The sequence below is a fragment of the Gymnogyps californianus genome, chromosome 1, assembly GCF_018139145.2.
Source record: "Gymnogyps californianus isolate 813 chromosome 1, ASM1813914v2, whole genome shotgun sequence".
NCBI lineage: Eukaryota > Metazoa > Chordata > Aves > Accipitriformes > Cathartidae > Gymnogyps > Gymnogyps californianus.
Window position 1 is genome coordinate 120,622,762 of NC_059471.1, and position 119,813 is coordinate 120,742,574.

Consider the following 119,813-nt stretch of genomic DNA (forward strand, 5'->3'; position numbering starts at 1 on the left):
TCCTCATAGCCCATCACCCCTCTGCAAGCAGCATTTCTGGACATGCGCATAGGACTGAAACCAGTTATTTAACTGTTCGCCAGAGCTCAAAGTGATTATGTGCCTGTGTTCTTGCTTAAGCATGGTTTTTTGCTCCCTCCATTTTTGTAATAAAACAATTTGGAAGAAAATGTTGAATAGTTTTCCTGATTTTAAATCTTCTTTTGTATATGATCGCTGGCTACAGCCCTGGCTTTACAGCGTAGTGCCTTTGCGATTCCCACCTGCAGTTTCGGTGCCGGGGGCAGTCCCATGGGTGAATGGTTGCATGCAGCAGTGGAGAGACACACTGCTAGCATGGTGCAGGCAGCACTCTACAGGTACTGCTGCAGTGACAGGCAGCTGAATTTGCCCAAAATTTGTATTGGCTGCTGTGGCTACACAGATGACTGCCTGCCACGGGATTTTAAAGGGCTGGTTGTACACTCCACAAGCTGAATTACCAGAACTATCTTTTCTCTTCCTTTTTAACAGTGTCTCAGTTGCCTCAGTCATTAAAGTATTACCCACACTCCTCCTATTAAAATTAACATCAAGCATTCACACAAAATATCTAACTTGATGAAATAATGTGTTTTCACACTGCTCTGTCCGTAATGGATGAGGTCATAATTAATTCACTTGGTTATTTTCTTTTACACGATCAATTTCCTCAAAGATATAAAACCAGAAACCACTTTGTCATTTTTTGACATTTCCTTCAATGAGAGTTCAAAGCTTGACTGGAGGTAGACTGTAAAGTCGGACATTTTCTGTTGAATATCACAACGTCTTGCTACAACTCCACCTCCTCCTTTCCTGTGAATTGCTAGAGTAAAGGTACTGGGGCAGAGGAGGATGGCTGGAAAAAAGTTAATGCTTGGCTCCTTTTTTCTGTCGACTCTTAATGCACATTGGGGTGTCACCATAAAGAAGCATAATCATTCTATTATTTTTCAGTTCTTAGAAACAGAATCAAGATAAAGAAGTGTTCAAGGGCAGGTTCAGTCATCTTAGTAAGAGCAATAAGATCAAGCAGCATCTCAAAGGAAAATTATTTCTTTGCTGCTAGTATTTTCACAGCCTGCTGCTTTTGGGACAAACCATACAAACTATGAATTTTACCCCTCCCCCATGTAAGAATCAGAGGGAATATCTCTTCTAGTTGTATGCTGCATAGAATATTGCATCAAGAGAAATTATGGTTCTTACAGCCAATGCTACATCTTACAAATCAAGATGCGGCCAGAATTAGCCACAAATATGAGAGCCACGTGAACTACTAATGTGGTCCAGGCTGTTTCCCAAGCTCAGTTAAAACTCAAGCAACAACAAATATGGGTTTGAGTGTATGGCTGTGTCAGACAGACACTTCATACAGCTCTCAGCATTTAGAATTCCAATGGTTATTTTCCAACTCAATCAGCTGAAAGGCCGGAGCTGCTGAAGAATGAAAACAATCACTTTAAGAGTAAAAATAAATAATTTAATGCACAGTAAAATTGTCAGATTACTCCTTAAATAAACTAGTAATAGTAGAAAAAGAGAAACACAATTTCCCACAAGATATTTCTCACAATACAAAAGGTTTCTTAAAACAAATTTGTCTATCCAACAGTACTAACATTTATAGTGGCTATAAACAAATGACAAGAAGCTATACTTCACTAACACGGTAGTGAACCCATTCCATTCTGCATAAAGTTAATGCTTAATTTTTAATTTTCATGTTATAGCCAGTTACTGGCTATAACTCTCATGCCACGCTAGCCTACATGGTCTGCTTCAGCACCTTCCTCTGGGCTTTGGTCCATCTCATCTGATCTCTTGTCAACAAGAACAACTATTTGCTGCCTTATTAAGGCAAATATCTTGCATCTGTTCATTTTTATCCCCACTGCTGGGACAGGGACTGTAATTAAGGGTATAGACTAGTTTCTCCCTGAATTTACAAATGCAGGTCAAATAGCTGTCTATTCACTAGTACCAGTAGCTAATTTTTAAAGCACACAGCTGATTTGACCCTTGAAAGATTCCTGTGGCATTCAGATGCATTAGCAAACAAGACATGTTTCTTCCTGATGTTTCTTCCTTCATTTCTATTTCACATTACAGAAGAAAAAAATAGAGCAGATGCCACCTTATCCAGGAAGACTGTAGGATGAACAAGGGAATGATGAGAGTTGAAGCTCACTTAAGAAGTTAGTGCAAAGGTCTTGCATGTAATTAAAGAAAATAGAGAGGATATTTAAGTTTTCAGGCTGTTTTATGACAAAAGAAAAACGGGGAAACATGGCATATGAAGTTAGCAGGGAAAAAAGTAACAGACATGAGCATGGGTGGAAGTAACCATTAAGGATGAAGCTGTGCAGATAATTTTGGATAAGCCAAGAAAAGAAGAAAGGAGCCATGTGCAAGACTGCTTTTAAAGCTTGTGCAGGGAATCCAGATTTAGTCGTAAGACAAGACAAAGCAGAGGTTTGAAAGTCAACAGAGCATGCGTCAGACAAGATACATGATTTTCACAAGAGTGAAATGGGTTATTGAGATATCAGGACAACAATAAAGAAGGAGGTAGTGGTGTTATAGGAGTACAACACTGTTATAAATATACCACATATTCCATTTACAATATTGCAACACAGACAGTATTTACAGGACAACAACTTCAGAAGTGTTTCTACCTAATGAATAGCTCCCTACCCGGGGATTACTAATAGATAGGAGAAGCCCATCTCTTCTAGGTGGTAAGGAAGATGAGGAGTCTTTCCATCATTTCTCTGAAAGTTAAAACAGTACATTATTAACATTAAAATGAAACTTTAGTTAGATATTTCAGCATATTCTTTCCTGTCCCTTTTACACTGCATTTTCTATGAATCCTGTCAATATATAAGGAACAAAATGATACTGAGAATTGGAACTCATGACTTGTTGCTCTCTTGTCCCTTGATAAGGGTACCAAGAAAAATCAATATGAGTTAATTGCAAATCTTACTTATGTACACTGTATGGTGATGTGTTAGCCTAGAATTATTCTGAAAGCACGCAGGTGTGGCTCAGTAAGTTGGGGGGGGAGCAGCTCCATGTGCTGTTTTCAGTAAAACTGCAAAGCTCATAGGCCTTTTATACTGACATTTCAGTCAAGACAAATCTAAATGCATTGGAATCACTGCCTAGTCACTGGTAGTCATTAGAATCACTACCTAGAAAACCTGGAAGAATGAACATTTGGTTCCTTTAAAAGGTATCTCTGTGCATAATAAATTTTCCCAAAAAACTCTGAAAAGACAAAAATCAGGAGGCTTTTTCGTCCTTGACTGTGAAAAAATCGGAAGTTCACTCCCAAATTACTTACCCTGTTTTACTTTGATTAAAATTTGTTTTATAAGCATTCAAATATGAATACACAAGGAGGAGAAACATTTTTAATTATTCGGCTCCCTGTTATGGTACATACACATATGAGGAGATTTTCTTTGTATGCATAAAATGCAAGAGGAAGTCTGAAACGTTTGGAGTCTGCAGCTAAGCACTCATCACTAGTCCCTTTCTCATCAGAGGATCAAACAGTGAATTCTAGGTTATAAGCTAAGCATAGCAAGACTTTCTTGAAAACTGAATATTTTACAATTTTCTTAATACTGTTGTGCAAAATATATTTACTAACAAATGTCAACATCTTTCCAGAGAGATTTCCCTCCTTTCAAGTAAATACTTCTGTTCTTTGTAAAGAAACAGTCTCTCTAATGTACAGCACTTACACGTTAATGTGAGAGAAGTCGGGTCAAGCTTTAATCTGTTACATTCAGATGTCCCAGGATTAAAAGTATCATCTTCATCATAAATATTTTGACGTAAAACATTCCTTATAAAATCTGGGTTCATTGTGTTTTCCATAAACCCCTCTGCTGCTGGTGGTACAGAAAACTCTAGCTGATAAAATACAGTGGAGCTTTCATTACTGAAAAACAAACAGTCAATTATGAATGCCTTCGAGTCCCCACTGGATCTTTTCTTTTTGGAGAATACTGACTTTTCATATCAATGTTGGCATGGATTTGTTTTAAACCTGTTCTAAAGAAAAGCATTATAAAAGAAAACTGCCATCAAAGATTCCAGTTTCCTCCTCCCCCTCCCTTCTCAGAACAGCTCTTGGCATTAACAGAAACTGGGCACATACCTGAAGCCAACCTGAGACATGTTTTCAAATGCACAAAGGGCAATTGGACATGTGTCCTAATGGGGTGAGGTTTTCAGTACTTGTACTTCACAAGTACGTAACAATAAGAGGTGCTGCGATCTCTCATGCATAGGTTAGCTGAGAACCTGCAGAAAGATTTGCTCTCCTGCTGGCAGTACCTGGGGCCACCCAGCTGTGCTCCTAACTCAGCTCTGGAGTGGATTACGCAAACCACCACACTGGAGTCCATCTCTGGTGTCCATCTCTGGTGATTTCATTGTGGTCTACCAAATCCACTGACTACAATTCGACAGGTACATTTTGTACTCGCAGAATTTAAAACATCAAAAAACTAGTTGGATGGGGGGAAAGAAAAGGAGATGCAGAGAGAGAGACAAGGGCAGGGGGGAGAGAGAGCAAGAGGGAGGGAAGGAGGGAGATCAGCTAGACAATACGTATGCAGAACTACAGCTTTGTACTTTGGTCTAAATCGTAATTTTTACCCGTAAGGCTAAGGAGCTACAGCTCACTCATTGAACGGAGCCAGCATGCCCAAGGCTGGCAGTGCAGGGGAGCACATTCCCCAAAGTGCCCTCAGGACTGCCCCTTGCCGCAGCTCAAGGGGGCTCTTCCTCTGTCCTTGCTCCCTCAAGGGCCTTGGGACTTTACAAATCTACTTCCCCTGATTTTCTTCTGTCCTTCTAATCCCTTTTGTAACAGTGCTTTTTCAGAAGTCCTTAGGGAAGCTCTCTGACCACCTTCCTTTGCCTCTCTGCTCTCTCTCCATGGCAGGACCATGCTGCAGCTGATCTTTCCAGCCACTTTTCCCTCTGCTGCTCAGCCTCCCTCCTGTTGTAAATCTGTGGTATCTCCATAGATTCAAACTTTACAGTCTCAAACACAGTAAGCTCCTTAGCCTTCCTCCAGTGACAGTTTCTGCCAAGAGTAAGATCCTCCCTCTGTTCCAGCTTGAAGCTTTCTGTTGCCTCTGCAAGGCAGGCCTGGATGCTTTTCCCTTTCTTCCCACCACTGCTACTCCTTTGGCTCCACCAGGCTTCGGTGGCTGAGCTTCCCATTCACGTGTAAGCGTCTCCCACCCAGGCTAGCCTAGCCTCCACTCTGCCACCTGCTCTGCCTCTCACTCCTGTTCCACCAGTCTCTCCAACATGCTGCTGCCTTGAGATTTGCTCCTGTTGTCCAAAATAGAGTGAGGGGTGGGAAAAGGCCCAAACAAACCAGCAATACAATATTGCTGTTTTGGCTGTCACGACTTGTATGTCCCTGTTGCCTTTAGTTCTTTTGGGAACAAAAGAGTTCTCCCCTCCCCATGAACCCTGTTTTATTTATTTAAGGCTATTTAAGCCATGTCAATCTCAAGTGGCTCCAGCAGCTCCTTTTCCTTTTAATAAATATCCTTGAATACATTTATTAAGGGCTGCACTTGGAACCAAGGACAAGAGAGATGACACTTAACAACAAAATGTTACTGTCATTATATATTATTAGGAGCACTTGCCATTTACACCAGAGGATCCTTTGACTGGTTTTCACTACCTATATATGTAACTTCCCCCCCAAATAACCTATTTTTCACAGATTTAAATGTTGTGCATATTTACATAGGCACATGTATGTCTCATCAGAAGCCTGGAATTTTCAGAAAATTTTGGTGACAGAAATTGCTTACCTGAAATAAACCACCTCAGCTGACCTAAAGTAGCGTCCTAGAGATGGAGATGAACTGTAGACATCTGTTAACTTGGAGAGGAAAAAAGAAAAGAAAAAAAGAAATTTCTTCCATTCACTCTCTCTTTTCCCCATAAAAGAAAGTACAGTGAATCATTCTCACAAGGTGTTTTAAGGGGCAGAAACACAGGTGCTGAAGGTCAAATATCAGCAAGTATCTGCCTTGGAAAAGGTACACAATCCCTTTAAGCTTGACAGACAAGTTATTTATGTGTTTGAGTGACTGCTATATTACCTTACACAATGGAGGCATTCAGGGTGAATTAAAATTATGTGCTCATGTTGCCATGTGCAATTTATGTTGTTTGGCTTGGGTTTTTAGTAGTACCAAAAAGCCCTTCTACTCTTACTTGGTAGAGGGAGACTCACTTTCCACAATAAGTCTAAAATCAGCACTGCCATGCCTGCTGAGCTTATTTCAGCTGTAACTCAGAGCTGTGATGGCTCAACAGAAATGGCAGCTATAAACCCAGGCTGTCATCGTGTACTTACAGGAGAATGCAACACACAGCATTTTTAGCTAGCATTGGGTTTAGAGGACCTTCACAGGCCCCTCCTAACCTAAATTATTCAATGATTTTATGAAAAAGGTGAAGACTATGTCCCAACTACTACTCAAATGGGGGGAGGAGGGGGGAAGGAATCAGGCTTTTTTTTTTTTTTTTTTTTTTTAATCAATGTAAACTGCTTGTGTGCTTAAAAGCAGACAATTCTTTTTTCTAGATCAGGACTTAAAATTACACTAGAAAAAGTACAACTCAGATTTTTTTGTGGACTTGCAAACAACTGAGTTGGTACACAGAGAAACAGAAACTTCTTAAAAGGGAAAACACTGAATCTATGTTACAAGCAGAATCAGCTTTGCCAAGAACCACGTCAACACATACCCTCTTAGTAATGTCTTCAGAGAAAAGGTGTGGGAGACCACACATTAACTCCAATGTTCCCGAAAAATTGCAACAATTTCCGCTATTCAGTAATGCATCAGGATCCCAATAGTCATCCTCATCTGTGTAAACATCTAATATTCAAAAGGAGACAGAAAGGGGAGGAAAAAGTTCCAGTTAGCAGAAGTATTGAAAAAAAACCTCTTGGCTTTCTCCAGGGTGGTTTCCTCACAAATTTCCTAGGTAATGACTGACTGGGAGTGACAGAAAGAAAGTGCAAGTCACCTGAAGAAAAGTGACAGCACATGGACATCAACCACCTGCCCCCATTAGTGAAAGTCAGCTGCTTTGGGAGCCTGACAGGCACTGACACCACACAAGGGGACGTAAGCGATCCATTGCACTTGTTGCAATGTTACAAGCATAATTTCTATCCTCATCCCTGACTCTGTTCTCTGAACATTTTCTCACTTAGCTACAAACTGGAATTGCCATCTGATCAGGATACAAGTTGCTTGCTGCCTGCTAAAATAGAAGCATTCACATCCACTACTCAACACACCACCCTCTGCAGTCAGCATCCCAGTCCCTTCAGCAGTTTACAGGAGGAGTTTAAAGGATGCTACTGCTCAATTTGTATTATATTAGATTGTACATACTGTACATTTGTGTTAGAGGACGAACCAAGAGTGAGATACTTACTAGAATAAAGAATTAGGCTGATGAGAATGACCAGGAAGAATACTAGAAAAATTGTAGCTATAACCATCCATAGTTTACACTTCCAGAAAACTACATTCCTGCATGACTTCCAGTGATTTCTCTCCTAGTTATAAAAGTAAAGGGTATATTGATTAATGAAATAAGGTGGGGAAAAAAATATTGAAGCATGTCTTCACTGTCACATTTAGAAACAAAACCCACCACATAGATGGGAGAGTCTCATTGGTAAGCAATGTTCTACACCAGGGGTTCCCACCCTTAACTACTGCTGCAGGTGGGAACATAGACCTGCAGAAGGCAAAGGACATTCACAGGCAGGCTATTACTTGAGAGAGACACGTATTATTCCCCATTCATGCAGGATTTCCAACTCCTGAATTGCCCATAAAGCTAAGTTGCAACAAAGGTGCTTTCATGGTTTCCAAATTTTTTTTTTTAACTACATCAATTTGATTTGCATGTTCCACAAGCTGTTCTTTTAATGTTTGCCATCTCTCCCAACCAAAAAGGTGTCTGTGGAGGAATTTCCAGAATCATTCACCTCTGCAACATTGGTGATATCAATCTGCATAGCTCCTGGGTGCCAGCACCCAAAGCAAGTGGTCTGCTATTCATTAGATACTATTGCATTAAAAAACACAGTAAAATAATTGAGACTTTTACAGCTGACTCTCTTTTTCTTCAGAAGATTGTGAACTTGAAGGCTATTGAGTACATTTAATAGAAAGTTTATTACAAATCTCGCCTGTTCTAGGAGATCACAAGGAAACTCTCTTCAAAGTAATTGTGCATACATGTACATTCATATAGGAGAGAAAGGACAATACTTGCCTTTCATTTAATTTTTAATAAGATTTAAGACCATGGCAGAAATTAGTCTTTTAATTAGTTACCCCAGCAGTACTAATATTTAAAAAAAAAAAAAAAGCTTAGGTGACGTAGCCAAACAAAAAACTCCAACTGTTTTGTTCCACAGCCAGAAGACTGAAGGAAGGGCATGAATTCATAAGTAGACCATGCTGCCTTTTTAATTCCTCCTCCTCCTCTCCAACCACCATAAACCCAGTGGTAAACTCCATGTCCTTTTTGACATCAGAACCAGGCAAGGAAGAGCACATGCTGTAGGTTGTCTGGTCCACACGTGCAGGTTGGCAGGAACTAGCTGCTAGCTGGAGGCACTAACCCAGATTAGCTTCCTTTACTTTTTGAACTTTCTGAGAACCCGGCATAATAGAAAGCCTTTCACTGAATTTAACTGACATCCACCAGCTGGCTTAAAGCTTCTTTGGGAGTGGCAGATGAACAGGGAGAGAAAACAGACACCCACAGAAAGATCTTACAAGAGTCATTTCTCCAGGAGCAGGGGCAGAGAAAAGGAAAGTGCTCTCTGCAGACACCTCTGCACGCAGAACTTTGCTTTGGTGGAGAATGAAGGGCAAAGGCTGAGTATGGTTTAGCTTACAGCATGCTTTCAGGTGTGATCATGTTTACATTTATATTTTTAATTTGATTTTTAAAATGTATTAGAAGAATGAAGCTTCAATTTAATACTTGAAGCTAGCATACCGTTTTGTATCTGAAAAAGAAGAAAAGCCAGTAACTACTGCCTAGAGTACAACTATGAAGACAGCCATAGTAGTATCAGTTGAGACAGACAGCTATCAAGCCCAAGTTTCGATTGAGCCACACATTTAGACCGTCACAGAAGTCTAATTCTTAATCATGCATAGCAAACTAGCTTGATCAGCTCCCCGACTACCCCAACACCCTCTGAACATTGCCTATATACATCGCAAGACTGCCGGGAAGGAGCAGCAGCAGAGAAAAAAAATCTCTCCCCGGTGGGCAGGGCAGTCCTTCCGATTAACCTGCCACCTGAGCAGGAAGCAGAGCATGGTAATTTTCCAACAGCCCCTATAGGATAGGAAGCCAATTGCCAGAATCAGCAGAAACAGAGCCCAAATGAAAACTCAATTCTGGGAAGGGGAAGGCTAAACAGAAACTTCGGGGTAAAGTTTCTCAAGATAGCCGAGCGGATCTAGCTCACCCCTGCCTCTCCTCCACCCTCTCCTGTTCCTCTTTGCACCACCCTAGAATTTGTCTGACCCTGCAGCAAGCTGATTCAGCTTACCAGACCAGAGGAGAAGTAACTGGCCCCTGATATAGTAGAGTAAATGGGGGTTTTGCCTAGCTGGTGGAATGAATCAGCCTCCAGAGACGATCAGCAGGGCTCACACAAGGAAGCAATCGCCGTTGCTGCTGCGCCAGGAGCAGGAAGGGAGGGGTGGCGTGACTAATACAGACAGAGCTCTCAGGAGGGCTCAGCCATCCCCACAGAAAAGTGGGAAACTTCCTAGCTCTGCCATAGATGTTCCCTCTGCTCTGGCGTAAGTAATGCAAATCCTTGTACAACAGTCACTTGTGAGTAGATATTAATCCTCTGCCAGCATTAGTCTGTTCCATAGCTTTAAGCGAAACGCTGGGAGCTACCTCCCTCAGGACTCGCATGCTGGTCTTAACTGAGGCTTTGACATACTCTATTCATACAAATTCATAATTGTTAGCAACTGCAAATTACTCAAAGATAAAAAGAGAGAGAATCCAGCATGGTCTGTTGCAGGACATCCTATTCTTGTTTTGGCAGCACTGTTTTCTGACTAATTTGTTCTGAAAGAAAGCCTGTTTTTAATATGGGTTTCAACTTTCCTCCTTTCTGGTTTTGAGCCCAATCCCACTGACAGCACATGAAAAGAGAAAGCAAAACTCAGAGTACCAATTACAACTCCATTTCCTACGTTAAAGTTCACAAACAGCCAAGCACAAAAAATAAAAAAGCTTAAAATCCCACTCCGATATTAGAATACTTCATTGAGAAGAAGAAAAGAAATATGTTTAACAGGTTTTCAGCCTTTACTTTGAAGTGAATAACTTCCCCTCTCCCTCAAACAACAAATTAAACCACCCCTACAAGATGTTCCTGCAAAGTGTCATTTCTCTTGCTGTGTGGTATTTTCCCCAACAGCAAGCATCAAATGAGCAAGTGAAATTCCTACCTTTCTTGTTCGAGCATTTAGAGGCTTGTCATGATCAGCCTCACTTTCCTCCACATTACCTTCTTGTAATTCAATAATCTCATGCTCCTGACCAGAGCTTTGCCTTTTCATAGCTTCTGTCTCTGCGCGAGGACCTCTGTCTCTGAAGCAACCACGGAGGCAACTCATTTCCTTCTGGTTTCAGCTGCAGTTATGGTCAGTAACAGTTCTGGTATAAGGCTGGAGATAGTAACAGGGAGAGTTGGGATAGCTTTCACAGGAGTGATCTCAAAACACTGATAAATAAGGGGAATTCCTTGGAAGGACAAATAACGTCATCTGCACTGGCTGTAGAGAAATGGGAGGCGGAGGAAGTATCAATTTGCCTTCGTCAGAACTACAGCTCTCAGCTGTGCAATACTAGGTTTTCCAGTTTGTCTACCTTGCTGTACCAGCCTTTGACAAGCAGGTGACTAAACCTTCAGCAACGTTGTCATTTGCTGAGGCACTTTTGAAAGGAACTGGGTTGCTTTCCCTGCTGCGGTCGGCCAAAACAGTAAAATACTATTGCTGTTATCTGCGCAGCTAAACAAACAGATGTGGTTCTGAACAGCACAAACTGACTAAAGGATCACATAGCTTGTGGTTCGGTTAGGCTGTGAAGGGAACTTATAACATCCATTAACGCTTCTAATTTTAATCTCCGTGTATAGTCAATAAAGAAATGAACACTACTGACCTCTGTGCTGTGAATTGTCCTCTCTAGCTGTTACGCAGCCTAAAATCACATCTAGCGTTAAAGAACCATTTATGTCTATTCACATACTGTCCAACCTAAACCTGAGAAGCTGCTTCCATGTAAAAAAACAAAAGGACAGATCTGAAGAGAAGAGGAAGATGGCCTTGAATTTCAGCCTGTGCTCTACAGGGCATGCTTTTATGAAGCAAATAATGGTGTGAGCTGAGATCTGGTCTGCCCTAGCTTCCCACACGAACTCTCCCCTGCTACTTAGAATCACTCATAACAACTTACTGCAGCCGGGGGCTGATTCCTCCCCCCACCTCCTCCTTCATCCTACCTCCTCTCATTTCTCTTGTTCTGACTCCATCCTCATGTTTCTCCTTCCTCCCCACAGAGCACTTCTCTCCCCTCTGGATCAAAAGGGTTGGGCAGGCAGACGGTAACTGCATTCTCGCTCACTCTCTTGTCCCAGCACAGAGAGGGTCATGCACTAAGAGGGGAACAAAGTCTCTCTCTCCAACTTCCTCTCCTGCTGGCTGAGTATCCACTCACAGCACTGCTCCTTCTTTTTTCTGCCAAATGCTGAGGATGCTTCCCCCCAGCCACATTTTCTCTTTGTGCAACTCATCTGGCTACTGATGCCTGGAGCATTCCTGGGGGTTCAGATTCCTGATGTCATGTCCTGATGCCATCCTGCAAAGGCACTCCATGAAGCTGAGCACACGGCCTGGTTTCATTCAGCAAATAAAAAGAAATACAAATTGCATACCCCACCTTTTGGTTCTGGAGAATCCTTAAAACTCCGGAGGACTGAGGATGAAGCTGAGCAGTCATCAAGATCAAAACGTGTGTCTGGATCCACAAGATTTTACCTGGGACCTCTTCACTACAAAAGCCTTTACCTGCTGGTTCTCAGTACTCCTGCTGGAGTACACTTATTTCATTTCCACTCACAGTAAAAGACCTTACCTTCCTACTGAATTGTCTGAAACCAAAACAGTTTTTCTAAGTCAAATGAGTTAATGATTATGGATCTCACCCTGCAAAAGCCAAAGTCCTTTTATTTACATCTATGAAGGAGCTGCTTACAAAGTCTTGAGTTTCTTTCGTCTGGGTGATCTAACTTCCACACCTGGTGCCTTTCTTGCATGTGAAGTAACTGACCCTTCTGACACATGGAGCTGAGGACCTCTTAAAGAAAATGGGAAGTTGAGAACTGATCTGAACTTTCTGGCCTAGGCTTTTATCTAAAACAGAACAGCAGGAAAACTGTTTTCTTCTGTAGTGAAGACTTCTCTGGTTTCAATATAAGGAAAAGAAACTTGTGCCCTTAAACATGTGCTTTAGTAAAATGGGCAAATTAGGCTCAGCTCTACAAAAAGAGGAAACTCCAAGGTACAAATGTAGTTCTGGTTGCACCTGGGGATCAGAGTTTGAGAGGCACAGTCAAATGAATAAAGCATAGCCACTTGCATTTTTAGCATGTGTTTATTAAAAAGGAAGATATGAATGACTGACTAGCCATTAAAGATACTAAACCCACTAAAATATAGGCTTTGAGTATAGTTTATGTAGTAAGTTTGACACAAGCATCGTGGGGGGGGAAATGCCCAACACTAGTGCAAGAAAGGAAGGAAAAGCAGTATCAGTGTTAGACACAGGAATCTCACTGCATGCAGGTTACAGTGCTGGCTCATTCCAGTGTTTTCCCCACATGCTGCCAAGGTGGGTCTAAAACTAAACAAGGATCACATGTTTATGTAGTGTAGAATAAAAGTGTGCTGTGTGGACAGCAAATGACTGGTATTCAAATTGCCAGCTTTTTTTTTTTTTTAGTACATTAAAGGTGAAAGCTAAACACTTCCAAATACTGAGCACAATTTTAAGACCATCTAGATGATCTTAAGACCATCTAGACAGATCTTTTATTAAACTGAATACCAGCATTCTGAAGTCCCATAAACAGCTTTGGAAACCTTAAATCAGCTGGGCTGATCGGCTCATTAGGAGGTTATAATTATTTAAGCTAGATTTACTGCTAGGGTTAAAGGAATGTGGCTGTCATTTCCTCTTCTACTTTCTTTGAGTCCAAGGATGCATCCACCCACATAAATCCTTTTATGTCCCTTTCAATGTATTGTAGCCATTGGGCACAGCCCAGGAAGAGATACAAAACAAAAATCCTGACCCTGAAACTCTGCTTGCTGCAGACCAAGGACATCAGGAAAAGCAGTGCAAACCCACTAGGAGTATGCTAAAAATTCACAAAGCATGCCAGAGCCAGAGCTGGGGAAATACATTTGTAACATATTGCAAACTTTAGACCCTACACCTATGTTCAAATTGTAAAGAGAATGTAAGAAAGCACTACAGTTTCCTTTTGTTTAATTAATTAAAACTGAGGGGTTTTTTTCCCTCTTATTTAAACATCATCCCAAAGAACCTAAATGATGCTCTTCCAGTTATTCAATGAAAATTTCTTGCATCCTAACATTTGTGAGCTATATATCTGATGTTTTCAGGAAAACACAGGAGACAGTCCAAAAGTTACAGCCCAGAAAGGAACAGTCATGCAGTGGCAGCATAACTAGAGAATGAATTCATCTCAGCTTTGTACACTATACTGATTATAGTATTTATATTTTCAGGAAACATGAAATAATTATTTATGTTTAGAATCCTGTGACATCACTAAGGTAAATATATATGAGTCGAGTATATATGGAATGTGGCCATGAATATCCAGATATGTGTATGTGGAAACATATATAGATAGCAAGGGAGATGGAAGGAGGGGAGAAGATTTGCAAAAGAGAGATTTGGCTGGATTTTTGTTACAGGTTCTAATCCATTTTATTTTGTTTTTAAGGCAGTGCTGTTTCTGCTGCTGGGGATAAGGAAGATGAGTCCATAAGGAATCTGAAGTTGCTCTGAATCTGAACAGTTACTGCTAGGTGAACAACAAATGATAGTTTCTTCATTAAGAAAGTGCATTCTTTCACAAAGAAACAGTCAATGGCATTTTCATATTATATCATCAGAGATAGACAGGATACACTACTGTAGGAAGCAGCTTTCATAAGGGAGAAGATCTGCATTTTCTCCTTGGCACATCAGTTTGTATTCTGACGAATCCAGTCATAAAGTGCTGTCACCTTAGTGTATACACCAGGACGATTGCGCCGGGCACATCCTTCACCCCAGCTCACAATGCCAGCAAGGTACCATCTATTTCCTTTTCCTGTGCAGGCCAAGGGACCTCCAGAATCTCCCTAAAATGAAGGGAGTTCAGCCATTAGTTAGTGCACACGCATGCGCACACACACACACAGAGAACACTGTAACAAAAGTTAGGTTATTTAAGGACAGTAAGTACCTGCCCCCCTCTTTCTCAAATTACAATTTAATATTAGAATCTTACTTCTGGATAGACTGTACCCAGCTAGATGTCAAATTTATTCAATTTATTTTGACTTGTGGAAGTAGCACACTAATCAATATAAAACAATGGCAAGAAGTAGTTTAAAAAAATTACTCATTGCTAATGTCCCATTACAGGATTCATAAAGCAACTGATCACAGGCTGAATGGGGAAAGGAGAAGACAGGGATGGAAAGTGGGACTTCTGCTACCATTTGACCATAAATTGTTCACAGGTTGAAGGCAGAACTTTTATACTGTGTATTAAATAGGAACAGAAAGGTACCACACACTCCCAACCAAAAAAAAAAAAACCAAACCCCAAACCAAAAAACAAACGAGGCACAATTAAGTACTATCAGCAGTTTCATAATCAAGACTGTGTCTACATTCATAGAGGGAGAGGAAGGAACAAAGGCTAAGGAATGTGCAAATAAGAATTGGCTTCTCAAAGGGAACATGCAGCTCTATACAGCAGTGTAGAAAAGTAAAAATTCCTATTTAGTTCAGTTCAGAGGATCAAAATGCATTGGGGCTCACAAATGCTTTGTGCCCTTCATTGTTTTAACCTTGCATGCCTTCTGTGAACAGACCAGTTCACTGAACTCCGAGCAGTTATGAATGCAGCTCATCTCTGCAGCTGTTCCTTATGCATACAAGGCAGTCAGCAGCCTCCAAGTTGACCCTGGGGTTTGTTTGCTGCCCCCAGTACGATCTAAAACATGGCAGAGGTCAGAAGAAAGCCATGTACCGAGAAAAGAGTAACAGTAGAAAGCCTTCATCACCCAACCAAACAAAATTATCTCGAGATAAGAAAAGAAGCCAGAACAGTTCTTCCTCTCTCTCAGGCTGCTGTCATACTGGCAATTTTGATAATCCAAGAGGCTGATCTCAAAGTGACTTGAGAAAGAAGGCTATATAGTCCGGCCAATTACACAGCCAGTTCTGAAAGACCGAAGGGGCTGTATGCCAGTGGAGAGAGGAAGGATCCTAAAAAGAGGAACTAAGATCAAAGAACATCTTAGAGTGATAAGAAAAGAGAGTCTGAAAGAGTAAATGTTTTATTTCTCACTGTATCACATCCTCTAAAGATGAAAGATGTTTGGAAGCCTCACATAACCTGTGCAGTACGTGCACAGCTTACAAGTCCATGAAGAAATGAAACAAATCAGGATGCCCACAAGTCTGGAACTGTAGCCAAAGGGTTTCAGGGTGCTGTGGGGATTTCCTGAACTGCCATCATTCCTCTCTAGCACTGCACAGGAAATATACTAGTAGTGACAGAAAAGAAAGGAATAGCAAAGATGCTAACCAGACTAAGAACTTAAAGGCCCAGAGGGCCAGCATGCTAGGACTCAAACACAGCATATTATGTTGGAAACTGGATTGACCAGTATGGTGTATAGCCAAATTGGTTAAAATGTCCATCTAAAAATTCAAGGGCATTTCTTAAGCCACAAATTTTTTGGAGTAACATCAAGCCTCTAAACCAACCTGTTTTAGCAAAACAATTCCAAGATCTAAGGTTATAGACAAACTGCACATAAAGTTAACAAAAATAATTCATTCAATTAGAACTTAGAGACTGCAGGAAGATCCTGCAAATAGTCTATTGTGTATAAAGAAGTTTGACCCATTATGAGCTATGATCTTGCAAAAATTATCCTATTACATTAAAATAGTAATAGTATTCTATCAAATTACCACAGTCTAAAATCAGTAACATATTTCTCTCCCTTTACACAGTAACTGGTATAATAACCACATTTGTAATTTTGAAAGTGGGTATTCATCATAATAAGTTTAAATACTAATAAAGTACACAACTAGTCTAATAACTGAGAAGGAGAAAGAAGGCAGAATGAAGACAGCTGAAGTATGTCCAAAGAGCAGTTTCTGACTGTGTGTGCAAATAAACTAGGTCATATAACTTATGATGCCATAATGTAATCAAAACTTGTAATTATACACATGAATGAACATTTGAAAATAAAAGGCAGCATTGCAACTGCATTTACCAAACCTAGCTTACCTTTGCCTTTTGTATTTCTTTTTAACTGTAACAGTACATTACTCATCATACTGTTACAGTATTTTATTAATCCCACACCCAGACATCAAAAAAGGAAAAAAATCAATATGAATAGCAACAATCGCAGATGGCCCTAACTTTATTCCCTTTATCCTTACATCTCTGTTCTTTTATAGGAAATGTAACTGTTGAAGAGGAAAAAGAATTTTTGACACATTTTACCCCTTGTCTTTTGCAAAGCAACATTTCTCAAGAGATTCAGAGATTATCTATGCCAAATTTCCTTCCTTATTTTGGAGAGCCTTTAATTGCCATGTTAAATTACCCATACACTCAAGACATCTCACTCTATTACTAAGAAAAAAGAAAAACCACACAAACAACCCACAACTCTGAACAGTTTTCCAATGAAAGCAAATATTCCTTCATAGTTCTTCTAAAAGTTCCGGATTACCTGGCATGCATCAACGCCACCATTAAGATTCCCAGCACACAGCATACGTGATGTGATAAGATCATCATACAGCTTGTTGCAAACACTTTGGTTAATTATTCTCACTCGAGCTTCCTGCAGTATTTTGGCAAGATGACCTAGAAAAAATACAAATGGTATTGCAGAGGTTATGGTGGTACAGATTTCTAACAGAGATATCACTTGTCAAAACAAAAGAGAATTGCTCCAAGCTCAAAATCTACCCAGCTGATGACAGGAGAGTAATTTCCCTCCCTTCAGTTGCTGCCTGCCCTCAGCTTTTGAAAGTTGTTGTCTACACTACCCTCTAGACACAGAGGTCCCTATGCACCACCTTTCCATTTCCTTAGTCTTTATCCTTATGCGCTTGTTCTGCCAGAAAGTAGTAAAAAAAGCCATGCAAATTATGAGTGTAATACAAGATTCCACACAGTGTGACTAATTTTGAATGCCATTTCAAATTATGCCCAAAGGTTTTTGTTGTTATTAACACTATGGTTGTGCTCCAAACATAGTCCAAGTCCTACTAAATGAAATTTCTACATTCTTTTCCATCCTCTCATTTCTAGGGAAGGAGCTGAGGAATGAAGCTGAGAGGGGGAAAATAAAAAATTAAAAAAAAAAAAAGATCAAGCCTGTAAGTCACAAGCGATGCTAAGAGCTTGCTAAAAGCTTAAGTCTGTACTGTAGTATTGGCATAAGGTATCATTGTGAACTAAATATCCTCAGTCATGTTTTGGCCCAACAGTGAACATAACCTTTTCAATACCTGGATGATCAGAGGAAGTACTGGGTTTTGGTTTATTTGCTCATTTGGCTCTGAGGATGGGTTGCGAATGAAACAGGTAAGATAGAAGAATATATTTTTTTCACATGTCATTATATTGACTTTTAAATATTACCTACATCATTTGTTAAAAAGCAAGACATTGTAAGAAGGCATCAATTGTAAAGCATTTGCACTTCATTAGGCTATTATGTTATTATCTAGATTTAAATATTTTTTTAAAAAGACACATTGAGAAAGCCAGAATTACCATAGCATATGGCTTCCAGTCAAACATGAGGAACTAGGTCTCAGTGCAATTGAGGGGACCACTGCAATGCTGAGGAGCTGTCTAAGCCCAGGTTTCAAAGCTGGCTCCTGTTTAATGCTAAGACAGGGCCAAGATCCTGTGGGCTCCCCCACCGCCCCTCTCCAACTCTGCTTTTTTCCTGCCTCCCCACTGCAGCATGCTACTCCAAGCTGCACAGAGGCAGAACTCTTCATGGGGCACACATTAAATTGCTTTTGGTTAAGACAGACAAAACAAAAAAACCTCCACAATATTTTTGCAATTATTGCTGTTCATGGCCCCATATTGTCAAATACAGTCTTAGAGACAAATTCTTTCTCTGCAATAGTTGCAGGTCGCTGTTTTCTTTACCTGTAAGATTGTTTATGACCTATTCACCAGATAAAATTGAGCCACGAGCATGAAAATGGGCACATTTTTGTAAATCTATGGTCATTTGCTTTTCAATGGTCTATGACACCTGAGTACACATATTGTCACTTATCACCTGCCACCCAAGCAAATATTCAGAATTCACAGGTTGTAGCTAAGGAGACATTTTCTAGCTTTTTATAGACCTACTAAGTAAACCATGGGTATTTTTTTTATGACTATAAATATTTCATTGTTAGAGTTTAAAACTAAGCCAAACTTGCAAGAAGTATATCCAGGAAATGAACATACTATTTTCCTTTATGGCTCCCCAGCCAGTTACATAGCAGACAGTTCCATAAACAAATACTCTAGAGGTGCTGGGTAAACAAATGGGCTGTACCAGCTCACTGAAGAATATAGGCATCTCCATTTCCAACAGGGCAATGTCATAGTCTGAGATAGATTGATCATACTGTGGGTGGACAATAATCCTTTTGATTGATCTCATAGCTACATGATTGCTCTTTTCATTAATAGTATGTAAGCCCATATATGCTCTCCATCCTGAAGGAACAGAGTATCTGTAAAGAGAATGTTTTTAGAACGTCCCATTGGAAAGTCATGCAGTGTCAGTTCACTCCATTTTATCTACTTTTCAGTATTTGATGAGATTCATCAAAACCAAAGTGAATGGAGTAGAATACCACTTAGGAAGATAGATCCACTATAGTCTCTGTCTCCTAAAACATTAAGTAATGTTTGTACTTACTATTTTGAAAATAATAATTTCCTGGAGCTACAAGACCAATTCCTTGCAATGCACCATGCTTTGGAAGTCAGAAAAGCATATTACTAAACTCTGTTTCCTCCCTGCCACATGTAGGAGGTATGTCTTTTCAATTTACACTACCTAAACTGAACACTGGTGAGTTTTACGCTCCACTTATCAATAAATAGTCCTTTACTTGGGAGAAAAGGCCATAGCTTCTACTCAGAAAATCCCTGCCTTCTAAAAAAATGGTGTTTACCCTAAATGTAACAAACCAGGGTGTTTTATCATGCAGGATTCACTGGCAATGGAGGCAAAATAATTACTTCAGATACTTAGGACTTTTGAAGCCAGCAGAATACAATATCGAGGGTTCATGTAGTGATATCATGTCACAGAGTTATACCCTGAGTCAACTTATCTAGATAAGGAATAGCTACTGCAGACTTTTCAAAACAACACTGTAAGGTTATTAAACTGCAAATACTCTATGACAGTATGACCTCTTCATACCTCACAGAATCAGAATCCAGGAAGCAATGGGCAGCAGATATGAGCCACCTATTGGAAATAACAGATGCACCACATACATGGCCATGTGCTCCCATCCGTAAACTTGCTTGCCAAGGCCACTTTCCAGATCTTGCATCTTCACCTCCAACAATTCTGTTTTTATTAAGCTGGTGTCTTCCACAAGCTAATAGAAATAATTGAATAAAATAGTAACAAAAACCACAAGGTCATTTCACTTTGCTATGCTTAATACATAAACTTTTATCCATAGACCTCAAAGCTGTTGGAAAAAAAGTATTTTCTTATTGTGCAATTGGTAAAAAGGTAAGGGCACTTGCCCATTTTCACTCAATGGGCAGGTCAGGAATAAACCAATCATTGCCTATCCTCCCTTACAGCTTTCTAAAGAGGTTAGCAACTCAAAAAGACATTTAAGCACAGTTCTAAGCTGGGTTGTTTCCAAAAGTTCTCTTGAATAAAATCTCATATCTTTTCCCCTCCTTACGTACATAGCTCCTTGACTGCATTTCATTCAGCTCAAACAAGCACTAAGACCTACGAGCTTATCCTGGAAGTGTGCATTGCTTGAAATAAGTCATCATAGACAGAATGGATCAGTGGATTTGAAATGAAATAGTGCAAAATTCAAGACAGACATTTTCATACAAATGTTACCAGGAGATTCATTTTTTTAAATTCACATCTGATTTAATCAATTCTTAATCCAATAATGCTTGAGCATAGCACAAATTCCTGACTCAGTTTCCCAAGTCATTAACTAATTTTTAAATAAATGTTACCACACCACAGTTCATTTCATCAGATCCATCTGCACAGTCTCTTTTTCCATCACACTCAGCATTTGGTTTCAGCAAGCATTTTCCATTGAGGCATTTGTATGCATAAGGGGAGCAACTTTTGTAGGCTGAAATAAGAGAGATAGTGTTACATATTTGGAGCCATGGTTTCAAATTAATAAAAAACCTTGCATGTTGAACCTACTCGGTGAAAGCCGCAAACTGGTCCCTCTATGGAGAGGAGAGAGGGAGAATTTTCCACTCTGATTAATGATCACACTAATTTCAGTCTCCACTGTTCTTGAGGAAAAAGACAGAAGACTTTCCAACTGTCCTCACTCCCATTTTACTTAACTCTAAACTGAACAAGCTAGGCTTCTTAGATCTGTTGTTTTACCTTCACCAGCACTATTGGCATTACAAATTATAAATCTTCACAACAGATATCATCTGGCAGTCAACCTTTTTGTTTTTAAGGGAAAGTTGAGAAAATTGTGGAAGAGCTTTATACCTCTCTCCAGTAAATTTCTGGCTAAGGACTATCACAGTTTACTGTGTGGGAATCCTGACAGATCTCAGCAATAGGCTTCCATTACTATCATTCTTTGACCTCTAAACTGGGAGGGATTTTTTTTTTTTTTTTCAAACAAACAAGGACATACTCCTGGCTCCTTCAAGGACCTAAGATTCAAAGCAAGGCAAAAATTATCAAGGCAAAATGCAGCAAGTCACTAGGGAGACATCAGTAGTACCAGCAATGTCCGTAACCACGGTGGATCTACAGTAAAGAGACCATGCATGTGGCAAAGGGCAAAAGTCCCAAAGCTATTATGTCTCTCTCCCTTATGTTATTTGGTACTGATCTGGCAGCAGTTGGGGAAAAAGTGCTCTTCTAACAGGTTCACCAGCAAGCTGTGGTTAGGTCATCTAACTAAAATCACTGTTATTTTGGATTTTGCTTCATTAATTTCTTGTCTAGACTCTCCCAAGAGCTAGTTATACTCTGCATGTTTTGTTTTCACTGTTATGAAACTTGTACTTTGTGCTATGAAAAGATATATAGAAATACTACATTTATCCATTAAAATAAGCATATTCCTGCTTCTGCCTTCCACCATCTTTTGGAAAACAACTAAAAATATATACTTACAGCAGTTGTTTTCATCACTGTCCTCCCCACAGCTGTCATCATCTTTACAAGTCTTATACTGATGCTTACACTTCCTATCACCACAGTTCAACTGTTCTGGATTACAACCTGAAGAAGAAAGGTCTGTAAATGCTTTATAATTCAAATAGCTGGTTAGCAGCCATGTGCTACACTCCCTACCAGAGGTCAGTTTGATGTTACTGTATCATCTCTGCCAGATATTAGTCTACCTCGGTTTTGATAGCCTCCAGTGACATAGAGGTTGCATCACCTAACTTGTGCTGCGCTGTCTGACCTTGGATTACCTTCTGGTCACTCTTTCTGGCATCTCTTGATTGTTCCCCATCTTCTTTGATGTGCAGTGCCCAGTTTGGATACAGTACTCTAGCTGAAGCCTTCCCACTGGTGACTGGGAAGATCTTTTCAAACTCCTGTCTTACATCTTAGCATGACACTTTAAAAAAAAACAAACAACAGAACACCAAACAAAGACAAAACACACACAGAAAATTGTATGACGTTGTGACTCTCAAGTCAGCTTATGAGCCGCTATCACTCCCCAGCCATTTTTCAGCAGAAAAGCAACTTAGGCAATCCACATGTGTATTTGATTACCTAAATTCAGATCTTGTCTTTATTGAACGGAATATCATTTTCTCCATATACATTCTCCAGCTTGTCAGGATCGTTTATAAATACAGCCTTCTTTCTATTGTGTGGCACTTTTCCTATTTCATAAGCATCTTCTCTAATCCATCATTTAGATCACTGACAAAGATTATGAGATGTCCCATAACAGATACTGGCAGAATGACAATAAAATATCCTTCCATTTTGGTAATGAGTCATTGGCAATCATTCTCTGGAAACAGTTTTCTATATTTTTTTCTCACCATGTTTGCTTTACTTACTGATAAGTTTGTCACACAAGACAGTGTCAAAGTATGTCTCTTGTATTTATCCTCTCGCAGCAGAGAGCTAAAACAAAATAAAAACCTCCATGCTGTTTTTTAATACCTTTTTAACCATTTACAAATAGTTTACTTTGACTACTTGTTGCTTAATTTTTTTTTTTGAAGCTTAACTTGTAAAGATCGGTGTAAAATTCCCTTCTCATTTTTTCTGTTCTCCCACTCTTTAAAGAGATGCATTACACAGCCTCTTCTCCAGACTTTTAGATTTTCACCCACATCCTTCATGTGATCTTAAAGATAGCCACCAATATTTTAGAGATAATTTCAGCCAGTCTCTAAACTTGCTGGAATAAACTGTTTACAGGAGAACACAAACAAGAAATAATTCCCCTACCACAATCTAATTCATCACTACCATCTGAGCAGCCTTTCCAGCTTTCAGACTGATTGCTTGAAGGAATGCATGTTCTAGCTGCACATCTAAGGACAAGCTAGAAAAATAAGAAATTAATGGCACTACAAATGCTGTTACAGTCTAAATGCATTAACGCAGGACTGTACCATGAAGAAATATTAAAATGGCTATTAAAAACCAAAGCTAGTGTCATTTATAAACTAAATTGAATGTTAAAAAGGGAAATGTTATCTTACTTAGCATAATCTGCCAAATATTTTTATCAAGCAGTCTGAATTAAATGAATCAGTATTCACCTAGACGGACTTAGAAAATTAAATTCATATTCACTGCCTCACTCTAAGGGTTGAAAGTGATTCAGCACAGATACATATTTACTACCGATAGCAAACACCTCTTCAATTTGTTAAGGTAATGTATTTTACACAGGAGCATCTAAGGGGGGAGGGGGGGGGGAAGGAGTCGTCAAAACTAGGCATCCTCCTTAATACTGGAAATACAAATTTCCTGACATTAAAATGTTGTAGAAATTAATCTCTGTGCTACTACACTCCAACTTCATGTCTGATGTGAATAAGTGCTTTACCAAATACCTTTCAAATCTAGCAATTTCATTATGAAACAGCCTTTCACCAAGCATTTCTTTCACTTTCACTTAAACGAATAACTAGTATCGATGCTAAGGTGTTTCTCTGCAATATATCAAAAATGTTTGTTCTATTCCACTTTTTCAGATGTGGCAGGGGAGAAGGAAAAAAAAAAAAAATCCGTGGAAGAATAAGTAGCCAAAAAACTCCTCTTTCTGCCCAGGTCAAGTCAACTTAAACTTTTCCCCTTTAGCACCACAGCTAAATCAGATTGAAGGACCAAACACATTTGTCCTACATTTATTTAACCAGTTCCAATCTGGAGTCACTTAGTCCTCTTCACTGCCTTGTATGTGACGCTGGTGGGAGGAAAGCACACACTACACAGCCAGCACTAGCTCAAAGCAGTAGTCTCTCTGCATTCTCTTCACCATTCCCTGAAGTTATTCAGCTGATGGCTGGCATTTGCTTTCCAGGTCAACTTGGAGCAGTGCCTGTGATTTTTAATAACCGTGCTTTGGTAGGCTCCCAACAAGGGAAGAAGCTAATCTGAGGTGAGTGACTGCAGGTACAAAAGATGTGGGAGAAAATTATTTCCACCCCCCCGCCCCCTTACTATTGCTACAGGCAAGGCTGTCATGGAAGACCAGTGCTCTTGATGCATTCTGCTCTCTCAGGTAGCCCTCTACAAACGCCTTTACTTTGTCAACTTGATACTGACACATCACAGCTAATCCACGCCTCCTGGTGAGTCTTAATACAGATCCTTAAGATTGTGACTAAGGATTGATTACACGACTTTGAGCCATCTGCTTGCTGGCTTAGTGCTAGAAACAGAGCAGAACACACAGAAAGTAAAGACTTGTGCACGCAATAAAGACTGGGGTTTTTCGCTGTTAAAAAGGTATTCTTAGGCTTTGACTTGTCTCTGAACTGTATTTGAGGCAGTAACCAGAGTAAGCATAGGACACAGTACAGTTTGTAACTTTTTCCAGTAGAAAGAGACACACATTGGTGGAAAAAGAAATCCCTGAAAATACCTGCGTCCTATAGAATGACTGACCAGAAAATCTGCCACTTATTACTTCTAATGAAAGGCATGAAGCAAGAATCTATACCAGAGATCTTAATACATGAATACTTCTAAGTCAGCAACAAACAGAACTACAGTCAGTCAAGCAAGCTGAGGATCTGAAGAGGTTTCACAGACTGAACCAATCTCTTGAAATCACAGAGAACTTTAGCTACCTAGACATTAACTGGGTAAAGGAAAGAGAAGGCATTTACAAAGAACATATTGCAGATGTATCTTTTCTAAGAAATATCACAAGTAAATATGTGTATCTTCTGAAAATCCCTGTTCCACCCTCTGGAAGCCCCCCAAATCTAACACTGATCCAGAAGTGCATAGACTAGGGAGTCAGGAAAGGGCTATGAGAAACCCAGTTATATTTCTGCAACACCTGCTAGCAAGGGGTCGTCACTGACTCTCAGTGAAAACTTAAATAGTTTGTCTAAACCTGGAAGCTGATCCAGAGCATGTTGAGTTGTGATTTTAAAAGACAACTAACTACTCATGGTTAAGTCCTGTTGACAGAAGAGTTATGCTTAGAGGCTCTCTGCCATACTATTTTCCTATTGCAGCTTAGCTATTTTAAGATGTTAGCAAAATGCCAAATAATTAGATCTACAGAAACTGGAAAATTTTACTTTTACTTCCCATTTTACAGAAGTGTTGTTAAAAGTTAGAAAATAAGTACTAGCTTCTAAAAGCATCTTTCATCTAATTTTGTACATCTGTTTGTTCAATTAAATACATAATAACATTTTAAACATTCATCTCTTGCAATTAGGTTAAGAAAAAAAAGCAGGTTGATTTGTACGTGATTGGTCTGTCAAGCATGGTTTCTCAAAAGTTTCTCCTTAAAAATTAAAGTACATGCTTATTCACTTACGGTCTGTGTGACTGAAGGCTTTGTATTCAATATAAAACCCTCTGTGGGTGACCAGTTCGTCGGAATGGAAGTTGATTTGACAGAATAGCCATATTCTCTGTTTCTGTTGTTTTCTGAAAGAGCTTTACAGTATCTAGCAAGCCAAAAGTGAGAATAATTAATTTCTAACCAAACTGACCATTACCATCCATCTACCTCTCCTTTTACTGAAAGGTACCAATGCCAAAAACCTTTAAAACAATACAATAAAGATCAGCTATGTTTTAGTGTTAAAAGAGCCCAATAGAAGTATTAGAAAGCCTATTTACAAATGCCTTCCACTCCACAACTTTTCTGGGACTAGCAGACTTTGAAACAAAATACAGCAAGATGATCGATGTCACAATCTACCTTATAAATACAAACGGCTTCTAAGCATGCTTGATTTCAGAATTCCCATTTAAGTTTGCAAACCCAAAGGCTACAAATCCAGTAATGGAATCATACAGCCAAATCCAACAGCTGTTGCTGGTTTCAATACGCTCCTTCCAAGAGAGAAATTGCTCAGAACACTGTTTTTTTGGAGGTTTTGGTTTTGATTGGTGGTTTTTTGGGGTGGGTTTTTTGGGTTTTTTTGGGGGGGGCGGGGTAGGGAGGAAGTGCTGGTGGTGTTTGTTTGTTTTAAGCACACACACATTGTAGTTTGTCTTATTTACAGAAAACTATTACAATCACTGGAGAGTAAGTGGTATAGAAAATGAAACTTCAGCTGACGCAAGCTCTTCACCCATGTCAAGACCATTGCCAGGAATTTACAGGAATCCTGCAGTTTTCTATGTCATTGCTCTTAAGGAGAAAAACAAGTAAGTAAATGCCTAACACCATAGAAAAAGCAGGATGCTTAAATTAACATAATGACAAATGATCAGTACTAGGGCAGGATTAAGAACATTATTGGGCTGAAATTCAGTGGAAACATGCCAATTTTTGTTGAAATGTATCTTTCTGCACTGAAAGTGCAGAGATGTTTTTTCTTAAGTACAGTATGTTGCGCAGAACATCGAAGTGCAAATTAATGTCAGAAAACAGTGTATTTACTCACCTAACGCCATCAATTTCTAACCAGTCTTTATCACATTTACTGGACCCTGGAGACTTCTCTTGAATTTGTATTATGAGGATTTTTAATGAGAGCTTGTAGCCAGGCAATGGTGCCTAAAAAATCAACGGATAAATAACCTGACACACACATGCGTAAAATGAAAAGGCTTCTGCTTCCAAAATGGTAAAACTTGTTTTACTTATTATCAGATTGAAAATACTGCATTTTTTATTATGCAAATCAGCACCTTTGAAGACCCAGAACACTTTGCTATTTTAAACATATATAGACATCTTTTTAGACCTAACTTTGGCCAGACTGTGCCAGATAAAGGAGTGTAAGCCTTCCTGCAGCCAGCACAAAGCACTATATCTGAGGTTCATGCTATGTTTGTACTGCCACATGTTCCAATAGATAAATAAGAGATTTAAGATGTCTATAACAGCTGGTCACTCAACTGCATTAGCTATGACCTCTCTGTTTTAGAAAGCCTTTTTCTTCCCTTTCCTGCATATAGATGAGAGGTTTGTGCTACGAGCTGCTAATAATTTTCACTGAGCAGGTGAAAGGTAGGGACTGTTAACAACTGATAGATATGAAGAGCATCCTTTTCCAGGGAAAGTCAAAAAAGTAGTAAAATGCTTAATGGAGCAACAGATAAACACACCAGGAAGTTGGTGGAAATCATGAGCAGATTCTAAGTTCTGCCAAAGGCCTTGCTGGAAATCCAGAGCTGAATTTCTGAGCCAGAGAAGGTCCTGTTTCTGCAGAGTTCAGGGAAATACAGTGTGGTATCCATCACATGAGGCGTGATTTACATGACCGTTTTTTCTTTCTGACATAGAAGCAAAGCCCTGACTATTAATGATTTTCTCTGGCTGCTAGGAGTTGTCATCTTACCCATCACTTTGTTTCTGCCACGAATAATACTCAAACTTCTGGAAGCTGGTAATGTTTCCCTCCCATAGCTGGCACTTGTACAAAGGACAGGAAAGAAATGGGTGCCTGAGAAGAAGTCAGGTGCAGTGGTCTTGGTATGTTTTCCCTCCATTTCACCCACATCAAAAGCCATTTCTCCCAATTTTATGTCTATATCACATAAAGCAAAGTCATCACTACTCAGTAGAGTTCCCAGCACTTACTCTGATGATCCAGCTGCAGTCAATGTTTGGTGGGTAGTAACTTGGGTAATAAGGGGAACTCAGTGTCCCGTTCCAGGAAATATAATGACCACCACACACTGGGAGAGAAATATATCAGCAAGGAACACAGTTATCTCAGCTGGGCTAAAGTGCAGAGCCTACTTTACTTGCTAGGACCCTGCTCTGTGTACAGAGTTAGAAGAATGGGTTGTGACAGTATTAAACTCAGGTTTTGCCTGTATTAACAGAAAATCACGTAACTTTCACTTCCCCATTACGCTGAATTTCTCTTATTTTTGGATCAAATTACAATTAAGGATAAGTACAAAACACCTCTGACTGAAGTTTTTTTTAAAAAACATTCTTTTGTGATAAGTGGAAGAAGCAATTAAATATGGACACAACAGACCTCCCCCTTCCAATTTACTTCTGACCTTTCTGTAGACATTTTGAAAAATTAAAAAGCAAATCAGCCCAATGAAGTGAAACCTCTCGTTAATTTCATGTAAACCAGGAACTTTGTGTGTCAGTTCTCAGTCTGAAAATTCATGCCACATTTGAACAATATCTTTGAGGTTTAATTTTCTACCAAGAACTCTCCTAGATATCCAGTCCTTAGTGCTTTTTGTTCCCTTTAGGTAACATAGTAAATGCAAACATGAATATAACAGAAATTAAGACAATTTTGAAAATAGCAAAATTTTGTGGCAAAACCTGGGCTATACTCATTTGGAGTGCCCGTCTTCAGAACAATGAAGCAATTCTAATTTGTAATGTGCATGGGATGAGTATTTGCCTAAGCAGCATCCACAGAGACATAAGCCAAATGTATAAGCTTTGGAGAATTTATCTGCTATGACTTGTTCCACAAGTTAAAAAATAGTCACTTGCTTAATTGTCAAAATTCTTTCACTTAGACCTTACCAAATAACTGTGGCTAAACTTTCACTTGTGAAGCCCCTGTATCTCCTGTAAAATACTACTGTTTATCGTTACTCAAAATACTTCACTAATCAACCAGAACTCCTGCAAATTCATAGTACTCCACCAGTTTGGAACATACTTCTTGGGTCTTGAATACACTTTTTTTTATACAGTTAACTACTGAACAGTGCTTTCAGAAAAGGATCAAAGACATATTAGAAGTGTTTGCTCTTGTTTTCAGTTTTCATTAAACACACATTCCCCAAGCTGGGGATAGATGGCCAAAACTGATAAAAGTGCTGCTCTGTCACTGACGCTATCTAGCTTTGCCTAGACATAGAGTGCCTGTAGTGCTATCTGGCTGGCTGCTCTGCTACCATTGCTCAGTGTTATCTGTGTAGTAAGAGTAATGTCTGGGAAGTATGGCTTGGGTAGTAATCAGGAAGACAAAAAATCTCCCAGATCAAAGCATATTCTCTATTCTTTGTTCAGCTTCCAGATTTTTTTTTTTTTTTTTTTAAGTGGATCAGAATGACAATTCCCTGACTTATATGCCAACATTCCCTCCCCCCAGATACGTTCAGGCAATATCAGCTTTTTTAGAGGCAACAGGAATAAGTGTGCTTACATCAGATGCTTGTTTCTATTAATTACTTACTGGTTTTAGGAACAGCTTGAAAGTGAGCTTTTAATATGTTGCTTTCTTCTCTTCGGTCCAGTGAGAAGGTAAGCAACATCACATTACTTGACGAAGTTAAACGTACAACAGGAGTAGTCCAGGCCCCAGGTCCACACCATCTGAAATATTACAAAAATTGCATAAAAAAAACCCCAAAACATTTCCCACGTTCCAGTCATCTTTGCTGAGAAACTGGGCAGAAGTAACACTGATCGGGTCATCTGTGTTTCAGAAGCATTCCCCTGGCTACCACTTCCTTTTTATTCTTCCAGCCAATTGATACTAGACAAGACGCTAGAGTTTCTCAGCATTGAGGCTTAGTCACTCAGGGTGAACATCACAGATGCTCTTGCCTAACAGGTGCCCTGGAGCTTTCAGACCTGTAGAAGCATCAGAAAGGCAGTGCCAGATTATGTTACTTCAGCAGCGATAGTGGCACTGAGAAGCAGTGGGTAGCACTGAAAAGGCCACAAGTGCCAGGGCAGCCGTGTCGAGCAGCACCTATGCAACAGATAACAAGCCCAAAGCATTTCCAATCTATTACCATTCAGCTTGGTTTCATGTCACAAAAGCTGTCACACAAGATGCAAAGCCCCGTGCATGGCAACTATTTCTTCTTATTGTTTCTTTGTTGTTTAAATAATGATGAGTTAATTTATATCCTGGATGAGTTAATTTATATCCTGAAGCTTGCAAACTTACTATCACTTGTAATTTGAGATGCTATTTCTTTCATCTGTAAATTCACTCTTATATTTACTCCATTTTGAAATCCACAGCATATTTTGGATTTCTTTTCATTAATTTACAAATCTGTGTGTGCAGAATTTCTAACAGTTTTCTCTTTTTCTGTGCACAGCAAATGAAAGCAATTAAGATTAGACCTCACAGTAACAGAGTATTTCCATCACAGCCCTGCATCAAGTTCTTTGACATCACTGAGATCCAGAGTGACAGCAATAAAATCAAATTTTTGAACCTCAAACTGAAAGTAGTCGTCTTCTGCTTTAGCAGGCTATTCCCGGCTCCCATTTCATGTGAGACATTAGACAATGGATCTGTGATTTGCTTCTCTTTTGCAGACATTATTAAATCCTTTTTATCATAATACCTGTCAAATCCTTTATAAAAAGTGAACAATTTGAGTCCCCTCTGCACTGTGGAAATCTGTCAGCATCTTGATCTTCTACCCAGTTGACAGCCTGGCTTATGTTCTAGCTGCACCTTTTGTCACAGTATCATCAGAATAGCTAGGCAAGCACATGTGAGAAGAGTTGTCCACATGAGACACCTACTTTTACAGTACATCTCACAATCTCAGCTCACTCACTCTTTAGTATTTGTCACGGAACAGCTGTATTACTGCAGTTTACAGTAACTGGTGGGAATCATTTTAGTCACCATGTGTGATCCTAGACCTGAACATCAGGGAATAACAGCTATAATACAGTAATTCCTGGCTGTCATGGATATTGGAGATATTATTATTAGTTCCACTGCATCTGTCCTAAGTATGTCACTAGCTGCTTTTAGCTTAAGTAGAAAACGAATAGGCATATGGAAAACACACATATTTGCTAGGGTGGCAATAAAAGTAACCAAAAAAAAAGTCACCTTTTTTGGAGGGACCATCAGGCTTTTAACACAATTTCAGTCACCAAATTCTGTTCCAGTTCTTTGACAGACAGACGTCAATGCACATTCTTGAGTTTTCTGTCTTAGAGCTTACTGCGTCTATGTTCTGTGAACATCTTACATCATACGCCTGTGTTGGTTTTGCTAGGTTCTTTCTTGCATGTGGCCGACTACATTTTTGGTTCCTTAAAAGCCGAGCCATTGCTAATAATGTGCAATGGTGTAACAGTCCCAGCAATAACCCATAATCGGCAGCAGAGCAGATGCAGCCCAGCATCAGGAACAGGATTCTCCATGCTATGCTACAATCTGAGACTACCTCCTTACAAAAACCCTGTGTTCACTCCATGTCTGTACTTCTGACAGTCTGTCAACAATGGCAAGCTCTTGTGTCTTGTTGCATAAGGAGAGAAATAAGTCTGTGAATAGAGCTGAGGAGGACCACCTACTCAAGTAAGCGAAAGCACTACTAAATAAGTACATTTCAGACACTGCTGACTGAATCTGCATGCTCAGCTAGCCTCTTCCTGAAAGTTCTTTAAAAAAATAAAATAAAAAAAATTCCCCCCTTGAAACCATCCATCCTCAGATTCTAAAACTTGTTTATTTATTTTGCTAATGAAGACAAGTTCATGGTGGATAACATGGCCATACATGAAATTTGACTCTGGAAAGTAGGAGCAGTGTGGCCACTGAAGGTTAAATATCATCTGATCTCACTTATGCAAATGGACTACACAGTGACTCTGAAGATGGAGCCTTCCATAGACACAACACCCCTGTTTTGAACAGGGATTTGCCTGTGACTGGACTGCTATAAAACGTGTGTTTTCTAAAAGTAATAGAATACAATACTCTAAAAAAATTAAAGTCTGTATCTTTTTGAGTTGTGACAGTAATTGTATGAAATCAAAACCATTAAAAATTAGTCATAAAGCAGAATAAAACCCACAGGAATTTATAACAGGTTCCCCAGGGAAGTGGTCATGGCACCAAGCCTGTCAGAGTTCAAGGAACATCTGGACAATGCTCTTAGTCATATGGTTTAGTTTTAGGTAGTGCTGCGAGGAGCACAGAGTTGGACTTGATGATCCTTATGGGTCCCTTCCAACTCAAGATATTCTATGATTCCAGTTCTTTGAGGGTGAGATAATATGTAAGACCTTTTTATTGCCTTATACAAGATTTTTAATTAAGTTGTGTTTGGAGTCTTACATTTTGGAAGCCTGTTTAATATCAATTTGATATCGCTACAGTTTCACAGAGAGTTTCTGTACAGCTCAATAAAACATCTTTGCTCTGTACTATCATACCTTGTAATGATCTTGTTCTGCAGAGGAAGAAGGAAATCATATGCTGATAAGTGGTGTGATGCACAGCTCTCTGGAGTGACACCATGCAAAGTGATAACTACCAGTCTTACCACATAGTTAGAAGGAACTCGCAGCCTCCATTGATAAAAAGACTTTTTGGGATTCATCAGAGTTAGAGTCCTGTTGTTACCTGGCTTGGCATACAGGTCAAAGGATACTGCTATACAAAAGAAGCTAGATCAGTGGCTGAAAAACTGAGTTGAAACATAAATTAAGTCATTGGGTAAAATTTCAGAAGAGGTGGCAACAATCGCCTACCTGCACTTCTTGACTACTCTGATCTCTTTTTTCCCTTACCTTTACAACTCTATCCCCTTTTCCCTACCAGGCTGCATTATCTTCTCCTGCTCTGGCCAAGTACATGCAACGCCTCACCACCACCAGTTCATCGCACACTCAGCAAGCAGGAGGGTACTTGGCTGCGACTGCTACCATCTCTGCTTGAAACCTACTGCTTCCTTTGCCATTTTCTCTTCACCCCTCTCCATGCAATGAGAACACCAAGTATACGAAGTCAATTTCGAGGTGTGCTTGATATGGAGAAACCAGGCAAAGCGAATTAAAGCTCTACAGTATTTGACTGATCACTAACTAGGAATAACCAAAATTATCTAGTCACAAGGCAAATTAATTATGTATAATTTTGTATAGTAGCTTTTTAAAAGATGCCAAGAAAAAGAGCCACAGCTCATTGCAATTCAGTGGGAACTATTAAAATTCAAGCATTCTACTCAGAACATCAGAATAAAAGCTGTAAGGTATTTTCATCCCAGCCTTTATTTGGAACACAGGCCAGGGAGATCCCTAGTCTAGTTTGGTTCGTAGGCCCTACAGATATAAGAATAACTACAAAACTGCCATTTTTCTGTTACAGGATTTTTTTCCTTAAAGTGGTATCAGTTGGGATTGGAGCATAATTACCTGATTTTAGCATCATATCATATTCTGTGGAATCTGAAACTGAAATTTGATAACTGTCAGCCACACAAACCAAAGTCACAAACTGGAGAAAGAAAAATAGACAGAATAGGTATTAAATGACAGGTACATTGTTACCAAAAAGCTCCATTGTAACAAGATCAAAATCTTCCACTCCAGAAGAACTGAATATGTGAGCTGCTTGTTTACTACTGATTTCTTTTTGTTCCACTGGGGTTAATTTTTTAAGAGAAGCAATCATATTTTGTGGTGCCCAGAATGTATTCCAGTAGTAAGCTCGAAGTCCAGACTCTCCTTCACTGTGGAGGGAAAAAAAACTGTCATAAATACACTCTAATTAGTATTTTGGACATGCTTTCCACTGGTCTGCATTTTTGACTTGCACAGTTTCACAGCCAGCTGAACTGCTGTACAAAGAGTTGAAGCGGAACATGGTGGCAAAAAGCTCTCTTGTTTAACAATTGTTTTTTCTATACAGTAGAATCACTTTGAAAATATGCTGCTTAAACAATTACACACTGAGACTGAAAACTACATGTCACAGAAACTCCTTGCATAACTTTTATGGAATTGGATGCTTCCATCCCTGCTGTATAATTATACACTTTTAAGATCATATTACAGCTCCACGCACATTTTCCTTAATATTTTTTAACTGAGGCTAGCACCATATGACAATTTAATTTTATGCCCATACTACGATACATTTCACACAATTCTTGTTGAAATAAACAGTCTGTATGTGTACATATGTAAAGTATTACTTAAGTGATTCGAAGAGATAGTCTGTCATTCCTCCTTTCAAAATGGCCTATGGACTGACCTTTCAGAAGTTTTCAAAGCCTATCAGGATAGTAGTAGCCATCTGCTCAGTGTATTTACATTTCTCACCAGGAGCTTAAGTAGAGTGCCCTGCCCAAAATTATACCTTTAATTTTTGTTTTGAGAGGTTAAAAAGGAACTTCATTCAAACAGACAAAACCAAAATAAGATTCTGCAAGTGGTAGAGGAAAAACCTGCTGAACTGTGATTTCAAAAATCAAAAATAGATGAATAGATTACAAAGCAATCCATAAACCAAGGAACAATTAATCAGACTTCATTTCTCTCACCTATTCTACAGGGCAAGACAGAAGTTACACTGTTAGGTTAGCTCTTAGCTCACATACTTAAGTGCATTTCTGCATTTTTCATTCTCTGTTATAGAGATCTGCATGTTCTTCCAGATAACTAATTTAAAATGCACAAAAAAAAAGATATGACAAACTCAATGGAATATCTCAAATGTATACCATTTGCTGGAACAGTACCTACCTGAAAGCAGCCACTACAGATTTCGAGTAGTACTTTCCCAAGGAGGAAGACCCATATGTTTCTGCGAACTGACAGTTAAATAATGGTAAAAGAAAATGTAAAGCTTTACATTTTAGTGTCAATATCATCTCTTATGCTATAAAGTATTTGTCTTTTTCTTCCTTTCCTCTTCCTCACCCTCCTCATATTACAAGTACTATCCATCATTTTCACGAAATATATCAAATAAGGATCATAAATGTGCATTCATTTCCAGTTTAAAAAAAAAAAAAAACAAAAACAAAACCAACTTTTAAGTCACATCACGTTTCGAGACCATTGAGATAGCTCCTGATAATTAGCCATGAAAAAGAAGCCTTTATGAATACCTTTATATTTTTGTTTCAGTCTTTAAATTTCTGGCATATAATCTGGACATGAGCAACTTGTATTGGCTGTGCACAAAGCAGCTTTGAGACACTAGATTAGCTCTTTTGGGAAATACAGGCTAACAGAGAACTGCTTTGTGTTTAAGACTGCTGTTCGCATGTACCCAGGAAACAGAATTGGTCTCACAAATAGGAACTCACATAAGAAGTGCAAGAAAGCAAGCATTGTTGTGGGGGATAAGGGAAAACAAAACAAAACAAAAAGTTAAGCATTGAATTGGAGCTATAATTTAAAAAAAAAAATCAAAGAGAAAAATGTAGCGAGGAAGAGTGTTTGAGTAAAGTAAAACAAAACAAAAAACCACACTCCTAATTCCTTTAAGAAGAATAATTTGTCCATAACCTTGAAACCCCCAGGTTTTATTACCTAGAAAGTGTTGGCCTTACTGTGAGACACACAGCCCCAGCTGTCTAGCTACATTCCTAAAGCTGTACACCTCCGAGGCACTTGCTAGCTTTAAACTTACTATTTTGAAGGAAAAAAAATTGTGACTAACTAGAGTCTTCTCCTCATTCCCAGTCTGATTCTGTAATAAATATTTTTAAATTATTGCTATACTTATGTGGGAACTTACGTAATTTTGGATTGCTTCTGCTTGCAGGAGGAATTTCTGTGACTTTGGATTATTGAGGTCATTTGTATAAGTCAAATTAGGAATTTCTACACTTCCACCAATATAAATAAAAGAGAAAGCTGGAGCTGAGAAAAAAAGGATCAAAAAATTAGCACACCTAATAACATTATGGAAAAGCTTCCGGAACAAGAGGCTTGCAGAAACATGTATTTGTCCTTGGCATCTGTAGGTATTAGTTCTTAAGAGAAACATGCAGTAATAGCCAGAGTGCTGAGTCAGTCCCATTGACAGAATAATGCCCAAAAGAAAAGGAGAGGAATGAGGTACCGGTTCAGATAGGCATTTCTACTAGGAAGCTTTAATTGTTAAACTTCCATTTTTTGCAGTGCTATCCTCCTGAAGAGATACGGTTTTAATGGCTGTGTATTGAAATCTGGGAAGGAGCATACATAAGTCAGGTACCCACTCTGTTTTGAAAAAGTGAATAGAAGATAGATAGTTCATTCCTATAGGTTCTTGGGAAAGATGACAGTTATAATAATGATGGTATTCACAAGCAGAGTCAAAAAATTCAGAGATAAAATACATACCTTCATTATTCTTGTGCAACTACCAACTGCTAATCATTGTGCATTTTACTGCTTTAGCAAAGACATTAAGGAGAAGGGAAAGTCAGTAGTTTATACACGCATTACATGCTTAGCTGCTTAGTGCAGAGCTTTTTGTACTAATCATTCACACAATGCAAAATACCCATCCCATCCAGACCATGCTGGGGAGTAACACTTACAGAATGAATAGTGCAGGACTAGCACAATTACTGTAACTATTAATGAAACTATAGGTAATATTCCCAGAAGCCATCTTCTCCAGAAACACAACCTCATCCATTTGAAGAAACAGTACTTCTGACACAAGCCTTCTCGGTAGGATGGGCAGTAGCGAATATGTGGACTTTCCTAGAGAAAGACGTGGGAAGGCATCAATTAGTAAGACAACAAAAGAGCTATTGTACCATCTTTTAGTATATTTACCCTTTTAGTTTTTAAAGGGGTTTAAATTGAGATAATATCTTTCATGTTATCAGCTATGTCACACGTGAAACCCACATATTTCTCAGCTGCTCGTTTGCGGCATGCATTTCAAGCTATGTAAGTGGGGGGGAAAATTGTTATCACTTTGGTTAGGAGCAATTTGCATATGAAGAACAGAGGTCAATACACACCAGAGTGGGCACAGAGATCATCTACCGTGTTCCTACCGTAAAGCTTAGCTGGTATCTCTTACCTGCCCTGCAGTCTGCTCAGAGTCGTATGGAGCTGGTATGCTGTACACAGAAACCCGGCTGGAGGGGAAAGCCCGTATCATGATGCCTTGACAAATGCCTTTTGACAAACCTAATAACAAAATCCTGAGTGAACCTCTTTTCTTAAACATAACCCAGAACAGCATGCTGCTGTCCCTGCCATGCACACCAGGCTTCTCTCATTTCACCTTTGCCATACTGCTTGAAGCTGGAGCCAGCTGATCTGCAATCAGAGAAGGTGGGGAGGAAAAGTTACCATCACTGTAACTCTTTGTTTTCCTAACTGGCTAACTAGGATATGGATCCCATCATTTGAAAACAGATCAGTTACTTCTTTCAGAAATACAAGAGCAGGAAATAATTTATGACACAATGCAAAGGACATGCAAGCAATTTACAGATAAAAAGTCACAGAGCAAGGTAAATAAGGCAACTTCTAATGAACACCTGGTGGAATCCACAGAAATATTTATGAGAGAGAAGAAATGTGCAATTCCACAGACCACCTGAATTTTCCAGCCTCAGGCCGGTACCACAGAATAAACATAATTGCAAAGCAAATCATGTTCACATATCCTTTTTGAAATTAAAACCAGTTTTAAGTCAGCAAACCAACAAATTCTGCATGTAAAATAAGAAAATCAAGGATGTGCGTGGGGAAATAACATATTTTATACATGTCGAGAAAGAGAGAGCGCTCACAAAGAACAAAACCTAGAAAAACAAAACATGCCCAAGAAACCTCAGCCCCAGAAAACAAAAAGGGAACAAACCAACCCCAACACAGATCACACAGAGACTACAAAAGGGATTAATTGGAAGGCAATCCTCACAGCTCAGGAATGCAAACTACAACAGTAGACAGACTGCTTTGTTCAAGTCGTCTTTTTCAACAGCCTATCTATCTCGGCTACGCACACAACCTGCTGACTGATACTTTGCCCCTTCCTTCATAGATAAGAAACCCACAGAAAAAGCCTAGAGGAAACAAAATCTCTTTTGCATGATTTCTAAAAATCGTATCAGGACTTTTTAAAAATTATATACATTCAGAGAACCCAATTCCATAACAGTACCTCTCAGAGGGTAGAAGCATCAGTTTTATTTGGGCAAGGACAAGATCATTGCAATAACACACATCACCATGTTTACTCATCTTGTTAAGGTTGCCTGAAGATAAAGAATTCAAATTCTCAGGTGAATGAACTTGAATATGAGGAAATTAAGGCAGGAAATAAAAGAGCTAGTAGCTCCAAATCAAGTAGTTAATTAAAATGAAAGCTGGAGAAGGAATAAGACTAATGCTTTGTTCCATGCTTAACTGCAGAACTTATCTCCAAAAATGAGGGCCCTTCGGATTTGAGAGAATTGAGTTAACTTTCTGCAATCCCTTCTTTCCCTCTCTCTGTCAGCTGTTCTTGGTGGAGGAGGTAGGGAAAGTAGTATTTGCAAGAGTACTAACGGTTGATGGCTACTTCACAGTTGCTACTGTATGGGGCCATACACATCTCAGAGAAAATGACTGAGTAAGACTTAAGCTCTGTCTCTAGATGGTCAAATGTATCTTCAGCTTCTTGATAGATGATTGCACATGCACTTAGTTGGTGACTGGAAAACGAACACAAAGTGCCAGAAGTTTATTATTGCACCTCCTCCTGTGTCTCCGGACATCTGCATAGAACAACCACCACAAGGAACAGTCTCTTCCTCTTTCACCAAGGTTTGAACAAAGGGTGTTTGTTACTTCCATATGTGTACTCCAGAATCAGCAGGGAGACATGCAAAGAAATTCCACCACCGAACAGTTTTACCAAATATGATTTTTAAGGAAGATATCCAGGACATGTTTTATGCCAGGAAAACAGTTTTCAAGTTACAAGACTGAAGGCACGTATTTGTGAATCCATGGTGCAAAATTTGACACTCTTGTGTAGACACCTGGGAAATTCGGTCTTCCACATCCATAACCCCAGCTAACAATGCCAGTCAAAAACCATTTTCCATCTCCATTGCTTTGACATGACAATGGTCCACCAGAATCACCCTAAAAAGAAAATATTGAGTTGCATGTGTTTACAATACAGATTATTAAAACTGGGACAAAATTCCACAGGAGGTATTTTGCCTGAGTAATTCCAACAGTGATTATATTTTTCCATTCACATAGTTCAAACCATCAGGTAGTCAACAGGTGGTTTTTTTCATGCAGCAGATGGGATTGCGCAGTTGTACCAAAGTTGGTCTTTCACAGGAGAGAGGGCTAGCTCTCGCTCTTTAAAAGACACTAATAAAGATACTATTCACAGACTAGATTTGAAATTCACATTTTGTTTCCTAGCCTCAAACTTACAGCTAAACCCAAAATCTGCTGCTTATGTAAGTTCATTTATAGATTACACACCTAATGACTCCAAAAAATAGTAAGCTTTTAAAAAAAATTAAAATAACCATAGTAAATAAAACAAAATACAATATTTAATAATGATATAACTTCTTTCAAATTAAAGGTAAATGGAAATATATTGACTCTCTCAATTGATTTTTTTTTTGAAGAAGGAAAAAAAAAAACCCTAAGTGTTGTCCTCTAGTAGATACAAGCCAACACATAATGTTTAGGGGCACATAATGTCTTTGTAATTAGAGCAGTTAAAATGAAGTCTGTTATAGACTTCAAAGTTTTATACAGAATGGCATAATTCCATAATACAGGACAAAACAAATAGTACTCTTCCTTTATAGGGTATTCTTATAGCAATATATTGGCAGAGGTTCAGACAAAAATAGACCGCCACCATTTGGAGAAAATTTCTTGGACCAAGCTTATACTTTCCTGTAAGACTCTGCTGTGCACACAACATCTCTGAAAAAGACAGCTAGTAGCAAATTAAACTTCACCAAAACATTGGAGGCAATGAAGGACTTCCAAAAGCAAAAGGTTAGCTGGTAAAATTTAAATGTTTTGCAAGAGAAGTGCCTTCCTTCTAGACATATATTTTGTTAGAGCTAGCAAACTATTTTGCTTTAACTTTATAGGATCTTAGGATATGCAAGTTGGAAGGGACATCAGGAGATGATCTAGTAAAGCCACCTGCTGCTCAAAGTAGGATTATCTTGAATTGCCTCACAAAATTGTTAAAGATTTAACTCAGAAGATAATTTTTTCCTTCCTTGACAATTAAGATTTTGCATTTAGAGAGTCAAATTTTCAAGTTTTTTCTTTAATTCCTGGGACAAAAGAAAAGCAGAACACCAACATTTTTCACAAAACAGAAATCTCACATTTCAATCAGCTCTAACAACTGCCAGGCACAGTCACAAATCATTTGCCCTTACAGAAATGCAGTCAAAAGACCTGTAAATTATGCCTTTTCTTGGCTATATCTTGAGTGGTCATACAGAGAACTGCAGAAACAAATTCTCCAGTTAATGAAAATAATGCTTAATGTTAATGGTCTTGCTCATCTCTAAAAAGCAGCTAGTGCATTATACTCCCTCAGACATTCCTTGCCCTGAGAGCCATTGTGGTCTCTCTCACTTTCATGTAGACCAGTGAAAGCTAGAACACCTTGAAGATTCCAGATATCCATCATAAAAAAAATAGTAGTTTTACTATTATTTTAGCAGTAAATTTACTACTATTTTAGTAGTAAGTATTTACAGTTTATATAAGTTCTATATAATATAGTATATATTATATAACATATATAATATCAAATATGGTATATTATATAAATATATATAGCATGTGTATATATATAGTTTTACTACTATTCACTAGAAGTAAATTCAGAACTTCACGTTTATTATCTTTCAGTATTTCCAGATCAGAAATATTATACATTTGAAAATTTATGGCTAGTTGTCTGCATCTCATCAGATAGCCCTGTAGTTCCAAGTTGGGAAAGAGGGATCCTGAAAAGAGACAAGCTAGTTTTTCAGTTTTTTCTTCAACTGAGACTCTTGTGCCAAAAATTGCCTAACTTCCACTTGTTATTGGGACTTGCAAATTGACCGGCCCTTGGCCTGCAACTGAAACTTAGTGATGTTACTCATGCACATAAAGCAGCAAAACTCTGAAAACACCCAGATGACGGATTTGCTGATAGAGACTCTTGCACTGCTGTTTTTCAGAACTGAAATGTACGGACCACAAAGTGGTCTGCCAGTCAATTCTTATACCTCATCATGCAACAATGAAAGACAAGATAAACTCTATGCAAAGTGTGCTAAGATACATACTTTGCACCCATCTCTTTTCCCAGACATTAGTCCAGCACAAAACATCCTAGCTGTGATAATCCCATATGTGGAATGACATAATGTTTGGTCAATAATTTCTACCTCTGCTTTCTGAAGAATTGCTGAACCTTCATCACCTAGAAAACAAATTGAAAGAAGGATGATTCAACAGAGCTTAGCATTTTACTCATCTACTGAAATACAAAACAAGAAGTCTTCAGAAAATATCCACAGATACTTTTGACCTCCAGGTTATTCCAGATTCCAAACAAATAACTGCAATAGCACAGAAAGCCTCTTCTAAGTATCAGGCATTTGTGTAATGTGGTCTTGGTCCTTTGGCTGCACAAAATACAATGGCATAATCACTAGGGTTGGCCAAAAAGCTTTTTCTAATGCCTTTTGCAAAATATCTCAGGACTTCTTAATTTGTTCTTTTTTTATTTCAAAAGGAAACAGGATTTTACAAAGGTATTTGGCTCATCACAAGACAGATTTGCAATTAGAGCAGTATCTCTGAAGGTGCAGGATCCAAAATTAAGATTATGAGTCAGAGTTACAGAATGCAAATTGCTCTTTTGGCAGCATAAAGAACTTGGACATGTCTCAAAATTTGGTCCTCTCTGTCTGCAAGTTCTGGTAAAACACCTCTTTTCTACAAGACACATACTTCCAGAAAAACAGAATTGAACTGAATTGTCCCCTCCTTTCAATACAACAGCTCTAATAATATCACCAGGTGATCCTCTCAAAATCTGGATATAGCCAAAGAAACCCCACCAACATATTCAAGTTGTGGTTGCAAGTGCTGGTTTACATCATGAAACTTTGTTTCAGGATTTGATAAAGCTGGTGTGTAGTAAAGCATACTTAAAAAACACTTAAAAGACTGATTGGGCAATCAAATTGTATAAACTGATGAAGGGAAAAGAGGGAAAAGAAAACCCTTTTTTTCTTTTTGAGGCATCACATTTATCTTTCAAATAATCAGCTTTTAAATTTCACAGATGACTAGCCAGTAGGCCAAAGAGAGACACCACACCACATGTCCGTACCGTCGTCCTTTCCTGGTAAGGCAGTTGCACTTGGTTCACAACCATATATTCTCTCACAGCTATTTATAGAGAGGCTGAATGTAATTTAGCAGGGGGTAATTCTGGCTGTGAACATCAAGTCAAAACACTGGAGGTTAACTACCTGCTGCTGCCTCGCACCACGCATTTGCCTCTCCTACAATCTGCCAAGAGCGGCGGGGCAGCTGGGCCAGCACAGTGCCGGCAGCCCTCAGAAGGCAGGCAAGGCTGGGCCAGGGCAGCCCTGCAGGTGCAGGCAAACCACCTGGGCCAGGCCCTTGCTGGCAGACCCAGGGCTTGGTGTGGTGGCGGTTACGTGATTTACGCCAAGGGAAGCCATCACACCTACAGTTACAGTGGAAGGGCTTTAAGGAAGTGGCCACAAGAGGGGCAGAAGGTACCAGCATTCACACAAGGGATGTGCTCAGGACAAGCTGGTGGGAGGGCCAGGCCTACCCCTGCCATGGGGCAGCCCACCATTACAGGTGTAGCCATTTTGTCAATGGGGTGGCCATTTTGTCAAGCCACACTCTGAGAACAGAGCTGGCACCTGGCAGCTGGGGTCAGCGCTACAGGGCTGTTCAGCCTGCAGAGGCTGAAGGTGGGAGGAGGGAGACTTAGCAGTTTCATCTCCCTGAGGCAAGCAGCAAAGGGTCCTTTTAGGCATGCTAAGAGTAACAAAGGGGAAAACTAATACCATGTTATTTCGGAGTAAGTGTAGCTCCCTGCAAGTCTTAGCTGACAACACAAGCACACAGGACTTCCAGATCCACAGGACCAGCAGCCAATTTTCCTGAGCATATGAAGGTATGTGCACGCAGGAACCTACTTCCTTAGGACAGTAAATTCAAAACATTATGATTTTCTGCACATCTCAGCCATGCAACAAAAGCAGGTGTCCTGCACACACACCCACAGCTGCAAAGGCTGCTGTTCACCTGGGAACAAAATTAGCTCAACTGAAGCTATAGAACTCACCTGCTTCCTGCTTTTGGCCCCAGCCCGTTATCCAGCACTTGTCACCACTGCGGGCTTTGTGTGAAAAGGGAGGCACGCAGATCGGCTGGATGACATGGCTCATTGTGACCGGCCACGGCTTGCTCAGCTGCAGCAGCGCAATGTCGTAGTCATAGTTCCTGCTGCTGTAGTATTCGTGGACTATGATCCGTCTCACTGCAGATACAAACTTTGCACGGCCTTGCGTTTGCATCCCCAGATGAGCGCGCCACGCTCTGGGGTCAGCCAGCCTGGTTGGGAGCAAACAAACAAGCCATCTCTTAAAAAAGTACCTCAACACACCTGCCGACAGTGGGGTAGGCAAAAGAGGAGGGCACATCCCACCTCAGTACAGTTCAAACTCTGGAAGCTAAAGGCGTTTGGGGACGCTGGCGATATTTGGGACAGAGTTAGGGGGAAGACTGCTTACTTGCTCCCTTGAAAGCAGTGAGCTGCAGACACAAGCCATTCTTTTGATATCACTGATGCCCCGCAGTAAGCAGCTCCCACAAAATGGAGGCTGACCTGCCAGGGCCATTCACCTTCCTCAGCGTTTGTACCGCCTACAATCCGAGAGATGGGATTACTGCTCTTGCTGCTGCCACAACCTGCAAGGGATATTTCAGGTTATAATCCCCATCCCCAGGGTTTTCCTTTAATGAGAGTGCTTCCCATGTAGGGCATGAAAGAATCTTGCACTTTCAAATGTTTTGAAATCTATTTCCTTGCCCTGCTCTAATCAGAAAATTTCTCTATTTGGCTACTCTATTCCTGAAACAAGAGGTGACTCCATAAAAAAAGGCACTGGCCTGGGAAATTTAGTAAGTTTCTTTTCTAGCCCTGCTGCAGAAATTGGCCTCTAAATATTTTTGTGTCAGAAATGTCAAAGGATTCATTGATTTAATAAGCATTGTGTTGGGTTTGTGTAGCAGGGGAGGGGCTACCACGGTGGCTCCTGTGAGAAGCTGCTAGAAGCTTCCCCGCTCCAACTTGGACCTGCCTCTGGTCAAGGCCGAGCCCATCAGCGACAGTGGTAGCGCCTCTGGGACAGCATATTGAAGAAGGGGAAAAGACTGCTGAGGTTTTAAAAGGGTGGAGGAAGAAGATGATGGAGGAGGAGGAAGAAGAAGAGGAGCTACAGCAGAGAGAGGAGTGGGATGTGAGAGAAACAGCCATGCAGACACCAAGGCCAGTGAAGGAGAGGGAGGAGGTGCACTGGAGCAGAGATTCCCCTGCAGCCCGTGGTGAGACGGCAGGCTGTCCCCCAGCAGCCCATGGAGGTTAACGGTGGAGCAGAGATTCCCCTGCAGCCCATGGAGGACCCCACGCCGGAGCAGGTGGCTGGGCCTGAAGGCGGCCATGACTCCGTGGGAAAGCCCACGCTGGAGCAGTCCGTGGAGGGCTGCAGCCCATGGAAAGGACATTGGAGAAGCTCGTGGAGGGCTGACCACAACCCCCATTCCCCATCCTGCTGTACTGCTGGGCGGGGGGGGAGGAGGTAGAGGAATCAGGAATAAAGCTGAGCCTGGGAAGAAGGGAGGGGTGGGGGGAAGGTGTGTTTTTAAGGTACGGTTCTATTTCTCATCATCCTACTCTGATTTGATTGGTAGCAAATTAAATGGATTTATTTTTCCCCAAGTTGAGTCTGGTGTTTGCCTGTAGCCATAATTGGTGAGTGATCCTTCCCTGTCCTGGTCTCGAGCCACGAGCTTGTCGTTGTATTTTCTCCTCCCCATCCCGCTGGGGTGGGGGGAGCGAGCAAGTGGCTGCATGGTGCTTTGTTGCCAGCTGGGCCTAAACCACGACAGCATCAAAGTGAATATATAAAAATAGACAACCCCTCATCTCTTTTTATTACTGTCAGCCCTGAACTGAAAGGAGTCCATCAGGAAGGAAGGAAGTTCAGCATCATCAGGACACTTATTTCTTCCCAAAACAGTGGGAACTATACAAGAAAAATATTTGTAGTAGCAGCCGCATATGTGGAGTTTGGTCATTTATTATTTCAGAAACGAGGTGGTCCAATCATTAATTTGCATGGAAACAACTGAAAGTCTAAAAATGTTGTATATTACTAACTCACAGGTGAAGAATTCATGTCTCAGCACAAACAGCTGCACACTAATTTGAAGACCAAGGAAGAAAGACCCCTCTGTAGGGCCCGGTGCCCATCCCTAGCGCACATACATAAAGCCTCTGCTAGGGAGTTTTAGTCCCACACACAGGTGTTAATGCTTCTGGGCACTTTCCAGCCCTCAGCCAGAGAGTCAAAAGCAGCATTAATGTTTCCAAACGCAAGTAGGCATATAGCTAGTCTTTTAAGATGTCCTACTGGATCCAAGGCAGGTGCTGACAGATTTGATATACAGGTAGCATGCCAGAAACAGCTGAGGGCCAGACAAAATAGCTAAGAATATTCAGTTTAAGCAACTAATCCTAACCCCACTTTTATTGCTACTGCAGTAACAGTCACCTGTTCACTTTACAGCAAAACAAACTGAAAAGCTTGTACAGAGGTTACTTTAGGAAGATTTGAGTCTAGAACCTAGCTTGGTACTATGAAATATTGGGGTCTTCACCATCCAGAAGAGACACAGAAGTAAAAAGTTTGTGGTTTTTATCTCATTGCAGCTGTGTCATTCCTGAAATCCAAATGCAGTCTGACTCCAACAGAAGTACCTGACACTGCTGCAGGCAACAAAAACGCTGCCTTACCAGCCAGCCAAGTTCACTCTGCAATTAACTCTGCTTCCCTGCTCCTTAACATAGCTACAATAAGCATTACAGCTGACTAAGACTCCCCATAACCATAAGCTCACCCTCCCACAAGAACTTAGGAAATTCTGCAACCAGACCTGAAGTAAAATGATAGCTGATCATTACCCCACTATCACTGAGAGTATGCAATAAAAACTCAATACCTGCTGCATGGGTTGTACCCACTCCAAAACAGGAAGAAATAAAGGGCTCTATTGTGTAAAAAGTTCAAAGTTCAAAAAGATGAACATTTGAGAGACTTACTGCAGCTGCTTTCATCACTTCCATCAATACAGTCCACAGTCCCATCACACTTTGCATTTTGTTTCCTAATGCAAATGTTATTCCCACACTTAAATGTGTGGTTGGTACAAGGAATACCTGAAATAGTTGTGGGGGGAAAAAAAGAAAAAAAAAAAGACTATAGGCTCAGCTTAACATGTGAAGACATGTCTGCACAGATAAAAGTTTCATACATGTATATTAACAGATAGGAGGGACATAGCAAAAGAGCACTTTGGCTGGGATGGCTTAAACCAATCTCTAAGTAGAATAAACTATTCAAGTAGAACTGCATCTATACTAAGGCTTGCATCAAGCTGGCTGAGTCTGAACAAAGATTTGCTCCCATCCTTTCCCATAGCACTAACGAACATGGATATAGTAGCAAAAACTTAGCTGTAGAGTAAGTGTTAGGCTAGAAAGAGAAAACATCCAGTACTCTGGAAAGAAGCCCTCCTTTATATTTCAGTATTAAATGTGAAATGAAAGATCGTAGTGAAAGCAGTCTTACTAATTGTATTCAGTTAAACTGCAACCCCCAACCTTGGCATTTTCCTGTTTCCCTGTGGCTCACAAAAAATGAGCCCACTCAAACCCAATCTATTTCTTGTCAACACACAGAAGTGTCCTGTAACCATTTACACAGACTGTCTAGTCAAGCAGGTCAAAAAACGTTGCTTTTCTTTAAAAAAGTTACTTGCAGCACTTCCCAGTTGTGCTCCCTTTCATATGTCATGGCGTCCATTTATTCTAAAAAGTTAAAGAAATGGCTGACTCAAAACTTTCATGTGCCTAATGCTAAATTTATAGCTTCCATAGCATTTTAAACACATTAACCTTATAACCCTGAAAACTGCTCCAGAGAAACTATCATTTTTATAGTTATTTTACAGACAGTAAAACAGATCCAGGAAATAATTTGCACAGATTATGCTTTAAAGAGATAAAATCTGGGATTCAAGATTTAAATCCCTAGATCCCCATCCTGCACCCAGAGTACTTAATTCTTCTGCCAGTATTTTGCTGAAACAGATGTTCATGAGCTCATTAAAAAGAAACCACTTAAAATCAATAATGGCTTGTTTATAAGCATATCAGAAAACTGAACAGAATTATATAGCCTGAGTTAGATTTGATAGTGCCTCTTAACTCTTTGAATACAGCATCCAGTATTCAAGTCAGGATTGGATAGATGATAGAAGAGAGAAAAAAATTAATCAAGAGAGTAGCCTTACTGTGGGTGCAGTTCTGCTCATCTTTTCCATTCTCACAATCACTTACTCCATTGCAGGCAAGCAGGTTATCCTGCATTGCGAAGCTGGAGTTACAGTTCCACTCAGGGACAACTTTAAAAACATAAGGCAAATCAGCTACAGAAGCGTGCTTGTAATGCTGACACTACCCTTCTGACTATGCCCAGGTACCACTTTCATACCTTCACTGCATGGTACAAGGATGAATATGAGTGCCACATTATGCATGGAGAAAATAAAGCACAAAGGAGTTCAGTGACCTATCCCAGTTCACCTATTGCCCCAAGTGGAGTGGCCCAAGTTCTAACCCTCTTTCACCATGGAAATTTATTATCACTCTCATCTACTCTATTCACCCCAATTTGTCATTCCCCCATGAAAATAAAATAACTCACCTCAAAACAGAACAGAACTTTGTAATTACCAGCATTTATCACATGAAGAAAAACTAAAATATAGCCCATTATGGCTATTTTTGCACGTCTAACTTTCTTCCTCATGCTTTCCAGTGCCATACCTTCTTCATTCTTAGTTTTGCCCCTTGCTAATTAACTATGAACTAAGCACGCAAGAGACTGACTAATAGTCTGTACCTGGACATACAAAGGAAGCTGGAAACATTTTTTTTTTTCCCCCTAAAAAAATTTCACCTTGTTTCAGCTGCCTTCTAAGACTAGAGAATACATTAATCGGGTTTTCCAGTCAAGACCTCTAGTAAGTGAATACAAACCACAAAAGAGTTCATCGCTTTCATCAAAGCAGTTGTTTATCCCATCACAGCGCTGCATCTGCTGGATGCATAAGCCAGTAGAACACTTGAAATGTCCAGGTGGACATGCTGGAGGTAAAAACAAACAAAAAAAACACAACCCAACTTAAAAGTTTCCTTTTCCCAAATATTGCCAGCTCATTTCAATTTACAGTCAGTAAGCTGCTCCAAGCAATGATAAAGTTGATCTAAATGTAATAGTCTGTATGCATTGCCAGCACTTAAATTGAGTTCAGATGTTGAAAAGCGAGATTTAAAGAAGAAGAAAAAACGTCTCTAAAGTTCCAATTCGGCTGTTACTGCAATATGTACTGCAGGCTCTACACTAGGACTGGACCAAATCAGCCAGTGTTCTATGGTGCAACACAAGACAGCTTAGAATGCCATCTTCTTTTAAAGGACCGTCTCACTTTGAATAACGAAAACTTGCAAAACTTTGCAACATTGGTTAGTAACCTGTATTGAGGTGACTTATGAATTACATAAATGTTTGCCTTTTAAAATAAAATCATGAAGTTATCATCTTTTTATATACTCCACATATATGCAATGCATAAAATTCCTTTAATGTGACAAGTAACTATAACTAGAAACAATTGCTTCTCTACTACTTTAACAACATGAATATATAAGATTAGCACAGGGGAAAAGGTATCAGTAAACAGTTGTCTGTTTCAGGACTTGAAAAAACTCACAGTCAGTAGGCTGTTTTATCAACTTTTTGAGATGTTTTTCAGCTCAGATTTCTGCTTGCACACAAAGTATTTAAATTGATGGAAACTCTGGAATAAGCAGTTGGTTATTTGGTACTCTCTGTTCATTACCTGGAAGTCTTTGTAGTCAGAAACATTGCAAACAAAACCTTGGGGATGAAAACAAACAGGAACAGCAGACTTCAATTGACTGCACCGTGGCCATAGCCACGCAGCAAGCTTTAAGGACTGTGCAGACTGTGTGTGTACAGGAAACCAGAGCGTGCTGCACATGCCCACCAGCCTTAGCTCCATAGCCTCGATGAGCTAGAAAAGGCTCTTTGTTTGCTAGTCACCTGACTTAGTAAGATTAGAAAAGAAAATAAACAAAAACCCAACAGAGAATTTCCTGTGTAAACCTAATTAAGTCCTACTGGACCTGAAAAATGCTGCTTCACAGGTCTGAAATGCAAAGATGGGTTGAAAAAGATAAAATCCGTCTTACGCTGGCTGATGTTATAGCTGCCATACTCCACCAGAAGTGGCTTCTCTGAGACCTTCGAACTGCACTGAAGCTCGATGTTGACAGCAGAACTTGCAATGTGGAAGACTGTCTGGTGATCAACATAGTAACCGCAGTACCTAAAAGTGTTCAATGGAGTTCTAGAGCAGCCTTCACATCAAAATTGCCCTACATACAATTTAAATGTCAACATCACTGAAATTCAGCAATACAGTCAGCTGCCATACTTTAAGAACCAAAATCTGAAACAGTACCCAAATTCCCCAAAAAGTGGGTCATAATCCTTCATGACCACACACATGCAAGCAGAATGTTTTGCCACAAAGTCTAGAGGAACGGAGATGTAATGAAGACATTTATCGAGACAAACATGGGTACTTCTGTCACCACTTCTGATATCTGTTTTCAAAAGATTTGGATTTTTGGGAAGACTTAACCAAGTTTGGTGGGAGGGGAAATGTCAGCACATTTCCATAAATTTAGCTGCTCTGATTTTGAGGATTGCCCCTAAAGAGTGCACAAAGGCATTAGGCTAAAATTGTTCCAACTACTTTGGAGGCAGAAAGGAATAGACTTAGGGAAACTGAAATTATTTCTGAGTAGTCACCCAGTCTTCATCCACCATGAGCATTCTGGAGTTTTACCTTTGAAAGTCATGTCTTCAAATAACTAGTCTAGGTGAAAAACAACAAAAAAAAATCCTTGGGTGCACATCTACTTTAAGCTGCCATTTTGGCAAAGAGCTTCCTTGGACTTCTGCCTAGGTGCCACTTAACTCAGAGAAATCTAAATGCTCCCTGATGCCAGCAAACATTTAATCCATCCATTGTTAATGCATTTCTATTGCCCCTTTCATCAAAGATGCCAAAGATGTTGCAAGTGGCATTTAGATGCTACTCTAGCTGGAAAGAAAAAAACCAACCCCAAAAAAACCTCTTTAACAGGGAAAGGTTGCTGGATCATGCTTTAAAAATTGGACACAGTTTTAAATGTAGTAAACCAGTGAACATTGACAGTGCAGGTTGTTCTAGAAGTAGAAATAAGGACCCTCTCCTCTGTTCCACTAAAAAGCCCCAAAAATTCAGCACTTATGAGAAAAACATCTGGCTTTATGACTCCTGTCAAGAAAAGTACTTATCAGTCTAAACAGATTTAAGAGCAGAAGCAGCTGTACTGATTCTTAGCACACTTGGCACACGTACTTGCTTGACAGCAGTGTAAGGTCAGACGCTGCAGTTAGAATGAACTCAAAGAAAATGAAAATGGATTATTGTATTGTTAAATGGACTAACGGACTATTATCCAGAGGTAAATATTTCCCTTGTTTATTTTGGCAACACCAGGCATTGCACCAGGACTAGTCTTCATGTCAATGAATGCAGTGAAATTGGGCAGTGATTTCCATGTGGTTAGATGTTGCCTGGTGTCCTGTGCACCACACTGAAGTGTGCCATAGGGAATGGCCATGCTCATTCATATGTTTCCATATGTGCTTTGTTTCACCCTATGAAAATGAAACGTCCTTTTAATAGAACTAGGAGATTCTGTTCGGGCAATGTGAAAAATAAACGAAGAAAACAAGTAAAAAAATAGACTCCTTTTATACATCCTGAAAACAGATGCAAAAAAAGAGTTAATTTTACAGCTTTCTACTATAGCAAAGTTAACTGTCAAAAAAAAAAAAAAAAAAATCTATCAGGGCTAAGAGCGAAGACTTCCTGCTGCAGGAAGTGATCTTCTCACTCATTTTAGTGTCTCTGTCATCAATGTTCCCAACCTAAAACAGGCTGCCAAATTGCATAGCAAAATGCCACCTAACCATCAGATTACCCTCAATTAGCCCACAGACATTTTCTACATTTCTCCTTCTGTCAATGACTTAGACAACTTCCCTCCAACAAACCTTAGCACCATTTTAAAAAAATTGCAGGCTGCATTGACCACTTCTCAGCCACATAAAACAACCTCATCTCATCAGAAGTAGAGGAAACCCCTGCCCATCTGTGGAAGAGCCGAGACAGCTACACCAAGGAAGCTATCTCCTCTACACAGTGAGAAATGCCATATGCTTGTGGGACTTGTAAGACAGAGCTACAGATCCTTGGGAGCCTTCTACTGGTGTTTTGCTAGCTATTTCTCCAGGTCCAGGGCAAATGGAGGTTGCAAGGCACCATCTGTAACTCTGTGCCATTGCTACAGAGAGAAACTAATTAAGGGGATCCTGTCCCATATATTGAAGCAGGGAGCGGGATACCTTTTCCAGGGATGAGTAGATACGTGCATGCTGTAGCAGAGACAATGGGATGTTGCACCAATGGCTTTAACAAAAATAAAACACTGGCAACCTCTTTGTTCACATAAACCTCTAATGGTCTGCTTACAGAGACTAGTCGATATTTCTGCCTATGAGAATTTCAGCAAAAGCAGTTCATCAGCTGTAACTCCTCTAACTAGGCAGAGGAACATTTGCATGTCCCCTGGAAGAAAGGTGAGGAAGAACTGCATGGTTGCGTTCAGTGTCTCTGGTTAGATAAAGTTGTCCCTAGAGGTTTGAAGGAACCTTATCTGCACCATCTTCGTGGTAGCAGTCTTTATTTACCAAGATCAGTCTCCTGAAGCTTCTTAACCCTTTTTACCTAAGATAGCAGAATATGCATGCTATAAGCTGCAATTGCAGGAAGCTGAAAAGGTGGGGTTCCCCTCCCCCCATTTCATTAACCATTAAAATTTGGGGAAAAAAATAATCATATATCAAGATGTTTCATCCTTTAAATCATTTTTTTTCCATGGAAAGTAGACATAGAACAGAAAATCATAGAGGTTCAAAAGCCTTATTTTCAGTGAAAAAGACACTTTCAAATGAAAACTTGTCTTGGTCTACTTATATTATCAGCAACTTGCAACAGAAATCAGGAGCATGTGTTCTTGTGCAGTACTTCAAAAGTAACCCCAAGTGCATTTCTAGGGGTCATACTCTGACATTTGATTCTGTGGAACGTGTAATTGGTAGGCTTATTTAAAAGCTGCTCTTTCATATAGAGAATCCTTACAATATGAACCCATAATAATTTTTTCTCCAGATTTTACCTTTATTTGATTCATATCTCAGCCATCTCTAATATCTCAAATCTTTCCAATTGTGCCGTAAAAAGAACAAAAAACCCCACAAACACACCAAATGTTGTCTGTTTTGGCTGGTGTTTTTATGTGCCCATCTAGTCCAGCAACCAATTCCCATCAAGGCACAACTTGAGGAACTGTAGACAAACCGAATTTTCTCTGTGTAAGTACAACATAGTATCAAAGAATAGAGAAAGTTTTTTCTCCTCTAATTCTTTCAGTTACACTCTTAAAGGCCTGACTGACTTAGCTTAGTTTCAGTAGTGAGTTCAGAAGTCTAGTTTCAAGTCTGATCTTACTGAGGTTTCCATTTGAACAAAAAGTTTAAAAAATAAAAAAATAAAAAAACCCCTCCATCATTCTAAATCTAACCTTGCCTCATCATCCAGTGACTGAAAGATGACTTAAAAAATTGAGGAAAAAATGAGTGGACAATGTGCATGGGAAAGCAGCAGTATTTTAATAAAAAAAATAGCAGCAATATTTTAATAAAAAACACTTAAGAAATACAGTGGTACCTTGGCAGCCAATCTGTGCAGTTTCTCTTTCAAGAGCCAGTGACCGGAATGCGGAAGCAGCTACTCTTCCATTCCCAATAATCTCATTGTAATAGCTTTCACTGAGAAGTTAATTAGGTTCGGTGTCCCCGTGAGCAATCATAGAATTAAGTTACACTTAAAAGGGTTTTAACAGACCTTGTTCAATGATCCCAGAAAACCCAGAAGTATTTTAGGGTTCACAGGACATCCACCTTGACCCAAGTCTTCCCATTTCTTTCTCACCAGAGAGTACCAAAGGCTCTTGTTTTCATCTTTCTCGTACTTTTCAATAGAAAAATTTTTTTATATGTATATATATTTTACAAAGAGCCAAAGTGAAAGAATGGTAAGAGACACCAGTGAAGTATCTCTGTCTTTGTGGAAACTCTCCGAGTGAGCTGCCGTAGTGATGGGAAGGCTTATTTTGGTAATGTTAGTTTAATAACCCATGCAGAAGTACTTACATGTGTTCATTAATTTTCCACCACCCTCGTTCACAGCCTTTAATATTCTTCTCACTGATGGTATAGTTATGAAACTTCAGAGCTATACCAAGGCTCTTCTGTGGAGTCTGTTGTGAGCAAGAAAGACAGTGCAAGCAGTCTTCTTTTTCCTTTTGTGGACACAGTACATGAAAGTCTTTAGACTTATCTCAGCAATTACGGTGCTTGGCAATGCCATGCTCTGGGAGCTGTGCTGACTTTGCCAGCTCAACAGCCAGCATTTGAGACACCTGCCAGCTATTCAGTCTTGAGTAAAAGCAAGCAAAGGTTGGCAAAGCCCCACCACAGCTGCAGGCTTTCTCCCCCTCTAGCCAACAGTCCTTTCATCTTCAAAAAGCCACTGGCCATAGAAAGCAGCTTTTGTATCAAGTTCAAAGCACTCAAACACATCCAAATCTACTTGTGTAGGGACACACAGCCCCAGCGGATTGTTAGCTAAGGTACCTTACTGAATACCTGTGTCACCTTGGTAATGCTAAGAGTTATTTCTACCACAATATTGTAGTCTTCTGCTGGCACCTGCTCAGCCAAGCATTCTTTACCATTTGACAAAAGATTTTTAAGCCCAGCAGTATCATGCGGGTTCATAATTAATTAGAATTTCTTCTATTAAAAGGAACAGAACCTTTTTGCAAGACAAGGCAATGTTCCTTTAAAAACAAGGCTGGTTCAGGACAAGAATTCAGACATGGAAATTTTTCTCCTTCTCTCTTACAGAAAACATGATTTGGGAAATGAGGGAAGTTTCAGCACTGAACTACTGGGAAATTAAACTGTTTTGAGAGATAAGTCTTGGGGGTTGCCCATGTTAAGCATCCAGAAACTTTTCCCTCAGAAGTCCAAGGTGAATTGAAGACCTGAAGTTTAGCAAAAAAGTAATTGCCTTAGCTTTTCTAGAAGAGGAAGAGGCTGTAAGTCATGACTAGCTGGACTCCATTTGGATTGGTGTGATTCAAGACAGGCAACCACTAGCTTAACCGGACATGAGTAGCATAAGCAGAAAGATGAGTAAACAGCGGACTGCATCGTATCCATTGCCATATTCTTTAGAGAGGAAGACACTGAAGGGCAAACCATAAGTCAAAGATCATATTTTAGCAGCATCAATAGGGAAACACTAACGTCAGACAAGGCATGACAAAACTATCTTAAACCGATGTAAACTTTTGGTCATTTGCTTTCAGGAAAGTACCTGAAAAGACACAGAAAAAGGATACCAAGAAAAAACAGTCTGTGGGATTGTGCTGATAGAACAGACCATCTTAGAAGACAAAAATTAAATTTATTAAGCATAACAAAACAGACTGAAAAGAGATATCAGAGAAACAGCAGTAACAACTAGGTTAGAGGAGTCTTTTGTACATAATTTTTTTCCAAATTTTTGGGGGTGGGAAGTGGGGAATTAAAAACAGTAAAGTCCTACATTCTCTGCCGCGAAGTAATTCTGCAGGCGAAACATCAAAACTTATCTCAGCTGTTCACCTTTATAATAGGACAGCTTAGGAACTATGTTCTCTTCGTTAAGAATAAGTGCACAGAAAAAAAAAGAAAAAACCTAATACAAAACACCTGAGCACAGCTAGCTTTTCAGCTATGTCATTTCTATAAACTGCCACATCTGTAAGGATGCAGGTTATTCCCTACACAATTGTTTCTGCTATACTTACAGGTTCTGTGTGCCCAGAACATACAACAGTGCCTAAGAGAAAGAGATCCACATTACCTGGAAGTTCCATGCACAAAGACATTTTGGAGGATAATAGCTCGGGTAATAGGGACTTGTGATTCTCCCTTCATAGCCAATTTTCTCTTTTGTCACTATTGCTTTTCCACACCCTAGGGGAAAAAAAGGAGGCAAAAGTTGGTAAACCTTAATATACTTCCAGCAAAGGTATTCAGTGGGCTAAGCATCCAAATTTATCAGAAGTCTTCCACTGCAAAACAGGGCAGCTTAGGAATTACATTTATCTGGGTTCAAGTTGTAAAAAGGCACCCTTCCCAATGATGCACACAGACAGACAAGGGATGTAAAAGTCTAGGAACGCTTGCTGGGCTCTGCAGGACCAGGAGAAAATATTGTGAAGTTTTATATCGGTTGTTTCACATCAATACATCCACACTACAGTAGTACATGAGGATCTCTAGTCTTGAAACGCAGCCAGTTAGAAGAGAAATGGACAGCGAGCTAATCTAATCAGCCTCCTGGAAGCCAAAACTTTCTTTTATGACTGCTCAATGGATTTAGAGAATTCATTAAAAACAAAACACACACAAAAAAAACAACAAAGAAAACCCAGCCCTGAATTTAAATCAACGAACCAAACAAAAATAACAGCCCTGAATTTAAAGTTACTTATGATGGAGAATTCATCACATGCTTTTATGATAGTATTTTAATGTTTAATTACTCTCAACATGGAAAGTATGCAGCATCTTTGAGCAGATTGAATTTCCTCGCATTGGACTGTGTTAGATTTTTTTCTCCTTGTGCTACTAGCGTGATGTTCCTTGTACTATTTGTGATTATCATCTAACAACTTCTTAAAGCAATAAAAAGGAGATGACGGTCTTGCCGCACAAACATAACTGACTCCTTTGTGTTAATGAGGAGGCAGGGACTGATAGAAAATGCAGACAAAGTTACTGAAGTTTTATTTTCTGAAAGTAGTTTTTAGTGCTGAACTCCTTCCACCTTTAACATCACCACTGAGTCTCCAACCAGGAGAGAGGCCAGAGCGGTGCTACACCTGGAATAACAACTCCATCTACTGGCACACTGCAGTCCCGACCAACTGAATTCAGTCAGTGCTGGTTTCAGCCTTCTACCTTCGTATTTCACTTAAGAACAGCTAAACTGCACAGATTAAATTACTCAAGAGGAAGGCAGACATCAGTAATGCAGAAGAGATGAAGGAGAGAGACAGGCATGTAGAAAAAAAGAAACTGAGATACAGGAGTCATTTATGCATAGTCAGGAACATGACAGCTGCTTTGGGATCTTAGACAGAAACAGTACAATAAACACATTTCCAAACAGAGAACAAACCTACTTTCTTGTGTAATGACCTCAAAATAGCCATGGAATTCCTTCTGTTCCTTTATTTGTGCTGCCTTAAACATTACCATCATGAGATTATTTGTGGACACAAATGACACCGATGAATCAACTGGTTCACAAGCTCTGAGGGGAAAGAAAGAAGAGTACATACCGAAGCAACCGGTAAAAACCAAACAAACAAAAACCCAACACGTTGCTCTCATTCTCTGCATAAATGTTCCACTGGTGCAGAGCTTACCTATTTCAAAGCCTAGTAAAAACTCCATGCTCTTAAACACAAGAGTACCTGTTACACAAGGCCAGTTAGAAACTTAGTATTGGAAAGTCACTTCTTACAAAAAAGAAAGAAATTGCAAACAGGAAAAGGAAGATGGAATGATTAGCTCTAGGAGACAATACTAACTTTCAGCCTTCACTCCAAGCAAAAATGAATGAAGCCAATAGTAACGAAAAGCTTGTAGAAAGAGAAAAATTATTTTATTAGACCAACAGTTTTAGCTTGGGATTGGGGAGTGGGAAAGACAAGCAAGTTATTCTTCAAGTCAGAAATGAAGAACCTGAGCCAATCAACTAGTCTCATTAAAAAAAAAAAGTTACTTTCCATATGCATTACCTAGCAGATATCCTCAGGCCTCTACAGATACTGGCAAGTAAGTGAACACCATCTGCTGTTTCATAGACAAGTCAGTGAGTGATTCAGATTACTAGAGGACAGCTCTCCAAGAGGACTGAAAAGCCAATGCTCTTTTTTGAGGCTTACACACACACTGACAGGCCAGAGAAAAGGATTTCAGGGGTCAAAACACTGAGCTCTTTGTCTACTTGATGGAGGTGCTGACTTCAACTTTTGGTATGACATAGCCCTAATGGAACTAGCTACCAGGAATTTCAAACAAAAAATCCCCAAACAAGCCTACTGGATCATTAGAGAAAAAAAATAGAAAAATAATTAAAAAAAAAAATAGTAGTCCACATCCCTCAACCCATCAGAGCTTCAACTCTAGATTTTAATAACCCTCTAAACTACTCAAATAGAGCAGCTAAAAAAAGCACTGAACTGGTGAGTGGCGGTAAGTATCCAAAGAGTCATGAGACTTAGTTTTAGAACTTCAGTCTTCATATGAAGAGCACTAATCTTCATATGGAAGAAGAGTTTGCTTAGGGGAGGAAATGTTGATGTTTTCTTTTAGTTAGCATCTGTTTCCCAATAAGAAACAGAAAATTCCGCTCAGTAATGTGTGAACTTCTCATAGTTCTGCAGCTAGGTGAAGATGCACTCTAGTTGAAGAATAAAGAAGAATTTAAAGAATATTTAACTGTTTCTTTTATTAGCAAGATAAACTTTTCCACTTTTGTAAAAAAAAGTTTTCTGCCAGGTGTTGTGTGCATAATGCATGAAGATCAGAGTATTTTTAACAAAACAAACCAAAACCCACCAAAAATGTAGTCGACAAATCTACAGAAAAACACTCCCAAATGATTGTCAATGAATTCTCAATGAAAATTTATACTCACCGGTACAGTATCTTATGTTTGATTGGCATCAGAGAGTCATAAATGGTTAGTGAGTCAGTGATGCAGTTATCTGCTTCAATCTGAAGGGTTACTATTGAAAGACGAATAAGATGGCCCACTGAAGCAATCAGCTTAAAATAGCAGATCGTTCCCTCTGAGGTAGCATGGATATCCAGAGGAAAGTGCTCATGTAGGCGATCAGCATACAGATCATACATACAATTTGTTCCTGTGGAAATGTCACATTTTCAACACTGGACACTCACTACAAAACCGTTAAATCCTCATGGAGTACAAAAAAAACCTAAAAATAATTTTTAACTAAAGCAACATATGAAAGCATAGCTAAACGTGAAAAAGTAGCCTATGCCACTCTTTGTCTGCATCTCAGTTACAAGTCTGTGGTCAAGGAAAAGTCTATTCATAGAACTACAGAACATCACAAACAGTGCTGTAAATAAGTCCTTGTAGGGTATTTGCACAAAAGCATCGCCATTTTGTACAACAGGTATTTGCAGTTAAAGATCTATGGAGCCTCCAGAGGATAACATACTTAAATCAAATAATTGTTCGCTGGGAAATGTTCATCAAGGCAGAAATCAACTGCTCGCCCCTACAGATATTAGGATATTTATAATAAATAAAAACAAAATAAAAATCAAGCTACATTTTTTTATTACTCTGGGGTTTTTAGATTATTGTTCAAACATCAGGCTTCTCAATGTTTTATTGTGAAATGAGCTGTAAGTGCTACCACTAAATTCATATTCACCAATTCATTCAGGCTGGAAGGGATGCTAGGACCTTTCTTGTTCAACGCCCTGCTCAAAGCAGGGTCAAAATTAATTCAGACCAGGAGTTTGTCCTGTCAAGTCTTGAAAACTTTTGCAGCATTAGAAGTCACTGTCAGAAATGGAAGTACCATGAAATGTAAACAATACAGCCTAGCCTACAAAACACTTTTATTAAAAAAAGGCAAAAAAAGACTGTGTCATAATTTAGATAAGAATCACCAGAAAATTACCCTACTTGCATCCAATTTTCCAATTAAGCTGAAACAATTGTTGCTTTCAAGTCAAACATATTAAGGTCTTTACTTCAATTCAATATTGCAGCTCCCATTCAGCAAAAAGCTTAGGGATTTTTTTGTTTGATCATATCTAAAACTCTTAACATAGCTCTTGGAAAGATGAGAGGGAGGAAAATGCAAATTAGGGAGAATAAGATCCAAAGTAAATATTTGCATTAATTTCTGCCTATTAAAAACACAAGTCTCTGAAATAGTTACTATCGTGGAACACCAATTAGAGCATTGTGAACGTTCACTATCAATTGCTGACTAAAATTAGATGTTGGCCTTTTAACCAGCAGGTAATCAAGACAGGAAGTGGCAGGCTTTGTCTGACTTCCACTTCTAATTTACAATCTTGAAACTAATGCTATGAGTGTTCATGAACAATCTGTAAGGGTCACATACTGTTCAACTGAATTACAGTTATAACTATTTAAAGCTTTGATTGAGCCATTGTTCTTCCTTCTTGTTCTTATCTCTTCCCAATAACATTCTTTTTTATAATAGTTATTTGTGCTTATTTACTCACTCCTAACAAAGCCAGCTTGGATCATAATCTTTAGAATTATATGACTACCTTTATTTCTACTAAGTAGTTAATAATGTGACAAGCTCACTACTGATAAGGAACACGGTGCAGAGATTTCAGAGCTGGCTCTGGAACTAGAAGTAATGCAAGCACACAAGTTTGAAACCAAACCTGGATACAGTCTTTACCCGAGCAGACCCTGCATAGCCAGATACCATGGCAATGCAGGTCACTCACATCAGCTGAATCTCTACAAGTCCCTTCTCCAACCCATTCTTCAATAAATCTGCACTCCAGTGCTGTGCCTGAACTAATAACTAGGTGCATCTTCATGCCAAAGTAACTCCATTGCTCTCAAAATACAACCAGGCAATGCACCTTCCTTGTATGCTGCTGCATTAACACTTTAACCTCTGCACCATATTCTATAGTCCTAAGCAGACACACTCAAGGTACCCCAACAAATGAAATTGCACCAGTATAAGACTTTCTCAACTCCTGTGGCAATCCATGTTGTTGTTCCCCTGCAACTTCATTGCTTATCAGCACTATGCTTCTCATAGATACCAGTTGCCACCTGGGGTTGACTACACTGTAAGTCTCTGAAAGACGTGTAGAATATGGCAGGTCATCCTTTTCCCTTTGTGTGAAAGATACCATGTGAGTCCTAAAAAAGCCTTAGCATCGACATTTGTGTTGCGCTGTTCTTATCTTCTTCTCCCTTAGGGAATGCACTCTCGAATAAATTGAAACATAAGAACTGACTGTACTAATTCCTCTGCCCTGGAACACTGAACTGGGAGATGAAATTGCTATACAAGTAAGCGCCAATGCACAAAATTCTTTTATATAGTTAAAAATGCATGTAAGAATATGTGACAAAGGCCGATATTGCTGTGCTTTTCAGTTTAAGTCAGGAAAGGTTTTGAGCTAATGAATGCTGTAGCAAACTTGTCTTGGGTTTCAAGAAATTATGGGCTGATACCAATCCAAGCATTGCAAACCATGGTCCAGGGTCTGTGGCCCAACGTTCACCTGTGGACCACAGAATCAGGAGATCTTGACTTGTCTGCACTGACAAAAGGAGTTGTTGAATTCCGAGAAAGTATGCAAGCTAAAACCTTGCAAGATAACAGAAGTGGAAATCACAGATAGAAAAGTAATTGTTGAAATAGTACAAGTTGATGTCTCAGAAAAGACAAATACAGACATGGAAAGGCATAAAGCCCTTAAAAAAACTGAAAGGGTGCAACTTCACAAGATGCAAAGTAAGCTTGTGTCAAGGAACAAGGGAGGCCAACACATCCCTACCTGATTGACAGCTGCTGGCCCAACAGAGACTTATCAGGTGTCTGCATCAAAGGTGATTAGCATACTATCACTTAGCCTAGTAGCACATTTTTTCCAGGTACCTACTCCACATACTAGTGAGCTAGTACTGTACTTTTAAACTGCTGTACTTTCAAGGTGCTTGTAAAGTCTCTGCACACTGTCAAAGAACCTTACTGGGAGGTTTACAACATGAAACCAAGCAGATATATCAGGGGTGTCTCCCATAACCCTGGCAAAAATGAACTGCTTAAACTAATTTCTGTTAGGGAATTCATTCAAAAGAAAAACTCATCATTAATCTTGAAGAAAAGGGAGTAAAGAAGGATAAAGGATGGACAAAAGCATTGCTATCGTTTATCTCAAAAGCCCATAAATAGATTTAAATTCAGTACTGCCTGGTTTAGGAAAGCTTAATCTTCTCTTCAACACACAGTGATCAGCAAACAGCTAACTGACTGAGTTTATTTCCTACCATGCCACCAGCTGCATCTGAAAAATTTACCAGTCAGACTAAAGGCAGATAGTTTCTGTATTTGTCACATGCAAGACTCTTGGTCACTCTTATAGCAACTCAGGACATAAACGCCAAGGCTGAATCTAACCCTCTTAAATTAACACTGAAGAGTATCTTTGAGTCTAAGACATGAACTAAAAGCTTTGTTCTCTACCTCTCCTCTGCCAGGAAGCTGCCAAAATGGTGAATTACCTGTTCCGGTTGTTGACCAATAATCTGACCGAAGACCTGCTGCACAGAAAAAGAGTTATGTGAGTCTTTGCATTTGCCCAAAATCCAGAATTCAGGGTTTAATTCAATCACACTTCTTCAATCATAACACTAAATACACAGGACAAAACAGCTGTCTCAACAAGGGAGGCTGCCCAAGCCCCCTTCATTTCTGCAAATTCTGCAAGCAGCTTTGGAGGTATTATGTCCCCAGACATCCTAGCGCCTGAGGCAAGAAGAGACTGCATGTCAATTAAGCAGTCAAATTTAACTGAAGGACTGAGACAGAGGTACCCAGGAGGTCATTTTCTCACCCTTGGCCACAGTCTTTTTCAGCTTTCAGTTGGACAGAGTTGTTCAAATGAAGCTTGTTCTGTCCTTTGTTCACAGAGCTGAAAATCATACCACATGTTGTAGCTAATTACATTAAACAGATATTTGAATCCTACGTTGCTAATTTCTTCCCCAGACAGGAATGGCACAGGAGTTGTTTAGTGAATGGGCGGCTTTATAATCCGTTTCTTAATCTTTAATAAAGGGGTGACAAGAATCTCATTTTTAGTGGAGGGCCTAAAATTTGATTCATGTGGAAACCTTATACCCTTCATCTTTTTATACTTTTAAAGTCACAGACTAACCCAAATCTGAGCTGGCTAGAAGGCATCAGGCTTAGCTCCTGAATTTGAACATAAGCACTCCAAGTAAAGGAAGTTTTGCAATGGGTGTTCACAGGGATACTTTGTACCTTGATTTGACCTCAAATCTGATTTTGATTTTCCTTTTTTTTTTTTTCCTATAATAATTTTAGTATTAGAAGCTAAAGATGCTGGATGAAGATTTTGGTTTATTTATAGAATTTGCTACTCCAAGATAAAAATGTTTGCTTAACGAAGTGTTTCCTCAAGGATATGGGTGTGTGCCTAATACTAACCACTTAGTACAATGGAGTCCATGTCGACCGCAAGGCCCTGAAGACTTCCCACCGAGGTCCGGTTAATGATACTTGTCTGAATGGAATCCTTTAAAATGGCAGCCACACAATCCTCACACAGCACTTGGCCTTTCGCCTGTGGTACCACAAATACGATCCAGAAATGAATAAGGAGGCCTCCATTGTTGTTGTTACTGAAATAAAAATGTCCTACAGATTACCATCATGTTGAAAGTTTTCTGAAGACTAGACTCTGAACACAAGCTTCTGAAGTACAAATTTAGAAGAGTATGGCTTATTTCCATCTTGCCTTGTTGCTTTGACACACTGAATGTATTTCCTCTCCTGAAAAAAAAAAAAAAAAAAAGCCCAAAAATGCAAAAACACACTGCTCACACCCAGTTGGGGATCTTCACTAGGCTGACATCCTGAGGGCTCTTGACTTTTGAGGTCTATGGAAATCATCATATCTACTTGAATTAGAGTTGGATTATGTCCTAAAGATCATTGGATTGGAACAACTAATCCTCTAGCATTAATTGCATACATAATATTAGACTAAATGTACTTTATTGCAGTATAGGGATTTTCCCCTTCTTCTGTCAGCAGAAAACAGTTTTATACCAATAACATTACTTATAAAATATATGCAACTTGGACAATAATACAGAGTTGTGCTCTAACAGCATGTTTAAGTGGTTAAAATTCTGTGTGACCTATCAGCCAAAGCATCACCAAACCTCTTTAGGGACATTATTTCTGTTTATCTTAGATTACATTCCTGGTAGACAATACTGAACTGCTTATACGACTTTAGTTTGCCCTTGCTTTTGTGAAATGAATTGGTACAGGTTATAAATGCATTCTGCCATCAGTACAAGTGCATAGCAAAGAGATTAAATCATAACCACCAAAAATAGGTTTCTCTTGTGGGCTCATTACATTATATACTACCCAGCACAAATACAAGTACATTAACCACAGTTTTACCTGACTTCTGAGACTGTGGACTGCTTATAAAATTTGGAGAAAGAGGAGGTTGTGTAGACCAAGTTCATCTGAAAGAAAGAGTATTAAGCCAATGAAGATTTAGCATTTCTGAAAATCAGCCATACCTAGAGATGTTATATGCCTAGGCTTTCCCACAAACATCCTCTTTTCCACCAAGAACATGCAATCTGTGCACATTTCCAGACATACAGCAGCCGAGCTAGGCAGAGCAGCAGACATGAAGAGACCAGCTCTGCAATGCACCCATAACAAGTCCAATATTCCCAGGAAACATCAAATCTTCTGCCTGTGGCCAGCTGATGTATACAGCAATGCTTTTTCCACATAAATGAGTTTTGAAAAGAGTGCACATTCTTTGCCCAGAAAATCCCAAACACAGAGGGCTTCCCTATCCTGATGTTGAAACTTAGGGCCAGTCTTCAGGAAATAAGCATGTACTCACAACATTTTGTGTGTTGGTACTAAGGTGCAGTTAACAGCATGTATCATCAGAGCTTTTTCCACAGAATCGCAGAAAGATTGAGATTGGAAGGGGCCTCTCGAGATCATCTAGTCCAACCCCTCTGCTCAAAGCAGGATCAACTACACCAGGTTGCTCAAGGCCACGTCCAGTTGAATATCTCCAAGAACAGAGACTCCACAGCCTCTCTGGACAACCTGCTCCAGTGTTTGATCACCTTCGCAGTTTTTTTCTAATGTTTATGTAGAATTTTCTTGCCTTTCAATAGCTTGTGTCTATTTTCTTCATTAACGGCTTAGTATTAACATATTTCTTTCCAATACACAATGTAATATATGTGGAGAAGGAAAAACTCTGCTCATTTCATGCTGTGGGACTGCCTTTTGGGAAAGCAAGCTCTCAATTCCACCAATTCTTTGGATGTATGTGACGATAACTTTCATTCCTCTCGTTCAAAGACGCACACTTCTAAAGCCACAAGGTGGCATGTACCTCAAGCTGTTCAGACCTCATCCTGCTGCTTAATGGTTAAAATTAATGCCCAAGGGACTGTAACATAGATTATTTTAAAGCAAATGCTGTAAAAATCACATTAATATTAGTCCCTAACTTTTAGTGTTTGACACAGGAAGTTTGGACAATTATTTTAAGGACCTAAATAAAATGAGTGGAGCTCAGTCTTTCTCCATATTACGCTACAAGGGATTTTATATATTACTGTTACTACCAAAGGGGAAAGGAACCTATCTTGAGAGGTTCTTCCACTACCACTCTGGGGATCTCTGGGCCAGGAGCCATGAACAAAAGGGTTTTAAGGACAAAACCAAACAAAACCCCAAATCCCCCACATCCCTACTAGCAATTTTAGTCAACAGTCGTGTCACCAAGAAGTGCATTTTCAGCAATGTAAAATCTGTTTGTGAGTTCAGGCAAAGTTTACTGACAAAAAAATAATTTCCAAGTTACGTTCAAGTAGGAGGTGGTGACACTGGCAGTTCACACCTGCTGTCACCTCTCTCCACTGTGTGCGACATCAGCAGGATGCTCTGGGACAAAAGCAAGACGCAGGGCTCAGCCAGTTAGAGCTGCTCCATGGAGAGTGGGGGAAGGACACTTGTCCTCCTTGTCTGGCACCCCTGCCTGAAAGCACTTCAGTCATTAAGGTGCAGGACTAGGAAAACGAGACTATCTGCTTTCAAGCCTTTTGTGATCCAGCTTTTAGAGGGGGGAGGGGGAAGATAGAGCTGGAAGACAGGAACATGAGTTCATATTATAAGATGACAGAAACTTAGCAATTATTCAAAAATCTCTTGGTTCCATCTGACATTATTATTATTTTTTTGTTTGTTTAGCAGTTTTCTTACTATTGCTTGAATCCTTATGTGGACAGTGCTGCATTTCCTGGCGTTAATGTCTTTTTCCTCCCCACACCAAATGTCTTTAAAGTCAAATTCGCTCTGAACCAAGATTCCCACCCCCTCTTCCCACTGTAGAGCAGCCTTAACTGCCTACAACAGAGTGCTATTTCTGCTTTGACTGATGCAAGGTGTTTGGGAAGAAGAATGGTCTTTAGAATACCTGCATCAGAAGGAAATATAAATATGTTTGAGAGCTCTAGGGTAATTATAGATGCTCTAAGGCAGAAGACTGGCAGCAGATACCAATTTAAATGCAAAAGACTTCATCGGTGTAATGTCTCAAAAGTGGCAATTAAGTTTTGAAGGGCTTGTGTAGAGTTCTATTCATAGACTCTGATTTGTGGGGGGAAATACATAAAATTTTTAGTAAATGTAAAAGTCAAACAGACCTTTTCAAAACTCAATTTGTGATTAACAAGCTGAAAGCACTCAGTTCCTTCCTGCCTCCAGATAGACACCCTTTGTACACAGTCTTCCGGAGGGGGGGAGCAGAACACCACAGCAGACTCAATGGCACCTGAAAGTTGCACCTCTTATTCACAGCTCTGATCTTTTTGCTAGCCAAGCAGCCCACTCATCTTACCACATGCTGCACATTCTCTGCCATGGAGAGGAATTCTTTTGACTCCTTCTGCCTATATTCTGGGAGAAACTCTATGTTGGCAACACGAAACAGTCCAACAAAATACAATGCCTCTTTGTTTTCTGCCTGAACTGCAAGAAACAAAGATGACAGTTAGCCTCCAGTTTTTTTTATTTTTTTAGTAACAATGAGAATTTTTTTTCTGATTAAATTCTAAACCAAATTAATCTATTCAGCCTTACAGTGGAAACGACTACCAAATGAACACTACATTTTCACAGCCAAACTGTTCTAGATGAGCACCACAATATGAAGGTTAATTGAGCATCTGTTCCCTACATGCAAGATAAGATACCACCATACAAATGAACCAGCATAATGAAGGCAATATCAACATCCAGATTCTGGAGCATCCCTAAGGAATCTTAGGCAATATTAGTGTTGGGGATTTAAAGAGGAGAACATAGCTTTTACCGCCCACTTAGACACATCAAGCAAGAAGGAAACACTCTACAGAAGTGATAATTTCTTGTCCTGTCCAGTGTTTTTACAAGTCTTAAAATGAATATCTGCCTTCTGTATTTTACTCCCCTTTAATTTCTTTAAATCTATTCTGCATGAGACACAAAGAATTTACCTGGTCTTCAGCAGGCCAAGAAACACAGTGGAAGTCAAAATTTGAGGAATCAAGTTCATAGGAACCATCGGTCTGTGCAATTAGCTAGCACATGTAAAAAAATGTTTTGCATAACACTTAAAATAAAAAGTCACACTTCCTAAAGCCAGCAGCTATGCCTGCTCTTATAATTACTTGTTAATTCAACTGTCTGCAGTATTAACAAAGACGCCCAAAAGTCTTTCAGGCCCCATTTAAATAAGTTTCATGTTTATTTGAGAAACAGCCTTCAGGACAAGTGAGATCCTAAACCCAACTGAAAGTGCTATTGGGGATAGTGATGTATGAAAGTGGCATGAGCTTTCAGCAACTCACCAATGAAGAGCCACAGTAATGTCCAGGTTACAACTCCTAAAATGAACAGAATGACAGTAAAGAGAATTATTTTGTTTTGAAAATTCCACAGCAACTTATCTTTTTTCTTCAATTTCAATTTGCCATGTTTTTTCCTTGCCAGAATCCTCTTTGCCAACTTATCTTCTGCAGCTACCATTTGGACTGAGATGTTGGCTGCCTAAAACAAGGTGAAAGACAACAAAAATGTGGAACATTTGTAACAGCAATTGACTGACCAACGACTAGAAGAGATTCCCACACATATTTGTCTGTTACTGCATATACACAACTATAACTTAGTAGCAGTTTGAAACTCCAGTCAGAAAGTAAGGTCCTTTTCTTCCTGACACTTGCTGATATAACACAGAGTCAGTCCCTTTCACATGAGGATATAAAAACACAATGTACCCTAGAATAACAGCTCACTGTGCAACAGCTACCTAGCATTAACCATCTGAATGAATGCTAATACCCTTGTGCATCCCTCATTAGTGTAGATTAGCCCTCTTTAGTCCAAAGGGTAGACAATGCTGAATTATCTTGCGCTGTCTGCAGCTGAGAAGTATACACAGACAAGTACTGCAGAACAGCAGCTTTTCACCAGCAGCTTGGTAACATAACCTAGCAAGGTGTCTCATGACCCAAACAGTTGCTATGCTTATGCAAGTTTGGGGCAGAAGCAGACACACGTTCAGCCATCCATTCCCTTTGTGTGAAGTGGGAGGGAGGGGTTAGCACAATATTCAAATAGTCAATCCTTTTTCCAATACTATGGCTTTTCATTTCCCTGCTAAAGAACCAAGAGACAGACATATGCACACTATCATCGCTTCCTCCAGCCCATGGTCAAAATGTCACTGCCGTTTGAAAAAAAAAAAAAAAAACACTTTCTTCTTAGACCAGAACTATCCCAATACAGGTGGGCTCAACCCATTCATTCCTCAGAAAAAAGTCTCCACTTCCTTTCAGGATGAGGAGCAGTGGGTACAGACATCCTCATCCTGCATGTCCAGCTCCCTCTGAGAAGTTCCCTCCAGTGAACAAGAGGACACAGCACAGGTCTTGCTGGGATGGGACCTGGACAAGGTCATTACCTGGATATCCAGCCCCTTGACAGTTTATTTGAAACTACAGTCCCAGATTTTCTAAAATTAGATTCAAAATATCTCCTGACTGTCTTATCTAGGTAGAAAAGACTACTATGTGACCATTTCTGCATTTGCAGGAGCAGTTTCTACTTCCTGTAAGTATCTTATCTATCTACGATTTGGTCTGTTCTGGAAAATCTGTTTGTACCAGCCCCTCCCCCAGGCATTTTCCTCTGCAGGAGATAATCAACACATTTAAGCATACAAATAATGTCTATCAGTTGCTGCAGGCACAGCAAGAGCTGCCTGGGGAAATATCCAGGACTTCATAAAATTCCTACTTGGAGAGCTCCTGTGACAGTCAAACACTTTGTTGTGAGATCAGCAAAAGGTTCAGTCACCTTTTCTCAAGTGAATTCATTGTCTTATCTATGCAGAGGTTAGCTGGCGAGTTCCTGGACCACTCAGGGCATTAATGACCAAGTGCACTGGGTATGAACACAGGCATAGCTGTGATACCCAGCTGCACCAGAATTAGAACTACAAAAACCATTGAATGTCCTCCTTATATCACAACTATAACATAAGTTACATAATATTGCCACATCAATAAGGAACACTCAGGAGAAATACTTCAAAACATGTTGATGCTAGTGAGAGGGAAGCTCTCAAGAGGCTGCCTTAGGAAGCTGTGGGTTCTCCATGACTGGAGGTGTTGACAAACACCAGTCAGCAATCAGCAGCAAGAGTTTTAGTGGGAAGCCTTCTGTGAAGCACAAAACCGCCTTTGAGACAAAGAGACCTGGCTCAGGAGCTCATACATACAAAGATGAAACTGAACTTCATCATTTTAAAGGTGAAGACCAAAATAAAAGAAGATCTTTTTCCTTGTCTTTGGAATAGCTTGATTCATTTTGAGGGCATCTTCAAAGTGGGTCTTCCCCCACCTCACAGCTGATTTTATGCCACTTGTGGGCTAGAACCTACTCAGAGGTACATCATCAGCAATGCAAATCAAGAATCTCTGAGAAAGACCAGTGATAACTTGCCTATGATTTGCTCAAGGTGCAGATAGCCTCACCCTGCTGAGGGACAACCCCCCGTCCCATCACCTATCCCCTTCTGTGCCCACACAAAAATACAGCAAGGAATCACACAATCACGCTAGAACAGATGCGCATACAACAGGATAGACCCTGACTTGGGCAGATCTGGCTGTTCCCTACGCTCAATAGGCCCTTCTCAGCCTCTGCAGAGCTACAAGGGGTAGGCAGCGAGCAGAAAGGCTGCAACAAGCTGCCAGGCTATTTACCATCATTACATTCTTTGAAGCCTCTCAGAAGGTACACTGAAAGAGTGTGTTGCCTGTTGTAGACACCAGGATCATTCTTCATCCCTACTAACTATATTTCATGTAAGGAGGGAGAAGACTATGAAAGTCAGGAAGTACCCAGCTAAGAACTGCACTCCGAGTTATCAATGTGGGATGCTAAGTTTAATACAGTGGCTACAAAAACTATGTGCTGATGGAGCTTGACACCCAGGAAACGGCAAGCATAACTACCAGCCATTTGCAAAAGTGGTGCTGTGAAATAAGCTACAATAACTGGTTGTTTCCTTCTGCCCAACACTAGTAGAGCCACATCTGAAGTACTGTGTCCAGTTTTGGGTCCATCAGTATAACAGAGATGTTGATAAACTGGAGTGATTCCAGTGGAGGACCACCAAGAGGCGAGGGGCTGGAGGATATGATGTGCAGCAAAAAGTTGAGAGCCCTGGGGTTCTTTAGCTGGACACAAGAAGGCAAGGACAGTGTGAGTAAGTCTAATTATAGATTTCCCTATCTAAAGTGGGTTATGGAGAAGACAGAGCCACACTTTTCTCACTGGTGCAGTGAAGAGACAGCCACAACAGTCACACACAGCAGCAGGGGAAATTCCAGCTAGACTTGGGGGGGAGGGAACATATTTCACCATGAGCGCTATGCACCTGAGCCATGCCCAGAGAGGTCAGGGAACCTCCATCCCTGGAGATATTCAAAATTCAGTGGGACAATGCCCCAAGAAATCTGTTCTGGCTTTGATGTTAGCCCTGTTTTTTAAAAATTTAAAAACCTTCAGAGGTCCCCACCAATGTAAATTTTTCTATGATTCTCTGATATTATGCCCTAGTAATGCTTTCAATAAAAGAGCTCTGTGTATCCTCACAGAGAGAGCATAAGCAACATCACCACAAATATCCTGACAGTCCTGTGGTCAAATACAATGGCTAGCAATCTTTGACCTCAGAGTTGAGGATGTTCAAAGATGAGATGAAAAATTACTAATAAGTAATAATGAGTAGAGCAATAAGACCTGGTAGTACACTTTACAATTTCAAACAAAACATGAAAACACTGAACTGGAAGATTTCAGACTCATATCTTCTATCTAGGTAATTAACTGCACTGGTTTTGCAGGTTCTTAAGAAGGACTCGATTTGCCCGTCTTCTGTATTTTTAAAAAACCTTAATGAGTACAATTCTGTTTAAGGATGAAAACCAAATTGCCCATTTGTTTGTTTAAAGCTCTGCTCTGTCACATAAAGTTCCCTTATACACTCAGGTGTTCAATAGGACAGCTCGAGACAACTCAATGAATGTTCAGTTCTGACATCTAAAATTTGGACCACTTTGATCAAGATTCTCCCAAGAATATTTTATATTTAAGTTTTCGCATGTCATTCCTTTTTGTAGCTGTAGACCTAACCAGACAGATTTATTCTTAAAAATTAGATCCTGTCAAGGATCGTTAAAGACTGCTCAAGATTGACATCACTGGACTATAAGTATGCCCTTGAAACAATTAATGTCTTCATTGCATCTACTGCAGTTCTAACCTCATTTTAAAAAAATGCACTTCATGTATCAAGGCTTGCATGGCAAAGTTCTCTGTTACACAGGATTCATAGGAATATTGAGCGTGCTACACTTTAAATATTTCCCTAGGTTATATTAGTTTACCATAAACATTTTATAATAAGAAAAACAAAGGCAAAGTTAGGATGTTTGCTTCCTAAGGATCACAATTTTTAATTCAGCTTTCCTCTCTACTGCAACTTAGTTCTCGTGTTCTAGAATTGGTTTCCAGCTAAAGTTGCAATTTGACTATCACCATATACTAAATTATTTAATTACTTCTTTGTCATGAGTTAATGCTCATGCAATAATCCCCTTCTGTATCTTCTCAGGGAAAAGCAAAACATATTACCTACTTTAATGTTGCCTTTCTTACCTAGAAATTTATTTCTTTTTGGAAAAACTTGCTGCCATGACACCAATATAAGCTTTTCATATTGGCACACTGACATGCCCATTATTTCAATTGTCTGAAAATACATGTTACTGGCAATCTGAAGATATGCAAACATATGTTGACATTTTCAGATTAAATTATAAAACAGAAAATTATACCAAATCTAACTGTGATGTTAAGTTTAATACTTGAGAATTAGATCATAAGAGATCTAATAGTGTCATAAGTGTATGAAATCATGAATGCTTAAGTCACCTACTTACACTTAGTTCATCTTCAGGTTTAGCTGATGGGTGATCATTTTTTTCATCCATTCCAGCAGAATTAATTTTATTGCTTGTCCGAGCTGAAAAGGAGCCTTGCACCTTTTCTCAGGCACTGCTGCTACTTCTGAAGCTGAAGACAGCTAACATCGATGTCCGGGACCAAAAGAGGCATCAATTTACTTTGATGAGTTTCCAGTTGTAATCTCATCTGCCCTGTTGCTCCTTTGCGAATATCAGAAGGATGCTATCACGTAACTTTAGACATCAAAGTCGGACTGAATAAAATAGGCTTTTCATAGTCTTTTTAAGCTGAAATAGACTGCAACTTGTTAAAACACAAAATCACAGTGCTAAAATCTATACATCCTAAAAACTTCACAAAATTAGTTGCCGTGAACAAGAAAAGTAGCAAGTAAAATGTAAATATGAGAGCAAAATCATGCAACTAAAAGAAGGAAAATAAATGTAAGCACCTTGAGTAAGAGTGCTGCAAATAGCAGATAGCAACTGCAAACCAAGAGCATTTTGACTCTTTTCTAGAATTTTGTAATGTACCTTTTGAACACTCAAATTTGGTTATTTTACTGTAATCGAGAAATAAGCTGCTCCAGGCAAAATATTTCATATTGTTAAAACAGATGAGGCTTCAAACTGAGAATCCTTTTTGTAATCAGATGCGGGAAGTCACTTGTACCATAACAGTTCCATCCTATTTTCTTTGGTAATTAAATATTTATAGAGGATGTAAAACAGTACTTTCCTCAATGGATGCTAACTATAGAGCTGTCTTTACTTTTAAGTGATTAACAATCTCAATGCCTTCCTTGGGTCAACTTCAGAAATGGCACTGGAGAAATGTCAACTTTTTATTAAAAAAAAACCAACCCATGTATTAATTTATCTTTGTTAGTCTAGGTTTTACATCTTCAATCATAAGAACTTTAGCAACACAGTGGTGTAGAGGTATAGAATAGAAAAGATGTAGTCAGACGTCACAACAGGTGAGCTCCAGGCGCAATCTACGCTCTGTCTGTGTAACCAGCAATAGATTGCTTCAACTACAAGGCAAAAAAATCCTACAGTTAGATAATGTACTTGTAAACTAAAATATTTCTTGTCTGCGTGTTAGTCTTTGGCTTATGCCCTGAAGAACAATATTTATGTCCTCAGTCATTGTTTGTTATTTGTTCTAGAACTGCAACATATTTTAACCATATGAAGTGATACTTTAAGCTCTGGGCCTTATTGATGCTTTAGTAGCATTATTATAGTAGCATATTAATTTATTCCATATTACCATATATAGTTGCTTCCAACTCCCACTTTTTTTTTTTTAGTTACACTTAATTTTTTTGGGACTACTGTGGTCTCTTAAAGTGTTCATGTAATTCCCAAAAGCCTTCCATTATCCTGTGCTCAGAGAGTTACTACGATACAAATGGTATTTCAGAAGCTGGTCCATAGATTAAAAGAGCATTGTACATAAAAATACTTTCCCTTTGTCAGTATCAAAGTCTTTTGCATGTTTATTCAATAAGTAAGTCCTTTATGCTCTGAGGAAGCACAGTTATCATCTCCAGATTTTGCTCTTCTTCAGCCATTGAACTTCATATAATTTCTTCTGAGAAGATAAAAATAACCATGGTGTTTGTTATTGAAGTAGCAACAAGAGTCAATCAAAAGGTATAGCATTAAATGTGTGCTTTAAACCTGGTAAGAAAATTATATGCTATTTTCTCTAGATTACACAGAAGTGCTGAGGTGGAAGTTATTTCTATTCCTTCAACGAGATAAATAAAATTATTATGCACCTTTCACATACCCAAGGTGTATATGGGGCCACTGGTATGAAACAAATAAATGAAGCAAAAAATAAAATGATGGAGAAGGAGGAGGAGGAGGTCCTCCAGGTGCCAGAGCAGAGGTCCATGCTGCATTCCATGGAGGAGACCACGCTGGAGCAGATGGATATTCCTGAAGGACTGCGGCCCATGGAACGCCCATGCTGGAGCAGAGGAATAGAGTGAGAAAGAAGGAGCAGCAGAGAGAAACCGTTGTATACTGACTGTAACCCTCCATCCCCACTGCATTACTCAGGGTTTGGGGAGTGAAGGGGGGTGGGCAAGTAGAAGAGTTGTGAGTGAAGAAATGAAGTTAAGCCTGGGAAAGGGGGAAGGAACAGTGTTGTTTCAATGTTTGCCTTTTTGCTTCCCACTACCCAAATTAGTAGTTACATTTTTCTTTTAATTGGCAATAAATTAAGTCAATTTTCCCCAAGTTGAGTCTGTCTTACCTGTGACAGTAATTGACAAATAATCTCCCTGTCTTCATCTCAAATCATTATTTTTCTCTCCTTACTGTTCTTCCCATTTTCTCCCCCTGTCCTGCTGAGGAGGGGAGGGAGGGACTGAGCAGCTGGGTGGGAGTTTGGCTGATAGCCACGGCTAGCCCACAACAATGTGGCAGCACCTGGTACTTACTTCCCCCTCTCCTCCTTTTAAAAAACAAAATTAGGGTTTGAGGTTTTTTTTTTGAGATAAGTGCATTCTGTTTCCAAGTAAACCTAAGAATAAAAAGGTTGGCAAACTGAAATAAAACATGAAACACATTAGAAATAAAATCATCTTATGAAAATGAGCACTGCTGTTTCCTTCTGTTTCATTAATTGCATGTTCCCTATATAAAAAAGTCTGAAGATTAAGAAAATTCAAAGCTAATGCAAACCACCAGGTCAGCTTGAAAAGTTAATATGAGCCAATTATTCCATTTCTGAGCTCTGTGGAGAAACGTGCTTTTACATAGGTCCACCTGAAAGGGCTATTGGCTTTAAGCCATTACTTGGTATGCATGAACTGGTACTAAGCAGCTTGATTTTATCTCCTGCAAGTAATGCGTACCAAAACATGACTCTTACCTCTTTCTTACCCAAATCAACATAACACCTATGTTGATTAGTTTCAGAAGCATCCTATTTTCTTGCCCTTGTCATGGCTTCCAGACCAGTTCCACCTCCTCATGCTTTCCTACTACTACAAAACCCACTGTCACAAATCACAGACTTCTCAGTTTATTCACACGATGACAGTGACGCTTGGTTTTACTCACATAATTTTCCCTTAGGGCTGTGGTTTCCTCATGCACATCTGTTTGGCAGCCTGACTCTGTTTCCCATCTCTCCAAGACCCTCACACAACCATGGGCAGCTTGTTAGTCTAATCTGTGACCCCCCCCCAGCCCACTGAGTCCCTGATTAAGGGAAAGGCTGCAGCAGATCTACACAGCAGCCTCAAGCCACAGCTGAGATGTCTGCCTATATTACATAGATAACATGGAGGAAGCGGGGTTACCAGTGATTCAGCTCTCTAGGAGAAAAAGCTTGTCTTGTGCTGCACAAACCTAGTGCTATGCTAGGAGAGAGGTAGGGTTCATGTCCCCTGTCTCAGACTGCCTAGAAGTTAGGCATATAAATCCAAGTTTGTTTTCTAGACTCAGTCTATACACAACAGTGACAGAGAAGCGTTCAAAACAGAGAAGATGAATCACACTTTCACCACTGAGTACAGATAGAAAAGAGGCAATTATCTTATCTTATTTTAATCAAACCTGTCATCTACAAAATCATCTCAGTGTAATAGAAATCTTTCCCTTCTGAGCAAAGCTGCCTTCGTGGTCAGTTCAGAGGCAGTCTGTCTTGCTCCTTTAACTGATAGGAGCCTAGAACCAGCTTGCCAGCATCAGTCCACTAACACATCAGGGTACTCTAGAGAGCTACTAACCTCAGCATGACATTTTTTTCCAAACTGAACATTAAAAGTGACAGGGTTTGCTTGTATTTCAGGATCTCCCTTTGCTAAGCAGCAATGTCTAGCAAGCTGCACAAAAACATGGGAGGAATAGTCGTCCATACACAATGCGAAGTTAATTCTACTAAAACCTGGTTTTAGTACCTATAAGAATTATCTTGCATATTGTTTGTATCTGTTTTTCTTTAATCAAAACTCAGGTAAAGCACAGGTCTTAACATGTCTGTGAAAACTAAACAAGGGTTTAAGTGATGATTTATGATAACATTTGAAAGGACATCCATAAAGATTCTTAAGTCAATTTCCATCAGAGCTGACACAGACTAACACTGTATGATTGCATATTTTGTCCCTTGAATAATTTCTTCAAATTACAGCCAAGATTACTTCCAACAGAGGAAGAAACGGTTTTGGCTGTCCTTCCCAATAACCCAGCCAAATTTGTAATTCAGCTTCATTTTGAACCTAGAGAAGGTCAAATACTTATACCTTTGATAAGCACGTACTAGTAATAACTGGTATGATATTAATAGTCTGCAAAGATCTGCATACACGCAGGCAAGTCATTAACATTTTGGATACATCTCCTCCATCACAGGAGACAGAACCAGCACACAATAGCTGTTTCTGTAATTTTTTGGAAGCTCAACTTGTGAGCAAGTTGAAGTGAGGTTTTTATCGAAGTATGGAAGTGGGTAGCAATCAATTACTAAATACTAAGTTATTAATAATTGTCTACTAACATATGTTTCAGTATCAACTTTGAACCTCTTTCTCCTCCTCCACTGAATGAATACCATGCTGCTTGCTTTCAAGATCTTTGTCATCTGGAGATGCAACTTCAAATCACAGCGCTCATTTATTTTTCTTCTCCTTGAGCTCTTACTTAATTTCTGATTCCTGACAATGCTTGACTATGCACTAGAGGCCTCTGATGTAATAAATTTCCAACAGACAAAATCATCTTGGAAATTACAGGCAATTGAGCTGTCTTCAAAGATCCAGACATGACATGTAACTGCCATTGACAAAGCATATCATCTGAAATGAAGCAGCTGACCGCCTTGCATAGCAGCTTCCCTGAGTGCTAATAGAGTTATTTTACCTCGCCTATGCAAACTGAGAACAGCTTAGTTATTTGTATCCCCATCAATTTAAATTAAAATAAAAAGGCTAAGTGAGCACATCTTTTGGGCATAGCATGCATTTATCAGTCTGTGGCATTTTAAGGACAGACAAGCCCTGCTATTCCATCAGTTAATGGTCTTGCACCACTTGCCTCTTATTGGGGCCACTAGCTAATTTTACTCTCAATTTCTCTCTTGCTTATGTGAAACTGGACAGCTATGTGTGGCAGGGAGCAAGACAAGTAATATTGACACAGCATACATGAATCGTACTACTAGATTAAATATGGCTTGTTAGGACAATCACAGTGCTAGAAAACCTGCTGCATTTCAAATAAATAATGTATAAAAAAAGATAGAGTTTCTACAATAATGAGGTTGACCCAGTTGAGCTAGTGCTGAAGCCAATGATAACACCTTCTACAGAAGTCAAGTCATGGCAGCGCTTTAGCCAAGCAAAAGCAACGTTTGTAGCTTTTCAGGTGATGAGATGTGCTGATGTGCAAACTCCCATCTAGCAGAGTGCTCAGTCACGTGTGCTTGGATAGGTCAGGCCTGAGCAGAGTTTGACAAGCCAAGTCAAAGCACTTTTACTGGTGAATGTGTCTGTGCGACTCCTGCAAATCACACTTCAGTTGGTGCCCTGGTCCTTAACTGGTGCCCTGTTGAAAGTGAAAAAAGATGAAATTTTACGTTCAAGGCTTCAGCTTATAAGCAGTGCTGCCCAAAAACATTGGTCCATGAGGCTAAGACCCTCAGAAGCTGTTATGATTAATGGATATCCCGTTCTCTATCATCAAACCCTATGTGCCACGTGGAAGGCAAACAGGAAGACATCTCTCTTCCCATGCTTTCACAGCAGTCAGATGCCCAGCTGAAACAAGGCTACTGTTTAGTGCAAGTGAACCAAACATATCTCACTCAGGTATGCAGGACTGCAGTGTCTCCCCCAGGAAACACCGTGCCCAAGGCCTCCACAAGCCTCACACCGGCCTAGCCCCAGTGTTTGCCACAAATAAATTTCCCTATAAAATGCTAATGTAATCTACTTGCCCTGCCTTTCCACAGTTGCATTTTCCTTGCAATTAAGCAAAGAGTATCTTTGACACCCTGGAAGAAAACCAGCACTGGAAGTTTAACTTTTTGTCTTGCTTCCTCTGTCTTTCAAAAACCTACCCATGCCCCTTCCTTTCAGTCTTGACCTTTCATCTCATTTCTATTCCTCTGATCATCTTCTAAGTAGGAGGACAGAACAAAAAAGCCTGAAAAAAAACCCTGGAGCTTTTTCTGGCTTCATTACTTCCACCTAAAAGACTTCAGCAGGACATCCAGGCCACCTGTGCCACTTTTACCCCTACTCTATCAGGTCTCAGAGTCCTGTGATGTTATCATCCAGGCAGTGACAGACTACAGCACGCACATACAACTTTAAACTGTTAAGGAGCAGAACAGATTTTTTAAATTTTTTTTCTTTTAAAGCAAGTAACTTGAATTAACCTACTATTAAACAATTAGATTATTTGCACTTCCAAGTGTTAAACAAGCTGTTTCACTCAGTCTGGTGAATTTGAGGTTTCAGTTCCTTTGTTCAAGGGTTATGGGGCAGTTCAACATTCCACCCCCTAGAAGTAACTGACACTGCTCTTGTCTTCCCTCACCCACCAAAATTTTTGGTAAATAGAGTACCCGAAAGACCTACAGAGGTTAATTCAAGGACTGAAAAAACATACTTGACAGAGAGGGACACCAGGAAGTTAGCCCAGTTAATTCAACAAGGAAAAATTTAAACAAAAGTATTTTTAGTGTTTGAATTATATTTTTTATGTTTGAATTACATAGCTCTGTTATTGGCAGGCTCCTCACCAAGACAAAGAAAACTAAGTGCCAGCAGAGGCAGGGCAGTACAACTAGATAACTTACAATGAAAATCTGGTGTTCAGAATGAAAACCACGCACAAGCACAGACAAACCAGTCGAGACGAACCACTAGTGAGGGTTATTAACCATGAATACAACTGACCAAGAATTGCACTGACTCCTGTTCACCAAATTGCACATTCCCCCGTTCAGACTTTTTTCAGAGATGCTCCCAATGTTCTAGCTAGGTCATCACAGTCCCCTCTGACCTTGGCATCTTCGAGTACTTGCAGGCAACTGCTCTATCTCAGCTGCAGGGACACTAATCTTCATTAGGGGTTGATCACCAGCTTGAATATCTCTGCTCGTGCCCTTGGGCTGAGTGGAGTGAAATAACAGGCAGAAGTTAAGAGGATCTGGACTGATGGAAACAAAAATGAAAGTCTAAATACAAAATCTGTTACTGTGATCCATATAAGCTGTATTTGTTTTTCCCACCTGCTTCTAGCTTCTGCACTATAGACATTGCTGTTTGCGTGTTGGCTAGAGCAACAGGACTTCAAAGGGCTGGATGTGGTCATGATCTGCATATGGCAGTGTCCTTACGCATTCACTGCCGCATGATGAAATTGCAAGAACTAAAGAGCTATTAACAGGAGGGAGCTACAGCCCTCTCCACTCCATTTGCGATGCCATCACAAGGCCCTGACTAAAAAAACATTACATTACCATAGTTTGAACTACAGTTGAGGGGTTTTTGCTTTGTTTTTACCTTTTGTGTGCGCTGTGTGGAATATCTGCAGAGAGAAACACCCTTCCCAGCCCTTGGGTCTCCATACAGACTCAACTCAAACAGCTTGTGAACCTACCTCCAGCACTGTCATGTTATCCAGCTCCCTCGCTCAACATCTCACAGCAACACCACTTGAGCTAGCTCTGTGGGCAAAAGCTTTATCTGGGATTTAAATACTGTATTTTTCCACAAGCAGGCCCTACTCCATATTCTTTCAAATAAACAGTCCTATGTCAGCAGGTTCAACCCTCTCAATGTTAGAGCCAATCACCTCACAAAAGATAAAATGAAGCTAACCAAGACCACTGGGGAAATCAGTCTGATCAGCAGTTTGCCAAACTGGGGAAGCCACCTGAGATTTGTTTAAGGATCAGTACTTGAGGATCAGGTGGTTATCGTGGGAAACAGAAGCTCATCACACACGTATGAGTACTGTGCCTAGAAAAGATAGCTGGTCACATAAGCTCACTTGCCTACTGCAGTGAAAGTTTAGTATCCTTTGTTGTCTGGAAAGCACGGGCTAAGATCCCCACACCATATCCTTTGTGTACAGTAATGTCAGAGCTTGCCAAAACTCTGCGCTTCCTCTGTGTAACAGAGCAGAGCTGAATGTTTGTGTGCCTCGACCTTCAGACACAGGGAGCTCCCTATATCTACTTCTATGTTGGCCAGTCATCTTCCTACCTTTTGCCTGTCCAGACTTGTAGTGGATTTATTTTAACAGGCGAGATGGATTCTTCATGGTGTTTTGCTAAGTCAAAAGGAGGGGAGAGCTAATTTAGGATCATCTGAGATGCTGGCAGAGCCACCCTCCTAAGAGCTTTTACTGCCATGGCCACGTAACAATACAAACAAGACAAAAAATGCCTACACATTTACGTGGACAGCCTGGACCCCTCCTCACATAGCTTAGGATCTTGTGCAGCCTCGTGGCGTCTTGGCTCTCAATCTTGCAAGTGACAGACAGGACTGTCAATATTTCTCCTCCAGAACCATTACCAGGAGGCAGCCATAAGGGCCCTGCTACCCTTACACACTTATGCCGAACCCTTCACACTATTGGGACCCTGTTCAAAAGACCAAATTTCTGAACTTGTCTCAGCCTGATCATTTCTCAAACTTTTCTCTAGTAACATTTTTTAAAATAGATTTAGACTTCAATTTCCCTATGTTTCTTGGGGGGAGGGGATGGGGGGAGACTATGTACAACATGATTCCTATGGTTTAAGTTGGTTATAGAAACAGTATTTTTCAATGAGTCTTCATAATACATTGGATTTTCAGTGCAGCCCTCCTCCTGAGGATTTTAAAGGACTCCCAGATACCACGATAAGTCTCAGAAGTGCTTTGCATTTGTAATGAATCCCAAGGGAGGAAACGTGATTCATTCTGTAAAACACCAAGCAAATGGCAATAGCCACAGCCTTTCTCTCAAAGGACAAATTGTTGTTACAAGTGCCCAGCTCATAAGTAATGTTCCATAAAGAGCTGTTTTTGGAGTTAGTTTTCCTCACTCCAACGAGCAAAACAGTTTAAAAAAAAAATTCTGTTCTTTGGCGGTCCTTGTTTCCTTTGGATGGATAGACACTCATCCGTCTCAGCATAAAACCACTTCAGCAGGAACACTGTCTTGTTTCTTCATTCTTTCAGTAGCTCCCACCAGATACGGGAACAGCTTATCCCAGTGCAGCAGCTTTGCCAGCGCAGAGGTGAGGTTCTGGAGAGATCATGTGCATTTTGCTGTGCATTCAGTCTTATTTTTAGACAGCCAAGTAAACAAGCAAATGCCAATTCTCTTTAAGCAATGTACATTACCGGTCTCCGCTATGAACAACTTCCCACTAATGCGAATAAAGATCCTCTTTCCCTCGTTCCCAGCCAGGATGACACGACTTTCACCTTCACTTGCTATATATAGGTTTAAATTAGAAATATTGAGACTATACAAACGTTGAGCAAAGGGACAACTAAAATTCGAGACCCTTGGTGACCTGCGATGACAGAAGGAGTGGTATCGATGACATTAAGTCTGACTGTTTTGTGTTTCCATTTGTAGAGGTCATTCATCTCCTTCCCCTCGCAAACGAGGGGGATCCTCCTTTTTCTAATAGAGCAGCTGGTTCCCCTCCTAGGGATCCCCTGCACTCTGGTCTTTTTTTTCCCCGAGAACATCTTTTATTCTGTTCATCCTTCCCCGTATTTCATGGATTACTTCAAGCCTGCTCACTGGAAAGACAACTTTAAATCCATCTATTCTTCTAAGACATTTACTTTATAATTTGCATTTTTTTTCCTAAAGACCCACCACATGTATAAAACAGGCAAGTCAGTAGCAGGTAGGAAAAGTTTGCTTTTAGTTTTTCTTTTCTATCAGACTGTATTTCCCCTCCTCCCTCTTTTCAGATTTAAACAAGGAGTCCAGGAATCAAAAAAATACCTTTGTTTTCTCTGCCTGTTATGGGGTGTTGCATGCATCATCCCCCACGACCACCGCAGTTCAATTCCTTGCAGATTTAGCTGACCACATAGTACTCTGTTGGGGGCTCACATCTCACCACCATGACATTGCAAGCAAATGAAGAAATCCAGCTGTTTCCATCCTCCATTTTCTGATACTCTAAAAATATCACTGCAAGGAAAGGTTTTGAAGTTTAAAGCACGCTAACTGTTCTCAGCTAGCCTTAATCACGCATGTTACACACACAGTACAGATTAAACTAACAATACCATTTTAAGAAGATTGTCCTAAATACAAAGCTAAATTGCTCCTTTTATTTCAAAATTACTGTGAAGAAGGTAACATTTTCTGAAATTCATTATCTTCAAAACTAAAGATTCATTCTAGATGAATGCTAAGGTTTATGATTCATCCCATTATAGCTAGTACACAGCCTCTTAAAGAAAGCAGACAATGTTCAGAAGTGAAACCTCCTTCCTCCATACCTCCCGCTTTTGTAAGAGACAGCGTTTATACTCAGTTGAAGGGCACGAGCATCATCGCTCCTTCAGTTAAGTGCTCCCTGGGCCCATTTATCTCCAGCTAATAATCCAATTTGCCTGGATGTACTTGACTCCAGTGGGAGTGCAATTCACAGAGCAACTGCAAAAGGTAGTTCTTAAGGGACTCATCATATTACACGGAGACAGACATTTTAAATACAGAACATACTCTGCCGAAGCGAGGTTCAGTTATGCAGCCTGCTTCAGTGACATGGCAGTACTACGGCTTGCTTTTATTTCATAACTCCCACTTAAAAAGCAAACAGCACAAAAACTATTTAATCATTCATGGATTCATTTTACAGAATACAGAGACTGCTAAATCTGGCTGTAAACAATAATGTTGCTTTTGATCCTCATCCTACACCAAGTATATAAAAAGAAAAAGACAGAGAAGTAATAGGAAAAAAGAAAAATAGCCAATTACTACAAATGCACTGCTCCCTTTTTTCTACTTACTCTGACTCAACTGGTTACAGGCGTTTCACATCCAGAAAACACAGAAATCTACCACAACAATCACCTTCACATAATACTTCTCTTTGTGTTCTCTCTTGAAAGGTTATGGCAATAGCTTGACTTATTAACACACACACACAAAAAAATCATCTCTGTTCCAGCCGTTCTGTTTGGCACCTCATAAAACAGCTCATATTATGGTAATGCTTCTGGGGGAAGGATTCACATAATTAAAAATTTCACTGCAGGAAAAGAAAGTAAATTTTGTTTTTAAGCAAGACCTCCAGGGCTAATGCACTATGATTTCAGTGTGTCTCTTTTTGAGACCCAAACAGAGACGCTTTTTAGTTACACTAAGAAATCCTGAAGAGTAGATCTCCAATACAAATGGTAGAGAACAAAACTGAATGCACAGGAGTCTGAAAAATAATTCTCAGGACTTAGGAACTGCAGGTCCATTCCTTAAAACTCACTACATTGACCTTCACAGTGGCAGTCAGCACATCTTAGCTGTGAGCCTTTCCCAAGTGAGCCAGCTGTCCTCTGCCCCCAGCAGCTCCTGCAAGGACCGTGCACACTCAGGAGGCAGATGCCTTCATACAGCCACACTCCTACACGGTTCACCTTCAGCTGTGGCCACACTGCCCCTGATTAATAACGGCTCCATCAACACCCAGCAATAAAACACACTTAATAACAAACAGCCAGGAAGGATTAATAGCTGCTTTGCTACCTTCCCAGCAGCTCCTGCCAATGCTGAGCCATTTTAGGGACGCTGCCTCAGAGCAAAAGCTCCCACAACAAGAAAGCAAAGTGCTCTTCAGCTTATGGACCTGATCCTGAGTTTTGTTTACCTCACCTTATCTTTCCTCAGGCAAGGTCTGAACCTTTTACTTGCAGTTCCTTCATGCAATCTAGCAACCCAATCCATCTGGCTACAGTTCAAACTCTTGCTTTTCAGTAGCAAAACCTTCTCCAGCTGCTACTTGTGTGGGGACCCAGCTGTAGCCCATCTTCATAGAATCATTTAGGTCGGAAAAGATCCTTAAGATCATTCAATCCAACCGTCAACCATATTCCAAAATACCCTTCTGAGCTGGGGGGATCCAAGAAATACTGCTTTGATTTAACACCACTGCCACAACTGTAGCACAGTGCTTGATTCATCTGAACTGTTGTGGCAGATCAGGGGAAAAGGTCTCTTCGGAAGATGTCAGGAGATGATGATCGCTCCTGGCACATGCACAGATTCCCTTGATATCCCACTTGCACCTTCCAAACTGCTACCTGAAGTATTGATTTTTCCTCCTTGCATCAAAAGCTTTTTCTATTTACTTGGAAAACCAGTGTTGCCATGGTATCCAAGCACTTTAAACCCAGACCTGCATTTATGTGACTTTTTTCCTGCGAGATGAGGAAGTGGTTTCGTCCCCCTTTTACCAAGAGCCAAACCCACAAAGACCAGGTCCGGTGCTCAGCAGCTCTGGGGGTGTGAAGGCACATCCATGGTGGGAGGCGCTCCAGCATCTTTAAGACCCTGGTCAAAACAGCATCTCTTGGGTTGCATGTTGGAAGGAGCTGGAAACAGCAGAGCTATTCTTCCATCTACATTATGTGTGGGAGCTAATAAAAAGAAACTTAGCATGAAGTGTTGACTCATAATGACACTAATGCAAAACCTTCTCCTAAAAATGATCGCTGCTCATTTTTGTCCTTCTCTTTTCCTGTGCCTTAACAAGAAATGAGAGAAACAGAGCATTTAGCTGATTTTTGTGCAAACACAAAAGCTTTTCATTCACCTCACATCTTTATTGACAAGATGACAATGCACACCCTTTCTTAAAATCCAGTTTGGAAATACTCAGCAGTCATCGGTCTGTCTCAGACACGTGGTGCTGCTTCGAGCCCCCACAAGCCACGTGCCTGGGGCTGCCTGCTCCCTCCCTCTAGAGCTGCCTCTCCCCTCGCCAGGCGAGCCTGGCCCTGCAGATCCTCAGACCAGAGACCGCTCCTGCATTTCTGGACATCACTTCTTCTGAACCTAGACATAAGCATTGAATTTGCCACACAGTCTGCAGAGCACTGACTCACTAGAACACAGGATTTACTCCTGCCCGATAACGGAGTAACATTTCTACCAAAGTGAGCCATTTAACAGAAATTTCATTAGGGAGAAAGGTCACCTCTCTAATTTCCTCTATAAATCTAATAGGACTACAGACAAATGTATTTCTGCATCTGAGAAATGGCATTATAACTTTACTTAAATGTCACAGCATCATGCACTGTGCTGTTGCACAAACACTGCAAGATGAGAGCAGAAAAATTTCCTTCCATCCAAAGCTGTGATTTCCCCCTATAGTAATAGTTAATATCTTCCTTTTCATCCTCGCCTCCCGTTTTACCTCATGGTTTTCCATTGCTTGAGCTTAGTCACAGAACTGTGGTGGTTTTATTTTGGAGATTCAGGTGGGAAGAACAACCTCAGCAAAGTTTAAATAGGTAAATCTGTTTGTTAGATTGGGGACAGGTGGTTCCCTGCACATGTTTTCCTAGCAATTGCTTGTGCTGTCTTCATGCCTGTGTCACTTGCCTTTTCTGCAGGACACCAAGCCCCACAGAAAGGGAAAACGTGTGTTTCCAGTCAAGAGCATACTGTGCACAAAACATGTGCTGACAAAATTGTCTGTTCCTCTCCCTGTCTATTTGGGGATCGCCTTAAATTTAGGGTGTCACAGATTGTTTGCCTTAGTAGCTGATAAGTGCATTACAAAATCAGCTTTTATGTTTCTTTTTAAGTTTATAGAAGACAAAATAGCTGGAGGGGGGTCTGTGCACACACAGTCATCTGCAGCCTTGGTGGCTCCTCACTCCCTGGCTCAGGAACTACCATGGAAGTCACAGAAGGGGCTTAGAGACAATGGCTGAATTTCTTCCATCTAAAGGTGCTTGCTTGCCTTCTCAAGATATTTAAAGCTTATTTCTAGTTAGGAGACATTACCATATCACTGATCCTATTAATGCCCGAGCTGTTCAAGCCATCACTATTAAGTGAGTATTAGCCCTGCTTTCATACAAGAGAAACTGCAAAGCCAAACAATGCAGCCAGAGCCAAATGCAATCGATCACAGACGTAGAAATGAAACTCTGATGTCCTGAGTCCTCACCTTTCGTCCCTGGTGGCTCTGTTTTGGCCTAAGCAGTTAGTAAAACAAGTCAGCTTGGTCTGAATGCACTGTGGCTGGAGTGCGAACAGCCCACGCTGGCAGCTCGCTGGCAGCTCGCAGGCAGAAGGGAAGGGTCGGCTGGCACCCATTGCTGCCAGCAGCACCTTCTCCTCGCACCCCTGCTGAGAGCGGGGGAGGCTGCTCAGCAGAGGCATGTTGCCAAGTGATGCTACGGACAAATTTACTGAAGAGTGAAGCCTCTTCAAGCCGTTCACCCTCATTAGTTTTTATTTAAAACACGTCATGTTATGTTAGCCTAATAGTCCTCAAGCTCCAGCTTAATTGAACAGGCTGCATTTAATATTGACTTTCTGTTCATTGTATTTTCTTGCTGCTCTCCTTATAAATGGGGATAAACCTGGATTCCGTGCTCATGTATGTGGTTCTTTCTCACTCACACACCTATACAGCATCCTTTCAGAAGGCAGTTAGATGCCACCTTAATGCTGAAAAGAAGTTACTAAGCAATTGTCCATAATGAGGTCATGGTCACAAAACCTTCATGAAGGCAGATAAATGTCATTTACATTTCTACAGGTATGGCAAACTGAAGCACAGGGCAGCAATGTTTAAGGTGTTTCTGGTCCAGCCTGCTATGATGGGGCTTTCTCTGGTACAGCTGTTGGAGGGGGAAGATATTTAAAGCACTTTCTCACAAAAATATTTTATTTTGGTTTTAAGCTGGGATAGTTGACCAAGTTACAGCCAGGCTTCAAGAAGGGTTATAGGCAGCATGTGAGGGATCTTACCTTAGCTCATATTTGATGTCTAACTGAGTCCACAGCCTTAAGTAAGACGTTGTTCATCATCTGCAGAGGGACCCCTCCCCTAAGCATTAGAGAGCCCAATAGCTAGGAGAGGAAACACACGCACACCCCCTCCCAAGCACACCATACCCTTCAGTACGTGTTCAAAGCTCCTGTATGTCTCTATTCTAACGTATGTCAAGACTTTTAGTAGTAACAATGCAGAAAGTTGTCACAGAAATTAATTAGGCTTCTGGGAGACCTGCTAAGTGTTTTTGATGCAGTAGAAGCAAACTTACAATGGTTTATTGTTAATATAAGAAAAGCGATAATGTTTCCTGCTAACTCAGTTACTGAACTAGCCTTGTACTATATTAATTTACTTCTTAGCTTAAGATGTTTGTAAACTTAGTAGTAAGGATGTTTTAACAGGAGAACATTAGTAGCCCAGAGTGTGTTAATATTTAATTAATAATAACATTAATATTTCTATACCCATCATATGGGAATACGGAAGGATAAGGGTAACCCACAGAATAAAGTATACTTTGCAGCATCTACTCTATGCCAGATATTAACAGCTAGATTAGTTTGATGGTTTAAGGTAATGAAAGAATGTGTTGTGAGCTCAGGGAGGGGGTACCAAAAAAAAGATCCTAGGGAATCAATTTTTTTTGCTATTGTTCCCACACTAACCAGGTCCTGCGTCTGCAGCCACAGGGTATAGATTTTATTCCCTGGAGCACTTAGCTGTTGTTGCTAATATGGTTTGTTAAAATTACCATAGGTTTTTTTGCTGTGCAAGCACACAATGTTTTCTATAACTTCAATGAGGCTGCTGGAATGTCAAACCTAATGAAAGCACATTTAATTAGGGAATGTAGCTTTGATGAAAGAACATTTACTTGGGGCATGGTCTTTCTTCTGCTGGGATGTATGCTATTGCAACAATCATCGCAGATGCTGATGGAGAAGGAAGGGCGGGGACCACAGAAAGCGGCTGGGCTCATGTGCTCTCTCTAAGTAGCCTCTGCTTTTGCCACTGCCAGAGGCAGAGCACTGGGCTAGACAGACCACTGCTCCGACCAGTAGGTCTGTCTGCTCTTCTGAGTCAGCTTGTGCTAATGGCTGGGACCTGAATTTGCCCGGGTCCCCTCTGCTGGCTGTGAGGTCAGGGAGAAAATTTGACAGAGAAGAGGGGCAGGTGATGCCACAGCGTGACATCAGGGATACAGAAAATCAGTAACATACCCTGGGAATGCAATTGGCACGTGGCACTTAAAAACGGTGTTTCCAGACATACAGAACACCAATTCTGCAGCCAAACAGAGAGGGGAGACCCAGGTCACCAAGCTCAGGTCCGGCTCCTGCAGGCTGTGTCCCCCGTGCGGGTGGTGTGGGGCAGAGGGGTCAGGTTGTGACCTTTCAGACCTCTTACCTGCAAGGCAGTTCTTCCAGCTCCCCTCCGTTTTGTCTGCTGTGGCTGTGACTTTCTAGTTTCTATTAGGGGAAGATGGTTGTTGTTCACACTCACCGAGGTGAAATTTCTGGTGGCAGTCATTTTTCTTGCCATCAGTCCAGATTTTCTTAATCAGCTTCTTTGCTTTTAGCAAGAAAAACTGCTATTCTCTTCACGTTACACCTAATGTAATATCTAGGGGGAAGTTATATGTTATACTTTGCACTGAGCTAATGCCCCACCACAGCTGAAAAGTGAGCTCCTACCCCAGATGCACCATCTGGGGTGGTCATCCGATCCTCTGCTGAGCTAATTCAGCTAAATAACAGAAAGATAGCCCCAAACAGGTGGTAAACAGAAAAAAGTGCTTGACAAGAGCACAGTGGAGGAGCCAAGATGGCCTGGCAGGTTGTCGTGGTTTAACCCCAGCTGGCAACTCAGCACCATGCAGCAGCTCGCTCACTCCCACCACCCAGTGGGATGGGGGAGACAATCGGAAAAAAAACTCTCATGGGCTGAGATAAAGACAGTTTAATAGGACAGAAAGGAAGGAAAAATAATGATAACAATAATAATAATATGACAATAGTAATACTAAAAGAATTAAACTATACAAAGCAAGTGGTGCACAATGCAATTGCTCACCACTCGTTGACCGATGCCCAGTTAGTTCCCGAGCAGCGATCCCCCCTCCCAGCCAACTCCCCCAGTTTATATACTGGGCATGACATCATATGGTATGGAATATCCCTTTGGCCAGTTTGGGTCAGCTGTCCTGGCTGTGTCCCCTCCCAGCTTCTTGTGCCCCTCCAGCCTTCTTGCTGGCTGGGCATGAGAAGCTGAAAAATCCTTGACTTAGTATAAACACTACTTAGCAACAACTAAAAACATCAGTGTGTTATCAACATTATTTTCCTACTAAATCCAAAACACAGCACTATACCAGCTACTAGGAAGAAAATTAACTCTGTCCTAGCCGAAACCAGGACACAGGTATAAGAGGAGGTACAAGTGGGGGCAGGACCTTTTCAGTGGCAGCTGCTATAGATCCCCTCAGCCCCAACCATGTAACGTGACCTTTACATCACTTCTCGCTCACTGTGCTCCACAGTGCTTCAGCAAAGCTTGACTGAAGTAGGGAGGTGTTATTCCCATCCTTCTCCTGACAGGGAGGATAGAGCTTCATCTGAGCTGGGGGAGTCATCCTTTCAGTTTACTCAGTGGTAGAAACTTTTGAAGCCACATCAATCTGCGTGTCGCTGGCTGCAGGGCTACTTAGTGGACAACTAGCTGCCACCACGTGTCGCTAGGTTCAAACCCAGACAGAAGTCACCCTTACCTATGTATGTAGGTGCTTAGACAGCTGTCAGAACAGATTACCCTTCATTTGTTACCTGCCCAGATATTACGTTTTCAGGCCTTCTTGGAAGTCTGTCATGAATTTTTAAAAAAAGCCCACAGAGTTCAGTTATCATGTTTCCCTTCCCGCATGCCTGTGGGGAAGAAGTGATGGGGCTTTGCGAGTGAAGCCGGCAGAGGTAAAGAGCAAGAAAACCCCACAGAGAAAATAGTGTGCATCCCCCAAGTGTATGTGCCACACAGCCGCGAGGCAACCTGCGCTGACTAGCAGGTCAACCTGCTCTGGTAAGCTGCTGTAGCTAGATGACTACGTCAGCAAGTTCTTCTATTGACTCTCCAGCAAACTGTCCCAAAATGAACTACCAGCCACATTTACAGCCCATCACAGGTGAGCATAACAGATTATTTGAATTTGAACTGTGGGCGTTTTTCAGGTCAGAAGCGTTTTGGCACTTTTCTTCTATTTCTTCCTTTGCATTTAAAACACACCTTGTTTTGTGTTTTGTTTGATATAGTATCAACTATCACAAGGTAAAGCCTGTTCTCACCTCTGTCTGACAGACTGTCCTTTCATGGTGAAGAATTCCCCGATTTTGGAGACTCACCTGCTGCTGGGTGTACTGGGTCTGGCTGGAATGGAGGTAACCTTCTCCCCAGCAGCCCGTAGGGTGCTGTGCTTTGAATTTGTGGCTAGGGCAGTTGATAACACACCAGTGCGGTGGCTAGTGCTAACCAGTGCCTGCACAGCCCTTTCTCATTCTGCCCCCACAGCTGAGGGTGGGCAAGAAGCTGGGAGGGGACACAGCTGGGACAGCTGACCCCGACTGACCAAAGGGATATCCCATACATACGGTGTCGTGGTCAGCAACAAAAGCTCAGGGAAAAGGAGGAGGAAGGGGGTATGTCTGTGGTAACAGGTAACCGTCACGCATGCTGAGGTCCTGCTTTCCAGGAAGTGGCTAAATGTCTGCCTGCCAATGGGCAGTAGTGAATTAATTTCTTACTTTGCTTTGTTTTCACATACAGCTTTTGCTTTCCCTATTAAACTGATTTTAGCTTGATCCACAAGCTTGCCGGCTGCAGTCAACCCAGCACACTAGGGTCAAGGGAAATCTGAGCTAAATTGGATGGGACTACATGAATCAGACTCAATGGATAATGTATCTTTTCTTCTTTTTAGGAAAACACATTGGGCGTGCCTTTAAACAAACACTAAATTGAACACGTAACGCAGACTGTAAACACTATAGCAAGAAGTCACTCAGAGAGGGCTCTGAGTTAGAGATGAGACAGATCGATCATTCAACACATTTAACTCCTCAGCACTGTACCATGTGGTCGTTGGTTTTAATTGCTTTTACCTCTTTAAATAATGAGTCTAAGAGGTGTCTTTAATTTGTCTTTATTCTTAGGTCAAACAATATCATCACTGAATTGAAGAACGAGGTTACTGGTTGAAATACAAGTGCGGTGTGAGACAAATATGGAAGATAACACTTTGCAAATAAATTAATACAGAATAATTGTCTTTGCATAGTTCAGAAGTGAAAAGTAGGAGGCAGCAGTGCGCACATGCTGTGAACTGACACACACCACCACGAAAACCCAAGTTCCTAGATGAACTCTTGCAGCTGCAAATCAAAGAAACCAAACCAAAAAAACCCCAAACCTTAGAGAGCGCTAACTATTAAAAACCAGGCAGAAAGGGAACTAATGAGCTTTTTTTTTCTTTTCTTTTTTTTTTTTTAACAGACCATGCTGCAGAAGGAGTGTTTTCTCTACAGACAGAGATGCTTTTAGATAATCTGCCTTGGCATCCCATAGCCTGTCATACCCGACTGTGATGCTCCTTTGTTGCTGCCCATCTGAAGGCCTATTACGTTCTGTCCCTGACGAAGCTGCTCTTCTGAAAATCCTCGTCGATTCTGCTGTGCTTTCCTGTCCAGATACACACAAAAAAGCAACACACACACATACCATCATTCTGCATATGCCCAGAGGATCATGAAAAGCTATCTGAAATTGGCTCATGTTAACAGATGTTCCCCCTGTAATGCAGTATTTCATTTGCACCATCCCATGAGCTGGACAATACTGGCTGGGCTAACTGCTTTCCTGCAGTTAGAAGTAATGCTCTAGTCAAACCTGCAAGACTTCAGACTCCCCCTGTACCACTTATTCCAGAAGTCCAAGGGACTTCCCCAGCAGCTATGACAGGTAAAATATTTATGTAGCGCTGTATATAACACACAGGAGAGGGTTAATTTGTGTTAAGCCCTGTAGCTCTTGACAGCTGTAGTCCATGGGATCTGATCAATGAGACACTTACCTGTGCTGTAATACAAGTTGATACCCATCTGGAGCAACAGTACAAATTGGTTTAATTTAACTGAGTGGAGTAAATAAGAGCTGAGTGTACCCAGAGAAACAATGGGACAGAGAAGTGACTTGCTCATTTTCGCAGAGCGGATGACGGTTGCCCACAGGACAGAACAATTGCTCTGTTGCCATTTCCAGATCTCTCTCCTCTGAGCAATAGACTTTGCCCATTGCACCTGTGTCTTAACTGTATGACAGTCCTTTATCTTCTGTCAAAACATACTGACCACTTTTGTTCCGTGTCCCTGGTCTCAAAAGCCCTTTGGATCAATGAACCTTTGTTGGAGTTTAAAAGGAGCCTCTTTTCCCTGAAAATAGCACTGAGGGCCAAAGTGGCGGTTAAGAAGCAGCACAAAAGTTTGTACTCTGCTGCCTTGCAAGAAACTGTTCATCTTGGCTTCATCGTTCATTTATACAAGGCAGGGAAAACAAGTAATTTACAAGGGAGAAGGATCAGTCTGTTGCTACCAAATAAGCCATATGAATTGGCAGAGCCCCAGACTGAGGGAGGCTTTCAATCAACCAGACTCCACTCCCACCCAGGTACAACCTTTCTCCCTGCTGTGTCTGTTTGTCCTGGAATCAAGTTACCCTGTAATATGGCATCGCATTACAATTCCCCTTTTCTCCCCACACCACCACTAGATGAGAATGCTAGATTAGGTGCCTGCTGTGATTGAAAACCATCAACATGATCCTCTCTGCGAGGGTCTGATCCTGTACTGTGCTGAGCACCCTGGCTCGAGTCCAAAAAAGCACTTAAACTCTTTTGCTAGGCTCAGGGTGTTCAGGCCACTGCAGGAGAAGAACCCATGTCGGCATGAAAGCCCAGCAAAGCAGGAAGGTGAGAAAGATCCACAGGAAACCAGTACTGACCTGTCATTTTTCAGAACAGGTCTCCAGCGTTAATGTATAGACTAGTAAGAGGGCTTACAGAAGCCCATCAGAGGCTCTCAGATCCCACAGCTCTTGCCAGAAAGCATGCCGTTCTGGAGGGAGGCACACAGAACTGCGGGCACCTCAGAAAGCAACCCCCTCTCACTGCTGCTTAATTTCTTTTCCAGAATACTTACACGGGCACCAAACTACTGCCAGGATCTCCACGAGAGGATGTTTTTAGAACTACTCCTATTACCTAATTGAATCTCAGGTTCACTGTGTCTGCCTTTATTTTAATTAAAATCCCAGGAACACATTCTATTATTTTTTCTCTTTCCTCCTGGAATTTTCAGCTGTGTTGTGGAGTAATTCCATAGAAAGTTGAAAAGTAAGCCTGAACAGGAAAAAAAATGAGAACTGCGGAGAAGAAATAAAAAGAGAGACTAAAGGGAAGCTTGGATATGCTAATAAAAGTTGATGACATATACAGTTTGGATCATATAGTGTTGTTTTTACCATCATAAGCACCGCATTTAGTATATGATGGTCTTACAGATAACAACACGTGCTTACATTTTGCTTTTAGATTGGTGGAAATGGCCTTAACTGAGACTGTAGAAAAAGAGGTGAGGGCAAGTCTATTCCCCTCAGTGTCTCACACTATGTCAAGTTCTGTTTGGCCTGTCTGCCATCACCTGGCATCACCCGTACTGCAAACTGAGCCCACCAGATCTGTTAACTTTTTGTGCCAACTTTGCACCAGTGCTTGTGGTTGCCAAACCACAAGATAACAAACAGCCATGGATCCATGAACCTTGCTAGGGCACGCAAGGAAGGGGGAATCAGGCCTGGTGGGACTGGGTATGTGAGACACTGGCAATGGGAAGTTAAATGGCTTAGTTCAAGTGTGGGGGTATCTTAATCACTGTAGATCCCTGCATGGATACTCTTACTCCGTTTAATCTTGACTTCTTTCAATTTAACTTAAGGCGATTAAGAATCAGCCTGAAAGCCCTGGCTCATGACTAACACTGGGTGGCAGTGAGGGGGCTTGATCTGCCTGAAGGGATGGGTAAGCTACTCAGAAAACAGCTCCTGATCTGCAATATGTTATTTCCTTATAGAAATAACACCAGTTTTCCTTAAGGCAGTGGCTACAAAATGGTATTTCAGGGGCTGCAATAGATATGGATTGGCTATCCAAGCAGTACGGGCAGGACAGACAGCTAGGGGAGAAGGGAGGTGATCACATCTTCATTTATGCCAATGAAAACTGTTCCCATCCACAATTAAGAGTCCAGATGAAAATTAATTTTCCCATGTAGGACTTTGTTTTAGTTACATAAATCAAATAAGCCTGTCTGGGTCACAGTGATTTCATGTCTGGTTTATATTAAAGCATGTAACTGGATTTGAACCCAATTTTAAACCCAATTATATTCCATAAATACAAATCTATTTGTGCACTGTATTAAGCTAATTTAAACTAATTTCATATAAAGAATGCGTAGGAGTTTGCACTTATTCACCTAAAATTCAAGTCTCCCTTAGCCTCAGTTAAACCAGCTCAAGGTTTAAGACAAAGCAAATGAAGTTTGCTTTACTTCTGCTGAGCCTCACCTAGACATCTGAAAATTCAAGGAAATCAAAGACAAGCAGCCAGCACTCTTTTTGCTAACATGCCTCAGACATTTCGGCGTAAGAAATACTCTTGGATGGCAGAATCTCGTGTCAATAATATGCCTGTGGGGCAGGAGGGCTAACTGTGGGAGGATTTCGTTTTCTTCCTGTCCCTGCTTCTCAGCCTCCCTCGCCAAAACAAATGGAGTTTTAGAGCAAATAAACAGCTTTGCCAAGACAGAGAATTCTTCACAGACAAGTGGTACTCCCCAACAAAAAAGTTGACTAGGAAATGAAATCATTTTGGGTTTGATGAGAAATGCAAAGAGGCTTCATGCCTTCTCTTTGCTCGGTAAAGGGTTCACTATATGGGTGTTTGCAGACATCCATGACAGCCTTGTCTTCATTAGTCTTTCTGCCTGTTATCTGATGTGAGGCAAAAGTACGCTTTTCCTGCCAGCTACTCTTAGGACACACATATCTGCATGGCTGCTGCCATTTTCATTCCCTTTTCTTCATAAACGGACACAGAGGATTAGCTGAAGCTGCTAAATAGATGAATGTCATCAAAACTGGTGGCTGCATTTCCTAAGTATCGTTGCTCTCCTTCTAGGGAATAAGAGTCAGGGGTAACGTCAGTGGACAAGAAAATTATGTCTTTTCTTCAGTGATCAGTGTGGGCCCCTCACACAGCAAGATGAATGTGCCTCGAAGGTGCCTGGAGCAGGATGCTGCACTCCTCCCTGTGTGCACTACCAAAAGCCAGCCATCCCGTAGGGTCCCCACGCGTGCACACACACGTCCACACCTACACAGCCTGTAACAGCCTCGTTCAAAAGGGGCGCCTCCAGGAGGAAACCAGAGCTGGAGCCACGGGCAGTGCGCTCCTTCGTCCTCGTACCAGTAGTGCTGTCCCAGCTCCGGGGCAGGAGGGACACGTAAGGTGGCGTGACGGGGCTACATGAGAAAAGGCTGCACTACACAGGTCCCACAGGGCTCCTCCCCAGCAGCCCTGGTGTAACTTTAGGCCGACAAGATATGGTAAGACGTGGGCCTAGCAGTGATGGTGATAAAGCTGGGAACCAGTGAAGGGTAGAAAATGTTGCTGCCTGGTTGAGTCTTTGCTTCCCTCCTCTAGACTCCGGAAAGAAGATCTCTCCGTTACAAGGAACCTTTGGAAAGATTCTTCCCTTCCTTTCCCAATAAATTTCCTTAAAGGCAGACGATATTACCAGCTTCCCAAGGAAGACAGCTCTGAGCAGCTGTGCTTTGGACTTTACCTGTGAAACCAGGATGGATCCCCTTTGTAGCAGCCGTCATCCTTGGTGACTGCCAAACTGCCTAGAGCCATTAAGGTTCTCTGCACTGCTGCCATGTCCTTCCCTAGAAAGCCAGACAGTGAAATTAGTATCAGAAATCCTTGCACAACAAATAGCTTAGCACACTGATAAACAGTCTTATCCGATGTATTAACTAACTCCCTCAACTCCCCTCAAAAAGTGCATTAATAGCATTATAAATGCTATTTTACTGTTGCTGAAATGGAGGTACTGACATGCAAGAGCTTATTAAAAGTCATCAGAAGGACAGTGTTAAAGCGAAACTTAACAACTGAGACATTTCCAGGTTTCCAGGCCTCTGGCTATTTTAATGACTTCCCCCATACTATGTTAAGTCCTTCTAGATAACCCTTTTGTTAAAATTTTCTCCTAAGAGATCACTTTGGTGTACAAAGGACGGTAATATACTCAGTAAAACATGGCTGAAGGAGAACAGTGTGTTAAGTAACAGTGCTGTGTCTCAGTTTCTTCACCTGTAAACTGGTAAGACTGATCCCACCATTTAACCCCTGGCAATTCCAGACAGTCCCTGTGCTAACAGAGCTCACAGCAGTCCTGGAGAGCTCCTGTGCAGACAACTCATATCAGTCCTTCCCAATTTAACCATCAAATCACCTCCCAAATCCTTCCTACTGTCTTCCTTTCTCAGGCTGCCAAAAATCATGGAATGGCTTGGGTTGGAAGGGACCTTAAAGATCATCTAGTTCCACCCCCCCTGCCATGGGCAGGGACACCTTCCACTAGACCAGGTTGCTCAAAGCCCCATCCAACCTGGCCTTGAACACTTCCAGGGACGGGGCATCCACAACCTCTCTGGGCAACCTGTTCCAGTGCCTCCTGCCATCCACTCCACTATTCTTCCACTTCCTCCCTATCTTACCTCACTTCATTCCTCATTTCAAAAAGTCTGGGCTCATCTCATCTTTAGCCAAGTGGAAGTTACATATCTGGTCATCACTAGGTCTTCAGGTTCCCTCCATAAACAGCAGCGAGAGAAAAGCTTCTCAGGGTATAATTTATCCCATCTGTATCGGGAAGGGTAAAATTCCCTATCACTTGCTTAGAGGCACACCTTCCACCTAGCTGAAAATCCCCCAGGTTTCCAAGAGGGCACCTTACACCTTTGAAATATAAGGCTCTTATTCAATAGAGGTTTGCATTTAAAGAATGGTATCCCCTCCTCCTGTCTCTCCTTCCAAAATGAGGACAATAAATAAACTTTCCTTTTTGGTCAACATCTTTTGCTGATTCCTCCAGTGAATTAAAAAAACAAAACAAAACAACCAAACAAGGGAGACACAGAAATTTTTAAAAAATTAAGATTGCCCCTTTTTTCTTGGTTCTTGCCTTGCACTTTGTCACTTGGTGTAAAAAGAGCAGGGAATATAAAGTCATCAGAGTCAGACAGACTTAAACTCATTACCCAATCCAGACATGTTAACTTTGGGAAAACTTCCGAGCAAAAATTAGTTGCAGCACATATTTCCGATTGTGTGAGGTGGTAAGTTGTTGGAAATCTGCCTTTTGCCTCTCCCTTCTTCTGAAATCCTTCCATGTGTGTTTCTATGACTCCCCTCCCTTTCTTTCTGTTCCAGTTCCTCCTCTTTCCTAAAATAATTTATCCAGTTAACAGATCTGATTTTGACTGTAAGCTCTTCACATGGGAAAATAAGTAATTCATAAAAACATGAGATAGTAGAGACATAATGATGATAACAGATTTCAGAAATACCTCCAGTGGACCAATATTAATGAAAATCACTGTAGACCAGCTGGAGTGTAGAGGGAAGCGAGCGTTGCACATTCTGTGTTTATGCTATGCATCACCCTGATTATAGGCAGATGCAGCTCAGGGCTTTGGTTCATACAAACCTAAATGCGTAACACACTGGCTGAGGTGAGGAAGGCACCCTAAAGCTGAAAACATATAGCAGCTTCCAACTGTGGCTGTCATACAGCCTATTAAAGTTTATAGCAATCCTATCTGCAGGGGACCATTTGCTCAGAAAATAAATCGTCAGCCATCCAGAATCCTCGTTTTACTGTATTTGTTAACGCAAACTGCATCAGACAGGGTCCTTGCTTAAGAGGGCAGCTGAAGAGCCGACATCCCACACGCACACGTACACAGGCGCACACGGAAGAGCGCGAGGCAGAAACACTCAGAGCTCCCCGAAGCAGCAGATGCACCATATGCTGTAACAGATGCCACATACAACGTCCTTGGGATGCCTCCCGTGTAACAAGGAGCGCGGTGACTGACTGGGATGAAGAGGGATGTGAAGAAGGATTTAAAAGTGAATGAGCTGAACAATGACGGCAAGCGCAGAAAAAAGAAAAAGAAACAAAAGACGGGTAGCAAAATACGATGATTGGCCTCGCGGAGCCATCTGGCAGCCCCCCCACGCTCTGCACTCAGCTCTGCTTTATTTGTCAGTGGCGAGTGGGAGACGCTGCAGGGGAAAAACAGACCGAGTGGGAGCCGAGTGCCACGTGACAAAACAAAGTCACGGCCATGGCCCTGCTTTGCAGAGCCTCCTTGCTGCACAGGAGGGGTGCTGCGGGTGAGGGAAGACCCCAAATCCGTGTGGTCTTGTGACATTTGCCCTCTTCCAGCAAAGGATACAAGGGGCTCGGTGGTCAGCGTAAAAAGGGCCGTGAAAAATTTTAAATTTCCACTGAGAAAGTCACCTAACACTGCAGCCATCTGACAGAAGGGATAATATGCATTCTCTGAAGCCAGGCTTGACTCTGGCATTGCAGTAAATTGTGGTCAGTGCCTTCCCTCAGCTCCAGTACTTGTTCATTGACAGGCATGTGGGCCGCCTGCCCGGCCCCCAGCCTCAGCCTCCCTGAATCATGCTGCAGGGACCCATGCCGACAGAATTTCTTCTGCATCTTCAGTGTCCTCTGCAGCGTGCTTTGAACAGCGCAGCCTTGTAGAGGATCTTGGCACTGCCTGTACAAGGAGGAAGCGGTCTCTGATCACTTCTTATGGCAAGCCTTTCTCTTTGGGGGAAACCTGGCTGGAAGGCCGCCTTCTCCCGGTCCAGAAAGGGGAAGGTTCAAACGCAAAGATGGAGAACTGCTCTGCAAAGTATTCCCGAAATGCTTTTTTGTAAAGGCTGAACAACTATTCAGAGGTACAGCTGCCTCTTGCCTGCCTGGAAATATACCAGGGAGGTATCTGTAAAAAACAGTGAACATAATATCTTGGGCATGGATTAGGGAATGCTGCTCAGCACAGTACCTTTAAGTAAGAAAGGACTGAAATAGAGGTGATACTTCTCCTGGACCAAGAAGTCACAGAGATGAAGAAAAATGCACCAGATGGACTGAGTGAGTTTGAAACAGCCAACAGCAGATTGCATCCTAAAACAATTCCATTAATCATACTAAGAATTTCAAAGCAAAAGCTCTCGGAAAACAATTAGTGCCAGAGAAAAGCTGGTTTTCAGTCACACATACTTTTCTTTCCCTATAAGCATACATTGACATCTCCTCTCTTTTTAAAGAGGTTATGGCCTGAAGTGTAGGAGTGCTGTAATTATGAAATGGTGAAAAAGAGACTGTCCTTTTTCTCCAGCTAATGCATCCAGGTTCAGACGATTCAGCCCTGAAGCAGCACAGATGCTAGAGGTCAGAGTTATGGTTAGACACAAAAAGCTTGCAGTGACTCACTGCTGGAGAGACACACTGTTTCATCTCAGCACTGAAATGAGCAGCAGGAGAGATGAAAAGGGAGTGGGAAAGTGAGGAGACACAGATTAGTTTTGGGAAGTCCTAAAATAACAGTGGAGAAAAGTCTTGTTTGTCTCCCTCCTAGGTTGCGAGTTGTGTTTTGACTTCCTGTCCTCTGGAATTTACTAGCTTTTTTCCTTACATCTGTTGAGAAAAGGTGATGAGCGAAAGGAAGAGAAATGAGGAGAGCCACCATCATGATGAGCTTTTTGTCTTCAAAGCAAGTAAGTCCTTTTCATCATAAGGATCAATGTACCATACTTTCATTTGCATGGTGCGAAGCCATTTTGCGATGCAAAAGACTGCAAAGAACAGCATCTGAAATGAGCTATTATCAGCCCTCACAAGATAGATGGAGCTTCTCTTTCAACAGCCTGCTAGGCTGAGGGGGGGAGGGTGTTACTCCAGGGAAGTGAAAATCCCTTCATTTAAGACACTGAAAGGTAGATTGGATGAAACACTAAATACTGAACTGGAAGAAAGAATCCTGCCCTTGTGCCCAAAGCTAGGATTTGTCAAGCAGATCTGGCACCCTGAGAACATTACAGATCCCAGTAACTCCAGCTGTCAGTATATCCTTCCCTTCTAACCCACCCACAAAGAGCTCCCTAGTCTTTCATTCCTCGAGGTGCCCTTCAGAGGAGTCATCTCTTCCACATATCCCGACAGCCTGTGAAAATAGACCCCACTTTTTTTGCTCCATGTGTGTTCTTACACAAACTATGCTGACCAGCTTTCTCAATGGATTGTTTTCCTCTTTCCTCTGTTTCATTCTCATGGCAGATTTTTGACCTTTTCACACCTGCCTTTCACTACCCTGCGGCTGTCCTTGCTCTGAGCCCTCACACAAAGCGTTTTGCATCACCTTATCCAGAGAGATGCAGGATATACAGTGTATTTGGTTAAGGCACCAGGAAGGGATGCATCACCACAGAAGTGGGCAAAACCAGCCATAGGAACGCACAAATGACTCAGCTCTTCAGGCACTAGAACGCGCAGCTTCCATTTGGAGCATGGGATGGAGACAGCCTTCACCTGGGTTACTGCAAAACCGCAGGGGCACTCTGAATTTTTTTGCTGTTGCCATAGTGACCTCTCTTAAGAGACTGTATCCTTACAGAGAGATGCTCAGCTAACATGGTGTCAGCAGTGAGTTTTGCTTCTCGCTAGTCGTAAATGAGCCCTCGTAAGCTTCACAGAGGCATATATGCTCCTGGGAATGCATTTTATAGCTCTAATTTAAGCTTTGCTTATAATTTGAAAACTGCAATAAAATCTTGTCATCAGAAAATAAGGGGTTTCCATATTTGCTATTAGAAGCTACTTACTTGGAAATAATTAGCATAGACAACATTTGTTTTATTAGGTCTGTGGATTTCTATCAGAGTGATGGGCTTTTGGATAACACATGAGCTTGGAAAGTCTCCGTTATGCCCTCAGGGTAATATAAATCTCTCACAGGAGATAATGCACCACAAGAAGAACATGGTAATGAGGTAAGGCAAACAGAAACAAAAGATAATTACATTCGAGAATATGCCTTAGACAAAATGCACCATTACAACACATCAAAGCAAAGTAAAATGAAGACTGCAAGCTGACTTCCAGTTTATTATTTTTACCTTCCCATAAATCCACTGTCTGGAAAATATCTGTTGTTCTTACTCCGTAGATTTCAGCAGCTTTTAAGAACTGAGAAATTTGTTCCATCTGCTTGAAAGCCATTTTTGATTCAGAGATCTTTGCAATGGGCTCATTTCCCTTTGGATGTAAACTGTTTATTAACTTGCATAACAGCTGAGAGATAAATACAGAAACAGAATTAGAAAGCAGTCACCAAACTAGAAGGCAATTTCTGCACATGAAACGATGCTGCAAAATGCTTTTGACCTGGCCAGTTTCTGTCAGGGACATAGTTTGTTCAATTAAAAACAAAGAAGTGAATTGATAATAATCAAAGTATATTAGAAATGCATTAAAGCTGTCATTAACTGACGGCAATAGCCTGACCATATAAATCCTAATCTGCTAGAAACAACAAAGCAATCACTGGTAAAGGTTATATAACAACTGATAGAGAAGAAACCACATGCCCGAGCCAAAAAAATAAGCAATGTCAATTGAAATATTGTTAAAGTCACTTTGGCAGAGATTCAACGATTAGCATATTCTTACAGCCCACTGCAAACAGCAGCATCTGCCTGTTGTTCAATAAACCAATGGAATACAATGTTTTAGCTACAGAATTATTCCCAAGAAGAAAACAATTATGACATAATCCAATCCTTCAAATTTTCTATCTATCTCTTCGCTTTTCCCTGTCAACACTGATTATTTCTTAAAGAGAAAAGTATACATCTGATTTTAAAACAGATCACATTTAACTGTATGAGAAAAGGCGCTGAAGGAATGAGTCATACTCATATATAACATGCATGACTCATAAGAATCATAAGTACTGTACTAATTCCAGTGCACTAGTAGAATAATTATCTTCTGAGATTAAGACTCCTGGTCAAAAGGAAATAAATCAGATACTAATATATGTATTTCTGCACTGGCCATGAGCTCTGACCAATTTAGCTAGACCAAGACAGAAACTAAGGACACTGTGCATATAAACACATGCAAGTATATAATTGGACAAAACACTTACCGTTCCATCCATCAACCAGGTCTGAAAATGTTGCCTGCCAGGAGGAGGGTGCTCTATCTGTTCTCCACACTGTACAATAATCCAGTTCACCAGCCTAGACTCTAATTCCGGGTCATATTTCTGTTCAATCTTTTCCTGAACTTCTCGGCTTAAGCCATAGCTTGGTCCTCTGTTAGCCATCTCTGGAACCAAAGCAGAACTTACTTAGTGGGTAGAGTCCTGATCTGCAGATTTGAAGTACGCACCGGAAAATTAAAGAATAAAAGAGTAAGCAGCCTGCCCTACACGGTAGACAGTTGAACAGATGTTCATCAACACTGAAAGTAACTGTATGGCACCGGTTATAGCTGTTCTGCAGAACAGGGGAGGGATCAACGAGGAAATATCCTTTTCCAAAAGCACAAATCAGCTACAACATTTTTTTTTAAAAAGAAGGAAAAAACAGCAGTCCCCCCTGCCCAACCACAAAAACAGAAGAAGAAAAGCAAGATTTAAAACAGAGTAGGTTTTAAAGAGAGGCTTCTGCTATGTTTACAGAGAATACAGTAGAGTTCTCAGATCAACGTTAAAGCTGCCTGCAAATCCAAAAGCACTTTAAAATTGCCTACCTAATACTTGCTAATAAGAAGGTGGTTGTGCATGGGAGCTCAAGGAATCTGATTAAAGATGCAGTCAGGGTCTTCCTCAGCAGAGATGCAGAGATGGATATCCAGAGATCAGCAAACTGAAAAGCGTTGATCAATTTAAGAGACGAAGGCTGCCACAATGCCCTGCTGCTGCTGCAGCATCGTGGTTTGAAGAACAGTGTATTGATTTGATTTTCCTCACATATGAGGAGGGTCAAAGCAGGGGCGTTGCTAAGAGCCATTAAAGAGGCCTGCCTACTCAGTCACAGCCTGGGGATCCTGTTTATCTCGCCCATCTGCAGTCTGTTCTCATGCATGTTTCCTCAGCCTTGTGCTGTTCACCCTACGGGCTCACTTTTACTCCACCTAGTCTGCACCAACCCAAACTGCACCAAGCATCTCAGTGCCAGATAGTTAGAAACACAAATAGAGGGACTTCACCAGACTTCACTCTGTTAAACGAAGGTAACAGAAATCACTACACATCTCATTTATTATTCATCACAAAGCAGAAGCAAAACCTTTTCCCCCGTTCTGCATCACGATTCTAGCAGGCTTACAGTGTGAAAAGTAATTTCTCCTCTTCCTTGTTCAAGTGCTGATAAGTTTCAACAAGGGGACAACAGGATGAAGAGTCAAGGAAGAGAAGGCAGGTAGTAGAATATTATTATCACCATATCATTAGTATATATTAGGCTATCAAATAGGGTAATAGTCTCCCAAGAAAACAACTGGAACCACTAAAAACAAGGGGAAACCACCAAAAACTAGCAAACCTACTATAAAGCACACGGATCATATTTTCTGCTGGTATGAGTCAGCATACCTCCAGTGATAGCAAGGGAGCTATGCCCATGTACGGCAGTTTAAATTTTGATTATACCACTGTAGTGGTGGGAGAGGAGAGAAGGAGAATTAAGACAAGAGACTTTTCTTCTGGTCTCATCTGTACAGATTTGTCCTTTATTAAATAAAATCATTTTGCTCCTCTCTGAGTTGCACCAGACTTTGTCAAATGTCAAATACATCCATGCTGTATTATCTACCCTGCTTTGAAATAGTTCCCTTTTCGCAAATGATTCATGTTCAGCGTGATATGAAAGGAGGTTGATAAACCTGAGGTGGATACACAATCAGCTTTGCCAACAAAAGTCCTCCTGCTGCATTTAAAAAGAAAAAAAAAAAGAGGAAAGGAATACAGCTCCTTGTATATCTACCTCATAATGGCCTCTTCATCCATTACTTTCTCATTTTAAGACCATGAATTCTCAGATTTATACTGCTTCAGATGCTGCTGGGCTTGAGCAGACTCAAGAGATGAAAAATTTAATAGATGACCCAGTTCATTGTTGTCCTCCACAGGCATTTCATTTAGTGCTTTCTCTTCTCTGCACCGGTAGTTTTAAAACCCTGTGTAATATTTGGTTACATAACTCAGAGCATGCTACGTGACAGGGCCACCACTTGAGCACTTTCCGTCCCAGCGAACAGGCTGTTGAAGGCACAGCAAATGTGCAGGAACCAAGACTGCAAACCAAGCCTGGAGATGAGAGAAGAAGTAAACTGCAGCTGCAACAGTAAAAGGCAGTACATGAATTTGACATCCTTTCCATTCAAGCAACTGTTAAGGGCTGGGCCTTACACTCTGGCCAGTCCCACAAAGAATAAGCAGCTTTATTTTGCACTTTCAGACCATTTTGCGTTCTTCTGTTTGGAAGGGAGCTACCCAGGTTGCTTGACTTTTTTCTGGTCACACCAGGGTGTTCAGTGCTCACTGCAATGAGATTTCATGAAAGCCACCTACCTTTGCATCAGCCTCTGACCTCATTTCCTAACTTGGGGGCAGGGATGGGTAATTTAACTCTCCTAAGCTGCAGAGCAGAGGTCTCCCCCTTCACAGATGTTGGCTATGCAACCTGTTCTCGAGGGACCATTCCATACTGTGAAAGCTGAAAACCAAGCTTGTCCATCAATATTAATTTTTAATAAGGCTCTGAAAACCAGGAAAGCTGCAGAGGATTGGAAAAATGCCAGCCCCTCCCCAATATTTCCAAAGTACCAGTAATCAATCATAAGCCTGCTTCTGTGCCATCAATCCTGGGAAAAACAATGGAATTAATTTTTTTTTTTTAAAGTGACAGTGTTGATGCAATTTACTAAAAGCTCTGTAATACATTAGCGTTGGCTACTGCATGACATGTTGTTTAGGGAACTAAACTGACTCCGAAACAACATGACACATTAAAGAGATTAAAGCTGGCTAACCAGTAGGTCCTATAATATGACTGTAACTAAAAAATCATTAATGATTGTGTATATTTTTATTCAGTTTGTACAAGAATGTGTTCTCAGGCCTGAACTATTTAATATGTTATTAGAAGCCACAAAAAAAGCCCAGACTCCTAAGAAGATCCCAGCTCATGCAAGTTGTGATGAGTAAACAACAAAAGCAGTCTACCTGGAAGCAGGCAAAAACGTGTCTCATTGCAGCCAAAGTCTAGCCATCATCAGAAAAGTGCTTTTCAGAATGTAGCACTCTGTCCTATGAAAAAGCAGATGTTAAAAAAAATGCAGAGGGTGATGGAAGATAAGCAAGTGGGCACAGACGCTGGGTGAGACACTGTGACCGAAGGGCTTGGCTGAATAAAACGTGGGAGGTGCAACAGCAACGGGAATATCATATCCAGTTCTGACAATCACTCTCCAGAAAAAGTGCTGAAAGAATGAAGTAAATTCAAATAGTCACTCCAGTAACCAGAGGATTGAAAATCAGAGCCTTTACAGTAACCAATTCAGAAGGATTATCTGTTTAGCTCACCAAAACCAGAAGTTAAGAAATGGCAAGCACATGTGGCTACAAAGCAGGGAACTGAAGGACCTTGAGTTCCTTCTGTTGGACACAGGCATATTAAAGCCTGATGGCTAGAAATGTGATGTGGAAGAAAGGGGCAGGTTTTCAGCAGCAAAAGTACTACCATTAGAACACTTCACCTACTGCTTCTGATGGATTTTGTCCTCTTATTTTTCTTGGTAACACAAGATTGGAACTTATGACTAAAAATAGAGATGAAGCTGGAATACTTGAAGTAGGATTTCATGCCTGTAAGTGCTATGGCTCACCTTATGCTTTCAGATAATCACAATATTACCCTATAAATTTAAAAATCTTTGTAAATCTATAAACAAATGCTGCCAACAACAACAAAACCGACATTAATTAGCTCACTACCCATGTTTACATCCAGGGTAACTCGATAGCTTTCAGTGTCTTCCAACTGGAACACAGAGGGAGAAGTAAAACTTACCCTGCTACAGAGCAACATTTAACCTTTGTTAGATTCGCTGTTTGGCAATTCACTCCTTAGAAAGAGCCTGGTATTTCAGCTATCCCAAAGCACTACCTTTCAAAGTATGCTGGGTCAATTCCCATCAGACAAAGCTATCCAGCAATTAGAATAACTGGGAAGCCCAGGCTCCATTTCCCAGGTCTGCCACTGTGCAGTAACAGACCTTTCATAACTAAGTTTAAAAAAAAAAAAAAAAAAAATCAGGAAATTTTCCAAAGCCATAAAACAGTTTACAGCACCTCCCTTCACAAGGAAACTTCTGAAGGGCTGCTGAAAGATGCTCCCTGCATATATGCCTATGTCGTGATGTCATGTTTTCTAGAGTTGCAGAGAGGATGCTAAGATTCAATACAAGCTCAGTGCAAGTACAGGCCCTTTTTCAGGGAGCTGCTAGGCCAGGTAAATGCTCTGCAGACCCTTGGTTTTATTCATGCCCTTGCTTTGTCATAAGATACCTGGATATGTTCTACACAAGAGAACTAGTCAGACTAGGGGAAAAAAGAAGCTATTGGAATGTTGCCATCTTTTTAACTGTGCAAATCCGGTGGCAGAGATATCAGAACCGGGGGACAACATTATTTTAAAAAATTCTAACTTCCCCATTAATTTGAAATCTAAAATCTAGAGATCCTTGAAGACAAAAAGTGCTAATTTAAGACAGTGTCTTCTCTTTCACCTGCAGAAGTGTTTCCTTGCCAGCTCTGACGATGTTAAGCCCCAAGCAAGTGCATAGTTTGAACACCTCACATTTGGGATTAAAAGCAAAAGTAATTCAGGAAGGAAGGACCTTCCTATTTGTGGGACAGAACAGAATGCACTGACACTCCAGTCTGCAGAACGAGGCAGCTCCTAAGGCTGCCATGACCAGAAGTGTTTCTGGGATTCATAAGTCATTGACCACCTTCCAGGCAGCTTGCCAGCAGAAACAGTTACCACTTACCACTGGAAACCAACTCCTGTGGATATAATTGCCAGCATTCACAATATTCAAGATGACCTTGGAGGTAAATTGTGCATTTTAATTCTCAGGATCCGTTAAGTCTTGTGCTGGATTGACAGACTCCTTGAAAGAAAACCAACTCATGTCATCATATCAATTTTTTATCTGTCCCCAACAAAAACAATACCTTCTGAGAACTACCTTGGTTTGAAAATTACGCTTTGCAATACACATTTACCACAAGAACAGAAAAGAAGTAACATCTTTATTTCACTGCAACATAGGTCAAAACAGACAGCAAGATTTACAAACAAAAAAAGATCAAATCCCCTAACTAAATAAATGCTTCTTCTTATGATTAGGGATTTAGTGTTGCTGTCAGGGACTTTTTCAAGAGTTACTGTCCTGAGGACTAGCACACTCTGGCCCACTTTCTGCCAGCAAACCATCTTCAGCACAGAAGCAAAGGAGAGGATTCTCATAAGGCCCAGACCTGATCCCAGGCAGCCCGTGTCCTTCGGGGATTGCTTTTCCAGGACCAAAGTCTGGGCAGGCCATTTACATCACTCCAACCTTTAAGTGTGCTACTGTTCAGCATACCTTTGCCACTGATAATGAGCACCTGCTTCCACCCTGACAGGCAGCGGTGACCTTCTCATGTTGCCACGTAGGAGGCAAGTGGACAACATGGTGCAGGTCAGAAGGCCCAAAAAGCACACAACCTTTCACGTGCTAGCCTAAAAACATTTTAAATTTGTGTTTTAGTTTCAGAACCAAGTGACTGGAAGTTTTAGCAGCTGTCATTTGCTTTTCATTCCAAATATAAATGCAGAGCTAGCCGAAGCTCCTTGCCAAACACAAATCAAGACACAGTAGCAGGCTGAGAACATGTCTATTCCTTACCCGTGAGCAGATCACAAGCTACAATTACTGCGTCATATGGAGGACACTCATTTCTCTTCAATGGAATAGGAGCATTGGACCATATAACATACATATGCAGGACTTGAAAGAGAAATACAAGGTCAAGCCTGCAACTAGACTGCGATAGGTCCTGTAATTTAGATTTGTGCGTAACATGGCCAAGGCTGTAACTAACATTCTTCTGTTCTAGGCAAATACATATTGAAGAGAGATGAGGTCCTACAGTCACAAAGTAAATCTGAGCTATATAAACTGATCTGAGCCGTAAATCTGTGAGCAGTATATTTTTGCCCTTCATCTCTGTCTCTTCTTCCCAACCGTTACCGTCATCTCTTCCCCTAGAAAACACCTGCCAGGAGAAAAGCAACATGCACAGTGGCATTAAAACCATGTGCGTTGCAAGCTTCCTGCTATTAAACAGAATAGCTGAGTTCCCTCTGCCTTTCCTGTCCCTGCTTGGCTTGGCAACAAGGGCGGAAGGACGCGAATGCGCACTGATTTTTGGTATTTCTGTATGCCTTCCTTACACAGTTGTTGAATTTTCACCAAGCTTTAGTGAAATTCTGCATTCTCACTCATCTGACTGAATTTGTACATCAGCCCAAAGCAGAGATTGCTGATCTTAAAAGACAGGTGAAACGCATAACCCTCTTCTATTTCCAGGGAAGCCTTTTCTTTAACATAATTTTTTAGCACTTTCTTAAAAAAAAAAAAAAATCTGAAAGGGTAAGGTAGGCCTCTCTCTAACAGCACAACTGAGTAACTTAAAAATCAAGGAAGTTCAAATCTCATTATTCCCCAGGACATGATTTTCCCTCCCACTTCCCCCCCCCACCCGAGGAGGGGATAGAGACCAAAGAGAAATGACAAGCACAGACCTAGTGTAGCGACTCTGACCAAGGCACTGGTTCAGAAAATGTTGTAACTCTGTACTGCAGTACGACTACAGCATTGAGAACATTTGAGCAGCTGCAGACACATAGCTGGTTGAAAGTTTCTCTCTAAGCACGTTTTAATTTGATATGAAAAGTATGGTACCATAAATCTCTTAGCCCCATTGAATAACAGCGTGTCCAAGAGAGCACGTAATCAAAATTAACATACAAATGAAACAGCAGGAGGCAGTTCTTATAAGGCCTATCCAGCTAGGGTTTTTTGTGAACGCTGCTTTGTTTGTATTTAGTGTTCATGCAAGAGAAAATAAGTTAGCTAAACTGAAACTACATGAAACACTTAATACCATTTAACTCAAAAAAAAAAAAAAAAAGCTGAAGTGTGTAATACAAAGCCAAACAACAGAAGAAACAGAACAAGTAGAATACTTGACAAGATAAAAATACATGTATATAAAACTGCACTAGTACAGCTCAATATACACAGAATAAGAGCACTTGTTTGTTAGGAAACAAGTTGAATAAGCTTTAGAGACTCTTTTCAACACATACTGGTCTATTGTAGAGTTTAATCCCATACACAGGAAAGCATGCCTCACCATTTTCTTCCTTTTTAGACAGCAGAATTGTTTGTTTCACAAGTTAAGTCTCAAGTTGTTGGATTTTGCAACAGATCTGAAACAAAAATGTTGGTAAGGACTAGGGTCAGTTGAGGTCAGCTGGTAATGCTTTTGTTTCTTTTTAATGAAAACTGTTACCTGCTTCTTTGGTATTATATGCTAATCAAGCTTCCTGCCTAGCTATAAAAGCCTTTTGTTATTTACTCATGAAACTTCAATGACTATAACTAACTCCTCAGCAGGAGTTAATGTTATGTAGTTTAAGCATTACATATAAGATAAATACCTCGAGGTGCTTATTCAACTAGTATTGTTTGATCAAAATCAACAACACAAGTAGCTGAGTTGCTTGCTTAGTGTTCAGAGCTTCCTTGTACTGCGACAGCAGTGTCAGCCCCAACACGTCCGTGCTACGCTTGGTGACAGATAAGTCCAGAAGTCATTTTCAGACCTGTCCAAAGTGAAAGACAATGAGAATGCCAACAACTTAAGCTAAGAGTGCTACTGAAAATAATTAAGTGTAGATTAAGGCGTTCAGAGAAAACCAACCCTGCCAGGCAGCACAAGACAGAGTTGGTAAATTTGAAAGCGTAAGACACTGATCATTTCATGCGAATCAAGCTTATTCTTGAGGAAATGTATGTTATATATTCACAAAACATGCTTTGGATTTGGCAGCAAATGAGAAGTCTGTAAAAAAAGAAAAAACCCAGAACATAGGAATTCATTACAAAGGATTTTAAAAATTTGCACCATGCAGAGCTTTCCAAACATGTAATACCCTAGTTTAATACAGTATTTCTACAGAGGAAAGAAATACTTGTTATTAAAAATGACCAATATTGAAAATAATGCACTATCTAGGCACCTACTGGTAAAGATAAAAGAGATGTCAGATGCATTAACTCAGGGGCCAAAACATAGTACTGAATAAAATCAGAATGACACCATAATATGTGAATATTACATTATTCAAGATTGTCAAAACTTCCTGATAGGTCAAGAGCTAGTCACAAGTAGGATGCAAATCACCCTGGTTATCATCTATCCCTTCTTTCAGGCATTTGAACATGTCAAGCTGACAGTAATCAAAATGCTGATAACTTCCAGCACGAACACAAGGAAAATGCTATGCTTGCAAAGAGAAATACCAACGGAACTACTGTGGCAAAATTAGAGGAGCAAGTCTGTCTGCATAAGGTCTACCTCAAAGCCACCTCTTCATATTTACGGAATATAGACTGATTTTAGAAAATGGCAAGTGACCACAGAGAGAAGGGCACTAGCATTCACTGAATCTCAAAATACTATCTAGAATACTGTCTCTCTGATGAAAGTATCATCTCTGCCTTTGCATTTACGCTGTATGTAGCAAATTTTGGGTGTACCTGTAATGTAAATGTTACCACTAATCTCCATTTAGCAATGAGAGAAGGAAAACAGAGATAACTACAAAACAAGTAGCAGCACACAAAAAAACCCCTCCCTAGGATCAAGTTTCAGTAATGCTGTGGGTTTGAGCAACTGATGCTGCAGTTTTGTCTCCTCAACAATTGTGTCAACGCTGTTATGCTGCCTTCTCCCACCTAATGTTATTACAGCAGAATGGGGAAAAAAAAAACCCCACAAAAAACCACCACCAAACAAGAAAAAAAAAAAACTCTGAAAGCTACTCACACAACTGCTCCCCATTTGTTTTCAGCTATCTTGCTCTAAGGCACTGTAACAAAAAGACCTTACCTATAAAATATCAATTATTAAATAAAGGCTAAGGTGAAGCTTTGAATGAACACAATGCAAGTCTTTCAAGAGAGATACACAGCTACTGTTTATTGCAGACATACAAAGACTTTTCCCTGTCTGAAGTATTACAGTTAAATTGAATGTTTGTAGGTATAACTCCCAGTTCAAAAAAATAGCTCAAAACTTTTCAGTTACTGAAATAACTTTAATATGTGTGAACAAAAATTACATCTATAACAACTGGTAACTTTGGGCCTTAATTAAAATTAATTAGTTCGGAATTACTGCAGTCCCCTTTTTTCAACTTTTTCTTCCGTTAAGAGACAAAGCAATCTAAGAGATGTGACAAAAGTGGATTAAAAAATTGTCATAGGTAAGCAAAGAGCAGAAAGTTTTGAAGTAACTTAATTTTGATTTGACTGCATCTTTAAAACTCACAAACCCTATTTTTCTGGTTTTATCAGATGCAAGTCACATGTGAAGATGACTACTGTTTAACAATACATAAACATGAACACAGCTCAACCTTCAGGAATGGAAGTGTCTGAGCAATTTGCATAAATTATCTGACCTAATTTTTCTCAAAAGTAAAATACATAGTCAAGAGGTTTTAAAGCTTAAGTAGTGAATTGCATAGTCATACAGACAGAAGAAAAGTCTACTCCAGAAACAGAAATACTTGGAAACAAGACTTCATGGAATGTTGCAATTCCTCAAACAAGTATCCTGCGCTAGATTGAGTTAGGGAATTGGTACGCTCGAATTGGAACATTTGCATCTAAACTGGAGACATCTTTTACCAGAATTCAAATTTTTTACATCACAGCTTCTTGTTTTTTGCAGTATTGAACTCGAAATCAAACTGTTCTTCACAGGAACTCATCTGAAATTTAGGGTTTTTTTGTTTTGTTGTTGGGTTTTTTTTGTTGTTGTTTGTGGGGTTTTTTTAATTAAAAACCACTACCTCACCTAAGCTCTGTACAACGTACTTCTGCTGACAATGCTAACAGTGAAAATGACAAACTCTCTAGAAATACCTGACCCCCAGGAGCTTCAGTCTTTTAAGGTAGCAACAGTGATGCCATTTACTACTTAAAATAATAAAGCCAGAAACAACTATATACTTTTGACTGATGTTTCATATTAAGGCCAGCCTGAACTAATTCCAGCCTCTCACCTGAGTTCTCCTCTCTCTCTTTCAAGTGTATGAATGGCACCATATTTTTGAACAAAAAACAGGTAACAGTCACATTTGCAATTAAATCCATTTACTATTAAATTCTATGGATTTACGTTACAAGAATTATCCAACTATCAAGTTTCATTTACAAGTTTTCAGGCTTGCACTCATGCACCTCAAATTCCTAACTCTGGAAGACACTGTTCCTAGTAATCTACAGTTCTGAAGTCACAGAAAAGAGGCAGTGATGCCCTATGGCGCTGTAGTCCCCACTTTAAAGAAGTTACTATAAAACAGTCACTGTATTGATCCAGCTTCAGTTCACACCAACATTATATATTGTTCCCTTAATAGTAGACCCACAAATTAACTATGACAAAAAGGCAGCCTGGAGAAGAGGACATAAACCCTACTGATAAGCAGAGATAAGAGAGCTCTATCTGCACTTTGAGGCCCTGTGTTCTTAGAAGTTAACTTCTTCCTTATGTAGTACCCCAAGCACACCATCAGGGTGTGCCTTTCACTTTTCAGTTTTAACAGTATTTAAGAACAGTAATTTATCTGAAATCTGTTTATGGTGCTTCATGGTATTCACTATTTAATAACAATAACTTTAGTAAATGCTTAAGTTGTATTTTGCCTTGCACAGATGGTTTCAGACATAAGATACAAGAATGTTATAGCAAAAGGACAATACTGAAAAGGTGTCAAAGACATGGGAAATTAAAGTTTTACTGTACAGGTCAATAGTAACCAAAATGAATTAACATTTCAGTACAAAAGTGTAGGAAGCTTGCGAAAAAAGGTTTAAGTGGTGAAGGAGAGGTTCTGAACAAAACAGCAGCACTCCTTCACATTTTGGACTGTCTGTGCAAATGCAGCATTAATAAAATACCTGTATTTATGAAACAGAGGTCAGGAAACAGCAGATAAAGCTCAGTTCCTACTGTGATAGTCACAGGCCTGGCATCACCTTGTTAAGAACAGGGTTTCTGCTACTCATGGAAAAGAGTCAGGTGTACAGTTCATGCACTTAGGCTACTCTGCAGCTTATGCTAGTGTTGCCAGCTTGTCAATTAAATCATCAACGGTATTGACAAGAAGTTTTGTATCCTCCTTCTCACTCATCCGATGCTGGCCGGTTTTGCGGAGGATAACATCCACATCTTTGCTCAGAACACGATCAGCAACTTGCATAGAGATCTGCCAAGGGACATCATCATCCTTCATGCCATGAATAAGTCGTATGGGACATGTTACAGGAATAGGACTATTTAGCACACAGTGATTTTCTGCTTCTCTGATGAAGTCGTATGTCAAGGAGTAATATCCTTCCTCATTATACTTTGTTGGAAACTTCCATTCACCTTTTTCTTCTATTTCTTTTTGTGCCTACAAAAAAGAGAGCAAAGAATAGACAAAACAAATGTTACAAGTTCTTTAGAGTGCCTCAACTTATTTCTGTTCTAAATGCGGTAAAACTTCCCCAGGCCTAAAATTTCACTTTGTTCGTTTTTATTAGCAGAGAAGGTATACTCCTGTTTGCCTTCCAGCATCTGAGAAGACAAACCCCCTACCATGTCACAAAAGCAACTCTGCACATCTCTCTTGCAAATTAATCTAGTTAGGATTAAGCAATGAAATTAAGTTTCTCAGCCAGAATCTACCAGAAAGGAAAAGATGTATAGCCACCATGAACAGTAAGTTTCTTTGGCTTCAATCAGTTCACTGAACCTCAGACAAGGAGAATCCTAGGAAAAAGGAATTTTCCAGCGATCAGTCTTTTCAGTCTTTGCCACAATAGCTGTGTCTAAGTACCATATTTTCAGAATCTTACCTTAGTCTTAAGTAGTAACACTGACACTATGAAGTGCCGGGGCGGGGCTGGGGGGGAACCAGGAAAATATTTCAATTATTCTAAAGTATGAGTTATTTATTGCCATATTTATTTGTCACATTACAACACCTGATTTACTTTCCTGAAGACTGGACATTATCACCATCAAGGAAGCAACTTGGAAAGAGACTTCCCACCACCTAAATCTTACAGTCTTTACAAGCACACTGATCTGAAGAATTCCCCTTCTACACACACAACCTGTGTTAGACTCATCTCATCCAATGTCATCTCAATTACATTAGCAGCTACTTCTCCATCCTTGAAAGCACAAGGATCTAATTTGAATGCAAATATAAGATATTCAACACTGAAATCTAATGGACTGCTGAACTGCAGGGATCTGACTTCATGTCCTATATGCCACAGTAATAATATAAACACATTCTAGGTAGTGCTCACACTAGCTTCATACTAGAAGCACAGTATTTTGCAGACTTTTAGATTAATGTAAATTTTCAGCTTACCTCCACCACAAACACACAAAACTTACCAGAAGACTTGCATGAAAAGTACAGTTTGAACAACAGAATTTCTTAACTGCTTGATAGATTTTTAGATTACACAAAAGCCAACCATCAACATTTACCTCAATTGGAAGCTTCTTAAAAGTTGTTACAAGATGGTCTGCTGCTACAGCTACTCCAACTAGAGCAGCTACTTTATCTGGGCGTGCTATTGCAGCATGAAGCATCAGCCATCCACCCAAGCTGGCGCCCACCAGAATCTGAAAAAGAGAGAAAATAAGATATTATTTTACAGGAAACAGCTAATATTTTTTTCTTCTTTTACAAAGTATCAGTTTTCATTTTGTTTAACTACTTAAACCTTGGGCATAATCCTGCTGTCCTTACCCAGGCAGAACTGCTGTCACCTCCAGTGGAAATTTTGCCTGAGTAAGCACCACAGGATCTGGTATTTTATTATTCTTTTTGTTTGGCATAGCTGGTTATTGCTGTCTGAGACTGAAACACTGTAAACAAAATGAGAGTTGAAACAATTCAGTATCACATGCACGCTTCATGTTTCCTTCTTAAAATAAATGCACATGGTAAAGGCTCAGTGAAGTGAAAGAGGTCAACAAAAGCAATTCATAATACAAAATTGTTTTAAACACAATACTAGGTATTTCCAGGTTGCAGGAGATTTCAATTTTCTCACAGTCATTTCTAAAGTAACTGAAGAAGTCAAATGCTGCTTCTGCTGATTTTTTTTAAGCTATTTTATCATATAGAGTATCTTAACTTGTAACATTCCTGCAAATCCGTTAATTAATGCACCAGCATGGAACAGTGACACACTGTTTCACGAAGAGGGCTGTGCCGTACTGGAACAGCTGCCTGTCCCCTGTCAGGTGGGACCTCCACCATGAGGCTTTCGCAGACTCCCTGGGATGACAGCCCTGCTCTGAGCAGGAGGCTCTAATAAACGACCTCCAGGAGGTCCTGCCAACTCATGTTTCCATGATTTTGTGATCTACCTGCTTGCAAAAGAAGTCTTACCAATATGACCTCTCAAATGATTCAGCTTGAAAGTGAGCAGGTGTCAGTTGTTAAATAGAAGCTACTGTTGACCAGAGGTATTAGGGCATATTTTTAATTAATGTTCTACCTTGAGGACAAAAAGCATTCTGTATTTAAAAATAAAATAACCTGTGGTCCATCTGTAAGTTCATCCAGTATAGACAGAACATCTTTTCTCCACTTCCCAATTGTACACTCCTCAAATTTACCATCTGAACTTCCACATCCTGTATAATCAAATCTGAAAAAGTAACCATTGAAATGAAAGTCATAGTACTGTCTACAGCAACATAGAAGCTAACTAAACAGTACCATTTAATCAAATTAAACAGTGGACAAGATATTGCATTGGGTATTTTCTTACTTGGTCCTGCATATCACTAGCACCAGAAATCACATGAAAAGAGGTTTAAACACAACATATGCAACTAAGCAATGCAGCATTCTCTTATCATTTGATATAACAATATCCAAATTTACCAGGATATTTCCCAGACAATTTCCCTTACAGACAAAAAACCCAAAATATTTCAATTTTAAAGGTACTTTTAAAATATACAAACTCTCAAACGCTATACCCAAATATGAGGACTTATGAAACTCAGCATTCAACCTCGTCTATCAAAGGAGAGGATCACCAAGCATGTGCATGTTCTTCTAAAACCACAGAAGACACTGGGTAACTTAATAAGATTTGGCAGTTAAGAAGCATGCTTATAGTGGTAACTTAAAAAATTAGAACTTCAGGTCCGCTCTTTCTCATTTTTTGTGCCTATAGCCTTAATGTAACACATAGCACTGGCTAGAATATAGAAATTTATCAGAGAATTTTCTGAATTACTTTCAGAATACATTCTCCTGATTTACCTCAGTCTCACTCCTACGTTTGAAATGGAAGAAAAAACACTTATTAGCTTGTGTACAGCACAGCATGAATTCCAATCCAAATGCCAAAGTTTACATATATTTGTTAAAACCCCTTCCCGCAACCCATGATACCAGTTTCATTTTCTCAAGAACAATGCTCTGAATGTACCTGATGAAGGCATGACCTAGAGAGTTGCAGAAATCTTCAAGGGCAGTTGCTTTCTGACCATTCATATTTGAATTAAAGCCTGGAAGGAAAATAACCCCTGGATTCCTGCCTTTTAGTTTATGATAAGCAAGACTTGGTCGATCTGGTCGAGTAAGAAAGCTGACCGATGACTTCAGCCTGCAAACTAATAAAAAGAGCTATTCAGTACAAACCTTGGCAGAAATACTAATATTTTATAAAACTAGGATTCAGGAAATATGGGCATATTACATGAAAATAAGATACTTTGGCTCAAGAGAAAAGAAAAAAAGTATCTCTTACATTCTTTAATGACTAACTAGTATTGATCAACCTGAAAGGGAAAGCTGATTGCGATTCATTCTCAAATCATTAAATGCCAACCATGCAAGGAGTTCACTCAGCAATTAGCAAAGTGGTTGACTGAAGCCAAATGCTAAGATTTCCTATACTTCATCTGTCCTCATGCGTTATACCATCTTGAATATATTTACTCATTTCACATGAAATGGTACGATTTTTCATCTGTGTAGTTTAACTTTTTATTTTTCCTTTTTGTTTTTTCCAGACTGAATTTCAAATACAATTGTGGGACTACAGCACTCTGTGCAATGGTAAGTTTACAAGTACATGAGGTGACAATTTTTTGATGAAAATTAAAACTGAAGGACAAAACTGCATCTGCATCAAAACCCCAGATCCGCAAGATCTATAAAGGAGATGTACAATGGGGATGTTCAAAAGTAGGAACTGGAAAAGAATCTTATGACTAACTTTTTCAATGTGATGAATATAAAACATTAGCATTGTTTAAAACCAAATGAAATAAATAACATCTAGCCTTTTTCATCTATCATCAACAGCTATTTCTGCTTAAGTTAAAGATTATTGCCAGGAACACTGAAAAAAAGGCTCATTTTAACACTATGCCATCTTAACATCAGTCTTTTTCTCAGATATGAAACACAGAAGGTAAGAAACAAAATAAAGCTACATTTTCTGTAAATACAGAGCAATATGTTAAATACATCCCAGAAGAAGAAACAGAGTTGACCATTGTAGAGCTATAATTTTCTTATGCCTCTCCAAAAGAGGCACAGAAGTCCCATTACATGGTTTGGTGTATTCTTGCTGGAGAGGTTACATTACTTCAGTACTCAGATTGTTCTGTTTATCCAGAATGAAATAGCACTTTGCAAACCTAAATATTTTGCAAATATTTAAAAAAGGAAAGATCGATTAGTGCAACTTCGGTCAAAGTGATCTGCAACATATTACATGAGAGAGAAGTTTTCCTGTCAGCATAAACTTAAAATTATTTTGTTTTGTTTCAGTTCAAGATAACAAACCAGGCACATTTGGAAAGCAAACACTAGGTTGGACTCTGTTATTCACATTAATAACCATTAAAAAAAAAATTGAGTTGGTTTCAAACAAGGAAAAAAGATTAACAAAGGAAATGCTAACTAATTAATAACTATGCTGAATCTCAACAGCTGCTACAGTATTTAATCTAAGTTTAGCAGTCAATTGTACCTCTGCCATGGGTGAGGGCAAGTGATTCGTAGAGAGGTATTATGGAGACTTAATCCACTCTATTATCCCACTGAACAAGATAATTTGTTAAACTGAAAGCTTGCTTGAGCCTTCTAAGACTTTGATACTCTTAATTCTTAGATTAGAAGACGACTGGTTCTTCAATATTGTAAATCAATAGCGGGGTACAAAAACTATGCAACCCCAAATAATACATCAGGGCTTCCTAGTGGTGTAATAACTGGATAAATACTGCAACAACAGACCGCGACAGTATCACACCACTTAACTGTTCTGTAGCTTTGAGTTCTGTTTTGTCACTATCAGACAGATTACATTCAAGGGATTTGGGCGGTTTTGTTTGTTTTAAACTTGCATGTGCATGAGTAAATGTGGATGCATAACGGATGCAGGATGCAGCTAGTATTCAGCACTTTCCTACAGTCTAATAGAAATTATAGCATTTGAACTACAGACTAAAGCCGTTAAATCTTTCCTGAAACAATGGGACAGTTCTTTATCCTATTGATGCATCAAATATTATAAAGGGGAATAAATGCCACAGTAAAGGTATATTTACACAAATGCATCCATGCTATAGCTTTTGGTTTGTGTCTCTATCAGTAAGCCAATCACTTCTTCACCTGCCAGTAACAGAGGAGATATACCAAGAAGCGCTAAACTTGATAGAAAAAGAATTAAGAGTATTTTTCTCCCCCTTAAGCCTTGATAACTATCTCTGAAGTCACTGGTTTTCCATCCTGCAGCACTCTGGAGGTGCCCTCAAACTGGTTTGACACTGGGCAGTGTTTAAACTGCAGCTACGAGACATAACCACTGTCTAAGCTATTCCACAAACTAGTATT

General features: G+C 40.3%; 5 protein-coding genes across 6 annotated transcripts; all 5 read right to left on the minus strand.

The window, feature by feature from the left end:
• Nucleotides 1–1,488: 1,488 nt before the first annotated feature.
• On the minus strand, nucleotides 1,489–10,807 carry C1H3orf52 (chromosome 1 C3orf52 homolog). 2 transcript variants are annotated; one of them, XM_050903819.1, is made up of 6 exons: nucleotides 10,611–10,807; nucleotides 7,537–7,660; nucleotides 6,835–6,968; nucleotides 5,889–5,959; nucleotides 3,783–3,982; nucleotides 1,489–2,798 (listed from the first exon to the last, which is right to left on the minus strand). In XM_050903819.1, coding segments are annotated over exons 1-6 (699 nt in total). In that variant the 5' UTR covers nucleotides 10,779–10,807; the 3' UTR covers nucleotides 1,489–2,796. The 2 variants fall into 2 exon arrangements, with proteins under 2 accessions (XP_050759776.1, XP_050759767.1); XM_050903810.1 differs by lacking the exon at nucleotides 1,489–2,798 and having other exon boundaries at nucleotides 3,615–3,982.
• Nucleotides 10,808–14,444: 3,637 nt separating this feature from the next.
• On the minus strand, nucleotides 14,445–37,243 carry LOC127024266 (suppressor of tumorigenicity 14 protein-like). The gene is given in 18 exon segments (XM_050908725.1): nucleotides 14,445–14,603; nucleotides 17,238–17,374; nucleotides 18,995–19,266; nucleotides 19,968–20,151; nucleotides 20,773–20,892; nucleotides 21,915–22,022; nucleotides 25,786–25,863; nucleotides 25,866–25,918; nucleotides 26,867–26,979; nucleotides 28,009–28,106; nucleotides 29,591–29,730; nucleotides 32,560–32,779; nucleotides 33,541–33,579; nucleotides 33,676–33,857; nucleotides 34,873–34,940; nucleotides 35,876–36,000; nucleotides 36,666–36,834; nucleotides 37,163–37,243. Coding segments are annotated over 18 exon segments (2,346 nt in total).
• Nucleotides 37,244–39,054: 1,811 nt separating this feature from the next.
• TMPRSS7 (transmembrane serine protease 7) lies at nucleotides 39,055–72,267 on the minus strand. Its single transcript, XM_050908712.1, has 18 exons — nucleotides 72,217–72,267; nucleotides 67,552–67,750; nucleotides 66,561–66,691; nucleotides 64,079–64,146; nucleotides 63,089–63,282; nucleotides 62,140–62,178; nucleotides 58,501–58,729; nucleotides 56,978–57,108; nucleotides 55,651–55,763; nucleotides 53,889–53,995; nucleotides 49,748–49,884; nucleotides 48,512–48,619; nucleotides 47,764–47,874; nucleotides 46,511–46,627; nucleotides 43,920–44,097; nucleotides 43,472–43,740; nucleotides 41,421–41,557; nucleotides 39,055–39,225 (listed from the first exon to the last, which is right to left on the minus strand). Exons 1-18 carry the CDS (start codon nucleotides 72,265–72,267, stop codon nucleotides 39,055–39,057), a joined length of 2,490 nt encoding a protein of 829 aa, XP_050764669.1.
• Nucleotides 72,268–91,455: 19,188 nt separating this feature from the next.
• On the minus strand, nucleotides 91,456–103,362 carry TAGLN3 (transgelin 3). Its single transcript, XM_050909385.1, has 5 exons — nucleotides 103,273–103,362; nucleotides 102,665–102,846; nucleotides 101,631–101,805; nucleotides 96,208–96,310; nucleotides 91,456–91,987 (listed from the first exon to the last, which is right to left on the minus strand). The coding sequence occupies exons 2-5, from the start codon at nucleotides 102,842–102,844 to the stop codon at nucleotides 91,846–91,848; spliced, it is 600 nt and encodes a 199-aa protein (XP_050765342.1). The 5' UTR covers nucleotides 102,845–102,846; nucleotides 103,273–103,362; the 3' UTR covers nucleotides 91,456–91,845.
• Nucleotides 103,363–111,823: 8,461 nt separating this feature from the next.
• ABHD10 (abhydrolase domain containing 10, depalmitoylase) lies at nucleotides 111,824–117,572 on the minus strand. Its single transcript, XM_050914996.1, has 4 exons — nucleotides 117,394–117,572; nucleotides 116,487–116,598; nucleotides 115,424–115,561; nucleotides 111,824–114,329 (listed from the first exon to the last, which is right to left on the minus strand). The coding sequence occupies exons 1-4, from the start codon at nucleotides 117,456–117,458 to the stop codon at nucleotides 113,988–113,990; spliced, it is 657 nt and encodes a 218-aa protein (XP_050770953.1). The 5' UTR covers nucleotides 117,459–117,572; the 3' UTR covers nucleotides 111,824–113,987.
• Between the last annotated feature and the right edge of the window lie 2,241 nt (nucleotides 117,573–119,813).

Excerpts from the sequence above, each read along its gene's own strand:
- C1H3orf52 (XM_050903810.1), bottom strand. The coding sequence starts at position 10,778 with ATGAGTTGCCTCCGTGGTTGCTTCAGAGACAGAGGTCCTCGCGCAGAG. Across the intron at positions 7,661-10,610 it reads TAAATGCTCGAACAAGAAAG|GAGAGAAATCACTGGAAGTC; the intron begins GTAGGAATTTCA and ends TTTTATAACTAG. Across the intron at positions 5,960-6,834 it reads CTGAAGACATTACTAAGAGG|TTAACAGATGTCTACAGTTC; the intron begins GTATGTGTTGAC and ends TTCCTCTCCAAG.
- TMPRSS7 (XM_050908712.1), bottom strand. The coding sequence starts at position 72,267 with ATGGATGAAAAAAATGATCACCCATCAGCTAAACCTGAAGATGAACTA. Across the intron at positions 63,283-64,078 it reads TCCACAGTCTCAGAAGTCAG|TAACAACAACAATGGAGGCC; the intron begins GTAAAACTGTGG and ends TTTTTATTTCAG. Across the intron at positions 43,741-43,919 it reads CACTGCTTTCAAGGGAGCAA|GCTGGCTGACCCCAGAGCGT; the intron begins GTAAGCAGTCTT and ends GCTCCCAACCAG.
- TAGLN3 (XM_050909385.1), bottom strand. The coding sequence starts at position 102,844 with ATGGCTAACAGAGGACCAAGCTATGGCTTAAGCCGAGAAGTTCAGGAA. Across the intron at positions 96,311-101,630 it reads GACAGTGGATTTATGGGAAG|GGAAGGACATGGCAGCAGTG; the intron begins GTAAAAATAATA and ends CTGGCTTTCTAG. Across the intron at positions 91,988-96,207 it reads GATCCATCCTGGTTTCACAG|GAAAGCACAGCAGAATCGAC; the intron begins GTAAAGTCCAAA and ends GTATCTGGACAG.
- ABHD10 (XM_050914996.1), bottom strand. The coding sequence starts at position 117,458 with ATGAATGGTCAGAAAGCAACTGCCCTTGAAGATTTCTGCAACTCTCTA. Across the intron at positions 115,562-116,486 it reads AACTTACAGATGGACCACAG|ATTCTGGTGGGCGCCAGCTT; the intron begins GTTATTTTATTT and ends TCTCTTTTTCAG. Across the intron at positions 114,330-115,423 it reads TTAAGAAGCTTCCAATTGAG|GCACAAAAAGAAATAGAAGA; the intron begins GTAAATGTTGAT and ends TCTTTTTTGTAG.